This window comes from Dendrobates tinctorius, unplaced genomic scaffold (assembly GCF_039654945.1).
Source record: "Dendrobates tinctorius isolate UK_male_01 unplaced genomic scaffold, ASM3965494v1 ptg000019l, whole genome shotgun sequence".
Lineage (NCBI taxonomy): Eukaryota > Metazoa > Chordata > Amphibia > Anura > Dendrobatidae > Dendrobates > Dendrobates tinctorius.
In genome coordinates, this window is record NW_027361687.1 from 82,736,960 (window position 1) to 82,881,138 (window position 144,179).

General features: G+C 45.6%; 1 protein-coding gene, 2 long non-coding RNA genes and 1 pseudogene across 4 annotated transcripts; 2 read left to right on the top strand and 2 right to left on the bottom strand.

Annotated features, from left to right (window-relative positions):
* The first annotated feature begins 8,233 nt into the window (after positions 1–8,233).
* On the top strand, positions 8,234–58,639 carry LOC141082738 (uncharacterized). Of its 2 annotated transcripts, none has more exons than XR_012230568.1 (2): positions 8,234–8,290; positions 58,488–58,639. It is a non-coding gene; the product is annotated as an uncharacterized lncRNA (long non-coding RNA). The 2 variants fall into 2 exon arrangements; XR_012230569.1 differs by lacking the exon at positions 8,234–8,290 and adding an exon at positions 38,238–38,314.
* LOC141082737 (uncharacterized) lies at positions 19,895–85,740 on the bottom strand. Its single transcript, XR_012230567.1, has 4 exons — positions 85,539–85,740; positions 73,995–74,140; positions 32,090–32,288; positions 19,895–21,057 (listed from the first exon to the last, which is right to left on the bottom strand). It is a non-coding gene; the product is annotated as an uncharacterized lncRNA (long non-coding RNA).
* LOC141083103 (olfactory receptor 6E1-like) lies at positions 22,327–23,340 on the top strand (annotated as a pseudogene).
* Positions 85,741–94,257: 8,517 nt separating the features above from the next.
* LOC141083080 (high affinity immunoglobulin gamma Fc receptor I-like) lies at positions 94,258–133,524 on the bottom strand. Its single transcript, XM_073567250.1, has 5 exons — positions 133,415–133,524; positions 131,243–131,263; positions 130,611–130,862; positions 102,161–102,421; positions 94,258–95,188 (listed from the first exon to the last, which is right to left on the bottom strand). The coding sequence occupies exons 1-5, from the start codon at positions 133,443–133,445 to the stop codon at positions 94,905–94,907; spliced, it is 849 nt and encodes a 282-aa protein (XP_073423351.1). The 5' UTR covers positions 133,446–133,524; the 3' UTR covers positions 94,258–94,904.
* Between the last annotated feature and the right edge of the window lie 10,655 nt (positions 133,525–144,179).

Sequence of the window (144,179 nt, forward strand, 5' to 3'; positions counted from 1 at the left end):
CCTCATATAGTACCATATAGTACCATATATCTGCTGGTTGGATTACGGTCAAATACATACTCGGAGAGCGTCTGTGACTAAGGAAATATATACGGAGATTTAAAATTTTCACTACACCTTATACAGCTGTAAGCTCCTCATATAGTACCATATATCTGCTGGTTGGATTATGGTCAAATACATACTGGGAGAGCATCTGTGACTTAGGAAATATATACAGAGATTTAAATTTTTCACTACACCTTATACAGCTGTACGCTCCTCATATAGTACCATATATATGCTAGTATTTTTGGTACATTTTCCCAAACATGAGGAAGTATGGTGGAAGAGGCTGCGGACGTGGGCAGGGGGGGCAGCTGATACTGATGGTGGGGGTGGTACATCTGCCGGTTTTGCTAAAAGTACAATAGCAGCTAAGGAAGGAGATGTTGAGCCAGCGTCATAGTCTGGTTCAAGAAGGCCTGTAAGGTTCCCTTTTCTGGGAGTAGGTAAACCGCTTTTAAAGCTGGAGCATCAGGAACAGGTTTTGGCTTACATTGCCGAAACAGCCTCCAGCTCTATCGCCTCCTCTTCTGAAGTTTCAAAAACTGCAAGCACTGAGTCATCAGTGCAGGCTTCTGGTCAGGAACAACACCTTTCCTTGTGTCCTTTCCACCCACCAAAATTGAAGGATGTGGCAGGCCAGACTTCAGATTACTCCATGGAGCTCTTTTCACATACCATGCCTAGGTTATCAAGTCAAATCCTGAATTCCCCAGTCCAAGATGAATCTGACATGGAGTGCACTGATGCACAGCCACTGCTAGATGATTCTGCTGGTACATTGACCCAGAGCACTACATTGCCCTCGCAGTGTACTGAGCTAGAATCTGACCCTGATGAAACTCAGGTGCCCCTTCCCGCATACTATACCACCTTACACAGTGACACAGAGGAAGGTGCAGATGAAATTGAAGAGGAGGTGATGGATGACCCAGATGTTGACCCGGATTGGCATCCATTGGAGGAAGAGGGTGCCGCTGGCAATAGCTCAGAAGAGGAGAAGGATCCGCAGCAGGCATCATCATCGCAGCAGCGGTTATCTGGCAGGCCCATAGCTGTCCAAAAACGTGGACCAAAAACAAAAAGAGTTGCAGGACAGTTTGGCCAGGCGGTCAAATTAGCACAGCGTGCAAGCACTGAAAATTTATACCATAGTAAGACGAATGCAGTGTGGCACTTTTTTGACCAAAATCCTATTGATGAGGCAAACGTTATCTGTAAGAAGAGCGGAAGGACCTTTAGCCGAGGGAAAAATCTGAGAAATTTGAATACCAGTTGCATGCTTAGTCATTTAACCACCATGCACTTGCAAGCGTGGATGGAATTCAAAACCTCAGGTAGCACGTGTGCACCTGCTCCGACTGAAGGTAGCCAGCAATGCTACATCGCTTCCCCCACTGTAAGCCCACCGATAAGCACACCAGCAGCAAGAAATGTGGAGGTGTCGTCGCAAGGCAAAAGCAGTCAGGGAATCACACTGTTTTTGCAACGAAAGACTGAATCAAGGCCATCACCACCACCACCATCACCATCACCAACCCCGTGTCAGTCCGTCAGGTCCACCGCTAGTTCCCCCATATGCAAGTCTCAAGTCCAGTTCAGCCTACAGACACTCTGAGTAGGACAAGAAAGTACTCATCCTCTCATCCACATACACTGGCTTTGAACGCCTACATTGCCAAACTCATTAGAGATGATGCCCTTACCTTTGGTTGAAAGCAAGCGTTCCAAGAGCTCATGGCCTACGCTGTCCCACGCTATGACCTACCCAGTTGGGACTTCTTTTCTAGAAAAGCCATCCCTGCCCTCCACTTGCATGTGAAAGACCGTATTGTCCATGCACTCAAACAATCAGTGAGTGGAAAGATGCACCTCACAACAGATGCATGGTCCAGTAGGCATGGCCAGGGCCATTACATGTCCATCACTGCGCCCTGGGTTAATGTGGTGGATGCAGGGTCCACAGGGGACAGCGACGGTGGGACAGTGCTGCCTAGCCCACGGTATAGGAAACAGTTGGCTGTAGGCATTCGACCCTCCTCCTCCTCCAGAAGCAAAAGCTCATCGACAGAGCGCAGTCGCACAAGCTCTCCTTCTGCAGCTGCCAGTGTTGCACATGAGGTGTCCCACTATCGAACAGCTAGTGGTAAGCGTCAGCAGGCTGTTTTAAAGATGATATTTTTGGGTGACAACAGACACACCGCGGAGGTACTGGCTGACTACTTGCAGCGAGAAACTGAGTCATGGCTGGGCAGTCAAGATCTTGAGCCAGGCAAGGTAGTCAGTGATAACGGCTGTAATTTTGTGGCAGCCATAGCCCTTGCAAAACTCAGACACATACCTTGCCTGGCTCACACCTTGAACCTGGTGGTGCAGTGCTTCCAAAATAATTATCCGAAGTTAACAGCCCTGCTCCATAAGGTGCGAAGACTGTGCTCGCATATCCGTCTCTCGCCCATAGACTCCAGTCATATGCAGAGGCTGCAGCGATCACTCCACCGCCCCAAGCACCGCCTAATCATAGACGTTGCAACAAGGTGGAACTCCACCATGCACGATTGAGAGGCTGTGCAAACAGAGGCAGGCTGTAATGCATTTGAGCAAGGATACACGGGCAGGCCGTTTGAGGGCAGGCATGGTGTTGTTGGGTGTGCAGTGGTCAAAGCTGAAAGATGTCTGTTTAGTCCTTCAGTATTTTGAGGAATGCACATGGCTGGTTAGCGCAGATCATAAGCATGAGCATACCACTTATGCGTCTGCTCATGCAAACTTTGACGCACATTAAGGATCAGGCGTCTGCAGCGGAGGAGAAAGAGGAGGAGGAAGGAAGCCTTGATGACAGTCAGCCATTGTCTGCTCAGGGAACTGTCCTGGACGAGGTGGAGGAAGAAGAAGAGGAAAAGGAGGAGGAGGATAGGGGGATGATTATTTTGGGGAGGAGGATGCTTCTTGGGGGCAAGAGAAAATGTTGGCTTGCCAAGGTCAGGTACAGGGTTTGTGCGTGACTGGAGGGATGTGGATTTGCCAGAGAGTGCTCCTCCACCCACCACTGTTAGTGCATCATTGACACCTGGATCATTGGCCCACATGTGTGATTATCTCTTGTGGATCCCAAAAAGGGACCCCCGCATTGTCAAAATTATGAAGGATAACGTCTACTGGTTGGCCAGCATCCTCGATCCACGCTATAAAGGCAAATTACAGAACATCATGGCACAGGAGAACCTAGAGCTATTATTAGCAAACAAACAAGCAACTCTGGTAAACCGTTTGTTTGAGGGATTCCCAGCACACAGCAGCGGTGCAGGTTCTACCACGAGCCATACTGGGCCAAATGGAAGAGGTTTTCGTGGTGCACACAGCCGAACTGGTGTTGGAGACAGGGGTTTCATGACCATGTTGTGGACTAATTTCTCGAGGACCGCTCACACGACTGTTAATACTGAATCGGTTGCAGCAGACAGGAGACAGCAGTTGTCAACTATGGTTCAAAATTACCTCTCCTCCCCTATCGCTGTTCTCCCTCACAGTTCATTCCCCTTTGACAACTGGGTCTCTTAACTGGACACCTGGCTTAAATTGACACAATATGCCTTACAGGAGCTCGCTTGCCCTGCTGGTAGTGTGCTATCAGAAAGGATTGATCCAGCAGCACTGAAGACTCTAACAGAAAGAAGGACCCGGCTGTCGACCCAAAATGTTGGTGATCTCACCTTCATTAAAATGAACCATGCCTGGGTTTCAAAGGATTTTGTACCACCTTCCCCTGATGACACATAGGTTGCCAGCAAAATGGCTCGCTTTATCCTCCTCTTCCTCCGACATCTGCAATTCCTCCATTTGCAGCTGCTGAACGTCCAGCCTACACCTCAACATATGCCAGTTTTTCCACCTCCCTAACTGGCCTGTACCGCCCCAGGGCCGGTGTCAGCATCTGGCACACCCGGACATGTGCCAGGGCCCTGAGCAGTTGGAGGGCCCACTCGTGGGCGACGGCACTGGCACAGGGCCCTTCACAGTACGCAAAAGTCTCTGATGGTGGGGGGGCCCACTCGCCGTCACAAACACCGTCGTACTATGAGGGACCCTGTGCCACTGCCGTCGCCCACGAGTGGACCCACCTTGCTTTGCTCAGGGCACCAGCATTTGCACTACTTACCTCTCCCTGCTCCAGCACTGTGAACTCTTCCACGTTTCCTGACAGTGACATAGAGATCAGAGAGCACGATGATGTCATGTCTGTACGCCCTCTGCCTGAACAGTCCAAGTTCAGAGAGCTGGAAGATGGCGACACTGAAGAGTATAGAGTAGAGCAGTGCCCAGCGAGGAGAGGTATTTTTTTTTTAATGTTTGGAGCAATATATGGGGTGCATTATACACTGGAGAATTATATATGGGGCCCATCATACACTTGAGCATCATAGATAGGGCCCATTATACACTGGATCATCATATGGGGCCCATTATATATGGAGCATTATATGGGCCCATCATACACTGGAGCATTATAAATGGGGCCCATCATACACTTGAGCATCATAGATAGGGCCAATTTACACTGGAGCATCATATGGGGCCCATTATATATGGAGCATTGTATGGGCCCATCATGCACCTGTGCATTATAAATTGGGCCCATTATATATGGAGCATTATACACTGTTTGCATAATTATTTTTTTTATATCCGGAGGCGCCAACCCGGGTGTGTCCAACCAAGGTGCCCACATATCTTCCCATTTCTTAGTTGTTCTTCTCTTTTGATACACATACTGTATTTTTCCATATCTATATTATTATTAACTGCATCGGTAACTTCCATGATTGTGGGTACAGAAGATCCCTTCCAGTGAGCAGCCACCCTTTTATGAGCTTGATATAATATTCGTGAGACTGCCAGCTGGTGCTCCTCCGAAAGCGGCAAAGTCTCCACCCGCCCCAGAAGAGCCATTTTGTGGTCTAGTACCATTTGACATTGATAGACAGTATTAAGTAAATCATTCACACCTCCCCAAAACCTACATAACCGAGGACAGTTCCAGGTTATGTGTATCAGATCCACATTGGGCGTTCCGCATTTCCAACAATCTGCCTCTCTAGCCTAGCCCATTTTCCTTTTCCAATAATTTTTATTGAACATTTAAATACAAATAGGAAAGGAGGGGAGTGGGAGGGGGGGGAAGGGGGAAAAAGGGGGGGGGAGGGGGATGGGTATTAACAAGGAGAGGACCATAAGGTCCGAATAGGCTCTATATAGTGTCTACATTAAACATATCATATAGTCATACAAACATGTAATCGGATGGTTTGAAATCGGTTTGGTGCACATTAATAAACTAGTTCAGTGCGTTGGATAAGTTTCCAGCCACTTCGCCAATTTCTTGGCATATTTGTTGAAATACTCATATGTTTTGTGTAAATTTTATTTATCACGTCAGACAAGATAGGAGGATCTGGACTTTTCCAGTGGTAGGCAATTTCATTTTTGATGACCAGAAATATATGAATTATAGAAGCTCTCATAGAGGGATTTATATTTTCTATTCCTAGGGACAGGAGTGCTAGCTGCGGAGTGAAAATGATTTTTCTCTTGTAAATTTTGTTTATCAACTTGTCAGCTTGGGTCCAAATGTGTTTAATTTTGGGGCACTGCCAAAACATATGAAGCAAGCTCCCATGGCGGCCGCATCCTCTCCAGCAGAGAGGGGAGTTGTTCGGATCTATGTGTGACATTCGTGCAGGGGTGTAATACCATCTTGTAAGTGTCTTGAAGTATGTCTCCTGCAGAGACATGGAAATACTAGCCCCATATGATTAGTATATAGCGTTTTCCCATTGTTCAGTGGTGTGTGAAGTATTCATTTCTTTATCCCATTTAACCATATATGGCAGCTTAGTTATTTCCGTATCGTTATTGAACCATTTATATATGTTCTGGTTGCTCCAGAAGACTTTGTGTTTAGTATTCCCTAGCAGGTTAATAGTGCTTCAGTTATTAAAGGTTTACTGCTTAGGAAGTTCTGTATCTGGTCTTTCAGGAGTATAAATTGCATAAATGCGGATGCAGGGAGTTTAAAGTTCTTTTTCAAGTCACTAAAAGTGGTAAATTTATTCCCATTATGAATGTCTCTGATTCTTTTGATATTATGATCTGGCCAGAAGGGGTTAAGAGCGAGGTTTTGTATTTTTACCGCTAGGGATATTGGGCACTTTAAAAGAAATTCAGTTCTATTCATACCTTTTTTGCTTTTAGATAATTGTTTCCAAGCGTATATTGCTGCTTCAAAAATGGGATGATTTAGGGTGTAAAATTTTTTATTGAGCAGGAGTTTGAAGAGAAGTTATTTCAGGGATCTATGATTATTTATCTTGTGTTCTAGTTCCAGCCAGGCCGGTGTATTGTCATTGCATAACCAGTAAACACTTTGTTTTATGGGGTTTGTCAGGTAATATGCAGAAATGTTAGGCAACCCCATTCCTCCAAAGGCCTTGTTTTTATATAGCAATTTGGTAGAGGATCTGGCTTTTTTTCTGACCAGATAAATGAATTGATTGCCGTCTGAATACTAGTGAGGTATGAGGTCGATATTTTAAAGGGAAGAGTCCTAAAAATATATAGCATCTTCGGAAGGATGAAGGTTTTCGTCACCAAATTCCTTCCCCCCCATGACAAGTCCCGATTTTCAAAAGAATGGAGATCTCTAGCTATAGTATCAGATAAAATCCTTAAATTGGTGGGCATCAGAATGTTAATGTTCTTAGTAATAGTAATTCCTAAGTATTCAATTTCATTGTCTGTCCAGCTTAACTCTGAGTTTGGCTTATTTCGTGAATTTGGGATTTATCCATATGGAAATGCAAGATTTTTTATTTTTTTTGGTTAATTTTAAAAAAAGAGACTTCCGAGAAGGCCTTAAGGGTACTTTGCAATTCTTTGAGGGATTTTTGGGGATTTGCTAGAGTTAAAATCTTATCATCAGCAAAAAGGCTGATCTTGAATTCACGGGATGGGGTTTCAATTCCTTTTATTGCCTTATTCTGCCTTATAATTTGTGCCAGGGGTTCAATCGCTAGAATAAAGAGAAGTGGTGATGGGGGCACCCCTGTCTAGTCCCTTTAGATATCTGAAACAGATATTAGAGGAATGGTTATTCAGGTAAATCTTAGCTTTTGGTTTTGTATATAAGGCCATAATTGTTGTTATGAAGTTTTCTGAAAAGCCATGTTTCCTAAGCAAATGCCTTAGGTAATCCCAATTTATGCGGTCGAAGGCCTTCTCGGCATCTAGGGTCACTATAACGGTGGGGTTTTTTGAGGATTGGATTAGTTTAATGGAGTTGATTATTCTTCTAGTCCCATCCGTGGCCTGTCGGTCTTTAACAAATCCAATCTGGTCTTTGTCTATTAGGCTGGGAAGAAGATTTTTAATTCTGTCAGAAGGGATTTTCGAATATATCTTCAGGTCAGAGATGATGAGTGAAATGGGGCAGTAACTGGTTACTTTCGTTAAGTCAGTATTGGGTTTGGGGATTAGGATAATTGTAGATTCTAGCATTTCCTCTGGAAATGTACCAGATGTGGAGGCCTTGTTGAAGATTTTTGAAAGGTGTGGGGATAGGATTTTGTTGAAGGATTTATAATAGTCGTTCCCAAAACCGTCGGGGCCCGGGGATTTAAATAGTTTTAATATTCTAATAGTGTCCTCGATCTCTTCCTGGGTAAAGGGCGATGTTAGTGTCCCTAGATTCTCTTGCATTAATTTAGGTAGGTTAATATTTGATAGGAAATTTTCTATGTCCACGTTTTTAGGTTGAGGAAGTGAAATTTGGAGTTTCAAGTTGTATAGTTCGTGGTAAAATTCCGCGAATGTGTTTACTATATCCTGTGGGTGGGGCAGAGGGGTTCCTTTGGGTGATAAAATTTTATTAATTCTGATATTCTGCCTTGCGTGTTTGATTCGGCTCATCATAAAACGTGTTGGCTTATTAAGCGATGAGTACTGTTTGAATTTTAGGTTTTTGATGACCGAATCGTAAGAGGAGAAAAGGATTGTTTTGAGTTCCTGTCATAGTTTTAGTAATTCTATTTGGATCATATCAGATGGGTGAGTGCAGGAGAGCTGTTCGTTTTCTTTATCTCTGATTTTAGTTTGCATGGCTTTAATTTTTGATCTATTTGCTTTTTTTTCGTCAGATGAAATTTGAAATATAACTCCCCTGATGACCGCTTTGTGGGCCCACCACAGGGTAAGTGGGTCAATATTTTCGATATTATCTTCTTTGAAATAGTTTTCCAATGCGGACTTTATTTTGTCTCGTGGATGGGGTTACGTAGTATATTTGGATTACATTTCCTTAGTGGGGCATTGTTTGTGGGAGGGCCGAGTAGAATGTTGGCACTAAGCAGTGAGTGGTCTGATATAGTCCTTTTTTCAATTGATAGTTTTTGAAATTTTGATAGGGTGAATACATCAGTTAATATCAGATCTATCCTAGAGGCCATTTGGTGGGGGTCGGAGTAGTGAGTATATTCAATTGATGTGGAGTTAATACAATGGAATACATCGAACAGTTCGTTCATGTGAAGCCACCCATTCAAAGTGTTTTATCGCGACCTGTTAGGTGAGGATGAATCCATGATGTTATCTGGGACCATGTTGAAGTCCCCCAACCATATCAAATCTCCTTTTCTGGTTGTAGCTAATTTCTTTTTTAATTTGTTTAGAAATCTAATCTGTCCATTATTTGGGGCGTAGGTGTTGACGATTGTGCAGGGTTGGTTATTAATGACACTGATCAGGATGTGAAATCTCCCTTTTTCATCTTTATGCTCCTCAATGAATTCAAATGAGAGGCTATTTTTAATAATTGTGATGACCCCCGCCTTTTTCTTATTATTATCTGATTTAAAAATGTGTGGGAATTGTTTGTGGGAGAGTACCGGGTGGTTATCTTTTTTAAATTTGGACTCCTGTATGCATATGATGTCTGCTTGAGATTGAGAAATTTCTTTCCATATTGTGAACCTCTTTTGTGGACTGTTTAGTCCTCTGACATTGTAGGATTATTTTTGTGCTCATGACTATTTGTATGGTGGCGGAAGAAATGTGCACTTGTAAAGCTCAACGGAAGCGTGAACCTGTTTATTAAACTCAATATAAACTATTAAGCTCTAAGAGCCAGTTACCTATTAATTTTAACTAAGATACCAGTAGTACAAATAAACGATTATAGAATACAAATATCAATTATCAAATGTCCTCTGAAAGAAGGGTGGCTCACAACTTGTGAGTACCCCTTCTTCCTCTAACTTGGGGTAAAGTTCGTGCACATGAGGCCTGAGTGAAACCTCCTATACAGTGTCATAACAGATAATATAGCATATATAATAAAACATTAGTCTTAATGTAAGCCCTTGGGTGAAGATAAGTAATGTACAAGGTATTCCTCTTGTCAGCTGTTAGGATATGATGGAGGGGCTTTTTTGTTGGCCCCTAGTAATTCAATGAAGTCGTGTCCCTCCTCTGGGGTGAATATGGGTTTTGTTTTCCACCTGAAGGTGATTCAAAGGGAAGCCACACCTGTAGGCGATGCCTTTGTCCCTGAGCAATGTAGTGATCTCCTTGAATGTTTTCCTACTTTCTAAAGTTTCCTTGGAAAGATCCGCATATACCTTTAGATTATTGTAAGGCTCTGGAAACTATTTCAAGTCTTTCAGGTATTGTAGTATCTTTTCTTTGGTATTATAGAAATGAATTCGCATGATCGTGTCCTTTGGCACCTCTGTTGGGATTCGAGTAGGTCTAGGCAGTCTGTGTCACCTATCTATAATCAGCTCTGCATCTGTGAGGGTGGGGATTGCTTTCTTAAAAATTTTTTTCACATGTTCTGACATGGTTGTTTGAGGTGATCTCTTCTGGTATGCCTCTGATTTTTAGGTTATTTCTGCGGTTTCTGTCCTCTATTCCTGCCATTTTTAATTTGAGTCTGGACAGTTCTGCTTCTAATTCCTGGGTTTTAATAATTGTTATATCCGTCTTCCCCTCAATGATGTTTATTCTGCTTTCATGTTCATTCAATTTTTTACTAAACATTTCGAAGGTAGACTTTAACATGTTGGCCTGTTTCTCAAAGTTCTTTTCCATGCTCTCATTTATTTTCTTTGCCAGGTCTAACATGAAGGATTCAGCGTTAGGGATGCTTGGTCTTGGGATGGTTTCTTCACTAGCGGAGAAGATGTGGCTTAAGTCCTTTTTTGAATTTGTTTCTCTCTGGGCTGGGGTTGGGAGATGAGTCGGTAGAGTCCTCTTCCTCTTCAGGATTGTTTTGACAATTCAAATATTTTTCTCCCCAATCCCCTGGGTCTTTTCTTTTAGAGGATTGTGACAGATCCATTTCCTCTGCTGGATAGTTGCAGGGGTTAGGAGCTGTTTGTACGGTTTTTTGATTTTCTTTTGGTGCCCGTGGTTTCTGTGGTGCTTTAAATAGCTGATCCTCCTTTTGAGATTTATGAGGATTGTTTTGTTTTTTACCTGTTGATTGGGAGAGGTTAGTGTTAGCTGTTACTCTATTGTCATTGTCATTCCTTCTTGGTGATCTAGATCTGAAGGGGCTTTTGACATTTGTAGTTTCAGAGTGGTTAGGATGATTCCCTTTATGGGAGTTTGGGGTCTTTAGAGTATTGTTTTTTAAATTTGAGCCTCTGTTGCTCATTTTGTATACGAGGGTTCAACTGTTAACGAGAATGTGGATATATTAGAATGAGAATTGAATCTTAAACGAGATTTAAAAGGTATAAAACGAGAGTTCCGGTTTATATAGATAATTGCTCAAGGGTTAAAACCCTAAGTCAGTGTGTAAAATAATCCCAAACACCCTTTGCGGCCACACTGCTGTTATCGGTTTATGTTAAATTGGCCTGGGAGTGAATCAGAGACTGTGGCAATTTGGAAGGAATGAGCCTCTTTTCAGGGAGGCCTATGAGCCCCCTAGATATTTATGAGACCAACACGTAAGCTGCGCCAGTAATCTGGACCCAGCGGACGCCTGTCTCTAGGGAGTCGATGGTGAGTATTCATTCTCTATGGGGCAAGGTACTTCTGCCCTATGGTATGGACCAGGGTCCGGCGAGTATATTTGTTAGCACGTTTGTTCTGTGCTTTGCTGATTATATTTGTAATAGAAGCAACAATAGGGAGCAATGTGCGAATTGTTGGCAAGAGCCGTGGCACAGTGGGTATTCAGGTCACCTGTGGTTTTGTTTTATTCCTGGCAGAGATAGCTTGAGGAATCAAGTTTTATACTGACAGAAAATACAATGGTGTAGTTATTACTTTTCCTTGAGTTTAATCCTATTATATGTTTAAAGAGAGAAAGAAAGGTGGAAAGGGAATTCCAATGGTTCCTGTGGTTTCAGAGATGACCACTGCAGTGGTAAAAGGGAAAGGATAGGAGACCAGTGAGGGTTAAAGGGCAGGAAGGGTTAATTGGAGCTTCCAAGTAGCCTCTCTGCAGTTCTTAGTTCTCCAAGTGGAGGAGGGGAGCTCTGCTCAGTTTAGTACAATGATATCATAGAGACCACAGGCTGAAGTCACCTCTTCTTTGGGGAGGAGGAAGGGAGGGAGAGATCCCTAGTATCCTCAGTGCCCTGGAGCTATTGTGCTGAGGAGTGAAGTGAGTTCAGCAGTCAGTGTTAACTGGCTTTGTGGGCAGAGGGATCTACCCTTTCCCTGCTGTGTCTCTCAGCAGCCGGAACTACTTGCAGCACATCTGCACTATTTTTTATCAGTGCTGCCAGTGGTAAACATGACGTTGGTAGTGTCGAGTTGCCACCAGGGGGAGTGGGAACAAAACTCACCCCATCACCAAACCTCCTGCCGCATCACCTCCAATAATCCCCACCACAGAACATGGAGACTCAGAATTTCTTTGGAATGTTATGGCCACAGCAGCCTTTATTATAAACACCAAAACAGCAAACAGTGAATCATAAATCACATTTACAATAACATGAACACTGAGAAGGAGTCCTTGAAGCCCCAAGATCTTGGTGAATAACCCCAGAAATTGCTGTGGACAAAACCCATCATAATTGCTCCCAGCCGATACCCCACTTGCTCGGGAGCACCAACACCGATATATCTTGTCCACTAAGCTACTCGGGGATCCGCCACTTCGGCCGGAAACTCCCCCACCACCCTTCACCAGATCACCCCCAAGATACCTGTTTAACGAAGGAGACCCTAAACACAGTCTCCAAACCCAATTTTTACCGACTTCAAGGACCCCCCCCCCCCCCCCCCCTCTCGAAACCGCCATGACCCAAAATAAAATAACCAACAACACACCAAGAAACACAACGGGAGGGAGGGCGGGACTTCTTCCTGGGGACTGGATCCAAAGAGGAAGGGGAGACCCACTGATAGCCGACCACCCCCCGTCATGCTGTCCTCCGCCTATGCCTCCTTGGGGGGGTAGGGGAGGCTCGGCTCAGGCCAATTCTTGAATAGAGCAGCGGTCCGGAGGGCAAGTGGTGTGGCTGTGCCCAGAAGTAGATGCTAGCACTGGTCTGTCCAGGGCCAGGGGAGGAACCCTCACTTAAAAATAGTTATTTTATAGTGTACACAAGGCTGCAGTGTGGCTGAACTTGCAGGTGGAGGGATACCACTTTGTCTCTGCTCTAGCTTCTGATGGCTGGATCTATTTGCAGCTTGGAAAAGCTATTGCTGCAATCTTTGCAGTTATCAGCCACTTTTGTCTACACCCTGGGAGTGCCCAAAATAACACATGGGGTCACTATACGTTATAATGTGGCTGGCAGGCTATAAGTCATGCTGAGTCGCCCTGAAAATGCGGCACAGTGGGGCCAGATCCACCTGGAAGGAAGGGTCCCAGACTTAATAAATGAGTTAATCCCCAGTGTACCTTATTTGTTGTTAGACCGGACGATCCCTTTTGTCAGGAGTGCTGGAGGTATCCGGTGAGGTGGTGTGAACTGTCCTTGACCCAGGTTGTTGGGTCCAGTATTGGGACCGGTACCTGGAGTTCTGTTGCTGCTGGGAGGAATTATATATATATATATATATATATATATATATATATTTATTATCTTCTTATTAGAAGGACAAATTAAGAAAAAGCAGATGAATAAATCCTGTGGGGATTCCTAGTGCCAGCAGGGTCCAGCTGTGGTGAGAGTCCTAGGCCTCAGTTTGACTAATCCAGCATCAAGTGGGATATTTCAATCCAGGATTAGCCAATCTGGTCCATCTTGAGCTCAAAATGGTCCATATCTGTTCCTTGGTGTCATCCAGAGGTGAGGAAAGCGTTCTGGTTAATCTTTCGTTGGGATGGATGTAGCTTTTGAGGTTTTCCCTCAGGAGCTCAGTCCTTTAGTGGCTCACAAGTGCTGTGTCCAAGACCATGCCCCTGCATAGCCCATTTTCAACAGCTGTACAGGGGTTCAATAAACTAAATGAAGCAAATAAAGATGCGCCTCGCTAACTGAGACTTTCGTGACTTCTTGCAATGCATCCTCCCATTCATCATCTGTTAAATCACCTACATCAACTTGCCACTTATTCTTCAGCGTCTCCAAACTTGCCACTCTCTTTTCCAACATGGTTGCATATATCATGGATATAACACCTCTTGATCCTCCTCCCAGCTCTACTCTATCCAACAGCAGAGTTTTAGCTGGATTACCTAGTGGAGCGAGTCGCTGTTGTGCTTCACAAGCATGTCTCAGCTGGAGATATTGAAAAAATCTTTTATTAGGGATGGAAAATGTCTGTTTGAGATCCTCAAAAGATCGGAACTCCCCTTCCAAATAAAGCTGTGATACTAGTTTAAGCCCTCTCCTCTCCCACAGCTAAAAACCCTCTAATTTATTTAGCTCTGTACATGTCAAGTTTCTCCAGATCAGGGAGTGCGCCGTGACTCCCTGTATACCCAATATTTCTTTGGCCGTGTTCCATGCCTTATCCATGCACTTCATTATCGGACTATTGATAGCTTGACCCTGACGGAACCGCTCTGAGTCTAGCGCCTGCACCAGTAAGTCCTTTCCCACTACGCATGTAAGCATACATCCCGAGGAACTTCGCATGAAGGAATCCTCCTCCCCCCATCCTCTGAAATGCTGCAACTGCACTGCAAAATAATACAGAAACGGGTCAGGAACCGCTAATCCCCCCAGTTCTTTAGATGTACACAAAACCTCCAAACAAATTCTAGGAACACTCCTCTTCCAGATAAGCTCCCTAAATATTCTGTTTATGTGATAAAAGATTCGACCAGGAATCCAAATGGGCACATTGTGGAGGGCATACAAAGCTTGTGGCATGAGAACCATTTTTACCAGGTTTGCCCTTCCCACCATACTCATTGTTAACTTGCACCAGTCTTTTATTTTTTTATGAAATTTAGCAAGTAGCGGGGTAATATTTAAATGCTCAAAATGTTGTATATTATACCCAATATGAATTCCTAAGTATTTAAATTCTTTGACTACATTTAATCGACCGGCCAATTCCAAGGAGTTCTCGGGAGCATCTCCCACCGGCATAGTTGAAGATTTCTCCCAATTGATACATAAACCAAAGATCACTGCGAAGGATCAAAAGACTTCCATTGCCACCCTCAGAGAAGACGGCCACTCTCCCAAAAACAAGAGCATGTCATCAGCATACAACGCTATTTTTTATTGCAAAGACTCATACCCAAACCCCTTAATTTCAGGTGTCGCCCGAATTACTACTGCCAAGGGCTCAATTGCCAGAGCAAACAGTAGAGGAGACAGGGGGCACCCCTGTCTGGTCCCTCTGTGTAAGCTAATTGTATTTGAGATCTCCCCATTAATTCTCATTTTGGCCTCTGGACTCGAATACAGCAGCTGTATCCAGGCAATAAAATTTTTACGGAAACCCATCTTGGCTAATATAGCACACAGATATGGCCATTCGATGCTGTCAAACAGCCCTAGATTCCTTTCCCTTTGATGGGATCTGTAAATTTAGAAACAATCGCCGGATATTAATTGCAGTTTATTTCTCTGGCATAAAACCAGTTTGATCTGGATGAATAGTACTAGATATTACTCTAGACAGCCGCATCACCAGAATCTTTGCAAAAATCTTGACATCAACGTTTAAAAGGGAGATAGGCCTGTATAACTCTGGAAGACAAGGATCCATATCAGCCTTGGGGATCACCACTATGACTGTTTCATTCAAGGACCGGGGCAAGTGCCCATCTTCCCTAGCTGCCTCAAACACCTTTAACAGCTGTGGAAGCATTATATTTGAGTACTGTTTATATACCTCCACAGGCAGCCCATCAGACCCCGGTGTCTTATTCCCTGCCATAGAACCTAGAGCCTCCTCTAATTCCTCCAGACTAATTGGTGCCTCCAGCCCAACAGCTTCCGATTCCGACAGAGTAGGCAGACCAGCAGTCCCCAAAAAGCTACTGAGCAACTCGCCAGAGAACCCGCCCTGCGAATTATATAATGTCTCAAAAAACTCGCTAAAAGTTGCTAGAATTGCCCCAGAAGATCTTTCTAGTTCCCCATTTTTGTTTTTTATCTCCACTACCATTGCAGGGCTAGATTGAGTCTTGATCAGGGTAGCTAGTAGATGACCAGTTCCCTCCCACTCCCCCAAATAGAGCTGCCGCCGGAAGTATCATTTATCTGCAGCTTATGAAAGCTTATGTTGGGCTGATCGTTTTTCTGCATCTTTTAATGCGTTAAAATGTACATCTGACGGAGTTTTCAAATATTGCAATTCTGCAGAGATAGCTTCCTTCTGTAAAAGTTCCTCATATTCTCTAGTTCTAACTCTATTCACTTCCGATATCAACAGTCATCTCAGATAAGCTTTAGACGCATCCCATATTATTTCCCTGGGGGCTGTACCCTCATTAATAGCAAAAAAATTATTTTAGCAAGTCAGGGATCCTAGCATCTGCTTGAATAATAGGTAACCAGAATGCATTAAACGACCATGGTGCCCGTTCCCCTCTCCCGCCATTTTCCCAATTAAATGTCGCCATAACAGGGGAGTGATCTGACAAGGCCCTAGGTCGATACTTGTTTGCATAATTATTACTAGGCAAGTTGTATTTGAGAGGATTCTTTTTATTATTGAACAACAACTATGTCCTCAATCAACCGAAAAAATATTTTTGGAAGTTGGAGTGGGTTTTTTTTAGATTTGGCTATCTTAGGAGGATATCTGTTTGTGCAGGTAACTATTACTGTGCAGAATTATTAGGCAACTTAATAGAAACCAAATATATACCCATCTCACTTGTTTATTTTCACCAGGTAAACCAATATAACAACACAAAATGTAGAAATAAACATTTCTGACATTCAAAACAAAAAAAAAAAAAAAAGGGACCAACATAGCCACCTTTCTTTACGATGACACTCAAAAGCCTTCCATCCATACATTGTCAGTTGCTTGATCTATTTACGATCAAGATTGCGTGCAGCAGCCACCACAGCCTCCCTGACACTGTTCCCAGAGGTGTAATGTTTTGACTCCCTGTAGATATCACATTTTATGAGGGACCACAGGTTCTCTATGGGGTTCAGATCAGGTGAACAAGGGGGCCATGTCATTTTTTCTTCCTTTAGACCTTTACTGGGCAGCCACGCTGTGGAGTATTTGGATGCATGTGATAGAGCATTGGCCTGCATGAAAATCATGTTTTTCTTGAACATTACTGACTTCTTCCTGTACCACTGGTTGAAGAAGGTGTCTTCCAGAAACTGGCAGTAGGTCTGGGAGTTGAGCTTCACTCCATCCTCAAACCGAAAAGGTCCCACAAGTTCATCTTTGATGATACCAGCCCATACCAGTACCCCACCTCCACCTTGCTGGCGTCTGAGTCAAAGTGGAGCTCTCTGGCCTTTACTGATCCAGCCTCAGGCCCATCAAGAGTCACTAGAGTCACTCTCATTTCATCAGTCCATAAAACCTTATAAAAAACTGTCTTAACATATTTCTTGGCCCAGTCTTGACATTTTATCTTATGTTTCTTGTTCAAGTCGCTTTCCAGTCTTCCTTACCTTGACCATGTCCCTGAGTATGACACACCTTATGCTTTTTGATACTCCAGTAATGTTGCAGCTCTGAAATATGGCAAAAATGGTGGCAAATGGCATCTTGGCAGCTTCACACTTGATTTTCTTCAATTCATGGACAGTTATTTTGAGCCTTTTTTTATCAACACGCTTCTTGCGACCCTGTTGGCTATTTGCCATGAAACGCTTGATTGTTCAGTGATCACGCTTCAAAAGTTTGGCAATTTCAAGACTGCTGCACCCCCCTGCAAGACATCTCACAATTTTTGACTTTGCAGAGTCCATCAAATCTCTCTTCTGACCCATTTTGCCAAAGGAAAGAAAGTTACCTAATAATTAAGCACACCTTATATAGGGTGTTGATGTCATTAGACCACACCCCTCCTCATTACAGAGATGCAAATCACCTGATTTACATAATCGGCAGTTGGCTTTCAAGCCTATACAGCTTGAAGTAGGGTAACATGTATGAAAAGGATGATGTGATCAAAATACTCATTTGCCTTATAATTCTGCACACAGTGCAGAATACATCATAAACTGGAGCATCATCCATGGTGCCCATCATATACTGGAGCATCATCCATGGTGCCCATCATATACCAGAGCATCATATGGGGCCCATTATATATGGAGCATAATATAGGCCCATCATACAATGGAGCATCATCCATGGGGCCCATAATATACTGGAGCATCATATGGGGTTCATTATTTATGGGGCATCATATAGGGTATGGAGCATTATATGGAGCACATATAGGGCCTATTCTGTAAGGAGCATTATATGGAATCCATTCTGTATGGAGCAATATATGGGGCCCATCATATACTGTATGGAGCTTTTTATGCGACTCATACTGTATGGAGCAATATGTGGGGCTCATTCTACTCTATGGGGACCGTCCTATACGGTATGGCACATTATATGGGACCATCATATACTGTAGCATTATGTGGAGCTCATCATATACTGTATGGAACATTATATGGGACCAATTATTCTGTATGGAGCAATATATGGGGCTCATTATTCTGTATGGTGTTCTATGTGGTGGCCATAATACTGTACGGAGGAATATACTGTCCGGTTTTTGAGCTATTCTAAAATTTAAAATAGATATCAGTCATGTAATATAAGAAGTGAAGTATTTGTCATTGCACTATACCAATATTTCTCTGCCGTATCGGAGCATCATGAATTGTGGTATATGTTAAAGGGGCCCACTGACACTCTTTCGCCCAGGGCACAAAAAACCTGGAGCCAGCCCTACCCCCCCACAACTTTAGCCAAATAACCCTCAGTTTTCAATGTGTAACTATTATTATAAAGTAAATTAAGGTTGACAAGCTTAAGTAATAAGAATTGATGTCGTTGGCATTGAAATGGGCACTGTAGGTGTGTTTCCTGTCCTCCACTCACTGACGACTTTGCTTCCTCATTGACTTGCATTGGGTTTCGTGTTTCAGTCGGACCTCCGACTTTTCCCGATAATCGACCGATTTCGTTCGACTCGACTTTTGAGAAAGTCGGGTTTCATGAAACCCGACTCGACCCTAAAAAAAGGCAAATTCGCTCATCTCTACTCCAGTTCTATAATACTGTGTCCAAATAAGATCTTGTTCCAAAACATAAACGGAGCTGTGATGCTAATAGGTCCCTAATCACACCAATTAAACCAGGTGCATTATCAGAGGATATTTTTATCCTAGCTTGCTTTTTTAGACAAAGTATATAAAAAGAGAAATATATTTATATTATGTTTAAGGCTGGGTTCACACGTGGCTTTTTTTCGCGTTTCCGTGGCTGTTTTAACCGCGCGATTTTGCCGCGAAAACGTGAAAAATAAGCATCCCATGCATTCCTATGGGATTCCGCAATGCTGTGCTAATGCTGCGGTTTTTACCGCGGCGGAATCGCTTCGCGGTAAAAACCGCAGCATGCTCATTAATTTGCGGAAGCGCGGCGATCCCGCACCCATAGGAATGCATTGTTCCACTTATTTCCCGCATGTGGCTGTGCACAACATGCGGAAAGTAAGCAGAACATTTGCGGATGGTACCCATGGTCCGGAGGAGAGGAGACTGTCCTCCAGGCTTTGGGTACCATATCCCTGTAAAAAAAAGAATTTAAAAATAAAAAATATTGTTATTCTCACCCTCCGGCGTCCCGCGCAGTCTTTCCGCTTCTCTTCACGCTCTCGTTCCCAGTAGTCCTCTGCGAAAATGCCCGCGATGGCGTCCGATCTCGTGGGATCGCGAAGTCTCGCGGTCATTCGCGCGACGTCATCGCGAATTACCGCGAGACGTCGCGATCCCGCGAGAACTGACGTCATCGTGGGCATTTTCGCAAAGGATTACTGGGAACGGATGCGCGGGACGTCGGAGGGTAAGAATAACACCGTTTTTTATTTTTTTTTACATTTTATCTTTTACTACTGATGCTGCATAGGCGGCCTCAGTAGTAAAAAGTTGGTCACACTCGTCAAACATTATGTTTGACGAGTGTGACCAACCTGTCAATCAGTTCTCCAAGCGATGCTACAGATCGCTTGGAGAACGCTAGCATTTTGCAAGCTAATTACGCTTGCAAAATGCTAGTTTTTCCGCGGGAAAATCGTGGGAATTTAAAATGCGATTTTCCCGCGGACTGGAATTCCGGAATTCTCTCGGTAATTTCCGCGAGAGTTCCGGTACGTGTGAACTTAGCCTTATAGTATGCAGTAAGGTGCCAAGTATCCAATGATCAATGTATTTTTGAATATCTTAAGTCAGCCACAAGTGAAGTAAATGGCATCTGTTTATGATAACAAGATAAGGACTAGTGTGTTTCACCCTTGAAATATTTATTTAGCAATGATAGAAGGCCAATCATTTTTTTTTACCAATTGGCGATGTTTTTCACAAGACGTAAATCACATTGATGTCTCATTAATGGGAGTTCTGGCTACTTTTCTTACCACTCTTTACAAGTATTAGTTTAGATTTGTAGAAGCAGACATTCCTAGTCTTACCTTCATTATTGATAACATGCCTCAAAGATTTTACTGTCAATGAGATGTAGAACTAATATAAAGGCATCTTCCCGACTTTTCCATTTTTGCACTTTTGTCTTGCCCTAGTCATAACCTTTTACTCAACATGGTCAAATGGTGGCTAAATTTTTTTGCAGACACAATTCATTTTGTCATTTGATGTATTGGAAAAAAAATTACATTAAAAGAATTAAATCCCCTGAAATTCCACAGGGTTTTGTTTTTATGGAATACACCTGAAAAAAGGCCCGGCAATATGATTCTTCAGGTCAGTACAAACATGGTGATACCAAACTTGTGTAGATTTTTAAGTAGTGAAGTAAGAAAAAAATATTCATTTTCTTTCAACATTTTCCAAAACATGTTCACACTTTCCTTTTTTGGCGGATGGAGCAGTTTGGGTGGCTTTTTCCTGCTTGGTGAGCTGATATTTTTATTGTTACACTTAGTGTCATATACAATGTTTTGATTGCATTTTATGAAGAGTTTCACTGACCTAAACATACTCAATTCTGGCATTATATATTTTTTTCTTTCATTTATGGCATTTAACAATCAGGTTAATCAATTTTATATTTTGACAGATCCCATTTTTACAGATGTAGCTATACCACTTTTTTTTTTATTTATTTTTAAAGGGTAAAAATGGAATGACCTAGATTTAAATTTTTAATACATTTTTTCTCACAATATGTTAGTGCCCCTTAGTGACTTGAACCTGTGATCACTTGATCACGTAAACAGTACACTACAACACTACCAAACCATAACATTACAGTCTCCTATTAATCCAGGCAAAGATTGTGCTTCACGGCAGCAGCATCATGGCAGGTATGCCAGTCAACTCTTCAGGTGGCCTCTGACTGACATGGGAGCCCATCAGGAACCTGTAAGGGAGAATGGTTTGTAGAACTGTTAACTCCTGGACCACATACTTAAAATGCTGGCATAAAAAACTCACAGCTCCATTAAAGGGGTTAAAAGCAGCCTGTGGAGCAAGCCACTGTTAAGGTACCGTCACACTTAGTGATGTACCAGCGATCCCGACCAGCGATATGACGCTGTCAGGATCGCTGGTACATCGCTAAGTGGTCGCTAGTGAACTGCCACACAGGCAGATCTCACCAGCGACATCGCTGGGGACGGGGATTGCTACTTACCTGTCACACTAGGCAATCCTGCGTCCTCCCGCCCGTGTCCACGCTCGTCGCTCATCTCTCCACAGGAAGCGCTGCAGGAAGCTGACGACGACGAGAAACAGTCCTGAACGTTCTCACGTGATCAGCGATAACCAGCAGGGGAGCGGGTCGTAGGTAAGTATCAGACACAGCGATATTGCTAGCAATATCGCTATAATGTCACTAGTTATAGCGATATTGCTAGCGATATCTCTTAGTGTGACAGGCCCTTTAGAGGCAGATGATGGTTATGCAAAACAGTCAGCATCTGTCAGGTATGATGCAGGCTCGGTTCCTGTGCTTGCATCATAGCTGAGCAATCAGCAAAGGGTAAACCAGTGTGCCGATGTCAAGAAAGGGTGAAACAAATTATAATAATGTTTTTTCATCCTAATTTAAAATTTGCAGATGGCTCTCAATTTAAAAAAAACGCTCAATTTGAATTGCGTATGGAATTTTTGGGGTTCAAACAAGAACCAAATATGAGAACTGACCTACAAACTGATAGCCATATTTTATTTTTGCCTATTTTATAGAAGATTTTAACATAAACGTTTAACTGAAAATCTCTTGCAGCTCACATTATATGACTAGTAAATGACGTTTAATTCTTCATTTTTGTAGCTGATCTTTGACATAACCCAAAATAAGGACCTTTGCTGTGGAAGACAATACATTTAACAGTGAGCCACAGGGTTTTTCAATTGTACAAAGTTCTAGCCAAAGAAGAAAATTTGACAAACATGGTAACATGGTGAAATCTCTCTTTTTTTTTCGTTTTGCCACACTGACCATCCTTGGGCTAAATAACACCCGACCGACATTGACATTAATCAGTTGGGTCCTCTTGTTCTGCTGTTTTTTTCCCCATAATATCTGTAGCAAAATGTTATAAAATATTCTTTGTATTAGTCTACATACTATAACCTTAAATCTATAATACTGTCTGTCGTCCATTAGATTTTTTTTATATTCAATATGAAGCATGTCAATAGAACTGTCGTGAATGAGTTTTTTTTTATTGGCCTTTTCCCACTTCCATTCGTTTCAGAATTTACTCTTTTGTGCTGTTCTTCTGGCCTACACAATTTGTGTTTTTGGAAACATTATTATTATTCAGTTGATTAGAATGGAGCCTACCCTACATTCTCCGATGTATTTCTTTATCAGTATATTTAGTACTTTGGACATAATGATAGTCTCGGTAACCATTCCAAAACTGCTGGCTATTCCCATCCAGACTAAGCAGACCATTTCATTTTATGGTTGCTTTGTCCAGATGCACACCTTTAATGCCTTAGGGGAAACGGAGTGTTTTCTGCTGGCTTTGATGGTCTTTGACCCATATCTAGCCATTAATAATCCATTACGGTACACAGCCATAATGAACAGTCAATTCTGCTGTAAATTAGCTGCTCTGTCATGGTTTCTTGGTTTTTTAACCTCTTTTTTTCCCTACAATTTTCACTTTTCAGTTGGACTTTTGTGGACCAAATGAGGTAGACCATTTCTTCTGTGATCTGACCCCATTGCAAAATTTAGCTTGCTCAGATCCATTTATTAGTAATATGACAACCAGTTTTGCAGCATTTATTGCAACAGTTTTGCCCTTTTTCGCCATAGTGGGATTCTACTTTAATATTATATATATACTGTAGTGAATATTAACAGGGAGAAGAAAACAAGAGTCTTCTCAACATGCTCGTCCCATCTCATTGTCGCGTCTCTCGCTTACGGTTCAGCAATTATTGTATGTGTCAAACAAAAAGGCAGTCAATATGACAAGTTCTTTGCTCTCACATACACTGTGGTTACACCCCTTCTAAATCCATTTATTTATACTTTCAGAAATAGAGAAGTAAAAAATGTGTTAAGAAAAATAACTAGACAATGTATAAATTTTACCAAACCACAAAAACATAATGAAATGGTTATGCCAATCGCCTGATTATTTTTTACCTCTTATAGACCAGATTTGACTTTGAACCATGATGACTATTTTGTTTGCATTGTTATTATTATTATTAATGTATTGAATTATTTCATTATTGGCATTTTTTTCAATACAGCCAAATACAGAGTTTAGTTTTTGTTCAGTACAAGTTGTGTTTTGTGTTTTTGTGTTTTTTAATTAAATCATTGAGAGTAAAAGTAACTTACTAACTCTTTCTGGGGGAAATTATTAAAAACAAATTTTATTTTTTCATATGCAGTGCTTTGCTCCATTACTGTTCTACATAAATAATATTACACTAATTTTAGAAGTCTTTTTCATTTTATGGTTGATGTTTGCATGCATGTAAGTTTTTTTTTTTTGTTTTTTTTTACATTTTTCTTGACAAGCTGTAATTTTCTATGTATAATGTACTCGGCACTCAAAATGGAAATCCCAAAAAATAATTTTGTAACATTTCGGCACTAAAACATGGGCCTTTTTTAAACTCTATGTGACATCAAAACAGAAAAGAGTGTAAATTCATGCATTAACATCTCATATTTAAGCACTAACATATTGTCCTATATTTGTTCACACAAGAAAAATACAAAGAAAAATTGCAATCCTTGTACTTTTTGTGTTTTTCTTGTGCGTATATATTTATATATAGGAAATAGGTTAGTCCTTAACCCCTTTATGACATCTGACTTACTGTCCCGTCCTTGTGACCCAGGCCTGTATGACCATGAATGGGATAGTACCTCATGCCCTTTAATGCGATACCGTGACTTAAGTCGTGGTGATTTTAGGGTTCGTGGGCCGGGCTGGAGGGTGGTCCCTCTCTTACCGCACAGAGACTTGACAGAGACACGATGGAGGCAAATGTCGGGTACAACAGGTCCAAGTTTATTCACTTGCCGTCCGCCTGACGGCCTCAGAAGTGCACCGCACTTCACTTATCGGCCCTCCGTTTCCAGGGCCGCTTCACGCACACCGTACTTTACACCGGGGACGTACATATACGCACCGTCCCCTCTTCACTCTTCGACGATCCTGTCAAATCCATCACTGTGGCCGCCTTAGGCCCGTAAACCAACAGTACTTTTACTGATCAGTCGTCTCTCTCAATACGGTATGCTTTACCTCGGTGCCTCATCTATACTGCGGTACTTTTGTGTCAGGACCACCCCCCTGACTTTCTCTCTCCTCAGTCCCCCTGGTTTGGTTCTCCTCACAGTGCACAAACTGTCGTAGTCTTGCTGTCACTTGAGCTCCCCCTGGGGACTGGAATCTTCTGGAACCCTCCTGTCAAATTTATAGCTTTCCCGATTCCCTGTAACTCCGCCCCCCATGACCAATGGTGCCCTAAGCTGATGTCAAGTCCTATGCTCACACTCCTCCCTGCCCTCTAATGGTCAACCCAAGGTACTGCACGTCCACTACACTTTCTTAGCTGTTTTCCCACTGTAATAACTGACACCTGTCTAAACTGTGCAAACCTTCCTTTCTCTATTCTGACAAGTCTGTCCGTCCGGTCACCTTCCCTACACTCCCCCTTCGTCTATTGTCGTCCTCAACAATCGTAATCCCTGCCTTCGTCGTTCTGAAGCTTACCCTACAATCTGTTGTTGGACCAGCTGTTGAGCCAAACGCACTACCCGCGGGGGCCAAACCAAACTGGGAGCACAAGGCTCTGAGCAGCCTACTGCTACTTGCCAGCACGCATGCCACATGACAATGTCCTTCAAATTGGGCTAGGTACACCCATATTCTCTCTATGGCATGTACCTTCCCCTACTCTCCCCTGCTGTCACCTTCCACTATTCGGTACGCCATGTTCGAGGTCTGACACCTACCAGATCATTGTCAGCGCCCACCTGCTTTCTTCTGGGGGTGTCCGTGGTGTCAGGGAACTGACCTGTGACTACTGTACGCTTGTCCTCTTCCATTTCTTTATCTTTCTCTCGATAACGGGTCATGGTCGGTGTCCCAGACCTCCTCAACTCTTAGACCCCTTCGGTCTCACATTTCCTTCGGTCACACAGACCTCCCTCTTACCCTGACCTGTTGCATTTACTTGTGCATATTATATCTCAACAACTTTATAATATCACAAGTACCCCATTTTTGTAAATTTTATTTTTCATTTACTTTTGCTTTTAAAACCAACATATAACAAAACATTGCATGTCTTCTTCCCCCCCTTCCTTGGACATGGACACTCCCTCTCTTCTTCGTATCCCCTCTCTGTCAGGCAAACATATTTACATATACTTCCCTTTAAAAGGAACAAAGAAAGGAGAAAGAAAGAAAGAAAGAAAAAGGAAATAGAAACAACAGATAAACAACAATTTTTTTTTTTCACTCTAAACGCAACTGTCCATATGACCTGCACAACGGTGCACCGGACTCCCGACAGTCTAACCCACTTTTAGTGGTCAGAAGTGAGGGGCTCCACAGCCATGGAGCTCCTGGGATACCGAGGGTGTCCACACAAGTCCTCTTTACGGGGGTTCGCATCCTTCAGGCTCTGCAAGTACGGCCACCGCATAATAACCATGGGGACAGTACTCTTTGTAATAAGACACTAAGTCTCCTTCTTTCAAAGCCCAGCCGTGACGAAAGGAAGTCACATTTATGTAAACTTTCTGGCCAGTCTCATCCCAAATAAAGCCATATCCTTTGGCGATGTTGGTATACACCAGCCGTCCCATAGATCTGTTAGCCGCCATACCAGCCTCTCCCTTTGCGTGGAGCAGGTTCCATACCTCTTGCTCCCGGGCCTTCTTCTTCTTCATAACCTCTGTGACCCAAACGGAGGGTACAGTGCAGGCTCTGGAGTCCGGTGGTCGGGGCTCCGCCAAAGAAGAGAGCGGGGCAGAGGCGGCCGATGATGTCAGCGGCCCAGCAGCCGCTGGGGCCGGGTGGCGGGTGGGTGCAGTCGTGTTCTCGGAAGATTGGGCCACCAGGCCTGTCAAACAGGCCGCAGCCGGTTCCAGCACTGACATAGCCGCGGCCGCAGGGTAGGCAGCAACTGAAGTTTCAGCCGGAGCCGGGGTAGCGGCCAACTTTGAAGATGAGGTCACTAGCGGCAGAGGGGATGCAGCAGCGTCTTCTAGGGTCAGACTCCGCACCGGTGACACCGGGCGTGGCGCCACCGGGTGGGGTGGTTCGGGGCCAGGAGTGGAGGCCCTGCTCAATTCTACATAAATGGTAGGGCCCTCCTTGGCCGGGCTCTCGGGGACACAGAATGCCGTGTGGTGCGGCTGAATGGTGGGGTCCGCTTGTGGAGCCACTGTCGGGGTCGGGGGAACTCTCACCTTCACCGGCGCCGTGGCCTCCGTCACGTCATCACGCAGCTCTTCCCGCAGTCTCCGCTCTTCACCCCGCCGTCCGGCGGGGCTGGCCTCCAGGCTCAGAGGTTCCACGGGGAGGCTCTCTGCTGGCATCTTTGGCGGCCGCACCCATGGGATCCGCCACAGCTCCGCTTCTCCACCCGAGATCTGACTGGCTGCCTGTGACGCCGAGGTATGTTTCTTCTGGCGAAGCTCGACCTCCCGCTGCCATCGCCTCTCCAGGCGGCCAATGCCTCGACAACAACAGCGTCGCATCCGGTCCGGTGGGCACTGCAGCATTCGAATGGCGCCAAACAGCCGCAGCCAATCTTTTCCTCTGTGCCACTCCCTCTGCTGGGTGGGGCGATGACAGGCTTTTCCACCCACCTGCCAGGGTCCAGTATGTGGGAGCATCGGCCTCCTGGTACATATCGCTTCCCCGAGGGGTATGTAGGAGGGGGTCCCAGTCCATCCAGAACGATTGCAAACACCCGGACCTCTCCTCTGCGTTGAAGTAACCGCCATCCTGCACAGTACCTGATACCGCCCCGAATCCTCTGCTAGCAACGTGGATCCGCCATAGCGTTCCCAATTTGTAATCCACAGGTGGGTGATTTCTATTCCACAGGTGCTTATAATTCACATAGAGCAGTCCCTTGGGGCAGGCCTGCCGCAGAAAATAGCGTGTTAGCGGCGGCGATCCTGCCAACTACACCAAGTGTAGGGTTCGTGGGCCGGGCTGGGGGATGGTCCCTCTCTTACCGCGCAGAGACTTGACAGAGACACGATGGAGGCAAATGTCGGGTACAACAGGTCCAAGTTTATTCACTTGCCGTCCGCCTGACGGCCTCAGAAGTGCACCGCACTTCACTTATCGGCCCTCCGTTTCCAGGGCCGCTTCACGCACACCGTACTTTACACCGGGGACGTACATATACGCACCGTCCCCTCTTCACTCTTCGACGATCCTGTCAAATCCGTCACTGTGGCCGCCTTAGGCCCGTAAACCAACAGTACTTTTACTGATCAGTCGTCTCTCTCAATACGGTATGCTTTACCTCGGTGCCTCGTCTATACTGCGGTACTTTTGTGTCAGGACCACCCCCCTTTCTCTCTCCTCAGTCCCCTTGGTTTGGTTCTCCTCACAGTGCACAAACTGTCGTAGTCTTGCTGTCACTTGAGCTCCCCCTGGGGACTGGAATCTTCTGGAACCCTCCTGTCAAATTTATAGCTTTCCCGGTTCCCTGTAACTCCGCCCCCATGACCAACGGTTTCCTAAGCCCTAAGCTGATGTCAAGTCCTTTCCTCACACTCCTCCCTGCCCTCTAATGGTCAACCCAAGGTACTGCACGTCCACTACACTTTCTTAGCTGTTTTCCCACTGTAATAACTGACACCTGTCTAAACTGTGCAAACCTTCCTTTCTCTATTCTGACAAGTCTGTCCATCCATCAGGTCACCTTCCCTACATGATCACATTAAAATTCCGACTCAATCTTACCTTAGGGAAGATGGTGTCGGCATCCTGGGCTCTGATCCTGCCCTCCCAGCCTGCCAATTCTGAACAGCCAATCACAGCCTCTCTCATTGGCTGAAACAATGATGTCTCAGGCTAGGATCGAAACCCCTCAGATTGGTGCGATTGCCGATTGCAGCAGTATTACCGCACTGTGCCCTGCCGGTAACTGCCCAGATTGGTGCTGTAATTGCACCGATCCCAGGCCGGAGCCTAGGACAGGCCGAGCAGGAGCTGTATGGCGTGATTGATGTCATCGTCGATCACACCAATCACAGGGCACAGCTGTGCCCTGCTGGTGGCCTGGCTGTGATCTGCCTAGGTTCGGAGTGATCCTAGGCAGTTGACATGGTCACCAGGACCAGCAGTGATTGGTGGGATCGATGTGATCATTCGATCCCACCAATGACAGGTCACAGCAGAGGTATGATGGCTCTGTGACCTGTCTGTCACCTGCCTTTGACCTGTCTGACTGCTCTGCATGGGTCCTCACACTAGCTGAGGATTCCCTACAGAAGTGTCATACTACTGAATCTCCAGCAGGGATTGTGGTGTCATAGGCTGCTGTGGCACCACAAAGCCCAGCACAGCAGAAGGAAAAAGAAAGAAGAAAGAAAAAAGAAGAAAGAAGAGAGACTACATCTGTAAGTGTTGATCCCTGCTCGATCTCTCTTCATCCAGCCCCCTTTTCTCAGCCCCCTTTGCGCCAACTATGTACACACATGGCAAAAAGTCCAGAAACCGTAATAGAGCAAAATGTGAAAATCTTTATTAGAAAACCAGATAGGTAACAAATGAGCTAAAAAGTGACACCTAATGTCTGCAAAAACAGCAGTAGGACAATGAACTCCCTAATTAATACCATCATAATTATAGAGGTATAATTCTGGTTTGTGTTCCTTTATTTGATACCCACTAATGTGGCCATAAAACTTGCTGAGTGTCACTGGTGGATGTCAGCCTGGTATCACTCCATTCATTTAATAGTATGTGGTGTTTGTTCACCTGATTACATTTTAGAGGCTGACTGTCTGCCATTGTTTCATGTCAGCCTTATAACATCTTATATATCTGATATTATCTATGCCTCTTCTGACTATATGCACTTTATTATGTACTGGCCACCTGTATAGGGTCCTTTTTATAATTATGATGGTATTAATTAGGGAGTCACTGTTCATTGTCCTACTGCTGTTTTGCAGACATTAGGTGTCACTTTTTAGCCCATTTGTTACCTATCTGGTTTTCTAATAAAGATTTTCACTTTTTGCTATAATATTATTGTTTCTGGACTTTTTGCATTCAGTTTGTTTTGGTGGTTTATCTATTTTTGTGCAGTGTGTCCTACACTGTCTGTATAATGAGCAGGAGATACAATATTCTATACAGTGTTTTACAATAATTAAAACATGATTTTACTCTTTTTTTCCAGCTTTTTGTGTTGTCAATTCTTCTTACATACACACATGGCATAAAAGAAATCTGAGGACACCACAAAATATTTCTAGGAATTACTAGCCCCACACTTAAAACATGACTATGTTAATACTCAAGAAAAAAGAAGTGTGTATAAAAATTGGCCAGGATCACCATAAATAAAATTTCAAATATTAGAAACAATACATTTTATTAAAGCATGATTACAGAGGATCACACAAACAAGGTACAGACCACATATTAAAAACAATTAAAAAACCATTGAAGGTATAAACGGTATAAGCCATAACACCTGAAGGACCAGTGTCATGCTCGCCATGTCTGTTTTGCCTCATGACCCTGGAGCGGTGTGCACGCGCATCTCATGTCTGCTATCCTGATTGTTCCCTAGAGTAGTGTGCACACTCACCTCATGTCTGCTGAGCTGCAAGATGCCGGCGTTTCTGCTTTGCCTTCTGTGATCTTCTCGTCATGTCTAGAAACCTTGATCATGTGACGTTTCCTTAGATCCTGCACTGTCTGGTTCTGCAATCATCTTGTCATGTCTAGAAATCTTGATCATGTGACCTTTCCTAGGATCCTGCACTGTCTGGTTCTGCAATCATCTCGTCATGTCTAGAATCCCTGATCATGTGTCCTTCCTAGGATCCTGCACTGTCTGGTTCTGTGATCATCTCGTCATGTCTGAAACCCTGATCATGTGACTGCGCTCTGTGATCCTGGAGCATCTGAACTAGGAAGTTCTCCCCTGATCCTGACCCGGAAGAGGAGGTGCTATGCCCTATATTAGACCGCCCCTTCCTATGCTCAGGGCCTGAGTATTGTGTTGTTTCTCTGCATGGCTGTTTGGTCTGTGGGGTTGCTCCCTCTATTCTGTGCCCTTGCACTCTGCTCTGTCATACGTCTCTGCACACGCTCCGTGCTCGTACTCCATCTCTTGTCCCGTGCCTTGCCTTGTCTTATGTTTGTCCATTGTGCCATGTTCATCCTTGTCCTGCTTGGACTTGTAGTCCTTCTGTTATTCTCTGCCTTGCCTGTTTTTTGCCATGTCTTGCCTTCACTATGCTCTGCCTGGTTCCTCCCTATGGTCTCTGTCTTTGCTTGCTCTGCCTCGCTCTCTCTGCTATGGTGCTCTGTAGTGCTCCCTGGCACACGCACCATTCCTCCTCTCTTTCAGTTTGTGCTCTTTTCCATGTCTAGTCCCAAGGCTCTGCCTTGGCCCGGCTCTGGGCTTCGGCCTACGCTCCGCTGCTAGGCTCTTTCCTATGTGCTCTCTTGCACGTTTCCAGGCTAGTCCCAAGGCTCTGCCCTGGCCCGGCTCTTGCCTACGTTCCACTGCTAGCTCTGTTCTTGCTCTGTTCTTGTTCTGTGTTTCTGCCTATGCTTCCGTTCCTGGTTCCATACTCTGCCTAAGCTCTGCCTGGTTTCTTGTCTTCCCTTGCTGCTTCGTGTGCTCTTTGCATGCGCCTGGCCTTCCTAGCCTCCTATTTGTGCCTCAGCCGTGCCCACCCTAGCCATGCCCACCTGCTTGTGCCTCAGCCGTGCTCGTCGGTCAGTGTCAGCTGTGTCGCCTGCCATGCCTCAGTCGGGTTCGCTGGAATCTTGCCCATCTGTCAGTGCCGCAGCCCGATCAGCTAGCCAGTGCCCCAGCCGTGCCCTCTGTGCTCCCTTGCACCTCACGCTGTTTCTGCACTGTGCGCTACGTGCTCTCTATAGCACGCGCAGGCCTCGCCTGCCCATGGAATATCTCCCCGTGCTTCTTTATAAGTGTGCGCAGGCTTTGCCATGTCCCCTGTCATGCCCTCTTGCACGTACAGGCCCTAACCCTGTCCTGGAACCATGACCCTGGCGTGCCTCTCTGCACGCGCAGGACTCTGACTCTGCCTCGCCTGACCCTGGCGTGCCCCTTTGCACGCACAGGACTCTGCCTCGCCTGACCCTGGCATGCCCCTTTGCACGCGCAGGACTCTGCCTCGCCTGACCCTGGCGTGCCCCTTTGCACGCGCAGGACTCTGTCTAGTACCTTGTGCCTTGGCGTGTCTCTACACACGCACCCTGTCTCGTTTTGTGAACCCTGGTGTGTCCCCTACACACGCACCTAGCCCTGAGTCCTGGCGTGTCCCCTACACACGCACCTAGCCTTGCACCTAGCCTTGGACCTTGGCATGTTACCTAACACGCACCATGCCTGGATATCTGACGTGCCTCCTTGCCTGAACCCTGGTTTGCCTGCCGGATGCCCGGAACCTGCCGATCGCGGCCAGAGATCGTAATATGGATGACTGCGGCCTGATGTCCGGGGCTGATGTCCGCAGCCTGATGCCTTGATCATGTCGATCGTTGCCAGTGGTCCGGAATCCGATGCCATTGTGCCTTTACCTGTACCTAGGTGTGCCACCTGGCACGTACTATGCTATGGACCTTGGCGTGCCCACGCGCACCTTGCACGTTTTGCTTGTTTTCATGTTTGCACTGAATGTGATCCTGAAGATCTTAATGAAGATACCTTGCACTTACCTCTTGTCTTGTCTTGTTTCCTGCCTGTCCCTGGTCGTCAGACACTCCCGTAGTGTCCCCCTGAGCCGTCCGTCTGGTCCCAGCAGTCGTGGTGGCTCATCCCCTTGGTCTTGCCCCTGACACTCCCTGTACAGGGGGTGTGTTCTCACTAGGTCAGCTTGCCCTAGGTGGGTGGGTGCCACGGCCCAGGGGGTCCACTCTAAAAAAGAAATGGGCTCAGCAGAAGCCGAGTCCGTCAAACCAGTTAGGTACCTTGTAGCTATCTCCACTGTGTGCACCAGATATATAAAAAATAGCGCAATTTTGAACAAATGACAATCAGCCAATAGTCTAAATGAAGTAAATTACCCCCCAAAACAGACAAAATGTTCAAGTCCAGTGGCTAAAGCTGCACTGAGAGAACCCCAATAAAGCAAAAGACCCTAAACAATGGGGTCAGTTGAGCTATAGTTTTAAATATAAGGACTATAGCATATGGTAAAAGCCATTTAGGGGTAAAAGAAGAAGGCAGCAAAAAAGCCTGTAGGTGGATGCGGAGATACAAGTACCTGGTCATAGCATGGTGTGTGGAGAGAGGAACCCCACATGTATTGCCACTAAGATTGGCTTCCTCAAGTGAAAGAGTGGGTTACCTATCAAGTACCAGATTTATATAACCCTCGAAAATCAATTACCTGTGAATCAGGTGTCAAAAGTGAGGAAGGGGAGGACTTTCAAGGAGATCAACCAGTGTGCAGGCATTATGGAGTCCCATATAGGAAGCACATGGTATAAGGTCATGGGAACAGAAAAAAGGTCAAGAATAGCACCTGTCAGTCACATGTCAACATCCGTGCAATGGCAGGGTGATAAGCCAGAGAGCCTATGAATCATAGGCTTGCATCTGACTGTTTGAAAGAATATAGATGAACAGGAGCTGCCTTTCAAATGTTAGCACATAAACTAAAAAAAAGTCAGAGGATAAAGCCCTGAAAGGACATAAATAAGCCAGCAAGCTGTATGGTTAAGTGGATACAGGCCTCATATAGTGAAGTCCACTAATGCATTAGGTGGATGTGAGTTCGCCACCACTAAGTTTATTTTTTTTACCTTCTTTTACCAAGTTGCACATAACCAATAAAAATAATAAATAATAATTAGGCATACACTCATGCATGTGCACATAATGCATGGTGAAGGCCGTGCAAAATGGTAAAACCCTCAACTTTATATTTAATACTTTATTTAACTTTGCTATTTTTTAAAAACAATTTAAATATAAGTCCAAGATTTAGTCAAAGTAAAGATGGTGCACACAGAAAAAAGATTATGTCCAAAGAGGCACAGTAAGGTACAATTAACCAAATATATGCAAGAGAAAAAAAAACAAACAATTGATATATAGATGTCCTCTGGAAAGGGTAAGTATCCACGTCCGATGTCCGGGGCCTGGTTTGGCACTGGTAAGCCAAGGAAGGATGATGGAGTCACAAAGAAGACATGAATGTAATTAGATGTCCTCAAGAAGGGGTAAGTATCCACGACTTAGATCCAGAATTCGGTTTAGCACCAGTGGGTCAAAAAAGGCAATGAAGTTATTACAAAAAGTTGAATATATGGAAAAAGGGTATGTGAAATATTAATGATTATTTCTTATAAAAACCTGTGGAAAGAATCTCCTCATTAAGGCCCCTGGGTGCTAAATTATCAAGGTCGTGAATCCATTTGGATTCCTGCCTAAGAAGTTCATCTGTGATGTTGCCTCCTCTAATGGATGTCCGGACTAAGTTGACTACCATGACTTGTAATTGGCTACAAGTGCCATTATGGAAGTCTAAAAAGTGAGATGCTACAGAGGTGATGGGCTTACCAAATTCTTTATCCTTCCTGGCACAAGCAATATTGGAAGAATGTTGTTGGACCCTGAAGCGTAGTTCATGATTAGTCCCACATATACCTTTGGGCAACCACAAATAAGACTATAGACAACATTCCTTGTTGGGCAATTGGAATAGTACCATATCTGAATTGGAGCAGAAAGAGATGGAATAGACACTGTGTTGTTGGAAACCACATAATGGCTAATAGTACAATTGCCACAAGGATATGTACCTACTAACCTGATGCCACTCCCCAAGGAAACTGTAGGTCTTTTAAAGTGACTTGTGCAGAGTAGATCCCTCAAATTTCTCACTCTTTTGGCAACAAGTTTTGGAGATTTGTTGATAAAGGGAGTCACCCTAGGTTCACTGAGGAGAATACCCATTTCATTTGTAAGATCCTATATATATATCACTACAGTGGTTGTTAAAGGGAGTGATAACATTGATCGTATCTGAATGCTGACAAAGGCGTGGTCTTAAAAAATCTTTCCAATTCACCTGTGTGAAAGCCTCAAAGGCACGTGCCATTACCTTGTGACGGTAGCCTCTGGCCTTGAAACAAGAAGTCAAATCCTTCGCCTCCCTGCTAAAATCCTCAGGATTGCTGCAATTCTGACATACTCGAAAAAACTTTCCTTTTGGAATCCCATCATGATCATGACTGGGATGAAAGCTACCATAATGTAGTAAGCTGTTAGTTGAGGTAGTCTTCCTAAACAGAGTGGTACTAATTTGACCCAGTTGGTTATGAATTTTCAAGTCAAGGAATTCCACTTCAGTCGACGTCATACTTTAAGTAAGGAGAATATTCCAAGGGTTATGATTTAAGTCTGCGATAAATTGATGACATTTTTCGGCACAACCTGACCAAAAAAACAGAATATCGTCGATGAAACGAAACCACATGCTTACTGAAAAGGGGTGTTTGGCGTACAAAAGTCTCCTCCCACCAACCCATGAAGAGGTTGGTGTAGGAGGGAGCACACTTGGCACCCATTGCAGTGCCAGAGGTTTGTCTTTGACCGTACCTATTATAAAGTAGCTATTATTGAGTATAAGTTGGAGCAAATCAAGTAGGAAGGAATCATGGAGTTGATCATCTGAACTGCTGCAGTCCAGAAAAAAAGATACTGCCCATAATCCAAGATCATGGTTGATACAGGTGTAGAGTTACTTAACATCCATGGTAATCAGAGTGTCAGATGAGAAGGATATGCCATTGAGCTGTGAAATCAAATCTGAGGTATCGCGGATATAGGAACCTAGAGAAAAGACAAGTGGTTGGAGGTAAAAATTAAAGTATGGACATGGGCGTTCATAAAGCCCCTCAATGCCTGACACAATGGACCTTCCCGGAGGTTCACTAAGAGATTTGTGAACCTTCGGGAAAAGATTAAAAGTGAGGATAACCGGATGTTTCGTGATCAAAAATCCCTCTCCCTTTTATTAATGATTCTCAATCCTAAGACCCCACAGAAAAGACTGTCTAACCTCCTCTTGAAGAGATAAGTGGGGTCAGATGGAAGGATCTGGTATGAGTTGGAATTTTTGAGTTGCCTAAGAGCTTCCCTTGTATACATTTCCGTTGGCCAGAGGAACACATTTCAGCCCTTGTCTGCTTCCTTAATGACATAAGAGTTGCTATTTTAAGATTAGAAAGAGCTCTAGATTCATCCCTGCTAAGATTAGAACAAGAATGTTTGTTAATTCGTATATTTTGGATATCTCGACAAGTAACTTCATAAAAGATCTGTACAGCAGGGAAGAGATCAGCTCACTGCTGGTTGAGCTAATGGTTGAGTGGTTAAATACTTGGCATATGGAATAGAAAATGTGAGTTCAGGCCCCAGTACATAAGTAAACTTTGCTTTTTAACTTCTGCTTCCTAGCACACAAACTCCAGAGATGTTTCACTTTGATGAGTGGAGAACATCACATATCATATGTCAAAATGAAAATCCAAATGATTTTTCCACTCACTGAGTTTGAAAAGCAGATTTCATTACGAAAGAAAATGAGCATTGTGGATCACTTGACCTAGTAGTACGATGGTAAGTTTGCTGGTTGCTTTGTGATTTCAATGAATGTCTGATACCTGATACTTGACTTCACTCAAACATCAAAATCAAAATGTTTTTGACTGAGACCTGACACTTGACTACTGATTTCTGGAATAGAATACCAGTAAAAGTCCTTGGTTCAAATCCCACATTTTAAACTTTTTTTTCTTAATTATGCAGGTTACCACACAAACTCAAATCATGCTTCACTTTTAATATCTGACATTCTCATTGTCCTCCTGACATGTTAGTAAAGAGTTGCAGACATACTATGTATTTGAAAATAGGGGGGGAAGCCAGCACTGCTTAAGGTTAGGACGCATAAATTGGAGTGCATATGCACATAATGTCTAGCTGTATTCAAAAATGAGCTATTTAGCAAAAAAATTGATCAATTCAATTGAGCCACCCCGCCGCGCCAAGGCAATCTCATATGGGGGGTCCTACTCTATATATTTTTAATAAATGCTGTGCCATTACGGCCTCCTAAATAAATTTAGAGCATGACCACATCAAGTGCAATCTGTACCTGAACATTACTGGATCGCTCCCATGAAGCCAGATGGAGCAAGTGCAGATGAAGGCCAACCAGGTCTGAACAGACATATCAGGAATGGCCTCCACACATTGCCTGACCAGCAAACATAGATGAAGGGCGATGTTGGTCCAGACACAGGTGCACAATTAAATAAAGCTTGGGGCAGGGTGGGGCTGCCGTGTGTGTGCACAGCAGCCTAATCCATCACAATGAACACAGAAAAATTATGGCGGACATAACCAAGCGTGCACGGCAACAGTGGTGGTGAGCCACAAACCAACAACAAGAAAATAGGGGGGGAAGCCAGCACTGCTTAAGGTTAGGACGCATAAATTGGAGTGCATATGCACATAATGTCTAGCTGTATTCAAAAATGAGATATTTAGCAAAAAAATTGATCAATTCAATTGAGCCACCCCGCCGCGCCAAGGCAATCTCATATGGGGGGTCCTACTCTATATATTTTTAATAAATGCTGTGCCATTACGGCCTCCTAAATACATTTAGGAGCATGACCACATCAAGTGCAATCTGTACCTGAACATTACTGGATCGCTCCCATGAAGCCAGATGGAGCAAGTGCAGATGAAGGCCAACCAGGTCTGAACACAGACATATCAGGAATGGCCTCCACACATTGCCTGACCAGCAAACATAGATGAAGGGCGATGTTGGTCCAGACACAGGTGCACAATTAAATAAAGCTTGGGGCAGGGTGGGGCTGCCGTGTGTGTGCACAGCAGCCTAATCCATCACAATGAACACAGAAAAATTATGGCGGACATAACCAAGCGTGCACGGCAATTGAATTGATCAATTTTTTTGCTAAATATCTCATTTTTGAATACAGCTGGATATTATGTGCATATGCACTTCAATTTATGCGTTCTAACCTTAAGCAGTGCTGGCTTCCCCCCCCCTATTTTCTTGTTGTTGGTTTGTGGCTCACCACCACCGCTGCCGTGCACGCTTGGCTATGTCCGCTATAAATTTTTCTGTGTTCATTATGATGGATCTAGGCTGCTGTGCACAAACACGGCAGCCCCGCCCTGCCCCAAGCTTTATTTAATTGTGCACCTGTGTCTGGGCCAACATCGCCCTTCATCTATGTTTGCTGGTTGGGCAATGTGTGGAGGCCAATCCTGATATGTCTGTGTTCAGACCTGGTTGACCCCCATCCGCACTTGCTTCATCTGGCTTCATGGGAGCGATCCAGCAATGTTCAGGTACAGATTGCACTTGATGTGGTCATGCTCTTAGGAGGCCGTAATGGCACAGTATTTATTATAAATGTAGAGTAGGACCCCCCACATGAGATTGCCTTGGCGCGGCGGGGTGGCTCAATTGAATTGATCAATTTTTTTGCTAAATATCTCATTTTTGAATACAGCTGGATATTATGTGCATATGCACTTCAATTTATGCGTTCTAACCTTAAGCAGTGCTGGCTTCCCCCCCCTATTTTCTTGTTGTTGGTTTGTGGCTCACCACCACTGCTGCCGTGCACGCTTGGCTATGTCCGCTATAAATTTTTCTGTGTTCATTATGATGGATCTAGGCTGCTGTGCACACACATGGCAGCCCCGCCCTGCCCCAAGCTTTATTTAATTGTGCACCTGTGTCTGGGCCAACATCGCCCTTCATCTATGTTTGCTGGTTGGGCAATGTGTGGAGGTCAATCCTGATATGTCTGTGTTCAGACCTGGTTGGCCTTCATCCGCACTTGCTTCATCTGGCTTCATGGGAGCGATCCAGCAATGTTCAGGTACAGATTGCACTTGATGTGGTCATGCTCTTAGGAGGCTGTAATGGCACAGTATTTATTATAAATGTAGAGTAGGACCCCCCACATGAGATTGCCTTGGCGCGGCGGGGTGGCTCAATTGAATTGATCAATTTTTTTGCTAAATATCTCATTTTTGAATACAGCTGGATATTATGTGCATATGCACTTCAATTTATGCGTTCTAACCTTAAGCAGTGCTGGCTTCCCCCCCCTATTTTCATACTATGTATTTACATGGTAAATCACATGGCCAAAGTAATTGGGTGGGAGGCACTAATTTACTATATATCTATTGGCAATGACTGTACATTTATTTAATGTTATAGGAAAGGGTCTAATGATCAAATTGCTTCAAAGGTTTTTTTGCTTGCAACCACTCAAGGATTGGCTGCAAACTCATGAGCACTAGGGGGTCTCACTAATTCACTGTATGCGAGGCATGGTCCTACTGTAGCAGCAAAAAATTGAACTATGGGTGTGTCCTACACTATCTGATTCTGCAGGGGACGTGGGTCTGTTCATTGCCATCTCACAGATCTGCGGAGCATTGCTTCTCTCTGTAAGGCCAGCGTCACACCATACCGTAGAATACGACCAAGTGCTATTGGAGAAAACATCACATAGCACCCAGCCCAGTGTTAATCTATGGGGCAGCTCACATCAGCGTTTATTTTCTCAGGAGTATTTCACGTGCGTGTAAAATCACAGAAGGCTTCAATTAGCACCGAGATTTGGCCGAGATTCGCCAATGCAAGCCTATGGGCGCGAGAAAACAAATCGCACAGCACTTGGACCATGCGAGTCCTGTCCAATTTCTACGCACCGGTGTCCTTTGAAAAGCCGGCAATTCATGTGCCACATACAGTAATATCACAGAGTGACAGGTTAGAATAGAATAGATATATACACATAGAATACAAATATACACGTCAGTGACACACACATATATATGTATTTATATTAGATAGATAGATAATAGAAGAAAATCCGTAAACTCAGCTGTCATGGTGGTGTGAAATCACAGCAGGAGCCAACAGGATAGAAAACATGGATAACATACAGTAAATACAATTAGAATCGGTAGATATATTGATGTCTGTGACATAGACAATAAGTACAGTGTGTGCAGCTTTCTGTACATGTATTTAATTAATAAAAGACTATTTTTCGAACAAAAATGGCATGAGCTCCCGTGCAATTTTTGTAACCAGCAGAGGGAAAGCTGATGACTGATGGCTGGTTTTTATAGCCGGTTAGTGAAAAAAAAAATACAAAGTGTAAAAATATTTTTTTTTAAAAATCCCTAAATAAAGAAAAAAAAATGTTTTCAATAAATTCATTTAAGTAAATATTAAAAAAATTAAAAGTACACATATTTGGTATCGCCACATCTGTAACGACCCGCTCTATAAAACTGTCCCATTCAGTGCACACTTTAAAAAAAATAAATAAAAAATAAGGCAAAAAACAATGCTTTATCATCATACCACCAAATATACAGTGCAATAAAAAGACAGATGTAAATAAAAATGGTACGCTGAAAACATCATCTTGTCGCACAAAACACAAGCCGCCATACAGCTCCATCAGCAGAAAAATAAAAAAGTTGTAGCTCTCAGAATAAAGTGATGCAAAAATAATTATTTTTCATATAAATAAGTTTTTATTGTGTAAAAGCGCCAAAATACAAAAAATATATATATCGCTAGAGATGCGCGACTTTGCCTTTTTTCGGGTCGAGTCGGGTTTCATGAAACCCGACTTTCTCAAAAGTCGGGTCGAACGAAATCGGCCGATTATCGCGAAAAGTTGAAGGCCGACTGAAACACGAAACCCAATGCAAGTCAATGGGGAACCAAGGTCAGCAGGGAGTGGAGGACAGGAAACACACCTACAGTGCCCATTTTAATGCCAAAAACATCAATTCTTATTACTTAAGCTTGTCAACCTTAATTTACTTTATAATAATAGTTACGCATTGAAAACTGGGGGTTATTTGGCTAAAGTTGTGGGGGGGTAGGGCTGGCTCCAGATTTTTGTGGGCACTGGGCCAAAGAGTGTCACTGGGCTCCTTTAACACATGCCACAATTAATGATCCTCTGATACGGCAAAGAAATAGCGGTATAGTACAATCAAAAATACTTCACTTCTTACATCTCATGACTGATATCCATTTTAAATTCTCCAATAGCTCCAAAAACGGACAGTATATTACTCCATACACTATTATGGCCACCGCTAGTGTTGAGCATTCCGATACCGCAAGTATCGGGTATCGGCCGATACTTGCTGTATCGGAATTCCGATACCGACTTCCGATATTTTTTCAATATCGGAATTCGGCATCGGAATCGGAAGTTCAAAGTTGATTGACAGCCTGACGTCATCATGATGCGCGGTGTGTGCGCATCATGATGCGCCGTCATTTCGGGCCTTCCGGGGGTCTCTGCCGGCCTGCCGGGGGGCTGTGTGGACTGCCCGGGGTCTGTACCGGCCTGCCGGGGGGCTGTGCCGGCCTGCCGGTGGTCTGTACACCCTGTGGGGGTCTGTACCGGCCTGCCGGGGGGCTGTGCCGGCCTGCCGGTGGTCTGTGCACCCTGTGGGGGTCTGTACCGGCCTGCCGGGGGGCTGTGCCGGCCTGCCGGTGGGCTGTGCTGATGTCCGGGGGTCTGTGCAAGCATCGTCCGATGGGACTACAAGTCCCATCTGGCGATGCCTGCTACCATGACAGTGATTGACACATTAGCCAATGATGGGACAGTAGTAGTCCCATCATCCGGCTAATGTGTTAAATGTTAAAAAAAATAAAATAAAAAAAAATACTACATACATACTACATACATACTACATACATACTACATACATACATACTACATACATACTACATACATACTACATACATACTACATACATACTACATACATACTACATGCATGCATGCTACATACATACTACATGCTACATACATACTATATACTACATGCATGCTACATACATAATACATGCTACATGCTACATACATGCTACATACATACTACATACATACTACATACATACTACATACATACTACATACATACTACATGCATACTACATGCATACTACATGCATACTACATATATACTACATGCATGCTACATACATACTGCATGCTACATGCATGCTACATACATACTACATACATGCTACATACCACATATATACTAAATACATACAATACATTCATACAATACATACATAGACATACAGTACATATAACATAGAGTAACATACTTACCAATACTTGTCACATTGTTCCCTGAAGCCATTGTCTTTTCCGGAATAAATATTAACATAACAAACCACAAAAATACTCACCCACGATCCGAAGCAGTCCACGAGTGTGTCCCACGACGATCTTGGGTAGAGAACTGCAGCATCAGATGATGCTGCCGTTCTCTACGGGCTGCAGGAATCCAATGACGGAAGGTAGGTATCCTTCCGCACTGTATTCCTCCGCCACTTAAAAAAAAAAAAAGTCCCTAGTCTCACTTTATGCCATTGCTGCGTTGGAAATTCCCACACAGCAATGGCATAAAGTGAGACTAGGGACTTTTTTTTTTTTTTTTAAGTGGCGGAGGAATACAGTGCGGAAGGATACTTACCTTCCGTCATTGGATTCCTGCAGCCCGTAGAGAACGGCAGCATCAGCTGATGCTGCAGTTCTCTACCCAAGATCGTCGTGGGACACACTCGTGGACTGCTTCGGATCGTGGGTGAGTATTTTTGTGGTTTGTTATGTTAATATTTATTCCGGAAAAGACAATGGCTTCGGGGAACAATGTGACAAGTATTGGTAAGTATGTTACTCTATGTTATATGTACTGTATGTCTATGTATGTATTGTATGAATGTATTGTATGTATGTAGTATATATGTGGTATGTATGTAGCATGTAGTATGTATGTAGTATGTATGTAGCATGCATGTAGCATGCAGTATGTATGTAGCATGCATGTAGTATATATGTAGTATGTATGTGGTATGTATGTAGCATGTAGTATGTATGTATCATGCATGTAGTATGTATGTAGTATGTATGTAGCATGCATGTAGTATATATGTAGTATGTATGTAGCATGTAGTATGTAGCATGCATGTAGTATATATGTATGTATGTAGCATGCATGTAGTATATATGTAGTATGTATGTAGCATGTAGCATGCATGTAGCATGCATGTAGTATATATGTAGTATGTATGTAGCATGTAGTATGTATGTAGCATGCATGTAGTATATATGTAGTATGTAGTATGTATGTAGCATGCATGTAGTATATATGTAGTATGTATGTAGCATGTAGTATGTATGTAGCATGCATGTAGCATGTAGTATGTATGTAGCATGCATGTAGTATGTAGTATGTATGTAGCATGTAGTATGTATGTAGCATGCATGTAGCATGTAGTATGTATGTAGCATGCATGTAGTATATATGTAGTATGTAGCATGTAGTATGTATGTAGCATGCATGTAGTATGTATGTGGTATGTATGTAGCATGTATGTAGCATGCATGTAGTATATATGTAGTATGTATGTAGCATGCATGTAGTATGTATGTAGTATATATGTGGTATGTATGTAGCATGTAGTATGTATGTAGCATGCAGTATGTATGTAGCATGCATGTAGTATATATGTAGTATGTATGTAGTATATATGTAGTATGTATGTAGTATATATGTAGTATGTATGTTGCATGTAGTATTTATGTAGTATGAATGTAGCATGTATGTAGTATGCATGTTGTATGTATGTAGCATGTAATTTTTTTTTTTTTTTTTTTTACATTCAACACATTAGCTGGATGATGGGACTACTACTGTCCCATCATTGGCTAATGTGTCAAGCACTGTCATGGTAGCAGGCATCGCCCGATGGGACTTGTAGTCCCATCGGACGATGCCTGCACAGACCCCCGAAGCCTGCACAGACCACCGGCAGGCCGGCACAGCCCCCCGGCAGGCCGGCACAGCCCCCCGGAGCCTGCACAGACCACCGGCAGGCCGGCACAGCCCCCCGGCAGGCCGGCACAGCCCACCGGAGCCTGCACAGCCCCCCCGGCAGGCCGGCACAGCCCCCCGGCAGGCCGGCACAGCCCACCGGAGCCTGCACAGACCACCGGCAGGCCGGCACAGCCCCCCGAAAGGCCCGTACAGACCCCAGAGAGGCTGTACAAGGCAAAAACAGGGTTTTTCTTATTCCGATACCGGAAGTCCCATAGACTTGAATGGGACTTCCGGTATCGGAATCGGCGATACCGATACTTTTTTTAAAGATCGGCCGATCCATTCCGATCCGATACTTTGAAGTATCGGACGGTATCGCTCAACTCTAGCCACCGCATAGTGTGCCATACAGAGTAATGAGGCCCATATATTTCTCCATACAGAATAATTGGTCCCATATAATGTTTGAAACAGTATATGAGGAGCTCCACATAATGCTACAGTATATGTCGGTCCCCATGGATGAAGCTCCACTGTGTTATAGGCCCAAATAATGCTCCATATATAATGGGACCCATTTCTAATGCTCCAGTGCATAATGAGCCCTGTAAATGCTGCTCCAGTGTCTGATGTCCACCTGTGGAATGCTCTAGTGTATGGTGGGCCTCATATCATTCTCCATAGTATAGTGCTCCCCAAAAATAGCTGTCCCAACATTGAAAACAATTAAATAACTCTCCTCGCTAGGGAATCCCTGTACTAGTTTGGACTCCTCATCATCCCCATCTTCCATCTCACTGCACTTGGACTGTTTAGACAGAGGGCGTACAGACGTGGTGTCATCGCGCTCTCTGACCAGAATGTCACTGTCAGGAAACGTGGTAGAGACAAAGATTGTAACATCATCCCCTGAAGAAGAAGTGGTTTTTCACTTCGAAACGCGTTGGGAATAAAGAGTTAAAAAGTTTCTCATGTGGTGACTTTATCCTGGACTCAGCAGCGCACAGTAAGCCCAAATATTTTATCCAAAAGGAGCTATACTGTCAGGAAACGTGGAAGACGTCACGGCGGTGGAGCAGGGAGAGGTAAGTATTTCAACTTTGCAAGTGCTTTGATCCTAAGCAAGCAGGGAGGGCCCACTCGTTGGCGGCGGCACTGGCACAGGGCCCCTCATAGTACGGTGGTGTGTCTGACGGCGGGTGGGGTGGCCACCCCTCCCACCAGCAGAGACACTTATGCGTACTATGAGGGGCCCTGTGCCAGTACCGTCACCCATGAGTATGCCCCCCCACCTGCTCAAGGAACCTGTACTTTCATCTGCACCTTCCTCTTTGTCACCGTGTTAGGTGGTATAGTATGCGGGAAGGGGAACCTGAGTTTCATCAGGGTCAGATTCTGGCTGTGTAGAGTGCGAGGGGAATGTAGTTGTCTGGGTCAATGTACCAGCAGCATCATCTAGCAGTGGCTGGGCATCAGTGCACTTGTGGCGTCCCCAGGAGTAAGGTCGCCACAGTGGCATTACCTTCCTCCTAGGGAGTGTGATGTCATGCTTGGGAGCAATGAAGTATCTCTCTAGCAGTTAAACCAACACACAACACAGTTCCCACTCCAGGCCAGCAGGGAGACCTCTGAACCTGACTGCTGAGGAGCTGCTCTCTGTGGTCAGGAGGAGGGAAGTTAGAGCAGTCTGTGAAGAGAAGGGGAAGTGGGTGGACGCGAGCCAGACCATGATGCAGGCTCAACCCCTCCTGCCTTAGCTGCTATTGTGCTTTTGTCACTACCAGCAGATGCACCATCACTATCAGCACCAGCTGGCCCCCCCACGCCCACGTCCTCGGCCTCTTCCACCAAACTTCAAAATGTTGCAGAAAATGAACTCAAAATAACATCAGATATATGGTACTGTATCAGATGCGTACAGCTCTATACAGCCAAAGGATGACTGTCAATCTCCCTATATATTCCACCAGTCACACAGACTCTCACAGGCTCAGTGTGGATTAGACAAGAATATAAAAAGTAGAAAAAGTGTACAGTATCATCAGATGGCAGGAATATATAGTTTAGTTTAAACATTCTAAATCTCCGTAGATATTTCAGGAGCCAGACACAGACGCTCTCAGGCTCAGTATGGATAACAACACAATATAAAAAGCCGTAAAACGGTAATGGATCTGAAGACTACAGCTGTACACAGTGTAGGAGTCATTGTTGTCACTCAGTATTTATTTCCACAGTCAAAAAATAACTCTCACTTGGTCAGTTTGGATTAGACCAGAATATAAAAAGCAGTAAATGGGTAATGTATCACAAGCGTAGAGCTGTATACACTAGTGTTGGTGTAATTTTTAAATGTACATCTAAATTGCAGGAGTAACCCACCGACTGTCACATGCTCAGGATGGATCACACCACAATATAACTGTCAGGAACACCGCACTGCACTTGCTCACTGTGCCAGTGCGGGTGTCCTGAGTACAAAGACAGTACTCACAGATACCTGTGGAGCAGGGCAGCAGCGGTGACGATGCGTGCTTCAGAGTATCAGGACCTGAAGCACATGACTGATGGGGGCGTGGCCTAAGCTCCACAGATCTAGGAGCTGCAGGGAAACTCCTAGAAAGGTAACTACGGGGCAATGTTACCAAGGGGCATAGACAGAGACAGAAACCAGACGAAGCCAGGGTCAAAGCACCAGATAGCAATACAGTACCATGGGGTTTAGACAGAAAGGATAGTCAGGACGTAGCAATAGGTCAGAAAACCAGAACGGGCAATAGACGGTACAATAGGGACAAACTGTAACGGAGTAACGATAGCCAAGCCAGGAGGTCAGAACCGGAGAAGACAGTAGTACCAAAGCGAGAGATGGAGCACAGAGTGAGGGAACAGGCCGGGTCATACACGGGAATCAAACAAGCAACACAGAATACACGCACACCAGGGGTCAGACACACCAGAACAACAGTATAGCTGACAGAGAACCCTGGTAAAGAGTGAGTATAAATACCCCTCCCAGATCCAGAAAGAGGCCACGAAGACTTAACCCTGTGAGTGCAGGGCAAGAACCCTGTTCAAACCATGACAATAACAAGAAGATCCGCAAGAAATAATCACACATGTGGGACAATGTTCCAGGTGTAGAGTTGAGCGACTTTTGGTTTTTTAGGGTCGCGTTTCGTTTCGTGAAACCCGACTTTTCCAAAAGTCGGGTCGAGCAAGATCGTCCGATTATAGGGAAAAGTCGGGGTCGTCCCGAAACACGATACCCAATGTAAGTCAATGGGGAATAAAAGTCGGCAGTGAGAGGAGGACAGGAAACACACCAACAGTGCCCATTTGAATGCCAAAAGCATCAATTCTTCTTACTTAAGCTTGTCAACCTTAATTAACTTCATAATATAAGTTAAGCACTGAAAAATGGGTGTTATTTGGCTAAAGTTGTGGGGGGAGAGGGCTGGCTGCAGGTTTTCAGGTGCCCTGGGCGAAAGAGCGCCCCTTTAACACATACCACAACTCATCATGCTCCGATACGGCAGATAAATAGCGGTATAGTACAATGAAAAATACCTCACTTTTTACATCTCATGACGAGGCCCATCTATTTCTCCATACAGAATCATTGGTCCCATATAATGTTTGAAACAGTATATGATGAGCTCCACATAATGCTACAGTATATGTTGGTCCCCATGGATGAAGCTCCACTGTCTTATGGGCCCAAATAATGCTCCAAACATAATGGGCCCCATTTCTAATGCTCTAGTGTATAATGGGCCCTGTAAATGCTGCTCCAGTGTCTGATGTCCACCTTTGGAATGTTCCAGTGTATGGTGGGCCCCATCTATCATTCTCCAGAGTATAGTGCTCCCCAAAAATTGCTGTCCCAACATTGAAAACAATCAAATAAGTCTTCTCGCTAGGGAATCCCTGTACTTGTCTGGACAGGTGCTGTAGCTTGCTTAACAGCTCGCCAGCCGTTCTCACGCCCAGTATGGATTGCACAAAGTTTAGAAAGGGTAGCGTATCCCTGGATAACATGTATGGATAGCGTACACATTCAAAATATATGTCTATACAGCATGAGGCAGGCTCAGACGGTGTTAGGCCCAGTATGGATTGCACGTCATTGCACAAAGGTTAGAAAGGGTACCGTATCCCCGGATAACATGTATGGATAGCGTACACATTCAAAATATATGTCTATACAGCATGAGGCAGGCTCAGACGGTGTTAGGCCCAGTAAGGATTTCACGTCATTGCACAAAGGTTAGAAAGGGTACCGTATCCCTGGATAACATGTATGGATAGCGTACACATTCAAAATATATGTCTATACAGCATGAGGCAGGCTCAGACGGTGTTAGGCCCAGTATGGATTGCACGTCATTGCACAAAGGATAGAAAGGGTACCATATCCCCGGATAACATGTATGGATAGCGTACACATTCAAAATATATGTCTATACAGCATGAGGCAGGCTCAGACGGTGTTAGGCCCAGTATGGATTGCACTTCATTGCACAAAGGTTAGAAAGGGTACCGTATCCCCGGATAACATGTATGGATAGCGTACACATTCAAAATATATGTCTATACAGCATGAGGCAGGCTCAGACGGTGTTAGGCCCAGTATGGATTGCACGTCATTGCACAAAGGTTAGAAAGGGTACCTTATCCCCGGATAACATGTATGGATAGCGTACACATTCAAAATATATGTCTATACAGCATGAGGCAGGCTCAGACGGTGTTAGGCCCAGTATGGATTGCACGTCATTGCACAAAGGTTAGAAAGGGTACCGTATCCCCGGATAACATGTATGGATAGCGTACACATTCAAAATATATGTCTATACAGCATGAGGCAGGCTCAGACGGTGTTAGGCCCAGTATGGATTGCATGTCATTGCACAAAGGTTAGAAAGGGTACCGTATCCCCGGATAACATGTATGGATAGCGTACACATTCAAAATATATGTCTATACAGCATGAGGCAGGCTCAGACGGTGTTAGGCCCAGTATGGATTTCACGTCATTGCACAAAGGTTAGAAAGGGTACCGTATCCCCGGATAACATGTATGGATAGCGTACACATTCAAAATATATGTCTCAGGAGGCAGGCTCAGACGGTGTCAGGCACAGTATGGATTTGACGGCCCAGATTACACAGCGGAGGAGCAGGGAGAGGTAAAGATTGCAAATGCTGGGGCCCTGCCCAAGCAAGGGGGGGCCCACTCGTGGGCGTCGGTACTGGCACTGGGCCCCTCATAGTACAGCGGTGTGTCTGACGGCGGGTGTGCACCACCGCCGTCAGAGACACTTGATTGCACTATGAGGGACCCTGTGCCAGTGCCCGCGCCCAAGAGACGGCCTACCCACCTGTCCAGGGCAACGGCACTCGCACGGTGTCGTGCGGTAGGTGGTGACCCCGGCCATGGGGGGGGAGGCAGCACAGTTAGGGAGTTTTAGAAAGTGGCATATGTTGATGTTGGACATTCAGCTGATGCAAAAGGCGAAATAGGTGAAGTACCAGGAAGAGGTGGACCAAAGCAAGCCATTTTTCTGTCACCCTATGTGTCATCAGGGGAAGGTGGGACAAAATCCTTGGAAACCCATGCGTGGTTCATTTTAATGAAGGTTAGATCATCCACATTTTGGGTTGACAGACGGGTCCTTTTTTCTGTAAGGATTGATCCAGCTGCACTGAAGACTCTTTCCGATAGCACACTTGCAGCTGGGCAAGCGAGCTCCTGTAAGGCATATTGGGCCAATTCAGGCCAGGTGTCCAGTTTAGCGGCCCAATAGTCAAAGGGGAATGACCTGTGTGGGAGAATATCGATATGGGAGGAAAAGTAGTTTGTAACCATAGCTGACAACTGCTGTCTCCTGTCACTTTCCATCGATGCAGTATTACCAGTTGTGTGAGCGGTATTTGAAAAATCAGTCCACAACATTGCATGAAACCCCTGTCTCCAACGCCACTTCTGCTGTGTGCACCACGAACACCTCTGCCAAGCTGCCCCCGGCCCGTACGGCTCGTGTGAGAACCATCACCGCTGCTGTGTGCTGGGAATGCCTCAAGCAACCGATTTACCAGAGTTGCTTGTTTATTAGCCAATATTAGGTCAAGGTTCTCCTGTGGCATGATGTTTTGTAATTTGCCTTTATAGCGTGGATCCAGGATGCTGGCCAACCAGTAGTCGTCATCGTTCATCATTTTGGCAATGCGGGGGTCCCTTTTTAGGATCCGCAAGGCATAATCTGACATGTGGGCCAATGTTCCCGGTGTCAATGATGCACTGCGAGTGCTGGGTGGAGGAGCACTTTCTGGCAAATCCACATCCCTCCAGTCACGCACAAACCCTGTACCAGACCTTGCCACGCCAACATTTTCACTTGCCCCACGAGATGCATCCTCCTCCCCTAAGTAATCATCCCCATCATCCTCCTCCTCCTCCTCCTCCTCTTCTTCCTCCACTTCGTCCAGGAGAGGTCCCTGAGCAGACAATGGCTGAATGTCATCAAGGATTCCCTCCTCCTCTTCCTCCTCATCAACATTGGCTGCAGACACCTGCTCCTTAAGGTGCGTCAAAGTTTGCATGAGCAGACGCATAAGTGGGATGCTCATGCTTAGGATGGCGTGGTCTGCGCTTACCAGCCGTGTGCATTCCTCAAAACACTGAAGGACTTTACAAAGGTCTTTCAGCTTCGACCACTGCACGCCTGTCAACTCCATGTCTGCTCTCAAAGTGCCTGGCCGTGTATCCTCCCACAAATGCATTATGGCCTGCCTCTGCTCGCACAGCCGCTCCACCATGTGCAGGGTGGAGTTCCACCTTGTTGCAATGTCGATAATGAGGCGGTGGTTGGGAAGGTGGAGCAATCGCTGCAGCTTCTGCATACGAACGGAGTGTACAGGCGACCGGCGGATGTGTGCGCACAGTCTTCGCACCTTCTGGAGCAGGGCTGTTAACTCCGGATAATTTTTGAGGAAGCACTGCACCACCAGGTTCAATGTGTGAGCCAAGCAAGGTATGTGGCTGAGTTTTGAAAGGGCTATGGCTGCCACAAAATTACGGCCGTTATCACTAACTACCTTGCCTGCCTCAAGATGTACACTGCCCAGCCATGACTCAGTTTGTCGCTTCAAGTACTCGGCCAGCACCTCGGCGGTGTGTCTGTCGCCCAAACACATCATCTGCAACACAGCCTGCTGACGCTTTCCACTAGCTGCTCGATAGGGGGACACATCGTGTGCAACAGTGGCAGCTGCAGATGGAGTGCTCGTACGACTGCGCTCTGTGGACGAGCTTTCGCTTCTGGAGGAGGAGGAGGAGGGTCGAACGCCTACAGCCAACTGTTTCCTATACCGTGGGCTAGGCAGCACTGTCCCACCACCGCTGTCCCCTGTGGACCCTGCATCCACCACATTAACCCAGTGCGCAGTGATGGACACGTAATGGCCAGGCCATGCCGACTGGACCATGCATCAGTTGTGAGGTGCACAGGGCGGACTGAGAGAGGGTTGATGATGGTGATGGAGTTGGTGTTCTTTCTGATGGCCTAGAATCAGTCTTTCGTTGATATAACAGTGGGATTCCCTGACTGCTGTGGCCTTGCAACGACACCTCAACATTTGCTGCTGTGCTAACCGGTGGGCTTACAGTGGGGGAAACAATGTAGCGTTGCTGACTACCTTCGTTGTGATCAGTTGCACATGTGGCACTTGAGGTTTGGTGTTGTGTCCACGCTTGCAAGTGCATGCTGGTTAAATGTCTAAGCATGCAACTGGTATTCAAATTTTTCAGATTTTTCCCTCGGCTAAAGGTCTTTGCGCACTTCTTACAGATAACCTTGGCCTGATCATGAGGATTTTGTTCAAAAAAGTGCCACACTGCACTCTTCCTACTTTGGCAGACATTTTGCGGCCTAGCACGCTGTGATCTTTTGACCCTCTGGACAAGCTGTCCAGCAACTCTTTTGATGTTTGGAACCTGTCTTTGGAGTGCTCCGGGCCTGCCAGATAACAGCTGTTGCGATGTCGATGTCTGCTGTGGATGCTCCTCATCTGAGCTTCCCCCAATGGATGCCAATCTGGGTCAACAATTGGGACATCCATCACCTCCTCTTCTATGTCATGTGCACCTTTCTCTGTGTCACCGTGTATGGTGGTATAGTGTGCGGGAAGGGGCACCTGAGTCTCATCAGGGTCAAAATCTGGCTCTGTACACTGCGAGGACAATGTAGTGCTCTGAGTGAATGTACCAGCAGAATCATCCATCAGCGGCTGTGCATCAGTGCACTCCATGTCAGATTCATCTTGGCCTGGGTAATTCACCATTTGACTTGATAATCCAGGCATGGTATGTGAAAACAGCTCCATGGAGTAATCAGTAGTATGGCCTGCGTCATCCTTCAATCTTGGTTGGGGTGAAGGACACAAGGAAAGGTGTGGTTCATGAACATGAGCCTCCAATGACGACTCAGTGCTTTTACTTTTTACAACTGAAGAAGAGGAGGCGATAGAGCTGGAGGCTGAGTCAGCAATGTAAGACAAAACTTTTTCCTGATGCTCTGCCTTTAAAAGCGGTTTGCCAACTCCTAGAAAACTAAGCGTTCGAGGCCTTATGTAGCCAGACGATGACGCAGGGTCAGCACCTCCTGCATTCGGTCCTATTTTGCTCTTGCCACTACCATCAGATCCACCACCAACACCATCATTACCAGCCGCCAACCCCCGCCCAATTCCACGGCCTCTTCCACCAGCCTTCCTCATTTTTGGTAGAAATGTAGACAAAATCCAACAAACTATATAGTAATGTAAAACAATGTACAAGGTGTCTATAGGACAGGGGAGATTTAGAATTTCTGCACACACTTTTGGACACTGGACACTTGTGGATTGTGTGAGGCCCACTGATATCTGAGCGCTATGTGACACGCTCGATGGCACAGCTGCCTGTGACCAAAGTGACGAGAGGATAATGGAGATTTTGAATCTCTGCGTACACTTTTGGACACTGGACACTTGTAGATTGTGTGAGGCCCACTGATATCTGAGCGCTATGTGACACGCTCGATGGCACAGCTGCCTGTGACCAAAGTGACGAGAGGATAATGGAGATTTTGAATCTCTGCGTACACTTTTGGACACTGGACACTTGTAGATTGTGTGAGGCCCACTGATATCTGAGCGCTATGTGACACGCTCGATGGCACAGCTGCCTGTGACCAAAGTGACGAGAGGATAATGGAGATTTTGAATCTCTGCGTACACTTTTGGACACTGGACACTTGTAGATTGTGTGAGGCCCACTGATATCTGAGCGCTATGTGACACGCTCGATGGCACAGCTGCCTGTGACCAAAGTGACGAGAGGATAATGGAGATTTTGAATCTCTGCGTACACTTTTGGACACTGGACACTTGTAGATTGTGTGAGGCCCACTGATATCTGAGCGCTATGTGACACGCTCGATGGCACAGCTGCCTGTGACCAAAGTGACGAGAGGATAATGGAGATTTTGAATCTCTGCGTACACTTTTGGACACTGGACACTTGTAGATTGTGTGAGGCCCACTGATATCTGAGCGCTATGTGACACGCTCGATGGCACAGCTGCCTGTGACCAAAGTGACGAGAGGATAATGGAGATTTTGAATCTCTGCATACACTTTTGGACACTGGACACTTGTAGATTGTGTGAGGCCCACTGATATCTGAGCGCTATGTGACACGCTCGATGGCACAGCTGCCTGTGACCAAAGTGACGAGAGGATAATGGAGATTTTGAATCTCTGCGTACACTTTTGGACACTGGACACTTGTGGATTGTGTGAGGCCCACTGATATCTGAGCGCTATGTGACACGCTCGATGGCACAGCTGCCTGTGACCAAAGTGACGAGAGGATAATGGAGATTTTGAATCTCTGCGTACACTTTTGGACACTGGACACTTGTAGATTGTGTGAGGCCCACTGATATCTGAGCGCTATGTGACACGCTCGATGGCACAGCTGCCTATGACCAAAGTGACGAGAGGATAATGGAGATTTTGAATCTCTGCGTACACTTTTGGACACTGGACACTTGTAGATTGTGTGAGGCCCACTGATATCTGAGCGCTATGTGACACGCTCGATGGCACAGCTGCCTGTGACCAAAGTGACGAGAGGATAATGGAGATTTTGAATCTCTGCGTACACTTTTGGACACTGGACACTTGTAGATTGTGTGAGGCCCACTGATATCTGAGCGCTATGTGACACGCTCGATGGCACAGCTGTGACAAAAGTGACTAGAGGATAAGGGAGATTGGATTGCTTTTAAAAAAGCAGTTTGCGGAGCAGTGGGTAAACAGCAATGCCAGCGTGTCAGGAAGCCTTAGAAGGCAGCCCAACAACCAACACCACTGATACACCACAATATAGCCTCCCCTTGCACTGCACACACAGTGACTTGTGTGTTGTGCAGGCCAAATCGCTAGCAGCAGAAGCAGTTCTTTTGTCTTCTTCCCTGCCTAACGCTCTCCCTACAGAATCAGCAGCAACCTCTCCCTTTACTGAGATCGGCAGAATTAAGATGGCGGTCGGCGTGCACACCCTTTTATACCCCCTGTGACGCCCACCAAAGCAAGCCAATCACTTGCATGCCCTTCTGAAAGATGGTGGTGACCCGTGCCTAGGTCATCACGTTGCCCACAGTGTCCTTGGATCCTGATTGGCTGAAAAAGAGCGCAAAACAAACTTTTGAAACGCGACTTTGGCGCGTAAGTCGCCGACCTCGTGGCCGACCTCATCCTAGGGTCGGGTTTCGTTTCATGAAACCCGACTTTGCCAAAAGTCGGCGACTTTTGAATTTTTTCGACCCGTTTCGCTCAACTCTATCCAGGTGTCAATGATACACTTAGAGTGGTGGGTGGAGTAGGACTTCCTGGCAGAAAGGGTACAGTATCCCCAGATACCAGGTATATATAGCATAGTTTTAACTTTAAAAATGTACGTCTATATATTCAGGAGTGGCGTTGAGCCACTCTGCTAGTGTTCCAGTTCTTTTTGGTTCGTCGAATGTTTGTCGAACAGCATTGAACACCATTGAAAATAAGGGCAGACAAACACATACAAACACACAGAAAACAATTACAAAACACCATAAAAGGTGTCTCAAAGCAGACAAAATGCTCAGAATACAAAAATAACATATGGAAAAGGGCAACTACAAAAAGAGGTGGAGGAGTAAAAGGAGGAGGAGGAGACACAGATATAGGCATGTCATGCCCTTATATAGTCAAGAAAGGCTGGAATAAAAATGTAAAATACCAAAAAACAGTAAAAATCTGAAGTCGAAGACGATCATATACCGCAGGACTTCCCACCATAAATTAGGCCAACTGCCGATCGGGCGGCGTTATTCCCTCGAACCTCCGAACAGCATCCATGAAGGCAAAGTGTTTGGTTTCCGGGGGCAGTATGGTTGCAAAGCTGAACCTTAAAGGAATGTCCAGAAGGGCACCACCAGGAGTGGAGCCTGAGGCTTAATTCGACTCCACCCGGGAAACCTCAACCATGCCAGCTACAGAAAAGATGGACAGATTGCAAGCTTTGTCATTTCTGTGGGTGGTGGTGGATGTCCGTTTTTAGTTGTGCTAGTGATTTGTCAGCTTAATTCCGTTAACGAACGAGACTCCAGCATGCCCCCGCAGTTGGCGTCAAGCTTACTAGAGGGACACACGAGGCTCTGGCACGCGAGATCGAGCAATAACAGGTCTGTCATGCCCTTACATGTCCGGGGCTGCATGCGCGCTACACTGAAAGGTCCAGCGTGTCGTTTACAGGTGCAGATAATCTGCTGAACCCCGTTAGTGATGGGGATCTGGGATTCCAATTCTTCACCGTAAACGAGGATTTCCCAGTAAGTGCAGGTCAACTGGAATTCTGGAATTAGGCCTAACCGGCATTCCAGAAAAAATGAAAAAATTAAGTGTCCAAACCACAGGTGCTATAGCTTGCTTAACAGCTGGGCTCCTATGCTGAGTAGCACGCAGTTCTTACATAAACAGGCGGCATAGCTTTCTTCATGGGTGGGCAACTCTGCTGAGCAGTAGACACTGGGACTAGTCCCAAAGTATTCACTTGGCTAAATGGAGTTAAAAAAGGTTCTTACATAAACAGGGCGGCACAGCTTGGTTCACGGGTGGGCTCCTCTGATGAGTAGCAGACACAGTTACTAGGCCCAAAGTATTAACTGTGCTAAATGCAGTCAAAAACTGGCTCTTTCATAAACAGGCGGCATAGCTAGGTTCACTGGTGGGCTCCTCTGCTGAGTAGCAGACAGTGCTACAAGCCCAAAAGGATTTTCTGTACAAGAAGCGGTAAAAAATAATTAGAAACACACACGGTGCAGCTCATTGACAGGTGTACTACACCGCTGGATACCAGACACCGCTACAATGTCATGAAACTGTCCATTAACATTGAAAACCATTATTAATGTGAAAATGAAGCTACGCTTTTGGTGAACGAACCGTTCTCGAACGGAACCTCGAACAGCCGAATTTTAAGCAAAGTGGTTGAGTTCGACGAACAGCTCGAACACCGCCCAAAACAGCTGAAATTTTAACTTGGCGAACAGGTCGACTCGAACACCGCTCATCTCTAAATCAGCAGGCAGACTCAGACGTTCTTAGGCCCAGTATGGATTCAACGTGATTGTAGAAAGTTGAGAAAGGGTACAGTATCACTGGATAGCAAGTATACATAGCATAGTTTAAACATTAAAAATTTGCGTGTATATTTCTTGAGTCCGACAAAGACACACAGCCTCAGTATGGATTATACAAGAATCTAAAAAGTAGAAAAAGGGTTATGTATTCGAAGCGTACACCAGCGTACACTGTTGGGGTATTTTTCAATCTTCATATATATTTCAGTCTCAGTAAGACAGTCCAGAATCTCCGCAAGAGGAAACAAGATGGATACAAGTACAGACGGAAAGTCGAGTGATTGCAGAAATTTTGGAATTAATAATCACGGGAAAAACTCCAGGGAGAATTCTCAGAGGTGATGCTGACCCTCAATTACTTTGTCTGTGGAGACAGAGAATACAGTTCTTGTGAAGAAAGCTTTGCTGTATCGCAGTACCGTGGAACCCATCACCGTTACTCATCTCCATAAAATTGTGATCACAGGGACAGATGTAGATATTGTCCTCACTGCCTATCATGATCTGTCAGGTAACTTTGGAGTGCAAAAGACAAGCCACAGGCGATTGTATTGGATTGGCATGAGAGAACACATTTAAAAATGTGGGCAGGAATGTCACACGTCTGTGAGTCGGAAAACCGTGAAAGCTGATGATAATTACCACTGCATCTCATTGTGAGTCGATGTCCATAACAAATGGATGCCATTGATCATCTGAAGATAGAGCCCAGCAGGGCAGGGCATAGTTACGTCTTAACCATCATCTATCATTTAACCAAATTTGTATTGGCAGTCCCAGTGAAGTATTTAACAGGCGAGACTACACAGTGGTGGAGCAAGGAGAGGTATGTACTGTAAGTGCTGGTGCCCTAAGCAAGCAGGGGGGCCCCACTCGTGGGCGGTGTTACAGGCAAAGGGCCCCTCATTGTACGCCGGTGTGTCTGATGGCGGGTGTGCACCCCCACCGTCAGAGACACTTGATTGTACTATGAGGGACCTTGTGCCAGTGATGTTGCCAAAGAGTGTGCCCACCCACCTGTCCAGGGCAACGGCACTCGCACGGGTGCGTACGCCAGGTGGTGACCCTGGCCCTGTGGGAGGAGGCAGCCCTGTTAGGGAGGTGGGAAAATGGCTTGCTTTTGTCAACATATGCCATTTTTCTGGCAACTTACGTGTCAGCAGGGGAGGGTGGGACAAAATCCTTTGAAACCCATGCATGGTTCATTTTAATGAAGGTTAGATCATCAACATTTTGGGTCGACAGACGGGCTCTTTTTTCTGTCAGGATTGATCCAGCAGCACTGAAGACTCGTTCATATAAAACACTAGCAGCAGGGCAAGCGAGCTCCTGTAAAGCATATTGTGCCAGTTCAGGCCAGGTATCAAGTTTACTGGCCCAATAGTCAAAGGGGAATGACCGGTGAGGGAGAACATCGATATGGGAGGAGAATTAGTTTGTTACCATAGTTGACAACTGCTGTCTCCTGTCACTTTCGATCAATGCAGTATTACCCGTCGTGTGAGCGGTACTTGAAGAATCAGTCCACAACATGGTCATGAAACCCCTGTGTCCAACGCCACTTTGGCTGTGTGCACCATGAACACCTCTTTCATGTTGCCCCCTACGGCTCGTTGGAAAAACATCACCGCCGCTGTGTGCTGGGAATGCCTCAAACAAACAGTTTACCAGAGTTGCTTGTTTGTTAGCCAATATTAGCTCTAGGTTCTCCTGTGGCATGATGTTTTGGAATTTGCCTTTATAGCGTGGGTCCAGGATGCTGGCCAACCAGTAGTCGTCATCGTTCATCATTTTGGCAATGCAGGGGTCCCTTTTTAGGATCTGCAAGGCATAATCAGACATGTGGGCCAATGTTCCAGTTGTCAATGATGCACTGCGAGTGCTGGGTGGAGGAGCATTTTCTGGCAAATCAACATCCCTCCAGTCACGCACAAACCCTGTACCTGACTTTGCCACGCCAACATTTTTTCTTGCCCCCTGAGAAGCATCCTCCTCCCCAAAATAATCATCCCCATCATCCTCCTCCTCTTCCTCCTCCACGAGACTTCCCTGAGCAGACAATGGCTGACTGTCATCAAGGCTTCCCTCCTCCTCATCGGCTGCAGACGCCTGCTCCTTAATGTGCGTCAAAGTTTGCATGAGATTCAAAGAAAAGATCTTTTATGGATTAAGCGTGCGCTGCCAGACCATCACTCCTCACAAGTGGTGTGCTTTATACATTTATTCCCAACGCGTTTCAAAGTTAACAACTTCTTCCTCAGGGGATGACATGTATAGACATCGCCGGTTTTATATATACACAGTTCAAAAATTGGCGCCAAGGGTCACATGTTGCAAGGAAGACAAAAGTCAAAGTTCATCAGTATTGTGATGTTAAAATTGGTTAAAAACTTATTATTTCCAACAAAATTAATACTTTTAATATAATTCCAGGTAATTAGAAAAAGAAAAAAAGTGAAAAAAGAAAGAAAAAAGGGGAAAGAAAAAAGAGGAAGTAAAAATGGGAAGAACTTGGACAGAACCAGAAAAACAGAGTCAGAAGCGAGCAGTGGCCAGTACCCAGACCATCACTCTAAATGTGCAGATTAGATATCAAAAAGAAAAAAGGAAAGAAAGAAAGAGAAGAAGAGAAGAAAAGAAGAAAAGAAGAAAAGAAAAAGGAGAAAGAATATATAGATAAGGAAAAGAATATATATATGGATGATTTTTTGTATAAAATATATAAATATTTAATAATCCGATTTTGAAATCTGGTAAAAACGATTTTATCTATTAAAAATAAAATAAAAACTTTATTAATGATAATAAAATGGAAATGAAAAAGTGTATTTGATCAATTAAAAAGACGCCGTGGGAAATGGGACACAATGTAAAAAAATACTAGTTTATAAAAATAACAAAGTCAGATACACGTGGAAAAAGGCACAGGAGGAAAACCATGTCTGAGACCAGGTTAAAGAAAGGGGGGGGGGGGGGAACGCTCGGAAAAGGCAATATATTTCTACAGACACAAGGTCAGTGGTGCGTAGGAGAGGGAAACGAACCCGAGAAGAGAAAGCACCCAGATCGTTCAAAGGAGAAGGATCGCATCCAGAGGGAGGAAAGAAAAAAGAATGAAGAGCGGAGGAGTCGCATAAATTGACAGCGCGAAGTATAAATCCCTGGATGTGGGAGACTAATAAATTGATGTAACAGAGAAATAATTTTTAAGTAACAGCGCTGCACATAGCACAACATAAAGGGGTTTAGACACATAACAAGTACAGGGGACAGCGACTAGAATTAACCATAAAGTCGCAACAATAAAAAATGCATTATAGTAAAAAGATGTATAAAAATCAACATTATTAAATAGGAAATCGGTCCACAATAATTATCCCAACTGGGAGAAAAAATATTAGTTTGACTTCACAGAAAAACCTCAGTAATTTCATTGAGACCATTAGGTCTTAAGGTATTCAGCCTGTAGATCCAGAAGACCTCCTTCCTATTTAATAATCCTATTCTATCAGTAATATTGTCCGGAATATGTTCAATGGGACTGATTCTCAAACTATTTGGATTTTTATTATGTTCGACCGTACAATGTCTGGAGAGACCATGCTTTAAAAAACCTTTTTTGATATTGTATCTGTGGGAATTAATTCTTAAATGCAGTGGCTGGACAGTCCTACCCACATATTGTTTCCCGCATTCACACTCAATCAAATAAATCACAAAGTCAGTGGTGCAACAAAGAAAATCCTTAATAGGGAAAACTTCGTTAGTGCTGGTAGATTTAAAGCTCTTATCTTTATGTGCAATACATGTACAGCAAAGACAATTCCTCTTGCCGCATCTATAAATACCCTTGAGGGGAATTTTAAATGCAGATAAAAACTCATTACCATTCTTTGCATTTTTTAACCGGCTAGGAGCCACCACACTTTTAATGGTGGGAGCTCTTCTGAATGTTACACCAGGGTTGTTTGGGAGGAATTTCTGCAATATGGGATCATTTAATAAAATATGCCAGTTGCTGCTCAGAATTTTTCTAATTTCTGTATGTTCAAAACAGAATTGCGTAATAAAATTAGTCATAAATTTATTGTTTTTTGGTTTAACCATTTTAGTGCCATTAATAAGACTATCTTGAGATAAATTAATGCAGTTATTGAAGGCATTTGTAAGTAAATTATCAGGGTATTTTTTATCAATAAACCTATTTCTTAATATTCCAGCTTGATCCACAAAAACCTTCGTATCAGTACAATTCTTTCTGATTCTTCTATATTGGTTTCCGGGAATGTTCCTCAACCATTTCCCGAAATGACCGCTACTAAAAGGAATATAGCTATTTGTGTCAACATTTTTAAAAAAGGTTTTCGTTAAAACGTTTGCATGAGCAGACGCATAAGTGGGATGCTCATGCTTATGATGGCATCGTCTGCGCTTACCAGCCGTGTGCATTCCTCAAAACACTGAAGGAGTTTACAGAGGTCTTTCAGCTTGGACCACTGCACACCAGACAACTCCATGTCTGCCTGCAAACTGCCTTCCCGTGTATCCTCCCACAAATGAATTACAGCCTGCCTCTGTTCGCACAGCCTCTGAACCATGTGCAGGGTGGAGTTACACCTTGTTGCAACGTCGATAATTAGGCGGTGCTTGGGAAGGTGGAGCAATCGCTGCAGCTTCTGCATGCGACTGGAGTGTACGGGCGACCAGCGGATGTGCGAGCACAGTCTTCGCACCTTATGGAGCAGGGCTGTTAACTCCGGATAATTATTGAGGAAGCACTGCACCATCAGGTTCAAGGTGTGAGCCAAGCAAGGTATGTGGCTGAGTTTTGAAAGGGCTCTGGCTGCCACAAAATTACGCCCGTTATCACTAACTACCTTGCCTGCCTCAAGATGTAGACTGCCCAGCCACGACTCAGTTTGTAGCTGCAAGTAGTCGGCCAGTACCTCCGCGGTGTGTCTGTTGTCGCCCAAACACATCATCTTCAACACAGCCTGCTGATGCTTACCACTAGCTGTTTGATAGTGGTACACCTCATGTGCAACACTGGCAGCTGCAGATGGAGTGCTCGTGTGACTGCGCTCTGTGGATGTGCTTTCGCTTCTGGAGGAGGAGGAGGGTCGAACGCCTACAGCCAACTGTTTCCTATACCGTGGGCTAGGCAGCACTGTCCCTCCGCCGCTGTCCCCTGAGGACCCTGCATCCACCACATTAACCCACTGCGCAGTGATGCACATGTAACGGTCCTGGCCATGCCTACTGGACCATGCATCTGTTGTGAGGTGCACCTTTCCACTCACTGATTGCTTGAGTGCATGGACAATGCGATCTTTCACATGCACATGGAGGGCTGGGATGGCTTTTCGCGAAAAGAAGTGCCGACTGGGTAGGTCATAGCGTGGTACTGCATAGGCCATGAGCTCTTGGAAAGCTTTGCTTTCAACCAACCGGTAGGGCATCATCTCTAACGAGATTAGTTTGGCAATGTGGGCGTTCAAACCCAGTGTACATGGATGAGAGGATGAATACTTTCTTGTCCTACTCATAGTCTCTGGTAGGGTGAGCTGAACTTGAGAGCTGCATATGGTGGAACTAGCGGTGGACATGACGGACTGAGAGAGGGTTGGTGATGGTGTTGGTGGTGGCCTAGATTCAGTCTTTCGTAGCTATAACATTGTGATTCCATGACTGCTTTGCCCTTGCGACGACACCTCGACATTTCCTGCTGGTGGTGTGCTAACCGGTGGGTTTACAGTGGGAGAAGCAATGTAGCATTGCTGACTACCTTCATTCGGAGCAGTTGCACATGTGGTACGTGAGGTTTGGTAGTCCGTCCACGCTTGCAAGTGCATGGTGGCTAAATGTCTAAGCATGCAACTGGTATTCAAATTTCTCAGATTTTTCCCTCGGCTAAAGGTCTTTGCGCACTTCTTACAGATAATCCTAATGATCAGGCAAAGGTTTTGTTCAAAAAAGTGCCACACTGCACTGTTCCTACTATGGAAGACATTTTGAGGCCTTGCACGCTGTGCTATTTTGACCGTCTGGCCATGCTGTCCTGCAACTCTTTTGGTTTTTGTAACCCGTTTTTGGACTGCTACAGTCCTGCCAGATAACAGCTGTTGCGATGTCGTTGCCTGCTACAGATCCTCCTCCTCTTCTGAGCTATTGGCAGCGGCACCCTCTTCCCCCAATGGATGCCAATCTGGGTCAACAATTGGGACATCCATCACCTCCTCTTCAATTTCATGTGCACCTTCCTCTGTGTCACCGTGTAAGGTGGTATAGTATGCGGGAAGGGGCACCTGAGTTTCATCAGGGTCTGATTCTGCCTCAGTACACTGCGAGGACAATGTAGTGCTCTGAGTGAATGTACCAGCAGAAAAATCTAGCAGTGGCTGTGCATCAGTGCACTCCATGTCAGATTCATCTTGGACTGGGGGGAATTCATGATTTGACTTTCTACCCCAGGCATGGTATGTGAAAAGAGCTCCATGGAGTAATCGGTAGTGTGGCCTGCCACATCCTTCACTTTTGGTAGGGTTGAAGGACACAAGGAAAGGTGTTGCTCCTGACCTGGAGCCTCCACTGACGACTCAGTGCTTTTATTTTTTGAAACTTCAGAAGAGGCGGCGAGAGAGCTGGAGGCTGTGTCAGCAATCTAAGCCAAAACTTGTTCCTGAAGCTCCGGCTTTAAAAGCGGTTTACCTACTCCCAGAAAAGAGAGCCTTCGAGGCCTTGTGGAGCCAGACGATGACGCAGGCTCAACACCTCCTGCCTTAGGTGCTATTGTGCTTTTGCCACTACTAACAGATGCACCACCACCATCAGGACCAGCTGGCAACCTCCGCCCACTTCCATGGCGTCTTCCACCATACTTCCTCATTTTTGTGAAAATGTACCCAAAATACCACCAGCTATATGGTACTGTAAAGCAAGGTAGAAGCTGTATCTAGTATTGGTGAGAATTTGAATCTCACTATAGATTTGAGGACGCAGAACTATTGTCTCAGGCCCAGGAGAGACTACACCTCAATGTAACAGGCTGAAATTGGATGGTGTATGACAAGGTGGAGGGTGTCTATAGGATTGGTGAGAATTTGGATCTCACTAGAGATTTGAGGACGCTGACAATGATGCTCTCAGTCCAAGTATGGACGCAGGCAGCCTAATAAGCAGGACTGCTGCACACACAAAAGGGTGGAAAAATGAACGCTTGGTAACTGTGCAGAAAAGAGGAAGACTGTCATGGCCCCCGTGCCTCCAGCCATGCGCCGCCCCTCCCGTCGCAAGCACTCATTCTTACCCGGCGCCTCTGCCTCGCTCTCCCCTGCTCCAGCGTTGCTGTCCTCCTCTGACCGGCCCGCGGCCTGTGATGTCATTGCGTGCTCTGCGCATGCACCATATGCCGCGGCCGGCCCTCTGCCTTTGATCTTATCGGCCAGCGGTGCCCTGACCTGGTAGCACCGCCGGACCAATCGGGGCACATCTGCAGCTATATCAGGCTGCCCTCCCTTAAGGGAGGCGTCTGATCGTTGTTGTTTCAGACTTCCATCCAGGTCCTGTGGATTACCTTGCAGCTTCCTCTCGCTCTCACTGCCTTGTGCTTCCTTACAGTCCTGTTCCAGTCCAGCCTACCCGTGTCCGTACCCGCTGTCCTACTCCGGTCCTGCCTGTCCGTGTCCGCACCTGCAGTCCTGTTCCAGTCCAGCCTACCCGTGTCCGTACCTGCTGTTCTACTCCGGTCCTGCCTGTCCGTGTCCGCACCTGCAGTCCTGTTCCAGTCCAGCCTACCCGTGTCCATACCTGCTGTCCTACTCTGGTCCTGCCTGTCCGTGTCCGCACCTGCAGTCCTGTTCCAGTCTAGCCTACCCATGTTTGTGTCTACTGTTCTTCTCCAGACCTGCCTTCCCGTGTTAGTCCCCGCACTCCACTCCGCGTCGCCCCTCTTGGTTCCGGCTACCGTGGCATTCGAACCCCTGGACCTGCTCCTAACGATCCCTGTATAGGGGTCGGTTCCACCTGGTTGCTCGTCTGGGGTCCTTCGGTGTCACAATCCAGAGGGTCCACTCCGGGAAGTCCGCCTTGCCTAGTACAAAGCTAACAAAGAAAAGTATTTTTGCTTTTAAAAAAAGCAGTTTGCACAGCAGTGTACAAACAGCAATGCAGCTATGAGGGAGCCTTATAAGGCAGCCTAATAACAAACAGAGCTGAAGCACAAAAATAGAGCCTCCCCTGTCACTGCACACAAACTGTTGTGTTGCAAGTGGAAATCGCTAACAGCAGGAGCAGTTCTTTGGTTCTTCTTCCCTGCCTAATGCTCTCCCTTATTCTGAATCTCTCCCTAATGCTAAGATCGACAGAAGTAAGATGGCGGTCGGCGTGCACGCCCTTTTATAGCCCCTGTGATGCCACACAAAGCCAGCCAATCACTAGCATGCCCTTCTCAAAGATGGTGGTGACCGATGCCTATGTCATCGCGTTGCCCACAGTGTGCGTCCTCCATCATTGGCTGAAAAAGGACGTTGGAAGCATCTTTTGAAACGCGACGTTGGCGCTCTGGTCGCCGACCTCGTGGCCCACCTCATGCTATGGTCGGGTTTTGTTTCATGAAACACGACTTCAGCTAAAGTCGCCAACTTTTCAATTTGACCGACCCGTTTCGCTCAACTCTAGTTATCGCTGTAATCGTACTGACCTGAAGAATAAAGCTGCCTTACCAGGTATACTACACAATGAACAGTTTAAAAAAAACCAAAAACGCAATTCCTGAATTGCTGGTGTTTGTTCATTCTGTCTCCCAAATATCAGAATAGAAAGTGATCAAAAAATGTCATGTGCCCAAAAATGGTACCAATATTACATCAGCTTGTCCTGCAAAAAACAAGCCTACGCATGACTGTCAGTCAAAACACGAAAAAACATAGCTCTCAAAATATAGTGATGCAAAAAGTAGTTTTCGCAATAAAAAGAGTCTTTTAATGTGTGACAGCAGCCGAGCATAAAAACCCAATATAAATCTGTTATCACTGTAGTCGCACCGACCTGAAGAATAAAGTCGCCTAATCACCTATACCGAATGGCGTAAAAAGTAAATCAATTCTTCACCTACTGTTGATTTTTTTCATTCTCCCTCCCAAAGATCACAGTAAGGCTCAGCGCACATTTATCCTGCGCTATGCGCTGAGCACTTACGCTGAGGTTTCCATGTAAATCTCAGAAATACGTGATTCAGACAGAACCCCCGGTGGAAAATTCCCTATAACGAGGCAGATTTAGTCACTGTGGACCCCATATGACCTGTGATCCAGGGGTGTCCGTCTTGCTAGGATTGCACAGTTTTGTGCACTTCTGAATAGGACACTACTGAACAGAGGTCAGACAGAGTCCAGAGAAACTCTGCTGCCTCATTATATTGAATAGATTAATCAGGGGTTTCAGCTGAATCATGTGGAAACCCCCAAGTAAGTTCTCAGTGTAGAGCGCCAGGTAAAAGTGATCACAAATGTTATGTAAAATGTTCCCAATAAAACTTTCACTCAATCCACAAAAAAACAAACAAATCCCAACTCAAATCCATCATCTGTTAACAGAAATGTAGGGGCTTCCTCGTTACTGGTAGCACAAAAGCTCTGGAAATGCAAACCCTCCAAAACAAATTCAGCAAATGCTCCACTTCCAAATCCAAATGCCCCCCCTCCTTTCTGATCACCACTGTGCCTAAACATTTAGTGCCCACATGTTTGGCATTTCTGTAGTGATGAGAGCCCCTATAATTTATAGGTGCATGTGGGTCGCCCTTGCACACCCAGGGCAGCGGGGTACTCGGTTCCGGGCCGGTGTCAAGGCGGGAATGTGTCACTGCTGCGGTGACCCGGTCCGTGGCCCTGGGCGCCCAATATCAATGGCGGTGATGTTAATGGTGTTAAAGTTTATATGAATAGTTTGTGACGCCACCCGTGGTGTTTGGCAAGTAAGATGGTAAGCCAACGCTGCATACAGATCTGCTGGGACTGATGGTGTGGTGTAGCAGAGATGGTATAGCTCCCCACAGGTGGAGCTGTAGTCCCAGGGCAGTGTAGGTGCAATGGATGAGGAGAGGCGCAGAATGGTATGGAGGCTGGTACCCAGGTGTAGTGGTACTGGAATAACTGGAGGACACCAGGGTGAGCGGTTCCAAAGCTTTACTCACTGTTTGCAGTTCACACAACTGCCTGCCTCCATACTGTGTTCTCCAGGTCAGGGCTCCAGCCAACCTCCAGGCAGGATAGGATTCTCCCTTCCACACTCCGCCAACATGTACCTTACTGAACGACTCCTCCAATGCGCCTTTAGGTGCGAAGCACTCCAGTACTTCGTTACCCTGGAATGCCTCTCTCTAGGTGTTCCTAGTCTTTACTTGTATGACAGACAGCTGTAGCCTGCTTCGGGGACTCCTCACTGCGTCCCGGCTCTCTATTCAGTTTCTGTTGTGTCCCAAGTCTATGATGGGAGCAAGGCGTTTATGTCCGGCAACACCGGAGGAGTAGTGAGCCACTAAGTTCCAATCAACCTCGGGGACCGGGCCCCGGCCTTTGCGCTCTCTGGACTGGAAGGGTTCTCTCTCTCTTTCTCAACCTGCTTCCCACCGTCCTTCTATTCTCCTTTGTTCCGTTCTCTCTCTCTTATGGAATCTGTAGTCTTCAGTCTACGTCTCTTTCTCCTTCTCTTCCTTCCCTGAGGAGCTCGTTCCACTAAGACCAGTCCTCAGCCTCTCCTGACTGACTGCCTTCCTCCGCCTTGAGCTCCTCTCAGGCTGACCTGCTGTCAGCCTGCGTTCTCTCTGGGACTCACCCCAGACTGACTTCTGTCAGACTGACCTGAAATCCTACACCTTCCCTTTCTTTTATATCTAACTCCACCCGCCTCACCAGCACCTCTCGTGTTACGAAGCCAGGGACCACAAAAGGCACCTTATGACCTTTCCAGCATAAAGCATGGATGGGTCCCTGCTGAACTATCCTGTGTGTGGGGTGCAGGTGTGGAGCGTGGTCAGGAGTTCCCACCTTACCTGGATGGTGGGGCACTACACCTTAGGAGAAGGTGCAGTACCTCTGTGGCGACTGAAGCCTCAGGGGCGCCACATGTGTCTCCAGAAGCATGATGTCACGAAGTGACTGGCCCTGTTTGACACGACCCAACAAACAGCCGGTCACTAAATGAAAGACAAACAAGGGAACACTGGGGACACAATTACAACAGTGGGCCCTGCGATAGGGAATGGGGATGGGGAAATGGACACCTCCTGCACTCTCGTGAGGCTGTGCCCTCGTCTATTCTGACGTCCCTATACAGCTTTTTCAAACCGTCACAGAGCAGGATACCTTAGCCCTCATTTGCCCTGCACCTATCCCTAAGTAGGGAATTGGCAAGTTCGGATACTGGTCCCACCGCTGCACTAATACAACACCAAAGGAAGATGTTACAAATGAGGTAAAACAAACAACACTTTGCTGTGCGGTGCATTGCAGCAGAGAAAGCCGAGTAAGGTACCAGATCAAAGTAATAGCTAAAGTTCCACTGCACTCAGCCAGCTTATGACTCCAGCTTGATTGGTCTCCAAAGAGGAAGTGTATCAACAACAGTTAGCTGAAGCATCAGGTGACCTTTTAAAGGAAGGTGGGAGTGGTCACCACCTGCATCAGCAAACTGACCAGCCATGTAATTACACCAGCGGCCACCGGGGGGAAAAACTGATATTAGCCCCCGATTGCCTCAAAGGAAAAAGGTTTAATATGAGAATGCAGATCTGCCACAGATCCAAAAATGGATCGTGACAGTACCCCAACCTACAATGAGGACGCCTCGATCCACCAGAGTTCACCTCGGCAGTCACCTGACTCTCAGGTTTATGGCAAAAGTGGATTGATGGAGGTGACATGTGCTCCGGAGGCACCACAAATCTCCAGAGCGCCGACCTGGAGATCTTGTGGTATGAGTTTTTTTGAATTTTTTCTATGTTAAGCTGTTTTGATTTTAGTGTTAGGACTCGCAAATATGAGGAGCCGTGACGTGGCTTGCGGGCTTTATCTCTTTTGGCCAAAATACTAACCAATACCTCAGGCTGGTAAGAGGCCATGGAATTTGCCCCCCCAGCCTTAAAATAGCAGCACGCAGCTGCCCAGAAAAGGTTTATCTATTAGATGCGCCTATTCTGGAGCTCTGTTGGGTTCCTCCCACTTGCCCTGTAGCCGTGGCAAGTGGGGTACTAAGGGGTCAATGTCACCTTTCTATTGTAAGGTGACAATAAGCCCGGCTTAGTAATGGAGAGATGCTGAGGTCACAGGAGTTCATGCTGTCAGTATGCACAGACTCAGTGACGTCACCACTCATCACTGAGCCTGTGCACGTTGCTTCCCATTCATTCCCCAGTAGTTTACAGCCTGAGCAGTCGCATTAGCACGGCTCTGGTTGTAAACTGATTATCCCCAGATATGGATTGCCCTGATGTGCCTAAACAGTGGAACCCCCCACAAGTGACAACATTTTGGAAACTAGACCCCTTATGGAGCTTATCTAGATGTGTACTGAGCACCTTAATCCCACAGGTGCTTCAAAGAAGTTTATAACGTTAAGCCGTGAAAAAAAAATCCCATTTTTCCCACAAATAACTTTTTAAGCTACAAATTTTGTATTTTCACAAGTGCAAAAGGAGAAAATGGATCCCAAAGTTTGTTGTGAAATTTCTCCTGAGTTCACCAATACCCCATATGTGGTAGAAAACTTATTTTGAGGCACAGTGCAAAGCTCAGAAGGGAAGTAGCACCATATTACAGTGCAGATTTTACTGCACTGGTGACAGAACAGCATAACCCCCCATAAGTGACCCCATTTTACCAATTAAACATCTCAATGAATTTATCTAGGGGTGCAGTGATTATATTGACACCACATGTGTGTCACAAACTTATACCATTGGGCAGTGAAGAAAATATAATTTACAGTTTTACCACCAAGATTGTGTGTTAGCCCCAAGTTTTACATTTTCACACTGGGAAATGAGTGAAAATGGCAACAGAATTTGTCCCACAATTTCTGCTGAATGTAGAAATATCCCCTTATGTGGCTGTACAGTACTACTTTGCCATACGGAGAGACTCTGGAGGGACAGAGCGCTATTTGCCTCTTGAAATGCAGATTTTCCTAGAATAATTTGCGGATTCCATATAACGAGCCCCTGAGTGCCAGAAAAGCAAAATCCCCCCTCGAATTACCCCATTTTGAAAATTATACCTCTTTGGGAATTTATCTACAGAAGTAATGATGATTTTGACTCCATGGGTGTTTTCCAGAAACAAACAGCAGTTGATGTCACTGAGTGAAAATTGCAAAACTGCCATTGTAGTGACCAGTATGTTGTAGTGCCCAGCTCATGCTTCTGGAGACACGCACCTGTAAATTATAGGGGCTCTCATCACTACAGAAATGCCAAACATGTGGGCACTAAATGTTGTTTAGGCACAGTGGGGGATCAGAAAGAAGGGGGGCATTTGGATTTGGAAGTGGAGTATTTGCTGAATTTGCTTTGGAGGGTTATGGCGCCATTTTGCTTTTCCAAAGCCTTTGTGCTACCAGTAACATGGAAGCCACCTACATTTCCGTTAACAGATGATGGACCTGAGTGGGGACCTTGCTTTTTTTGTGGATTGAGTGGAAGCTTTTATTGGGAACATTTTACATAACGTTTGGGGTCACATTTATCTGGCGCTCTATGCTGAGAACTTACTTTGGGGTTTCCATCTAAATCTCTGAGTGATGTGATTCAGATGAAACCTCCGATTAATCTATTCACTATAATGAGGCAGCAGAGTTTCTCTGGACTCTGTCTGGCCTCTGTTCAGTAGTGTCCTTTTCAGAAGTGCACAAAACTGTGCAATCCTAAAAAGACGGTCACTCCAGGATCACTGGTCCTATGGCATCCACAGTGACTCCATCTGCCTCATTAAAGGGAATTTTCTGCCGGGGTTTCTGTCTGAATCACGTATTTCTGAGATTTACATGGAAACCGCAGTGTAAGCGCTCAGCACAGAACACAGGATAAATGTGCGCCGAGCCTTACTGTGATCTTTGGGAGGCAGAATGATAAAATCAACAGTAGGTGAAGAATTGGTCTTATTTACTTTTTACGCCGTTCCTTGTGCAGTATAAGTGATTAGGCGACTTTATTCTTCAGGTTGGTGCGACTACAGCGATACCAGATTTATAGCAGGTTTTTATGTTTGGCTGCTCTCACACATTAAATGACGCTTTTTATTGCAAAAACTGTTTTTTGCATCACTATATTTTGACAGTGTCATGTGAGGGCTTGTTTTTTACAGGACAAGCTGCTTTTTTTATTGGTACCATTTTCGGGCACATTACATTTTTTGATCACTTTCTATTCTGATTTTTGGGAGACAGAATGAACAAACAACAGGAATTCAGGAATTAAGTTTTGTTTTTTTTTAAACCGCTCCACGTGTAGTATACTTGGTAAGACAGCTTTATTCTTCAGGTCAGTATGATTACAGTGATACCTCATTGATATCTTTTATGTTTTGGCGCTTTTACACAATAAAAACTAATTTATATGAAAAATAATTATTTTTGCATCGCTTTATTCTGAGAGCTATAACTTTTTTATTTTTCTGCTGATGGAGCTGTATGGTGGCTTGTGTTTTGCGGGACAAGATGATGTTTTCAGCGTACCATTTTTATTTACATCTGTCTTTTTATTCCACTTTATAGTTGGTGGTATGATGATAAAGCATTGTTTTTTGCCTTGTTTTTTATTTATTTTTTTACAGTGTGCACTGAAGGAAAGCTGGTCATTACAGACGCGGTGATGCCAAATATGTGTGCTTTTGATTTTTTTATTATTTAAATAAATGTATTAATTGGAAACATTTTTTTTCTTTATTTAAGGATTTAAAAAAAATATTTTTACACTTTGTAATTTTATTTTTTTTACATTATATAGTGATATAACATACTGGGCAATGTCAGATCACTAACAGGCTGTAAAAATCAGCCCGCAGTCATAGGTTTTCCCTCTGCTGGATACAAAAATTGCATGGGAGCTCACGCCACTTTTGTTCGAAAGATAGTCTTTTATTAATTAAATACATGTACAGAAAGCTGCACACACACTGTACTTATTGTCTATGTCGCAGACATCAATATATCTACCGATTCTATTTGTATTTACTGTATGTAATCTATGTCTTCTATCCTGTTGGCTCCTGCTGTGATTTCACACCACCGTGACTGCTGAGCTGCTGTATTTTCTTCTGTCTATCTAATATAAATACATATATATGTGTGTGTCACTGACGTGTATATTTGTATTCTATGTGTATATATCTATTCTAACCTGTCACTCTGTGATATTACTGTATGTGGCACATGAATTGCCGACTTTTCAAAGGACACCGGTGAGTAGAAATTGGACAGGACTCGCATGGTCCAAGTGCTGTGCGATTTTTTTCTCGCACCCATAGGCTTGCATTGGCGAGTCTCGGCCGAATCTCGGTGCTAATCGCAGCCTGCTGTGATTTTACACGCACGCCAAATACCCCTGAGAAAATAAACGCTGATGTGAGCTGCCCATAGATTAACACTGGGCTGGGTGCTATGTGATGTTTTCTCCAATAGCACTCGGCCATATTCTACAGTATGGTGTGACGCTGGCCTTACAGAGAGAAGTGATGCTCTGCAGATCTGTGAGATGGCAATGAACAGACGCACGTCCCCTGCAGAATCAGATAGTGTAGGACACACCCATAGTTCAGTTTTTTGCTGCTACAGGAGGACCATCCCTTGTACACAGTGGATTAGTGAGACCCCCTAGTGCTCATGAGTTTGCAGCCAATCCTTGGGTGGATGCAAGCAAAAAAACCTATGAAGTAATTTGATCATTAGACCCTTTCCTATGACATTAAGTAAATGTACAGTCATTGCAAATAGGTATATAGAAAATTAGTGCCTCCCACCCAATTACTTGGGCCATGTGATTTACCATGTAAATACAGAGTATGTCTGCAACTCTTTACTAACACGTCAGGAGGATAATGAGAATGTCAGTGAAGCATGATTGGAGTTTGTGTGGTAACCTGTGTGGCGCTCCTGAGGGTTCAGTCACCACAGAGGTACTGTACCTCTTCCTCAGGTGTGGTACCCCACCATCCAGGTAAGGTGGAGACACCTGACCACGCTCCAACACCTGCATCCCACACAACATAGTAGTGTAGCAAAGCACCTTTGGTGGCTCCCTGCTTGGAACATGAAGAGTGCTGGGAGGTGGGTGGAGCTTAGTCTGCACCAAAAGAGTGGGAAGATATTAGGATTGAGTCAGTCTGACAGAGTCAGTTGCTCTGAGGAGATCCCCTGAGTGGGATGGATGAAGGAAGTGCTGCAGCAGACCTCAGTGACCTGGGTCTGCTAGCACAGGAAAGGGATATTCAGAAAGCCTAATTCTCCATAGGAAAGAAAGATTTGTATGGAACGTAAGGAGGAGAAGAGAACTAAGGACTAGGGTTAGAGCAGAGCCCTTCCTCAAGTTCTAGGCGCAATGCCGGGGTCCGGTCCCCGAGGTTGTATGGATACTAATGGTCCTGCAGCAGACACCGGAGGAATAGAAGTTGTCACCACTTTATTCCCACACAAGACTTGGGGGCACAACAGCAACGTAAGTGAGCCGGGACTTAGTAGCAAGGAGTCCCCGAAGCAGGCTACAGCTGTCTGCCGTACAAGGAGGGTTCTAAGAACATCTGAAAGGAGGAACTCCAGTGTAACTCAGTACTGTGAGTACTTGAAATAGGCGCTAGAAGGGAGACATTCAGGAAAGGCACGTGTTGGCGGAGTGTTGGAACGGAGTACTTCATCTTGCCTGGAAGTTGGCTGAGCTCCTGACCTGGAGGACACGGCACGGATGCAGGCACCTGTATGCACAACAGACTGAGTAAAGCTTTGGAACTACATGCCCTGGTGTCCTCCACTTATTCCTGCGCCAACACACTCAGCACTGCTACATCTCTGAAGAGACGCCGGTGGTCCAGTGTTAGGCTCACTCTCTCTCCTTCTACACTGCCCTGGGACTACAGCCCTACCTGTGGAGGGCCACAACATCATTGCTGCGCCACACCATCTGTCCCAGAGGATCTGTCTGCAACGTCGGCTTAACATCTTTGATTCGTGACACCACCTGTGGTGTTTGGCAATATTCACTCATAAACTTTAATCAAAATCTACAAGCTCAACATTCCCCTTTTACAATGGACGCCCAGGGCCACGGACCGGGTCACAGCTACCGTGACACCTCCCATTGAAACACACGGGCCTGGTACCGAGTAGCCCCACAGCCCTGACCCCCCTGCTCGCCACCGCAGGGGGCGCGCCACCTGCATAATTAAGAAAAAAAAGTTTAAAATGTGGGAGTTGAACCAAGGATTTTTACTGGTATTCTATTCCAGAAATCAGTAGCTTAACCACTTAGTCAACAGCTCAACTAGCTGTGAAAGGATCCTTTTTCTTCCCTTATGAGATGAACAGTGCAAGTACTTAACCATCCGTCAGGAACAACATTCGCACTAACTCGTAATGGAACAATGTGCCTGTCAAGCGCAGGCTAGAAAAATGCCTAGAATATCTAATTTTCTCAATTTCAGTGATCTAAAAGTGATCAGAGACCTTCATAGGGATGTAATAAAAGAGACTACACATTATCAGGTGCAAAACAAACCCATTTACTCAACATAAAAGTAATAACTTTGATATACACAAATTTCAAAACTCCTGAGAAGTACACTTTCATTTTTAAGAAAATCTGCCTTATTTATATGAAATATCCACAAACCTTTCTCTATCCATTCATAAAACAAGCTAAATAAACAATAGTAATGACTAAGAACATTACATACCAACCTTATAAAGTGTGATGTGTTCGGGACCAATGAGCCTGAGAAGCCAGCACAGCTATATCTTCCTTCCTGAAGCTCTGCAGACCAACTGTGGTATCAGGTTTCACACAGCAGCTAGAGCCAGGAGACTATCTAGAGGGAGGGGGTTTCCTGAAAATATGGTGAGAAGGGAGAAATGAAAGTAGAAGAGCTGCGCCTGTCAGATCAATTGTTGCTGACGGAGGGTTAATTGAGGGTATCTGAAAAACAGTTTGATTTTGATGTTTGAAAGCAGTCAAGTGTCAGGTCTCAGACAAAAACATTTTGATGTTTGATTGAAGTCAAGTATCAGGTATCATACTCATTCATTGAAATCAGACAGCTAAGAGTTACACCACATGTTTACATCGACAGTCACATAAGCAAAGAGAAGACTGCTATTCTCCATTTGACAGTATAGCACACTGGTTAAGTGTGCAGGCTTATAAACAAAAACACTATGAGATCAAAGTAATGCAGCTTACATTTTTTTTGTTATTATTTTTCTTATTATTTTAAACCAAAACGATGTGTGATGCAGATGCTTCTCCCTTAGGTTATAGATTATTTTATTAGAAATCAGGAGGATAATAACAATGTCAGATATTAAAATTGGAATGCAGATACTTCACTCTTAGGCTATAGATTATTTTATTACAAGTCAGGAAGATAATAAGAATGTTAGATATTGAAAGTGGAATTGGATTGGTAACCTGCATAACTGTAAAAAAATTTAAAAAAAAAATTACTAACATGGGACTTGAACCCAGACAAAGCTTCACTCTAGAGCCAGCAACCTTACCATTGTATTACTAGGTCAAGCGATCATGTCGCTTCATAATAAAATCTGCTTTTCAAACTCTCAGTGAGTTTCATTTTGACATATGATATGTTACTTTCTTCACTCATCAAGTGAAACTTCTCTGGAGTTTGTGTGCCAGGAAGCAGAAGTTAAAAAGCAAAGTTTACTTACACTGGGGCTTGAACTCACATTTTCTATTCCATATGTCAGGTATTTGACCACTTAGCCATTAGCTCAACTGACAGTGATTGGATCTCTTTTCTTTGTATACAAGATAAACCATTCAGCTACTGCAGTGACGGTATCTGAAAGACCTTCTGATGTTTGATTGTTCCATGTATTAAAATCAGGTATCAGAGAGGTATCAGACAGAGTATTGCTGAAGTTTTACTTTGTCCATTTTAAGACATGATCATATATCACTGTACTCCAGATCTCACTGCTGATATCCTGTGTCCTTTAGTCTCATTGCCACTTGCAGGCCATGCGACAGGAACATCACTAGTAGGGCCCTTCACCTCCATGCGTACTTCCGGTCATCTGGAAAGAAGAAATCTAAAGGCCCCGTCACACTAAGCGACTTACCAGCGATCCCGACACCGATATCAAGGTGTCAGGATCGCTAGTAAGTCGCTATGTGATCGCTGGTGAGCTGTCACACAGACAGCTTCACCAGCGATCAGCACAGCGATGCCGAGCGCCCGGCATCGCTTGCCATCGCTGAAAAAAATAGAATCAAAATAAAAAATATAGTTATTCTCACCTTCCGACGTCCCGTTCAGCCATCCTGCCTCTCTCCACGCTCCGGTCCCAGTGATCCTTTGCACGAATGACCGCGAGATGTCACGGTCTCGCGGGAGCGCGAAGTCTCGCGGTCATTCGTGCAAAGGATCACTGGGACCGGAGCGTGGAGAGAGGCAGGATGGCTGAACGCGACGTCGGAAGGTGAGAATAACTATATTTGTTATTTTATTATTTTTTTTTACAGCTGATCGCTAGTCTCCCGCTGTCACACACAGCGATGCGTGCTGGCCAGCGGGAGACCAGCGACCAAAGAAATGTCCGGAGGTTTCTTCCAGCGATAAGCGATACCGGCAGGGGGGGCCGCTCGCTGATCGCTGTCACACACAGCGATCTCGCTGGTGAGATCGCTGTTACGTCACAAAAGTTGTGACTCAGCAGCTATCTCGCTACCGAGATCGCTTAGTGAGACGGGGCCTTAACTCCTTGTGAGCATCACAACCTACTTCCCCCACGGCGCTAGGCTGGATATTAGGATTCTTCCCTGGCCACAGATGCCTCATGACTAGAGTTGAGCGAAACGGGTCGAAAAAAATTCAAAAGTCGCCGACTTTTGGCAAAGTCGGGTTTCATGAAACGAAACCCGACCCTAGGATGAGGTCGGCCACGAGGTCGGCGACTTACGCGCCAAAGTCGCGTTTCAAAAGTTTGCGCTCTTTTTCAGCCAATCAGGATCCACGGACACTGTGGGCAACGTGATGACATAGGCAGGGGTCACCACCATATTTCAGAAGGGCATGCAAGTGATTGGCTTGCTTTGGTGGGCGTCACAGGGGGTATAAAAGGGCGTGCACGCCGACTGCCATCTTACTTCTGCCAATCTCAGTATAGGGAGAGGTTGCTGATTCTGTAGGGAGAGCGTTAGGCAGGGAAGAAGACAAAAAAACTGCTTCTGCTGCTAGCGATTTGGCCTGCACAACACACCAGTCACTGTGTGTGCAGTGCAAGGGGAGGCTATATAGTGGTGTATCAGTGGTGTTGGTTGTTGGGCTGCCTTCTAAGGCTTCCTGACATTCCTGCATTGCTGTTTACCCACTGCTCCGCAAACTGCTTTTTTAAAAGCAATCCCAATTTTTTTTTTTGTCCTGCTGAGAAGAAAAAAAAAAACTGCTTCTGCTGCTAGCAATTTGGCCTGCACAACACACCAGTCACTGTGTGTGCAGTGCAAGGGGAGGCAATATTGTGGTGTATCAGTGGTGTTGGTTGCTGGGCTGCCTTTTAAGGCTTCCTGACAGGCTGGCATTGCTGTTTACCCACTGCTCTGCAAACTGCTTTTTTAAAAGCAATCCAATCTCCCTTATCCTCTAGTCACTTTGGTCACAGCTGTGCCATCGAGCCTGTGACATAGCGCTCAGATATCAGTGGGCCTCACACAATCCAAAAGTGTCCAGTGTCCAAAAGTGTGTGCAGAGATTCAAAATCTCCCTTATCCTCTAGTCACTTTGGTCACAGCTGTGCCATCGAGCCTGTCACATAGCGCTCAGATATTCATTGGGCCTCACACAATCCAAAAGTGTCCAGTGTCCAAAAGTGTGTGCAGAGATTCAAAATCTCCCTTATCCTCTAGTCACTTTGGTCACAGCTGTGCCATCGAGCCTGTCACATAGCGCTCAGATATCAGTGGGCCTCACACAATCCAAAAGTGTCCAGTGTCCACAAGTGTCTGCAGAAATTCAAAATCTCCCCTGTCCTATAGACACCTTGTACCTTGTTTTACATTACTATATAGTTTGTTGGATTTTGTCTACATTTCTACCAAAAATGAGGAAGGCTGGTGGAAGAGGCCGTGGAATTGGGCGGGGGTTGGCAGCTGGTAATGATGGTGTTGGTGGTGGATCTGATGGTAGTGGCAAGAGCAAAATAGGACCGAATGCAGGAGGTGTTGAGCCTGCGTCATCGTCTGGCTACATAAGGCCTCGAACGCTTAGTTTTCTAGGAGTTGGCAAACCGCTTTTAAAGCCAGAGCATCAGGAAAAAGTTTTGTCTTACATTGCTGACTCAGCCTCCAGCTCTATCGCCTCCTCTTCTTCAGTTGTAAAAAGTAAAAGCACTGAGTCGTCATTGGAGGCTCATGTTCATGAACCACACCTTTCCTTGTGTCCTTCACCCCAACCAAGATTGAAGGATGACGCAGGCCATACTACTGATTACTCCATGGAGCTGTTTTCACATACCATGCCTGGATTATCAAGTCAAATGGTGAATTACCCAGGCCAAGATGAATCTGACATGGAGTGCACTGATGCACAGCCGCTGATGGATGATTCTGCTGGTACATTCACTCAGAGCACTACATTGTCCTCGCAGTGTACAGAGCCAGATTCTGACCCTGATGAGACTCAGGTGCCCCTTCCCGCACACTATACCACCATACACGGTGACACAGAGGAAGGTGCACATGACATAGAAGAGGAGGTGATGGATGACCCAGTTGTTGACCCAGATTGGCATCCATTGGGGGAAGAGGGTGCTGCTTCCAATAGCTCAGATGAGGAGCATCCACAGCAGACATCGACATCGCAACAGCTGTTATCTGGCAGGCCCGTAGCACTCCAAAGACAGGTTCCAAACATCAAAATAGTTGCTGGACAGCTTGTCCAGAGGGTCAAAAGATCACAGCGTGCTAGGCTGCAAAATGTCTGCCAAAGTAGGAAGAGTGCAGTGTGGCACTTTTTTGAACAAAATCCTCATGATGAGGCCAAGGTTATCTGTAAGAAGTGCGCAAAGACCTTTAGCCGAGGGAAAAATCTGAAAAATTTGAATACCAGTTGCATGCTTAGACATTTAACCAGCATGCACTTGCAAGCGTGGACACAACACCAAACCTCAAGTGCCACATGTGCAACTGATCACAACGAAGGTAGTCAGCAACGCTACATTGTTTCCCCCACTGTAAGCCCACCGGTTAGCACAGCAGCAAATGTTGAGGTGTTGTTGCAAGGCCACAGCAGTCAGGGAATCCCACTGTTATATCAACGAAAGACTGATTCTAGGCCATCAGAAAGAACACCAACTCCATCACCATCATCAACCCTCTCTCAGTCCACCCTGTCCACCGCTACTTCCACCATATGCAGCTCTCAAGTCCAGCTCACCCTCCCAGACACTATGAGTAGGTCAAGAAAGTACTCAGTCTCTCATCCGCGTACACTGGGTTTGAACGCCCACATTGCCAAACTAATCTCGTTTGAGATGATGCCCTTTCGGTTGGTGGAAAGCGCAGCTTTCCGCGAACTCATGGCCTATGCAGTACCACGCTATGACCTACCCAGTAGCCACTTCTTCTCTCGCAAAGCCATCCCAGCCCTCCACCATCATGTGAAAGACCGCATTGTCCATGCACTCAAGCAGTCAGTGAGTGGAAAGGTGCACCTCACAACTGATGCATGGTCCAGTCGGCATGGCCAGGGCCGTTACGTGTCCATCACTGCGCACTGGGTTAATGTGGTGGATGCAGGGTCCACAGGGGACAGCGGTGGTGGGACAGTGCTGCCTAGCCCACGGTATAGGAAACAGTTGGCTGTAGGCGTTCGACCCTCCTCCTCCTCTTCCTCCAGAAGCGAAAGCTCGTCCACAGAGCGCAGTCGTACGAGCACTCCATCTGCAGCTGTTGCACACGATGTGTCCCCCTATCGAGCAGCTAGTGGAAAGCGTCAGCAGGCTGTGTTGCAGATGATGTGTTTGGGCAACAGACACACCGCCGAGGTGCTGGCCGAGTACTTGAAGCGACAAACTGAGTCATGGCTGGGCAGTGTACATCTTGAGGCAGGCAAGGTAGTTAGTGATAACGGCCGTAATTTTGTGGCAGCCATAGCCCTTTCAAAACTCAGCCACATACCTTGCTTGGCTCACACCTTGAACCTGGTGGTGCAGTGCTTCCTCAAAAATTATCCAGAGTTAACAGCCCTGCTCCAGAAGGTGCGAAGACTGTGCGCGCACATCCGCCGGTCGCCTGTAAACTCCGTTCGTATGCAGAAGCTGCAGCGATTGCTCCACCTTCCCAACCACCGCCTCATTATCGACATTGCAACAAGGTGGAACTCCACCCTGCACATGGTGGAGCGGCTGTGCGAGCAGAGGCAGGCCATAATGCATTTGTGGGAGGATACACGGCCAGGCACTTTGAGAGCAGACATGGAGTTGACAGGTGTGCAGTGGTCGAAGCTGAAAGACCTCTGTAAAGTCCTTCAGTGTTTTGAGGAATGCACACGGCTGGTAAGCGCAGACGACGCCATCCTAAGCATGAGCATCCCACTTATGCGTCTGCTCATGCAAACTTTGACGCACCTTAAGGAGCAGGCGTCTGCAGCCAATGTTGATGAGGAGGAAGAGGAGGAGGGAATCCTTGATGACATTCAGCCATTGTCTGCTCAGGGACCTCTCCTGGACGAGGTGGAGGAAGAAGAGGAGGAGGATGATGATGGGGATGATTACTTAGGGGAGGAGAATGCATCTCGTGGGGCAAGTGAAAATGTTGGCGTGGCAAGGTCTGGTACAGGGTTTGTGCGTGACTGGAGGGATGTGGATTTGCCAGAAAGTGCTCCTCCACCCAGCACTCGCAGTGCATCATTGACACCGGGAACATTGGCCCACATGTCAGATTATGCCTTGCAGATCCTAAAAAGGGACCCCCGCATTGCCAAAATGATGAACGATGATGACTACTGGTTGGCCAGCATCCTGGATCCACGCTATAAAGGCAAATTACAAAACATCATGCCACAGGAGAACCTTGACCTAATATTGGCCAATAAACAAGCAACTCTGGTAAATCGGTTGCTTGAGGCACTCCCAGCACACAGCAGCGGTGATGGTTCTCACACGAGCCGTACGGGCCGGGGGCAGCTTGACAGAGGTGTTCGTGGTGCACACAGCAGAAGTGGCGTTGGAGACAGGGGTTTCATGACAATGTTGTGGACTGATTTTTCAAATACCGCTCACACAACTGGTAATACTGCATCGATGGAAAGTGACAGGAGACAGCAGTTGTCAACTATGGTTACAAACTACTTTTCCTCCCATATCAATGTTCTCCCACACAGGTCATTCCCCTTTGACTATTGGGCCGCTAAACTGGACACCTGGCCTGAATTGGCCCAATATGCCTTACAGGAGCTCGCTTGCCCAGCTGCAAGTGTGCTATCGGAAAGAGTCTTCAGTGCAGCTGGATCAATCCTGACAGAAAAAAGGACCCGTCTGTCAACCCAAAATGTGGATGATCTAACCTTCATTAAAATGAACCATGCATGGGTTTCCAAGAATTTTGTCCCACCTTCCCCTGATGACACATAGGGTGACAGAAAAATGGCTTGCTTTGGTCCACCTCTTCCTGGGACTTCACCTATTTCGCCTTTTGCATCAGCTGAATGTCCAACATCAACATATGCCACTTTCTAAAACTCCCTAACTGTGCTGCCTCCCCCCCCATGGCCGGGGTCACCACCTAGCGCACGACACCGTGCGAGTGCCGTTGCCCTGGACAGGTGGGTAGGCTGACTCTTGGGCGCGGGCACTGGCACAGGGTCCCTCATAGTCTAATCAAGTGTCTCTGATGGTGGTGGTGCACACCCGCCGTCAGACACACCGCTGTACTATGAGGGGCCCAGTGCCAGTACCGACGCCCATGGGTGGGCCCCCCTTGCTTGGGCAGGGCCCCAGCATTTGCAATCTTTACCTCTCCCTGCTCCTCCGCTGTGTAATCTGGGCCGTCAAATCCATACTGTGCCTGACACCGTCTGAGCCTGCCTCCTGATGTATAGACATATATTTTGAATGTGTACGCTATCCATACATGTTATCTGGGGATACGGTACCCTTTCTAACCTTTGTGCAATCACGTGCAATCCATACTGGGCCTGACACCGTCTGAGCCTGCCTCCTGATGTATAGACATATATTTTGAATGTGTATGCTATCCATACATGTTATCCGGGGATACGGTACCCTTTCTAACCTTTGTGCAAACACGTGCAATCCATACTGTGCCTGACACCATCTGAGCCTGCCTCCTGATGTATAGACATATATTTTGAATGTGTACGCTATCCATACATGTTATCCAGGGAAACGTTACCCTTTCTAACCTTTGTGCAATCACGTGCAATCCATACTGGGCCTAACACCGTCTGAGCCTGCCTCCTGATGTATAGACATATATTTTGAATGTGTACGCTATCCATACATGTTATCTGGGGATACGGTATCCTTTCTAACTTTTGTGCAATCACGTGCAATCCATACTGGGCCTAACACCGTCTGAGCCTGCCTCCTGAGACATATATTTTGAATGTATACGCTATCCATACATGTTATCCGGGGATACGGTACCCTTTCTAACCTTTGTGCAATCACGTGCAATCCATACTGTGCCTGACACCGTCTGAGCCTGCCTCCTGATGTATAGACATATATTTTGAATGTGTACGCTATCCATACATGTTATCTGGGGATACGGTACCCTTTCTAACCTTTGTGCAATCACGTGCAATCCATACTGGGCCTGACACCGTCTGAGCCTGCCTCCTGAGACATATATTTTGAATGTGTACGCTATCCATACATGTTATCCGGGGAAACGGTACCCTTTCTAACCTTTGTGCAATCACGTGCAATCCATACTGGGCCTAACACCGTCTGAGCCTGCCTCCTGATGTATAGACATATATTTTGAATGTGTACGCTATCCATACATGTTATCTGGGGATACGGTACCCTTTCTAACCTTTGTGCAATCACGTGCAATCCATACTGGGCCTAACACCGTCTGAGCCTGCCTCCTGATGTATAGACATATATTTTGAATGTGTACGCTATCCATACATGTTGTCTGGGGATACGGTACCCTTTCTAACCTTTGTGCAATCACGTGTAATCCATACTGGGCGTGAGAACGGCTGGCGAGCTGTTAAGCAAGCTACAGCACCTGTGGTTTGCACACGCAAGTTTTTCATTTTTTCAGGAATGACGGTTAGGCCTAATTCCGGAACTGCGGTTGACCTGCACTTACTGGGAAATCATTGTTCGCGGGTAATAATTGTAATCAGTGATCCCCATCACTAACGTTGTTCAGCGGGTTATCTGCACCTGTAAGCGACAAACGCTGGCCTTTTCAGTGTAGCGCACATGCAGCCACGGACATGTAAGGGCATGACACACCAGTTATTGGCCAATCTCATGTGCCAGAGCCTCACGTGTCCCTCTAGTAAGCCGGACTCGGACCGCGGGGCATGACGGAGTCTCGTTCATTAACGGAATTAAGCTTGCAATGTGTGCATCTGTACTGTAGCTGGCATGGTTGAGGTTTCCCAGGTGGAGTCGAATTTAACCGTAGGCTCCACTCCTGGTGGTGCCCTTCTGGACATTCCTTTAAGGTTCAGCTTTGCAACCATACTGCCCACGTAAAACAAACACTTTGCCTTCATGAACGCTGTTTGGAGGGTCATGACTCGTGGGAATAACGCCGCCCAATCAGTTAACCTGCTAGAGAGATCCTTCGTTGCTCCCAAGCATGACATCACACTCCCTAGGAGGAAGGTAATGCCACTGTGGCGACCGTACTCCTGGGGGCGACACAAGTGCACTGATGCCCAGCCACTGCTCGATGAATCTGCTGGTACATTGACCCAGACCACTACATTCCCCTCGCACGCTACACGGCCTGAATCTGACCCTGATGAAACTCAGGTTACCCTTCCCATATACAGTTCCATCATACACGGTGACAAAGAGGAAGCTGCAGATGAAAGTGCAGGTTCGGCCCACCCGCCATCAGACACACCACCGTACTATCAGGGGCCCTGTGCCAGTGCCGTCGCCAACGAGTGGGCCCCCCCTGCTTGCTCAGGATCACAGCACTTGCAAGGTTGAAATACTGTGCAGTGAGATGGAAGATGGGGACGACGAGGAGTCCAGACTAGTACAGGGATTCCCTAGCGAGGAGACTTATTTGATTGTTTTCAATGTTGGGACAGCAATTTTTGGGGAGCACTATACTCTGGAGAATGATAGATGGGGCCCACCATACACTGGAACATTCCAAAGGTGGACATCAGACACTGGAGCAGCATTTACAGGGCCCAATATACACTAGAGCATTAGAAATGGGGCCCATTATGTTTGGAGCATTATTTGGGCCCATAAGACAGTGGAGCTTCATCCATGGGGACCAACATATACTGTAGCATTATGTGGAGCTCATCATATACTGTTTCAAACATTATATGGGACCAATGATTCTGTATGGAGAAATAGATGGGCCTTGTCATGAGATGTAAAAAGTGAAGTATTTTTCATTGTATTATACCGCTATTTCTCTGCCGTATCGGAGCATGATGAGTTGTGGTGTGTGTTAAAGGGGCACTCTTTCGCCCAGGGCACATGAAAACCTGGAGCCAGCCCCCCCCCCACAACTTTAGCCAAATAACCCCCATTTTTCAGTGTGTAACTTGTATTATGAAGTTAATTAAGGTTGACAAGCTTAAGTAAGAAGAATTGATGCTTTTGGCATTCAAATGGGCACTGTAGGTGTGTTTCCTCTCCTCCTCTCACTGCCGACTTTTATTCCCCATTGACTTACATTGGGTTTCGGGACGACCCCGACTTTTCCCTATAATCGGACGATCTTGCTCGACCCAACTTTTGGAAAAGTCGGGTTTCACGAAACGAAACTCGACCCTAAAAAACCAAAAGTCGCTCAACTCTACTCATGACTGCAGTATTCCATCTCATATTGCCAGAAGTGCCCCTATAGGTGCTCCTGAGCTGGTGACTACAGCAAAGGGTATTCTCCAGGCTCAGTCTCTCCGGTGACCTCATCTTCCACGGCCTCCGACCGGACCCTCATTGTGTGACTGCGGCACTACAACTCCCAGCAAGTCCAATACCTGCTCCGCAAGCCAAGCTTCGCCCCTGATGCACGGAGCCATTCTAGGTGAGAATCCATATTAGCCATATCAGGTAAGAAGGTAGTGTGATATAGGAGGTGACTCTTTACCATGTGGATCCCCTAAAATGTCCTCCTTCCCACATTTTTCTTTATATATACCCCTGTAAGGCTAGGCTCACATTTGTGTTTGAGTCCGCAGTGTATCATCCGCATGCGCAAATGCATGAAAAAACGCATGCAAAGCGCATGTTTACGCAGCGTTTTTTATGCGCATCATCTTACGCATGATGGGAAAAAACACTGCGTGTGCATGCGTTTGTGTGCGTTTTTTGCATGTGTTTGCGTTGTTTATGCGCATGCGTTCCATATGACATCAGACAAAAATGGGCGTGTCTCATGGGATTTTTATATTTATTTTGAATAACACATGTGTATTCAACGCATGCCCTTGCGTACCAATGTGTGCTCATAGACAATGTGTTTTTTTTTTACGCACTGATCCGCATGCGCATGCCTGCGCATATTTGACAGATTTTTTACGCCTCAAAACATGCAACATGCTGCGTTCGCTGTGCACCCCGTACACTGCGAAACAACACATGCAAACGCAAAAGCATGTGAACACATGTCCCTGCGTACACTATGTTAAATATATGTACGCATGATGCATGCGGATCTATGCAGATCAAACGCTGCGCACACAGAAACAAATGTGAAACCAGCCTAAGACAGCGCGTACTGAAATGTGTTGGGGGACACTCACTTGGGAACAGGATTCAGTCACACAGGAACGGTCTCTTCCCAAAACAGTCTATTCCGGTTTATTTAGACTCTTAAACTGCACCACGAACACTTCATTACGTCAGCAATGCACAGTCCAGAAATAGAAGGCGAGCACCATCACAATAGTCCACACCTCCGAACCATCATACGTGTATAAAAGAGACGCAGCTGGCAATACAACTGTATTACCCTTCGGTGCACATTCATGGAAAATAAGCTAATCCACATAGCAAAAAATAGTAGAAAAGAACGGCACTCACCGGGTAGTGTAGTCAAGGCTTTATTGTAAAAGCATATCAGCGGGAGAAGGGGTGCAAAAAGGAGATAGCAACGACGATCGTTTCGCGCTGCAAAGGCGCTTCCACAGATTACATGGTGAGCTGCAGCCGGCCAAGGAGGAAATACCCACAACCAGAAGTCAGGACCCCTCCCACCGGTGCCGCTCACCTGCTGAGCAATCAACAAAACAACAAAAAAATATATACATAGTTCACATAAGTGAAAACAAAAATATATAATCCATATAATAGTACCATAAATACAAAAGGAAAGAGAGAAAAAAAGCAAAAAAAGAGGTGAAAAAATAATGATTTTTCACAAAAAACTTTGTTATAAAAATTTTTTTTTTTTTTTTTACAAAAAAAAAAAAACTTGTTTCATTTCACAAAAACAGACATATCAATCCACTCATTGAGTCCCGTGTGCTCTAAAGCATGGGTTTGCATAATCCACCTGGCCTCTCGTTTCAGTAAATTCCTATTCAGATCACCTCCCCGTGAGGGTAAAGTAACCCTTTCTATGCCAGCAAATGACAATGCATCGGGGTTGCCACCGTGTGCTTCTCTCATACGGTTAATAAGTCTAGGGACCCCTTTGACTGTCAAAATAGAATTGAAGTGCTCCCTAAACCTAACATAAAGAGGACGTATAGTTTTCCCTATGTAAAATAACTTACAGGACAAAATAAACATAAACAACATGAGTGGTTCTGCATGAAATAAAATCAGTGACATAATGAGTTACCGCACCTATACGTAAACAACGGTCAAGAATGTGATGAGAACAAAACGGACACTGCCCACATCGATAATTACCTTTTGGGGGTATCAAATTGAGCCAATTACTATGTGGGTCTTCCATACGTTTATGTACAAGAATATCCTTTAAACCGACACTTTTCCTACAAGCAGAAAGGGGTCCTCTCTCCACCACTTCTGATAAATCAGTATCGTGACAAAATGTGCCAATTTTTACGGATTGCAGACCTGACTGCCCCGTCCATAGGACCAAAATCAAACGAAAAAACAAACCTCTTTTCAGCCTTCTTGCAATTAACCCTTTTATTCTCCTCACCACTTGAGTTCTGATTAAACCTGGTCTGTGTTTTTTTAGCAGGTTTTCAGGGTAACCCCTCTTCAAAAATCTGTTAAATAATTCTCGCGATTGGTCAACAAAGCCTTTCTGTGTATTATTTATACATTTTAGTCTAAGAAATTGACTATACAGTAAAGAATTTTTCATGTAAAAAGGGTGATGACTGTCATAGTGGAGCATGGCATTAGTGGATGATGGTTTACGAAAAACTGAAGTAAAGAGAGAACCCTCTCTGGCCTCTAAAAAAATGTCCAAAAATTCACTTGACGTGATCCCAAATTTGGAAATAAATGACATATTCATGTCATCTAAATTGTTAAGATACTCCACAAAATTGTCTAATACATCTGGGGGGGCCGTCCCACACAATGAATACATCGTCCACATATCTAATATACTGTACATCTTGATGTGCTTCAAAAAGACGTTAGAAAGTGAATAGATATGCCTGGTTTCAAAAACAGCCAAAAAAAGATTGGCGAAAGTGCACGCCACCGGAGTACCCATGGCGGTCCCGACCTGTTTTAGGTACCAAGTATTCTGAAATTTAAATGCATTGTGTCTCAAAACAAAATGGATCCCCTCACATACAAAGTCAATGAATGCAGTGTCTTTGTCCATTGTGGCTAAAATTTCCCTTACCACATCTACCCCTAGATCCTGGGGAATCTTAGTATAGAGACTTTCCACATCAATGGACACAAGAGAAAAACCAGGCTGCCATTCAAAATCATTGACAACTTTCAAAAAATCTTTAGTGTCCTTTCTATATGAGGGGATGTCGCCAAGAAGAGGACGAAGCAGCCAATCCATTTACTGGGAGAGAGGTTCAGTGAGAGACCCTATCCCGGACAAAGACGCTGCATTCATTGACTTTGTATGTGAGGGGATCCGTTTTGTTTTGAGACACAATGCATTTCAATTTCTGAATACTTGGTACCTACAACAGGTCGGGACCGCGATGGGGACTCCGGTGGCGTGCACTTTCGCCAATCTTTTTTTGGCTGTTTTTGAAACCAGGCATATCTATTCACTTTCTAACGTCTTTTTGAAACACATCAAGATGTACAGTATATTAGATATGTGGACAATGTATTCATTGTGTGGGACGGCCCCCCAGATGTATTTGACAATTTTGTGTTGTATCTTAACAATTTAGATGACATGAATATGTCATTTACTTCCAAATTTGGGGGCACGTCAATTGAATTTTTGGACTTTTTTTTAGAGGTCAGAGAGGGTTCTCTCTTTTCTTCAGTTTTTCATAAACCATCATCCACTAATGCCATGCTCCACTATGACAGTTATCACCCTTTTTACAGTAAAGAATTTTTCATGTAAAGTCAGTTTCTTAGACTAAAATGTATAAATAATACCCAGAAAGACTTTGTTGACCAATCGCGAGAATTATTTAACAGATTTTTGAAGAGGGGTTACCCTGAAAACCTGCTAAAAAACACAGACCAGGTTTAATCAGAACTCAAGTGGTGAGGAGAATAAAAGGGTTAATTGCAAGAAGAATGAAAAGAGGTTTGTTTTTTCGTTTGATTTTGGTCCTATGGACGGGGCAGTCATGTCTGCAATCCGTAAAAATTGGCACATTTTGTCACGATACCGATTTTTCAGAAGTTGTAGAGAGAGGACCCCTTTTTTCTTGTAGGAAAAGGGTCAGTTTAAAGGATATTCTTGTACATAAACGTATGGAAGACCCACATAGTAATTGGCTCAATTTGATACCCCCAAAAGGTAATTATCGATGTGGGCAGTGTCCGTTTTGTTCTCATCACATTCTTGACCATTGTTTACGTATAGGTGCGGTAACTCATTATGTCACTGATTTTATTTCATGCAGAACCACTCATGTTGTTTATGTTTATTTTGTCCTGTAAGTTATTTTACATAGGGAAAACTATACGTCCTCTTTATGTTAGGTTTAGGGAGCACTTCAATTCTATTTTGACAGACAAAGGGGTCCCTAGACTTATTAACCGTATGAGAGACGCACACGGTGGCAATCCCGATGCATTATCATTTGCTGGCATAGAAAGGGTTACTTTACTCTCACGGGGAGGTGATCTGAATAGGAATTTACTGAAATGAGAGGCCAGGTGGATTAAGCAAATCCGTGCTTTAGAACGTACGGGAGTCAATGAGTGGATTGATATGTCTGTTTTTTTGTGAAATGAAACAAGTTTTTTTTTGTAAAAAAATTTTTTTTTTTTTTTTAAAGTTTTTTTTTGTGAAAAATCATAATTTTTTCACCTCTTTTTTTGCTTTTTTTCTCTCTTTCCTTTTGTATTTATGGTACTATTATATGGATTATATATTTTTGTTTTCACTTATGTGAACTATGTATATATTTTTTTGTTGTTTTGTTGATTGCTCAGCAGGTGAGCGGCATCGGTGGGAGGGGTCCTGACTTCTGGTTGTGGGTATTTCCTCCTTGGCCGGCTGCAGCTCACCATGTAACCTGTGGAAGCGCCTTTGCAGCATGAAACAATCGTCGTTGCTATCTCCTTTTTGCACCCCTTCTCCCGCTGATATGCTTTTACAATAAAGCCTTGACTACACTACCGGAGAGTGCCGTTCTTTTCTACTATTTTTTACTTCATTACATCACATTTTATACGACTTCAACTCACAGGACTTCTCACTTCATCCAGTTAACGTGGCTAACCGCACGCCGCACAGTTCATTAATGTCCACGGAACACAACAGGTACCAACAGACGACATTAAGTTGCAGTCTCTACAGTACCTTGTGAAAGTGTTCGGCCCCCTGGAACTTTTCAGCCTTTTCCCACATATCATGCTTCAAACATAAAGACACCAAATGTCAATTTTTGGTGAAGAATCAACAACAAGTGGAACACAATTGTGAAGTTGAATGAAATTTATTGGTTATCAGTTTTTGAATTTCCACAAAATGGAGGGCACTGTACTGCTTAAGGAAAGTGCCCCTGACTGGGGTGCCTTTCCTCCCCTCCCCTTAGGGTTAATTGAGCTGGCCCACCCACGTTGCTTTGGGGCAGGTTTAGTATTGTAGGGCCAATGGGATCAGGAAGGGGTTAGTGCAGCCCCTTCCTGTAATTATATAGCTCCAGTCACCAGGCCGCCCTCCCTCTTTCTCATGGCAGCTGATCCTGGAAGTGCTTGTCCCACCCTCCCTCCCTTTTGTTTTGATTGTTTAATAATGTTCATTCTGTTCTGTTTTTTGTAGTTTCAAGTCACAGCGGTGTAAGAAGGAATGTCACAAAGCTACGGCTCGCTGGCTGACTTGCCTGCGAATACAGAGCAGGGCATTTGCGGCGAGCACGGTTTAAGAGAAGCTAAGTGCCTCTAAATTGGTTGTTTGAGATACATTCAATAAAGCTGTGACCGACCTTCAACCATCATTTGTTTTCCGAGTTTGATTTATTAATGGTTAAGTGGGGTAGAGGAAATGCTATTGGGGTTCAAGCCCTGAGTCACAACAGTCATTTAAAATAAGTGGAGTGTGCAATATTATTCGGCCCCTTTAACTTAGTACTTTGTTGTGCCACCTTTTGCTGTGATTACAGCTGCAAGTCAATTGGGTTTTGTCTCTATCAGTTTTGAACATCGAGAGACAAATTCTTGCCCATTCTTCCCTGGCAAACAGTTCTACCTCAGTGAGGTTTGATAGAGATCGTTTGTGAACAGCAGTTTTCAGCTCTTTCCACAGATTATCGATTGGATTCAGGTCTGGACTTTGACTTGGCCATTCGAACACCTGGATATGTTTATTTGTGAACCATTCCATTGTAGATTTGGCTTTACGTTAGGGATCAAACATAGACAAAATCTCTTAAAGGTACAGTACCAAATAACAATACATCTCGAATAATCCCATATGGACAAAATTTCAAGCAAAGGAATCTCTGAGCTATGAGTCACTGTGCTTAGCTATGATTGGATTGGGAGCTGTGAGATCACACCTGTGGGAGTGGCTGCAACCATGACAATGGGGATACTGTGCATTGATTGGTGGAGGAGTTTCTGTTTACATTCTGCCATCACGAAGTTATTTGTGCAAACTCTGCTCTACGTTACAGGTATAATACCGATCAGAGCTAGCGATTTGATGTTAGATTAGCTAGTAATGCAATGGATGCTCAGTGGGTTTGTTTTTAATTATATGTTTGGTGTTTTGTATTGATGGGATTGTATTTACTATTATGTCTGTATTTTATTGGTGCTTTGTTATTTGGTGGATGGTACTTGTCCAATATAATGGTGCTTATAAAAGGTCTTCGGACGGAAACGTCGTCACAGGAGGCAGAATAAAATGTAAGGCTTTTTTTTCACCACTGTCTGAGGCGCTGTCTTTTTTATCTATTGCTATGGAACTTGCTCCAGGATGGACTCCCTGGTTTTGACGTGCACCTTCACAAATATGTCTTAAAGACTTTGACGCTTATAGGGTGCGGTTTAACTTTTCGTTTTTTGGTATCAAATCTTTGTCCCAGTCTCAGGTCTTTTGCAGCCTCCAACAGGTTTTCTTCAAGAATGGTCCTGTATTTGGCTCCATCCATTTTCTCATCAATTTTAACCATCTTCCCTGTCCCTGCTGAAGAAAAGCAGGTCCAAACCATTATGCTGCCACCACCATGTTTGACAGTGGGGATGGTGTGCTTAGGGTGATGAGCTGTGTTTAGGGATGAGCGAGTATACTCGTTAGGATTCGGTACTCACGGTACTCGAATCCTGGTGAGTATTTCATTACTCACCTCGCAATATTCGGCACAGCCCGCACAGTTCCCGCACAGTCCCGCACAGCCCTGCACAGTACCTGCACAGTCCCGCACAGTACCTGCACAACCCAGCACAGTCCCACACATGCCAGCACAGTCCCGCACAGCCCAGAACAGTCCCCGCACAGCCCGGCACAGTAACTGCACAGCCCCACACAGGCCAGCACAGTCCCACACAGGCCAGCACAGTCCCGCACAGCCCGACACAGTGTTCGAACAGTTCCCACCCAGCCCAACACACACACAGCCCATTACTCACATTTCCCATAGACTTACATTGGACTCACTACTCATTACGAGTACCCGAGTATTAGGAGGTACTCGTAATGAGTACATCGTGTATGAGTATTTCACTACTTGCTCATCCCTAGCTGTGTTGCCTTTACACCAAACACATCATTTGCCATTGTTGCAAAAAAGTTCGATTTTGGTTTCATCTGACCAGAGCACCTTCTTCCACATGTTTGGTGTGTCTCCCAGTTGGCTTGTTGCAAACTTTAAACAACACTTTTTATGGATATCTTTGAGAAATGGCTTTCTTCTTGCCACTCTTCCATAAAGGTCTGATTTGTGCAGTGTATGACTGATTGTTGTCCTATGGACAGACTATCCCACCTCAGCTGTAGATCTCTGCAGTTCATCCAGAGTGATTATGGGCCTCTTGGCTGCATCTCTGATCAGTCTTCTCCTTGTTTGAGATGTTAAGTTTAGTGGTTCCCAAACTCCAGTCCTCGCGGACCCCAACAGGTCATGTTTTCAGGACTTCCTTAGTATTTCACAGGTGAAGAAAGTATCATCAAGGCATCAGGAATTCTCTCACATGTGTAACACTATGAAAATCCTGGAAACATGACCTGTTGCGGTCCGCGAGGACTGGAGTTTTGGAACCACTGGTTTAGAGGGACGGCCGGGTCTTGGTAGATTTGCAGTGGTATGATACTCCTTCCATGTCAATATGATTGCTTGCACAGTGCTCCTTGGGATGTTTAAAGTTTTGGAAATCATTTTGTATCCAAATCCGACTTTAAACTTCTCCACAACAGTATCACAGACCTGCCTGTTGTGTTCCTTGGTCTTCATGATGCTCTCTGTGCTTCAAACACAACCCTGAGACTATCACAGATAGGACCTTACACTCTGACCATTCAGGTCCATATGCTTTGAACATGTGACCCAAACCATGGTCACGCTAAGTAGCTGTAGCCACCTCACCAGTGGGCGGTGTATGTGTGGTTAGTCAGTCCAGCCCAGATCTCTAACTAACCCTGTAAGCCTCCCTAGTAAACTAAACAAACCACTTGTGAAACTACAAGTCCCAGAATAACAACATTTTTGGCTTACAGCGCAGACTTCCTCTGCGACACATACCGCCCATTTACAATGCCGCCAGTCACTGTCGCACTATCATTACACCTCCATGCGCCTCCTGAGGAGCACATACAGCGCCCCCTAGCTGTAACAGGGGTCACTGCCTCACAAACCCTATAGACATTTGTCCTTTACTTTTAAATTAAAACTGCATAGCCACCTATCACATACCATTCTACTCATGGTCCAACACATGTCATGTAGGGTCAACACTTAAGTTGTTCAGCTCTGACCTATTCTATTCTTTTTGTGTTCTGTTTGGTTCAAATTCAGCTAATTGGCAGCCAGAAAGGCATGTGAAAAAATTCTCACTTCGGCAACCACTTATCCCACCACTCCCCTTAATCCTGCTAGCAAAATTCCTTTTAATTGTTTCGGCATCTTCATTCTCAGCCAAGGTTTCCAGAACAGGCCTCTGATTAGGTCTCAGTCAATACAAGCCTTGGTTGCTTCTGAAATTGTCAGAAGAGCTGAAGAGGATGTTATATGCCTGGTGCCAGAAGACCATATGGGGGACTACAATGGCAGGACAAGTAAGCAGCGAGGTGAATGTGTGTCTTTCCATATGAAAGACAGAACTAGACATTGTAAAGAACATCAGATTCCAATCCTATAATAATGTGAATAATGAATGGACAACTTCAATATAAATCAAATTTCATGGCCAAATTCAAAGGAACTTTGCAATAATCGAAGAAAACATCAACCATACAGAAAAGAGACTGTTATGGGCTTCTTTTAACATTCTGTGTTCCTTCAATGCAGAAAAACCAAAGATGGGCACAAATTTGGTTTTATGCAGCATTTCATGGTGGAAAAAGGAAAGTCTGTATTAGGGTGGTTTCACATTAGCATTTCAGGCAGCAGCGTCGGCCTGCGCACGGCCACTGCTAAGCCCTGCCCCCAGCCATGCCTCTTCTGGTAGCGCTGCCTATGGGCGCATGACGCTGCATGCGACCTGCGTCCCCTATCTTTAGCACTGGGGACGCAGGCCGTGCTCAGGTATGCGTTTGGCGGCGCATGCGTCCTACCAGCGCCAAACGCAACCTGTGAAACCACCCTTAGAGAAACATAAAAAAATGAAGATTTTGCATTGCTGAAATAAGGTGGCATAGCTGCCGATCTATAGGATAGTCCTTACCCATCTCTAGTACAGGGGTCTCCAGACATGTAGGAATGACATGGCTGCTGTGAATAGACAGGTGGGTGTACATGCTCAACTGTCATCATTCACTTCTGTAGGAGTTTCAAAAACAGATGAGTGTGCCTGTCAGGCTGATCTAGAATTGTAAGAAATGAATGTAGAGAGATGGGCACAGCACCAGGGTAAGGGGGCACCTGCACTGGAGATAGTAGCAGGCCCCAGAGGTGGTTCCAGCATCTACCAGATCTTTATGATGTATCCCATGGATTCGCCAAAAATAGTGACATTTTGCAAAAACAACATTTTATTGATGGCGCTAATATGTAACAAGCATATAAGAATACAAAGTGATATGTGGAGCAATTCTGCTGATGTCCTCGAGATGAGATTTTTTTTTTTTTTTTTTATTTTTTTTAATTTTTTTCAGTCATTCATTTTATATGATAGAAGATGAATTTTTTAGTAATCATTCTCTGCGCACCCTGCAGAATGCTAAAATACAGATTCCGTAATTAACCACTTCCATTTTCTGTGTAGCCTGCAAAAAAATATATTTATTTTAACTATTGTAATTTAAAATAAGAAAAAAATGGAAATATGAAAGAACATAACTGGAACATTTCCATGAATTCTAGTTTTCTTAAGCTGTCCATGGTAGGTCACGCTTATTTTTTAGGTCTAATGTTAATGGCCCCAGTGAAAGAGATTAAATATAATTTTCGATGAACAGGAATGAATTAAGTTGTGATTTCCGTCACCCTTTGGGTGCTGCTAATTCTTTTTCTTAGACTTGGTTTGGTGCTACGAGTTTCTCCATTAATCTGGGGTTGTGGTTTTCCTTGCGCCTTTCTACTATGACAGATTTGGACCCACAGAAAGTCTCAGATACAACAGTGCCTCAAGAATAGATGGAAGAAGAATATATCAAAAAGAAGAAGTTGTCACACATAGAACACATAACCAGTGTCCTTACTGGCCTCGTCTCTGGATTATTTTCTCCAAACTTCTCTTCTTTACTCTGCCATCTCCAGTTTTTACGTCACATGAGTATCTTCCAGAATCCTTCCGTTGGACTATGTAGACATCACAGGTATCATTGAAGCTGAACTGTTGGAGAATTTGTCCTCCTTTGTAGAAAGCAAATTGTAGTTCTTCTTTCAGTCTGGAGGGATGGAGACTTGTCTCACATTTAAGGGTCACATTGTCTTGTTTTGGGTTTGGGATCACTTTTATTATTGGAGTCATGAACAGCTCTAGAAAGGAACATGGATGACAATACATTACTAATTCTAGTTCTTTCTAGAAAGCAGGACATTTAAGAGATAACTGCTACCAGTAGCAGAGTCTAAGGAGGAACATTTCATCAAGACAAAGTAAGGAGACTTATAGGCCTTACAATGCTCCTCTGGGAATCTATAATCTACAAATAACTTCTTCAGAGAATAGCACCGCCTATTGGAGGGCAGCAATCCTAAAAGTCAATATTGACCAATAACAGTAAGGCCTGTTTCACACTTCAGTTTTTTGACGTCAGTCAAAATCCGCCAGAGTGTGAAAAAATGGATCCGTTTCTGTTTTGTGACAAACGGATGACACAGGATCCGTCTTTTGGATGGGTCTGTTTTAGATGCAAGTAAATGAAATTTAAAGCAACACGACTGATAGAGCGAGGGAGAGCGAGGGGGAGAGAGCGCGAGAGAGAGAGAATTTTTTTGCTGCCAGACCGGAATTTTGGGTTAAAATCATGAAAGGAAATTCTTTCGGGCATGCTCAGTATGAAAAGGCCATTCATTGGCGTATTCCGTCAATTAACGGTTGCGAACGGATCCGTTGCTATCTGCTGGTTCGACGCACACAAAAAACGTTTCATAGTCCGTCCACTGAAGATGGCGGATGCCAAAATTATGACGGATCCATCAAAAAACGGATGCAACGGATGACCATCTGTCAAAATCCGCCGCAATGCAAGTCAATGGGAAAAAACGGATCCGCTAAAAAAAATGGCGGATCCGTTTTTTTTGCAAAATGACGGATTTTGACTGACGTCAAAAAACTGACGTGTGAAACAGGCCTGAAACAAGCTGATTCCTTTTTGTATTTTTTTCCCTTTGTTAAACGCCAAAATACTAAATCAATCCTTATGATATCCATTGCTTCCTCAATCCTAAACGGTTCCATGCCAATGTCCTAAAGACTGGTACATGTGAAGAGGAAAGATGTGGAAAGGGGCAACATTTATGCTCTGTCTAAAGCTGGATTCACATAGGTGAGCTTTAACTCTTTACTACAGGTCACAATTTCTGGCTTGACCACTGGTTTCCTAACCCAAATTCAAGTTATGGTCAGGAGAAGCGCAGCTGGCCTTGCATTCAAAATCAACACATAGTCTAACTGGACTACAATGCAGTCCTGGCGTTCTAAGCCAACTACAAGACTTTCTTTTCCAAAATGGAGAAGACCATGACAAGGTAGGGTCCTGTGTTCTTGGTCCGATTTCTGCTAGATGGTCATATTCTAAACCATGGAGAAAGTCTGGTCACTTTTTTGTTTAGAAATGATTTCACGTAATAAATCAGCCATTCAATACTTGAGCTAGTCTTGTTGAGAAGATTACTTTTTCTAATGTGGCTTTATACTCTGATACAGGGAATCTGTCGCCAGGGTTTTGCTTTGTAATCTGAGGACAGAATGATGTAGGGGCAGAGAGTCTGATTCCAGCAACCTATCACTAACTGGTCTGCATGTTGTCACTTTGATAAAAAAAAATCACCTTTTTCTCTGCTACAGAGAAATGATGAGGCCTGTATATCCCCGCACTCACCACTGACTGACAGCTTTCTGTGTGCACATTACATAGACAGAAAGCTGCTAATCATTGCTGGGGTCCAGGTTACACATAACGGGAGGACTACTTGGCACAAAACACCAAGACTATGTGCACACGCTGCTTTTTTGGCCGCTGCGGATCTGCAGCAGTTCTGCAGACAGTGTACATGTATGTGATTGACAATCTGCTGTGCACACGCTGCAGGTTTTTAACTGCGGAAAAGCTGAGGTTTTAAATCCGCAGAAAGAATTGACATGTCACTTCATTTCGGCGGATTCTGCTGCGGTTTACCATCTCCTCCATTGTAGAGGTGATAAACTGCAGGCCAATCCGCAGGCCAATCCGCAGTTCTTCTGACTTGCGGTTTTATCTGCGGTTCCACAGATACAAATCCGCAGACCAATCCGCAGCGTGTGCACATAGCCTTAGTCCTCCAGTGATAATCTCCTGTTGATAAAACACTGATTGTATTAAAACTGCAACACACAACATGCTAAGTGACTCATCACTGGAATCAAGTTCTCAGCCACAAAACAATGCTGATCTCAGTTTACACAGCAAGAACCACTGACAGGTCCCTTTAAGTTAGTGTTTTCGACTAGAGCAGTCTGTTCTTTTTTTACCTTCTGCTAGCATGATATGCATGACTGTGTTAGACCAAGTTAACACCTTCCAGAAGCAGATATTTTTTAACTTTTTTGTTTTCAGTCTCCAAAAATAACTTCTATTTATATAATTGCCTTGTAATGTTTTCATTTCCTTTTCTGTCCAGATGTCACCACATCCCAGAATTCCAAGCGGAGGAAGTTCACTGATTGCCATATTGGGACGCCCAACTGATCGGTGTCTCAATATGGAAACGGCTGCTGGTACCAACCTATTGCACGGTACCACCAGCGGAAAACCATCGCACCACACAACACACATGCACACTCACACACGCACTCTATACGCTGTACGCACCACACACTCACACACACTCACACTCTATACGCTGTACGCACCACACACTCACACACACTCTCTCACACACTCTATACGCTGTACGCACCACACACTCACACACACTCACACACACTCTCACACTCACACACTCACTCTATACGCTGTACGCACCACACACTCACACACACACACTCTCACACACACTCTCACACTCACACACACACTCTATACGCTGTACGCACCACACACACACACACACACACTCACTCACACACACACTCTATACGCTGTACGCACCACACACTCATACACACACACACACACACTCTCACACACTCTATACGCTGTACGCACCACACACTCACACACACACACTCTCACACACACTCTCACACTCACACACACACTCTATACGCTGTATGCACCACACACACACACACACTCACTCACACACACACTCTATACGCTGTACGCACCACACACTCACACACACACACACACACACACTCTCACACACTCTATACGCTGTACGCACCACACACTCACACACACACACTCTCACACACACTCTCACACTCACACACACACTCTATACGCTGTACGCACCACACACACACACACACACTCACTCACACACACACTCTATACGCTGTACGCACCACACACTCACACACACACACACACACACTCTCACACACTCTATACGCTGTACGCACCACACACTCACACACACACACTCTCACACACACTCTCACACTCACACACACACTCTATACGCTGTACGCACCACACACACACACACTCTCACACTCACACACACACTCTATACGCTGTACGCACCACACACTCACACACACACACACTCTCACACACTCTATACGCTGTACGCACCACACACTCACACACACTCTCTCACACACACTCTATACGCTGTACGCACCACACACTCACACACACACACTCTCTCACACACACTCTATACGCTGTACGCACCACACACTCACACACACTCTCTCACACACACACTCTCTCACACACGCTGTATGCACCACACACTCACACACACACACACACTCTCACACACACTCTATACGCTGTACGCACCACACACACACACACACACACTCTCACACACACTCTATACGCTGTACGCACCACACACTCACACACACTCACACACACTCCCACACTCACACAATCACACACACTCACACACATTCATACACTCTAACACACTCACACGCACACACAAACTCTATACGCTGTACGCACCACACACTCACACACACACTCACTCTCACAATCACACACACTCACTCACACACGCACTCTATACGCTGTACGCACCACACACTCACACACTCACAATCACACACTCGCACAATCACACACACACACATTCATACACTCTAACACACTCACACGCACACATACACACACACACACTCTATACACTGTACGCACCACACACTCACACACACTCTCACACTCGCACAATCACACACACACTCACACACATTCATACACTCTAACACACTCACACACTCACTCTATACGCTGTACGCACCACACACACACACTCACACACACTTTTTACGCGATACGCACCACACACACTGACAGTCACACACACTCTCGCACTCACACACACTCACACACACTCACACACACTCACACATACACACACACACTCTGAATGTGTGTGTGAGTGTGGTGCATACGACGTATACACACACTCACACTCTTACACTCTCACATTCTCACACTCACATTCACACTCTCACACTCACACTCTCTTACTCACAATCACACTCTCACACTCCTACTCAAACACTCACATTCACACCCACACACTTACGCAGCCTCTTGTGCAGTACCACCAGCGGAACACCGCCGAATCACTCGGCTGATTCCGGCAGCAGATGCACGTTGTGCCTACAGCCAGAGGAAGCCGATCACACTAAAGGGGTTTTCCCGTGAACGAAAGTTCATTTTAAAAATTGTCTGTGTCTGACCGTGTGTGTAGTATACCACATCTCCTGCGCAGGAGAGGAAGCAAAAGACAATACTGACATTACAGCAGGGGATCACAGTGGCTTCATTTTGTGAGGTAAAGCATTTCACTGACTGTTTTTAAACAATATTTTACCTCACTAAATGTATCCTCTGCGATCTCCTGCTGTAATGTCAGTATTGTCTTTTGCTTCCTCCCCTGCCCAGGAGCTGTGGTATGTTCTGTACATGGTCAGACGCAGAAGACAGCACAGTGGTGAGAGAGAGAAGACAAGGGGGAGAGCACATGGGGTACACAGGTCTAAGAAGAGATGAGATGAGAGGAGAAGACAGCAGATGGGGTAGAGAGAAAGCACACAGGGGTGAGAGAGACAGAGCATAGAGGGGAGACAGCTCAAACAGGACAGCACATGAGGGGAGAACACAGCACAGGAAGGAGAGAGACAGCAGACAAGGGGGATAGCAAATGGGGTGGACAGGTCAAAGAAGAGAACACAGACAAGAGAAGTCAGCACATGGGGAAAGAGAAAGTGGATAGGTGGGTGAGCACAAGGGGGGAGAGATTCTCAACGCTGCAAAGCCTGCCCCCATCGTGACATTACCGCCCTCCCGATGGGATAGCATCGGGCCTCCATCTAGTAACCTAGAATTGTCTGATCGCTTCTATGTTGTACTACAATATTGCATCATATTGTAAAAATTACAGTTTCTTGTGAAGTTGAGCTGCTTGCTGAGCTTCAATGGAACAAATTGATGGCAGGCATGAGGGTCTTGAGCAGACCCCAAGTTGTATGACAACCCATCAGCTGACTGCATAATAGGAGGCTGATTGACAGCAGCATTTTATGTGTGCTTGACATAGACAGTGACATATAAGTACACAGCAGAGTCAGAGAATGGCTATGCATCAGCAATTATCTGCAGGCTCGGCATCTGAGCATGCTCCATGCGCCTTCTCGCTACTTTTTCCATACATGTAAAGCGGATGCTGGGAAAGGGTTAAAATATAACTGATTTTTCAGATAACTTTTTACAAAAAGCGGTCATAATTGTAAATGAGGAATAACACTATTTCCAGTCATTATATTCTGCAGTTTTCACCAGTCTTTTTCTTATTTCTAATTCTGTCTCAGCTGGTGGGAGAAGACTCATCAGAAGTTTTGCCGATAAAGTGGCGTCATTTTCTGGTGTACATTTCGGGGGAAAGCACACACTGAATCTCGGACATATCTGATTCATTAGACAGCACATAATGCTTAAGGAATCAGGCAAGTGTATTTCAGGAAGCACTTTATTAAGATTGGTGTGAACAACACCTTAGGCTACTTTCACATTTCAGGTTTCGTAATCCGGCGGCATGCGGTGAAAAGTCGCAATACCGGATCCGGCAGAAAACGCTGACACCGGATCCTTCTTTTGGCCGGATACACTGCAGCAGAAATTTAAAGGAACATCGCACAACAAACAATAGCGGGTACTGGGGAGGAGAGAGAGATTTATTCGCACTGACAGGGTTAAATTTCATGGCAGCGAACATATGCCGGGCATGCGCTGTGTAAAAAAGCGGTCCGGCACAAGGAAAAAACGTTACATGGAACATTTTTTCCAGACGCCGGACAGACACTTTTTGCCGTATCCGGCAAAAGCCAGACGCGACGCATGGCCCTCCGGCACAGTGCGGTGATAATGAAAGTCTAAGGGAGAAAAGCCGGATCCGGTGGCAAGCGGTGCCGGATCCGGTTTTTACAAATTTCGCCGCATCGTGCCTGATGCTAAAAAACTGAAATGTGAAAGTAGCCTTAATGAGTCACACCCTAAATATTTTCCATACAAAGCACTCAGAGAGAAGATTAGGGCTTTTCTTTTTCTGTTGCACACAATCAGAAGTAGCAGCAGCATAAAGGACAGTACACAACATGACTGAGCTGTGTGACTCTGAATCCAGCACTTACACAAAATACATTTAATGGAAGCCTCAGATCAATGTGCCTATGTCTGCCTAGTCTCTCACTGTGCTCCTCAATCTTCAAGCTTTATTTGTCTTGCTTCAACCAAGACATCTTTGAGCTTCTCTTTTAGAGTCTATGTTGAATTCAGGAGGCCTGTACTATTTATGCAAAAGTATTCTGAAACCACAGTGCGCTATATTGCGGCTTCCATTGAAAGTGTAAGCCATAAAAGAGATGTGAAAAGGTCCTAAAATCCACCATACATAATAGATGGATGTCGGCTGGCATTCCTAAACACCGGAGCTCTCACTGGTCTGACTGATCCCCGGGCAGACACTCTGGGCTCTTAAAGGGGTTGTCCCAAGTACATTAATAGATCTTGGGATAATAATAATTTCCACAATCCTCTGTGTACTGTATAATGGATGTGTCTGACCGTACAGTGACATGGTCTGATCATACCACAGCTCCTGACCAGGGTAGGGACTCACCTCGAACCAATATGGTTTCTTCATCGCCATGGCTATAATATATCAGGTGGTGTTTCACTTGTTTTGTACATTTGTACGTCCCAGTCATTTCCATGACCACACTGGGGATGTGAAAAAGATTATTATATCCCCAGTTCTGAAGAACTGCGTTATCTTTGTAAAATATGGTCTGCCCAGCGGTGTATCCAGGGTAGTGGTGACAGCTCAAAGTCAGGTTATCTCCTTCATAGACATAGTTGGGCGTCTGCAAAATGACCCAGCCTGAAACAGAACACAATCTTATCACACTTTCACATAGAATACAATTATTTATTTTAGATTTATAATAGAAAGTCATATTTAATGTATTTAGGGAGATGGAAGAAAACTGCAAGAATTAAAAACTTGGCAGCTCCTCGTGATTATGACATTAGCAGCGCATGTAAATATGTAAATAATGTTCTCTCCTAATAAGTGACAGTGAGGACCCTGGAAATCAGTCAGAAATGTATTTGTCCCTTAGGCTACGTTCACACGTAGCGGAACTCTCGCGGAAATTACCGCTAGAATTCCAAATTCCATTCCGCGGGAAAAATCGCATTTTAAATTACCGCGATTTTCCCACGGAAAAACTAGCATTTTGCAAGCGTAATTAGCTAGCAGAATGCTAGCGTTTTCCAAGCGATCTGTAGCATCGCTTGGAGAACTGATTGACAAGTTGGTCACACTCGTCAAACATAGTGTTTGACGAGTGTGACCAACTTTTTACTATTGCGGCATCAGTAGTAAAAGATAGGATGTAAAAAATAATAAAAAATAAAAATTATTGTTATTCTTACCTTCCGGCGTCCCGCGCAGCCTTCCCGCCTCTCTCCACGCTCCCGGTCCCAGTAATCCTTTGCGAGAATAACCACAATGACGTCCGTTCTCGCGGGATCGTGACGTCTCGTGGTCATTTGCGATGACCGCGAGACTTCCGTGATCCCGCGAGAATGGACATCATCGCTCGCAAAGCATTACTGGGACTGGGAGCGTAGAGAGAGGCAGGAAGGCTGCGCAGGACGCCGGAAGGTGAGAATAATAATATTTTTTACTTTAAATTCTGTTTTTTTACAGGGATATGGTACCCAAAGCCCGGAGGACAGTCTCCTCTCCTCTGGACCGTGGGTACCATCCGCAAATGTTCTGCTTACTTTTCGCATGGTGTGCACAGCCACATGCGGGAAATAAGCGGAACAATGCATTCCTATGGGTGCGGGATCGCCGCGATTCCGCAAAATTAATGAGCATGCTGCATTTTTTACCACGAAGCGATTCTGCCGCTGTAAAAACCACAGCATTAGCACAGCATTGCGGAATCCCATAGGAATGCTTATTTTTCGCGTTTTTGTGGCAAAATCGCGAGATTAAAACTGCCACGAAAATGCGAAAAAACCGCCACGTGTGAACATAGCCTTAGGCTATGTGCACACATATGCAGAAAATTTCTGCATAAAAAACGGACTCCTTCCCAGAAGCCACGCTTTTTTTGCGCAAAAAAACGCACAGTTTTTATGCGGTTTTTTTCCGCGCGGCCCCAGACACATAGAAATAGCCAGAAATGCGGAAAAATCCGCGAAATTAATGAGCATGCTGCGTTTTTTACCGCGAAGAGTTTTTTTCGCGGAAAAAAATGCATCAATATGCACAAAAAGTGCAAAATGCATTAAAATGAATGGGAAGCATTTTTTAAAGTGGATTTTTTGGCAAATCCACGAAAAAAACGCATAAAAACGCTGTGTGTGAACACAGCCTAATTCTTACAACCAATCCAAATTGTAAAAGCATAGAACATTTCCAAAGCAGGGCATGGTATATTTGTCATCTGCTCTTAGCTCATTCCAAATACTTTTAGTGTTTGCTCCCCAAAATTTAAAAAGATCAACAAAATAATGAAACTGGTTTTGTGCTATCACATTTGTGCTCAAAGGGATGCATAAGTTGGTCTACACACTCAGTTCTTGTTCCTACAATCCCTGGTTTCATGTCCAAAATCACAGGATGGGCGAACACATTATGAGTTATGAGCATGTCCCCGTTATCAGAATTAGGCGAGAATCTCACGCGAGTCTCTTGCATCATCAATAGCCGGCACTGCCGCCGGCACTCAGGACTGGAGTATGCGGCTGCATGTATTTCAGTGGCGGATTAAGTGGACCATGCGCCCGGGGCTGTTCATAAAACCTGGGCCCCAGTACCCCCCTTCCCAGGAAAACATTTTCTGTCAAAATTTTGTGGCTCTTCTCACAAAAACACTGCATATGCTGATTTTTAGGTATACAAATTGTAACATTTATTAGACCATAAAAACAAAGAAAAATTACTTTTTTCTCACAAGAAATTGTATTGTATGGTCAAACAATATAAATAACATTAAATATTCCTCAAAATCAACAGTCAAAATATATAATATGGTATATACTGGCCTGTATTTCTTCATACAAGGTAAACATAAGGCTACATTCACCGTACCACATGTAAGTGCAAATAAGAACATGTAAACATAATATTAAACAATAATTCAACATAATTATTTATCTATACAGATGTATATCTGTGTGGGTGGTAGCCTAACAGGAAAAGTGCAATGAGCACAGGCAACAATTTCTTAATGGACTAGAAACTCGGATTTTTTTTTGACACTGAAGATCATAAACTGCTCACAGACTTTTTCGGCGAGATTTTTTGGTGCTAAAGTCGTTGATGATTTCTGAGAGGTCTAGACTCTTCAAAAGCTCTTGTTCAATGCTCATTAAAGAGAGATGATTGAGTCTGTCTTGTCCCATTTGACTCCTCAACTCATTTTTAATTCGTTTAAGTTTTGAAAAGGATCTCTCACCTGTGCAGTTTGAAACCATCATGCATAAATACAGCTAGCTGAGCGCTGCGGTCCCCGTGCGGGAATTGACAGCCTTACGGACTGCAGTACTTGGTTTGCTGCGGGTCCATACGGAAAACCCGCCACCATTCCGCCACGTGTGGACATGGCCTAAAAAGACGTTGCACATAAGCTGTAGGCCTACGGCCAATACGCACAAAATCGCCCAATGTGAACCTGGCCATAGGGGACGTGATGTGAGGACCTGAATGGGTTACATTACATAATGCGTGCAGTGCACTCCTCACTGGTCCGAGGCTGTTCCTAAAGTCTGGGCACCCGGCACCCCTCTTGACCAAGGCCCCCCCCCTGCCCACCCCCCCCATGCCCCCCACATCCACATAAAGTAGGTGAGAGAAAGATGTGGTAGGCAACTAAGGGCTAAAACACGTGTGCCGGCAAGGACGGAGGCCCAGATGTTATGCGGTGTACTCTTAGAGGGTAATCATCAATAGGCAGGAAATGTACATTCCGTTTACAATATTTAATGAGCAATCAACATAGGGCTAAAATACATGTATAACAAAGAGTGTTTTTCCCCACATCCACATGAGTCAGTCATGACATACCTCCGCCCCACCCTGCTGCGACTTACCCCCAAGTTCGGAGAGGTGAGGAACAGGCAGTGCTGCTGCTGCTGCAACACTGTCCACCAGGCACCAGAGAGTTCTTCTTCCTCCTGTGATACATGGCGTCGGCTGGGCTGTCAGTTGCCGGGCCCCGCTGTATCTATGGACACCAACGAAGGGGAGGGAACAGAGGAGCCGCTGCCAGAGTGTGAGTGGCCAGCGTCACTCTGATGCAGCCACGTGATGCCAGTTGCTGGCCGGAATGAGCGCGGACGCTGCGGAGAGAGGGGAGGAGGATCAGGTGACTGAGCCAGCCATTCAGCGCAGCCGCCGACAATTGGCGCGACATGCGACTATTGGGGGAAGCCAAAATTGCACTGCGGCGGCGGCTCCGGATTGGCCCCCAAAAAACCTTGGGCCCGGGGCGACCGCCCCATCCACCCCTATTAAGATCCGCCACTGATGTATTTCTATTTCTTTTGTTGTTGTCTATTGTAGATTTTGACATGTTTACAATCATATCCATTTGTTGACGCCATCCTCTTTTCACTTTCAGCTTTTATACAGATAGTGTTATGTTTGCATTAAGAATTTGTTAAAATTTCATTGAATCCATTCTGCCCTCTACCCGTGAAATGTTCCTCGTGCCATTGGCTGCACACCACCCCAAAGCATGATAGAGCCACCTCATGCTTAATTGTTGGTGAGATGTTCTTTTCCAGAAGTTCTGTGTTCTTTTTTCTCCACACATACCTTTTATCATTGCTCACGATTAGTGTTGAGCGATACCACCCGATACTGAAAAATATTGTATCGGAATGGATCAGCCGATCTAAAAAAAAGTATCGGGTATCGCTGATTCCGAAAGTCCAATTCAAGTCAATGGAACAGAAATATCGGAATTGTTAATTCTACATGGAGAAAAACAACTAATAATAATGTAGAATGTATTGTGGGAGGTGTAGGAGACATTAAAGCAATAGAGCTTTAGCCCAATCAAATGGAATAGCAGGAATTTTTTTTTTTTTTTTAAGACGTTCGTAGTTACAAAGATATTGACTATGTTAAAGTCTTTAATTTTTTGTCAGATATGTATGTTTCACTACTTCCATGCTCTTCACCTTCTTTTTTTACTTCTCCCACACTTTCTCCTTCATCATCTTCAGCAGCAGCAGCAGTATCTTCTTATTCTTCTTTTATTCTTCTTCTTTTATTCTTCTTCATATTCTACTTCTTCATCTTCTTATCTATAAAAGTTTGAAGATTACACCTTCCATTCAGCCTGTCACAAAAGATTTACAACAGAATTTGTCCGCGTTCAGTTTGGCCTGCAGCAGCAGGCCATTTCCAGGAGCACCACGAGGAGGAACGGACTCACCCCCATACACTGCTTAGTCTTCTTCTGCTTATAAATTAGATAATATCATTTGCTCTGATTTTTAGACTTGCTTCATGTTCTTCAGCTTTTGGTTTTTATGCTTCTTGGTCTTCTGTCTCTTGTTGTTCTGCATCTTGGTGGTTGTCTTCCTGTTCTTTGTCCTCTTGGTCATCTTCTTCAGGTTCATCTTTTAGGTATTCTTCTGTGTGGTCTTCAGGGTCGTTGTCTTCAGGGTCATTGTCAGGGAGATCCAGAGTGAGAATCAAAAACCAGTTCCACAAGCTTGAACTTGGAAAAGTAGCAGAAGGTACAAGAAGGCTGAGGAACTGCCGAGAACCAGCTGACGGTACTGGAACCCGGAGGGGCAGCAGAATGAACAAGAGCCAATGGCACAACCGTGGACCAGCTGACATTGCTGGAACACGGTTACTAAGCAGGAGGTACCTGTGCTCCAAAGCACTACCAAGGACCAGCAGACATTGCTGGAACTCGGATACCAAGAAGGAGGCACCTAGGCCAAAGGCACTGCCGAGAACCAGCTGACGGTGCTGGAACCCGGATGGCTAGTAGAAGCTGCAAGAGCAAATGACACTAGCGAGGACCAGCTGACGGTGCTGGAACCCGGTGGGGCAGCAGAAGGAGCAAGAGCCAATGGGAGAACCATGGACCAGCTGACGGTGCTGTAACATGGTTTCTAAGCAGGAGGTACCTGTGCTACAAAGCACTACCAAGGACCAGGAGACTTTGCTGGAACTCGGATACCAAGAAGGAGGCACCTAGGCCAAAGGCTCTGCCGAGAAACAGCTGACGGTGCTGGAACCCGGATGGGTAGCAGAAGCTACCCAGGAAAAAAACAAAGTTGCAAGGCCGTGAGCCGGCCGCAGTTACCGAAACCCACGGTCCTACAGGGGGTGCTTGTTGCTTGTCCTATTGGCACTACGGAACCAGCCTTTATTACCAGAACCCGCAGCCCCCATAGGAAGCACCAAAACTGCAGGCACCATAGACTCGGCTAACCCGACCGCAACACGACAGGACAACGTATTGGTGGCAAAGTGACGTTGACACTACCCGGAAACAGCAGGCATGCTGGAACCAGGCTGGGCAGGAGGGAGTGCCTGTGCCAAAGACACTTCCGAGAACCAGCTGACGGTGCTGGAACCCGGATGGGTAGCATTAGATACAAGAGTCAATGGAACTACCGAGAACCAGCTGACGGTGCTGGAACCCGGAGGGGCAGCAGAAGGAACAAGAGTCAATGGCACAACCGTGGACCAGCTGACGGTGCTGGAACACGGTTACTAAGCAGGAGGTACCTGTGCTCCAAAGCACTACCAAGGACCAGCAGACGTTGGTGGAACTCGGATACCGACAAGGAGGCACCTAGGCCAAAGGCTCTGCCGGGAACCAGCTGACGTTGCTGGTACCCGGATGGGTAGCAGAAGGTACCCATGATTAACAAAGTTTCGCGTTCGTGAGCAGGCCGCAGTTACCGAAACCCACAGTCCTACAGGGGGTGCTTTTCCTATTGGCACTATGGAACCAGCCTTTGTTACCAGAACCCACAGCCCACATAGGAAGCACTGAAACTGCAGGCACCATAGACTCGGCTAACCCGACCGCAACACGACAGGACAACGTATCAGTGGCAAAGTGACGTTGACACTACCCGGAAACAGCAGGCATACTGTAACCAGGCTGGGCAGGAGGGAGTACCCGTGCCAAAGACACTGCCGAGAACCAGCTGACAGTGCTGGAACCCGGAGGGGCAACAAAAGGAACAAGAGCCAATGGCACAACCGTGGACCAGCTGATGGTACTGGAACACGGTTTCTAAGCAGGAGGTACCTGTGCTAAAAAGCACTACCAAGGACCAGCAGACATTGCTGGAACTCGGATACCAAGAAGGAGGCACCTAGGCCAAAGGCTCTGCCGAGAAACAGCATCTGTCTTCATTCACACTACTAGTAATGGGAATGTAGACAGAGCAGGAGACCTTTACGGACACACATCAGGGGATCAACTGACGTGACTGAGGCCAAGTAACACAGGAACAAGTGTGGATTGTGCAGACGCCACTTCAGAGCTGTCACTGGCGGGGTTGGAGGCCAGGGGAAATACTAGAGACAGTGGAGCCAGAGGCCTAAGTGGAGCAGGATTAAAAATCAGTAGTAGATTGAATGTGGATGGAGCAGGAGACTTTGTCGTCCACACAGCAGGGGAGCAGCTGGCATTACTGAATCCCACTAACACAAGAGCGAGTGTTTATATCTGTGCGGACGGCACTTCCAGGTTACAACTGGCTGTGTTGTAGCCCAGGATCAATGCTCCGAGCAGGCTGAGGCCTACTTGGAGCGAGGAGAAAAGGCGTTGTAGTGTGAGTTTGGAGGCAGCAGGAGACTTTGCCGTCCACACAGCAGGGGAACAGCTGGCGTTACTGAACCCCACAGACACAGGAGCGAGTGTTTATATCTGTGCGGACGGCACTTCCAGGCTACAACTGGCTGTGTTGTAGCCCAGGATGAAGCATTCAGCAGGCGGAGGACAACTTGCAGCTGGTTTTATAGAGGTTGTAGACTACTACTGATTGTCACCGTGCTCCACTATTGCCTCCGGGTCCACTGTCTCTAGTATTTCCCCTGGCCAACAACCCCGCCAGTTACAGCTCTGAAGTGGCGTCTGCACAATCCACACTTGTTCCTGTTTAACTTTGGCTCAGTCCCGTCTGTTGATCCCCTGATGTGTGTCTGGCAAGCTCTCCTGCTCAGTCCTCATTCACACTACTTGTAATGGGAATGTGGACAGACCAGGAGACCTTGCCGGACACACATCAGGGGATCAACTGACGGGACTGAGCCAAAGTTAAACAGGAACAAGTGTGGATTGTGCAGACGCCACTTCACAGCTGTAACTGGCGTGGTTGTTGGCCAGGGGAAATACTAGAGACAGTGGAGCCAGAGGCCTAAGTTGACCAAAGTTACAAATCTGTAGTAGTTTGCATGTGGATGGAGCAGGAGACATTGCCGTCTACACAGCAGGGGAACAGCTGGCATTACTGAACCCCACAGACACAGTAGCGAGTGTGTTTTTCTCTGTGAAGACGGCACTTCTGAACACCAACTGGCATTGTTGGAGCCCAGGATGAGGCATGGAGCAGGCTGAGGCCTAATGGTGTTGGCATGTGGAGGCAGCAGGAGACTTTGCCATCTACACAGCAGGGGAACAGCTGGCATTACTGAACCCCACTGACACAGGAGCTAGTGTATTTTTCTCTGTGAAGACGGCACTTCTGAACACCAACTGGCGTTGTTGGAGCCCAAGATGAGGCATGGAGCAGGCTGAGGCCTGATGGTGCTGGCATGTAGAGGCAGCAGGAGACTTTGCCGTCTACACAGCAGGGGAACAGCTGGCATTACTGAACCCCACAGACACAGTAGCATGTGTGTTTTTCTCTGTAAAGACGGCACTTCTGAACACCAACTGGCGTTGTTGGAGCTCAGGATGAGGCATGGAGCAGGCTGAGGCCTGATGGTGTTGGCATGTGGAGGCAGCAGGAGACTTTGCCGTCTACACATCAGGGGAACAGCTGGCATTACTGAACCCCACAGACACAGTAGCGAGTGTGTTTTTCTCTGTGAAAACGGCACTTCTGAACACCAACAGGTGTTGTTGGAGCCCAGGATGAGGCATGGAGCAGGCTGAGGCCTAATGGTGTTGGCATGTGTAGGCAGCAGGAGACTTTGCCATCTACACAGCAGGGGAACAGCTGGCATTACTGAACCCCACTGACACAGGAGCTAGTGTATTTTTCTCTGTGAAGACGGCACTTCTGAACACCAACTGGCGTTGTTGGAGCCCAGGATGAGGCATGGAGCAGGCTGAGGCCTGATGGTGCTGGCATGTAGAGGCAGCAGGAGACTTTGCCGTCTACACAGCAGGGGAACAGCTGGCATTACTGAACCCCACAGACACAGTAGCGAGTGTGTTTTTCTCTGTAAAGACGGCACTTCTGAACACCAACTGGCGTTGTTGGAGCTCAGGATGAGGCATGGAGCAGGCTGAGGCCTGATGGTGTTGGCATGTGGAGGCAGCAGGAGACTTTGCCGTCTACACAGCAGGGGAACAGCTGGCATTACTGAACCCCACAGACACAGTAGCGAGTGTGTTTTTCTCTGTGAAGACGGCACTTCTGAACACCAACAGGCGTTGTTGGAGCCCAGGATGAGGCATGGAGCAGGCTGAGGCCTAATGGTGTTGGCATGTGGAGGCAGCAGGAGACTTTGCCGTCTACACAGCAGGGGAACAGCTGGCATTACTGAACCCCACAGACACAGGATCTAGTGTGTTTTTCTCTGTGAAGATGGCACTTCTGAACACCAACTGACGTTGTTGGAGCCCAGGATGAGGCATGGAGCTGGCTGAGGCCAACTTGCAGCACGTTTTATAGAGGTAGTAGACTAAAACTGATTGTAACTGTGCTCCACTATGGTCTCCGGCTCCACTGCCTCTAGTATTTTCCCTGGACTCCAACCCCGCCAGTGACAGCTCTGAAGTGGCGTAAGCACAATCCACACTTGTTCCTGTGTAACTTGGGCTCAGTCCCATCTGTTGATCCCCTGATGTGTGTCCGGCAAGGTCTCCTGCTCTGTCCTCATTCACACTACTAGTAATGGGAATGTGGACAGAGCAGGAGACCTTGCCGGACACACATCAGGGAATCAACTGACGTGACTGAGGCCAAGTAACACTCGAACAATTGTGGATTATGCAGACGCCACTTAAGAGCTGTCACTGGCGGGGTTGGAGGCCAGGGGAAATACTAGACAGTGGAGCCAGAGGCCTAAGTGGAGCAGGGTTAAAAATCAGTAGTAGTTTGAATGTGGATGGAGCAGGAGACTTTGTCATCCACACAGCAGGGGAGCAGCTGGCGTTACTGAACCCCACGAACACAGGAACTAGTGTTTTTCTCTGTGCAGACGGAACATCTGAGCGACAACTGGCTGTGTTGAAGCCCAGGGATTATAGTTCAGGTGGTAGAAACATGAACAAAACAGGAGACCTGGATACAGTTGCCAACCAATTATTTAGTCGGGAAGAGGACTGGCAAATTCTGGGGAGATCCAGGCCTTGTTCATTTTCAGAAAAGTAAGCCGGTCGACGTTATCGGAAGAAATTCGCGTGCGACGGTCTGTTAGTACACCACCTGCGGCACTAAAGACGCGTTCCGATAATACACTGGCAGCAGGGCAAGCCAGCACCTCCAATGCATACTGGCTAAGCTCTGGCCATGTATCCAGCTTAGAGACCCAAAACTTGAAGGGGGAAGAGCCATCTGGGTGTACACTCACAGGGCAAGACATGTAGTCAGTCACCATCTGACGGAAATGTTGCCTCCTGCTGACTGGAGCCGTCAGTGATGGTGTAGACCATGGGTTCTCAAACTACGGCCCGTGGGCCGCATGCGGCCCGCGAAGGACTTTTATCCGGCCCCTGGCCAGGCCAACATTAAACTGCATTGATTACAGAGCCGACGGGCCCTGTAATCGCGGGCGGGTTGAGGCGCTGAGGAAAGGCGTTGCGCATCCCTCAGTATGCAGCAGAGACCACACAGGCGACGTGATTATCATCACGCCGCCTGCGTGGCCTGATGACATCACGTCGCCTGTGCCTGTGCTGGAAGAAGACGGAGATGGGCGGGCGCCTCTTCAGAGCAGCAGGGGACATAGGTGAGTACTGTTTTTTTTTTTTCTTTTTAACTCCGGGTCCTATTGGGGACCTGTGCTGCATAATGGGGACCTGTGCTGCCTTTTGGGGACCTGTGCTACGTATTGGGGACATGTTCCTGCCTATTTGGGACCTCTGCTACCTTTTGGGGACCTGTTACAGTACGTATTGGGGACATGTTCCTGCCTATTTGGGACCCGTGCTACCTTTTGGGGACCTGTTACAGTACGTATTGGGGACATGTTCCTGCCTATTTGGGACCTGTGCTGCCTACTGGGGACCTGTGCTACCTTTTGGGGACATGTGCTACACATTGGGGACATGTTCCTGCATATTTGGGACCTGTGCTGCCTACTGGGGACCTGTGCTACCTTTTGGGGACCTGTGCTACGTATTGGGGACATGTTCCTGCCTATTTGGGACCTGTGCTGCCTACTGGGGACCTGTGCTACCTTTTGGGGACCTGTGCTACGTATTGGGGACATGTTCCTGCCTATTTGGGACCTGTGCTACCTACTGGGAACATTTACCTGCATATTGGGGACCTGTGCTACCTTTTGGGGACCTGTGCTATCTGTTGGGGACATTTACCTGCCTATTAGGGACCTGTGCTACCTATTGGGGACCTGTACCTGCCTATTAGGGACCTGTGCTGCCTATTGGGGACCTGTATCTGCCTATTGGGGACCTGTGCTGCCTATTGGCGACCTGTTCTACCTTTTGGGGACATTTGCTACGTATTGGGGACATGTTCCTGCCTATTTGGGACCTGTGCTACCTACTGGGGACATTTACCTGCCTGTTGGGGACCCGTGCTACCTTTTGGGGACCTGTGCTGCTTATTTGGCCTCTTTCACACTTCAGTTTTTTGCATCAGTTATAATCCGCCAAAAAGGCGGACAAGCGGATCCGTCCTTAACTGATGTGAACGGATGGCACAGGATCCGTTTTCAGACGGATCCTGAAAATGAAGAAATTTCAAGGAATCGCTGGCGCGAGAGAGAGAGAGAGAGAGAGAGAGAATTTTTTTTTTTGTCCGGCACCCAGAAAGAATTTTGGGTTAAATGAGTGTCTGGAGGATCCGCCACAGAAAAAAACGTTACAAGCTCCGTTTTGAAATCTTTGAGGATGGTGACGGACAGCAACTTTTGGCGGATCCTCACAAAAAACGGATGCAATGGACAGTAATCCGTCACAATCCGCCATTAATGCAAGTCAATGGGAAAAAAACGGATCCTCAAAAAAAAATTGAGGATCCGTTTTTTTTCAAAACCTGGCGGATTGTGACTGATTGTAAAAAACGGAAGTGTGAAAGAGGCCTTAGGGACCAATGCTGCCTATTGGGGATTCTTGCACTAGTCTGAGCCTGTGGTAAAAGTGGAGTTCCACCAATATGGGCACTGGTGAGGCTGCATTGATGGGCACTGATCAGACCGCATTGATGGGCTCTGATCAGGCTGCATTGCTGGGCACTGATCAGGCCACATTGATGGGCACTGATCAGGCTGCATTGATGGGCACTGATCAGGCTACATTGATGGGCACTGATCAGGCCACATTGATGGGCTCTGATCAGGCTGCATTGCTGGGCACTGATCAGGCTGTATTGATGGGCACTGATCAGGCCGCATTGATGGGCTCTGATCAGGCTGCATTGCTGGGCACTGATCAGGCCGCATTGATGTGCACTGATCAGGCCGCATTGATGGGCACTGATCAGGCCGCATTGATGGGCGTTGATCAGGCCGCATTGATGGGCGCTGATCAGGCCGCATTGTTGGGCAGTGCAGTCTGTATGTCTCTGTGTGGGAAATTTTATTGCTGGTATATTGTTATTGTAGCGCTGTATATATGTTGGTATTTTACTAATAGCAATTTTGAATGCCTAGGAAACAATGATATCAAGAAAGAGAAAAAATTGACTGGAAGTGTAGGATATTCGAAGAACCCCAAAAAATCGGTAAGTTTGATGATTTAACTACTTCTTCATTTTTAATATTGTATTTGTTCCTATTTTGTTTTATTATTTCTAAATAAGATATGTGCAGTGTGCATATGAATTTGGTCCTAATTTTTTTTAAACTATATTCCGGCCCTCCAGTGGTCCTAGGGACCGTGATCTGGCCCCCTGTTTAAAAAGTTTGAGGACCCCTGGTGTAGACAATTGTGGCGGACACACAAAACTTTGCCACATATGGGCCATAGTGGTCTTGCCTTGTGCTGAGGCGCTGCCTCTGCTCCCTCTTTGTAACGAGTTTCATCCACTGGCTCGACGCACAGAGGTGCTTTGTAAAGCACTAGCACCACTGCTGTCGGGTAGAATGGAAAACATGATGGACTGCACCAGTGTGTCTTGGTACTCCCGCAGTTTACGCTCCCGGTTCAACGTTGGTATGAGGGTTTGCAAGTTGTCCCGGTAGCGAGGATCTAGGAGGGTGTACACCCAATAATCAGCCGTGTAGAGAATGTGGGCGATGCGGCGGTCGTTTCTCAGGCACTGCAGCATGAAGTAAACCATGTGCTGCAGACTCCCAACTGCCAAAGAACCGCTGTCCCCTGCTTGAGGCGTGATCTCTGCCTGCTCTGCATCACCCCACCCTCGCTGTACATACTGACTAGAGCTTTGTGTACCTCCCTCCTGTGGAGAGATGTCTTCCTCCTCCATCGACTCCTCCACATCCTCCTCACAAAGTGTCCCCTGCCTAGGCCTTTGTGAGGAAGCACGTAGCGCAGACTGTCCAGAAGCAGATGGCATTTGGGACTCCTCATCCTCCACCTCTTCCAAAACCTCATGCCTTAGTGCTTGCAGTGTTTTTTGAAGCATGCAGATAAGGGGGACAGTCATGCTGACTAGTGCATCATCTGCACTCGCCATCCAGGTGGAATCATCAAAGGCACGCAAAACGAAGCAGATGTCCTTCATAGAGGCCCACTCAGTGGTGCTGAAGTGTGACCGGCGCACATTGCGACTTGTTTGCGCCTGATGCAGCTGGTACTCCATGACTGCTGCCTGCTGCTCACACAACCGCTCCAACATATGTAACGTTGAATTCCACCTGGTGGGTAGGTCACATATGATGCGATGTTCCGGAAGGCGTAATCGGCGCTGCAGAGCAGCAAGGCACGATCTTGCCGTGCTGGAATGCTGCAAGTGAGCGCACTCTATGCGGACCTTGTGCAGCAGTGCATCAAGATCCGGATAGTCCCTCAGAAAGCTCTGCACGACCAAGTTGAGCACATGTGCCAGACATGGGATGTGAGTGAGATTGCCTAGGCCAAGAGCTGCCACCAGATTTCGGCCATTGTCACACACTACCAAGCCCGGCTGGAGATTCGCTGGCACAAACCACACGTCGCTCTGCTGCTTGATGGCATTCCAGAGCTCCTTTCGCTGTGTGGCTTCGATTCCCCAATTAAATTAATTTCAGTATGGCCTGTTGATGTTTGGCCATGGCTGTGCTCATATCGGTCGTAACAGGCTCCTGCTGCACTGTTTCAGAGGAACTGGAGTAGGAGGAGGAGTCAATATGTACAGACTGGATTCCTGCAATCCGTGGAGTTGGTAGAACACGTAGAGCGCCACTCTCCAGATCTGTACCCGGCTCCACAACATTGACCCAATGGGCAGTGAGGGAAAGGTATCGTCCCTGTCCATGGTTACTGGTCCACGCATCAGTGGTCAGGTGGACCTTGCTACTGACGGCGTTTAGCAGCGCATGTTTTATGTTTGCCTCCACAGTTTCTGCAGGGCAGGGACGGCTTGCCTGCTGAAATAAAAGTGGCTGGGCACGGTGTATTGTGGGACTGCCAATGCCATGAAGTCCCAGAAGGTGTCAGTCTCCACCAGCCTGAATGACAGCATTTCAAGGGCCAGTAGTCTGGCAATGCCAGCATTCAGAGCCTTTGCTCGGGGATGGTTTGCCGAGTATGGCCACCTTTTCTCCCATGCCTGTGCTACCGATGGCTGCCGAGTGGCCTGGGAATGTGAGGATGACTTTGAACGTGGTGCTGTGGTTGGAATGTCACAGGGTCTCCGGACAACTGTGCCAGAGGTTCTTCCTTGGCGTTCCTGTGAGGAAGCCGAACCAGCTGTGTGTGAGCTGGAGGAAGAGGCCCCAACACGAGCTGAAGAGGTGGTAGGTGGTGCGGTACGTTGGCCTACGTCTTCAGTGTGTCTGTAACTCCAGCTCGTGCTTGGTCCGCACATGTTTCCACATATTAGTGGTATTGAGGTTGCTGACATTTTTCCCTCTTTTGACTCTCTGATGACACAGCTTGCATTTGACAAAGCAAATGTCATCTGCAACTGTGTCAAAAAAGGACCACGCACTGCAAGTCTTGGGAGCGCCCGTTTTGCCTTTTGAAAGTGGAATGCTCCTAACGGGTGCCGAAGTGGAGGCTACAGGCTACCAAGTCTGCCACCTCCCTCTCCCTCCGGTTTTGGCCGTTCGGGGAATCTCTTCCTCAGAGCTGCTCCCACCACCTTCCTGTTCCTCATGCCATGATGGGTCAAGAACCTCATCATCTACACTCACCTCTTCAAACACCTGCTTCTCCTGGGTTGTCTCGCCAGCAACATACGCACCAGAAAGTGGTAACTGAGTCTCGTCATCATCTGATGCGTACTGAGGTGTGTTGTGCTGACCATAGGCACTGGCCCACCCGCCTCTTCAGATTCAGAGGGACAAAGAAGTTGCGCATCACTGCATACTCCCTCTTCTTCACATTCTGGAATGCTGCTTGGCTGGCCCCCTCTTTCCAAACCAACAGATTCCGAGAACAGAAGTAGAGACTGCGATGGCTCCTGTCCAGGGCTCTCTGACTGCCTGGGCACTTTGGCAGGGGGTGAAGAGACAGATGGTTGCTCTTCGGTGCTCTGGCCCTGAGAGGATGTGGAAGTAATTGAAGCCGTTGTCGGATGGATGACAGCTAACGCATCGACTTCAATTTGTTCCTCCCGCAGCAGTGGGGTATGGTGAGGTCCTACAAAGCTGCGCATAAAGGACTGTTGCCTGCTAAAACTGGGGGATGCTGACTCACTGGTTCCAACAGCAGGCACAGAATCCCCACGTCCTCTCCCTGCAGAATCCCCACGTCCTCTCTCTGCAGAATCCCTACGTCCTCTCCCTGCTGAAACTCCACACCCACGGCCACGTGCCTTACTCCCTGCCTTCTTCTAGACTGAGAAAGATAGGCAGAAAAGTACAAAGGGGGGCCTTAGTGTGCTTATTCCTGAACAGCTGGTTACAGGTATAAGAAACACTAATTTTATGAAGTGTGTGTGTTGACTACACTTTAATGGGAGCTAATGTGGCCTACACAACTTTCAAATGTAGTGTTTGGTGAACTTTGTTGTTTTTTTTTTTGGGGGGGGGGAAACTAAAAGGATGTGACCAAAGATTTGAAAGTCAGATTATCACCAACTTTCTGGAGCTATTACAATGCAGGCAGGTAACCTACAATGCAAAAGATGAGGCTCCAAAAAAATTGGGTAATACTAATCTGGCTGCAGCTGAAGGGCACAAGTCAGAAAAAAGGCTCCTCTATCAACTCCTATATAGTATTTGCAACCAACCAATGTAGATGGATATGGATGGATGCACACTAATAGGAGAAGAAAAAATGAGCTGCAATTAAAGAAAAATATGTGTGAGGCAGTAACACGCTGAGCGGCCTACAACCAGACCTAGCTGCAGGACACACTACTCAGCGTGAGCTGCACTCACACAGTCAGAGACCTCTCAGACAGCCGTGAACAGTGCAGCTAAGTGGGCACTAGCATTGAAAGGCTGCGGAAAGGCTCCGCTGTCTACTACTAGTGTTTGCAACTAACGTATATGGATACAGATGGAAGCACACTAGATAGAATTTTTTAAAAATAAGCAGCTCAAAAAGAAAAATATGTATGAGGCAGCAGTGAGGCACGCTGGGTGACCTACAACCAGACGTGGCTGCAGGACCCACTCCACAGCGTGAGCTGCACTCACACAGCCCTTGCAGACAGCTGTGAACACTGCTGCTAGGGAAAAGCAAGCTACAGTGGTGGTTTATGTAGCCTGGGTAAAGCACAATATTGTTTTGAGAATCGCTATTTCTAACTGTCCCTCACAGTCTTCAACAGCAGCCTGTCCCTAACTGAATTCACAGCAGAGTGACCAGAAATGGCAGCGGCAGTGGCTTTTATAGTGCATCATGACATCATTTCAGCAGCCAATCACAGCCATGCCAATAGTTAACATGCCTACATGCCTACACTTCTGAGGATTCCCATTGGCTGAATCAAAGCGAGCGGACTGATAGCATTATGGGAACTTCCGATTCCGTTATCCGATATGAAAAAAGTATCGGAAGTCAGTATCGGAATTCCGATACAGCTAATATCGGCCGATAACCAATACTTGCGGTATCGGAAAGCTCAACACTAGTCACGATACTTGATTCCAAAATGCATCAGGGTTGTTAGATGCTCTTTTGCATTTATTGCTCTGCATGTCTCATGATCAAAAAACTGCATGAATCTGCCCAACAGTATCGACATCACATATCACAAGTCTAAAAGATGAATCCTGAATTCCGTATGGAGTAACGCTTCAGGACAACCACTTTACAACGATAGGTATTGATCACTTTGACTGATGATATGTCATGTCCATACTGTTGGGCAGCTTGATTTGGGGACATGTAGAGCAATATGAAATATAATGTAGCACTAGATGGAGGCCTGATACTATCGCATAGGGAGGGGGGTAATGTCGCGATGGAGGCAGGCTTTGCAGCATTGAGAATCCACTATCTCTTTCCCCCATCTGACTTCTCCTGTCTGTGCTCTCTTCTTTGACCTGTCTACCCCATGTGCTATCCCCCTTGTCTGCTGTCTCTTTCCTTCCTGTGCTGTGTTCTGCCCCACGTGGTGTCCCGTTTGAGCTGTCTCCCCCCTGTGCTCTGTCTCTCTCACCCCTGTGTGCTTTCTCTCTCCCCCATCTACTGTCTTCCCCTCTCATGTCATCTCTTCTTTGACATGTGTACCCCATGTGCTCTCCCCCTTGTTTGCTCTCTCTCTCTCTCCACCACTATGCTGTCTTCCCTCATGTGTTCTCTCGTTTGAGCTGTCTCCCCCTGTGAGTGCTCTTTCTTATGGTAGGTAAAGGTAACATTTAATTTACCTCACAAAATGAATCCACTGTGATCCCCTGCTGTAATGTCAGTATTGTCTTTTGCTTCCTCCCCTGCCCAGGAGATGTGGTATGCTCCGTACACGGTCAGACACAGTCAATTTTTAAAATGAACTTTCATTCGTGAGAAAACCCCTTTAAAGTGACCGGCTTCCTCTGCCTGTAGACATGTCGCACATCTGCCGCCGGTATCAGCCGAATGATTCACTGCACCTGTGTGGAATTCGGGCAGGCGCAGTGCAACGGTGTTCTGCTGGTTGTACTGCACAAGAGGCTGTGTGAGTGTGTGAGTGTGAGTGTGAATGTGAGTGTTAGTGTGTGAGTGTGAGAGTATGAGATGTGTGAGTGTGAATGTGTGTGCGAGTGTGAATTTGAATGTGTGTGAGTGTGAATGTGAGAGTGGGGATCAGCCGATTGATTCACTGCACCTGCACGTAAAAAAGGGAATTGATAGTCTCCTATATACCCTACCCAGCGGACTTACCAAACCCATAGTCCAAAGAAGCAAACCATACATATTAAAAGCACACAACTTTATTAGAAATAATAAAAGTACAAGCCAAAAAAAGATAAAGAAACAAAAGTGTCCATTAGTGTGGCTCTCAATGCGGCATCAATGACTACTCATAGCATGAAATAGGGTATCTATTATGAGGTGGTAAATACAGCGAAATTTCTATCCAAATAATTAGGAGCTAAAATGACCATAGCGCAGGTTGCTGTTGAAGTAAAAAACTCCCAGTATAAACAAAGCTATTATACACATATATGTTATAGGGAATGCAGCAAAAGTTCAGTAGCATCAAAGTAAAAACTCCTCAAAGACTTTCAGAAGTAGTTCACAGTCAAGGGTAGACATAGGTAAATCAGTAGAGAACATTACCTGCAAGACAGCAACCGGTGCCAGAGCCTGTGCCCGAGCCAACCAAGAGATCACCCTTCACCCCTGCCATATGACTAAACTTGGATGATCTATTTTAATCGCACAACTAGAAGTTCATTTAAAAAAAAATGAGCTTTTCATGCTTTTAATACATTAATGAAAGCTCTGTTTTAGGGGTTTGTCCTTTGGTTTACTACCAATTAAGGTCCAAAACCTTAGTCAAAGTTATCTGATCCCACAAACCTCCAAGGGTGCTGTCACGCGGGGCTTAGTTCAACTAAGGCTGAAATACCCGGGGCCCCTGTGATGTCCCTTTAACTAGGGAAAACCCTGTCTGACCCTCAACCCAGGGTTTTTGCTGATGGTGCAAATGCCTGAGCCTCCAGCCTTTCCTTATCTCCTGCTCGGCCCTGCACTTAACCCTCCACCCAGTGAGGAGACTCACCACCACCAAAGCCCCCACACAAATAATGACAGACAGGGAGAACTTAAACTGCACTGCGCCGCACGCACACAGGAATATACAGTAATGTGAACAGGGCACAACTAAACACAAATATGGGAAGGAGAAAGGATAACACCGGATCATACGCCACCAGATACGAATCTCTCTCTCTTCAACACCTCCACTCCAGACCGGAACCACTTGGTATGAAACACAAGCTATAATCGGCGACGCCCATAGGCCAGCATGACTATTTAAAGACCGTGGGCGTGACTAAACATCCAACCTGGTCTCCAGCAAGATTAACCCCCGAGAGCCTGAAGATCAAGCCGGCGCCACTGAGGCTATAGTGGACGGAGGTGGAACTACCTCTGCCTGCCGGACGCTGTGGTGTGAATAGCGTCCGACATGACATTACCCCGTCTTCTACGAGGGACCCCCGGACCCTCAAGACTCATAGGACCCGGCATGTCCGGATGACGACGGTGAAAGGAACTGACCAGCCGATTCGCATGTATGTCTGAGGCTGGAACCCAAGACCTCTCCTCCGGACAATACCCCCGCCAGTGCACCAAATACTGAAGAGTACGGCGTACTACTCGAGAGTCCACTACCTTGGCGACCTCAAACTCTAAATCGCCATACACCATGACAGGAGGTGGCATCGGCGTCGTGTCCACAGAGCCTACCACCTTTTTCAATAAAGCCCTGTGAAACACGTTGTGTATCTTGTACACCGCAGGAAGTTCCAACCGATAAGCCACTGGGTTAATGATGGCAGAAATCCTAAAAGGCCCAATAAACCTTGGACCCAGTTTTAAAGATGGGATTTTGAGTTTTATGTTCTTCGTAGCTAACCACACCCATTCACCCACACACAGGTCCGGACCTGGCACGCGTCTACTGTCAGCCACCCGGTTGTACCTAGCACTCATGCTCAACAAACGCTGTTTCACCCTCCTCCAGACCGATGACAATTGGGCTCCTAGCTGATCCTCCTCCGGGACACCCCCCCGAGTCACCCTGACGTAAGGTACAAAACTGAGGATGTTGACCGTAAACACAAAAGAACGGAGACTCTCCCGATGATTCTTGGCGGTGATTATTTAACACAAATTCGGCCAGAGGAAGGAAAGTAGACCACTCCTCCTGGTTGTCGGACACAAAGCATCGTAAATACTGTTCTAGATTTTGGTTCATGCGCTCAGTTTGTCCATTAGACTGTGGATGAAACGCCGATGAATGTGACAACTTGACCCCCAAACGTGAGCAAAAAGCTTTCCAAAACCTCGCCACAAATTGCGTACCCCTATCAGATACTATGTCCGACGGAACTCCGTGGAGTCTGACCACCTCCTGCACAAATACCTGAGCCAACGTCTTTGCATTGGGCAATGAAGACAACGCCACAAAATGCGCCATCTTTGAAAAATGGTCAACCACCACCAGGATGACCGTGTTCCCCGCCGAGACTGGCAAGTCAGTGATGAAATCCATGGAGATTTCTGTCCATGGCTTATTGGGTACCCCCAGAGGCTGTAGCGTGCCAGCAGGACGGGCTCGGGGCGACTTGGCCCTAGCGCACGTGATGCAAGCTGCCACGTATGAGACCACGTCCTTCCGGATTTTGGGCCACCAGAAACGACGCAATACCAGCTCTAAGGTGCCCTTCACCCCTGGATGACCAGCCAGTACCGAGTCGTGGTGTTCCTTCAACACCTTAAGCCGAAGATGCAGGGGTACAAATGATTTGTTGGCGGGAAGTCCTGGCGGTACCTCCTCTTGGGCCTCGACAATCTCCGCCTCTACCTCAGTCGTGAGAGCCGAGACCACTACCCCTTCCTGGAGGATGGGTACCGGCTCTTCCCGAGGTTCTCCCCCCGGAAAACACCTAGACAAAGCATCCGCCTTGGTGTTTTTAGCCCCGGGACGGTAAGTCACAAGGAAATTGAAACGAGTAAAAAACAATGCCCAGCGGGCCTGCCTAGGAGACAGACGCTTGGCCGACTCCAGATAGAGCAGATTCTTATGGTCGGTGATGACTGTGACCTGGTGAGCCGCCCCCTCCAAGAAGTGTCGCCATTCCTCAAAAGCCAATTTGATGGCCAACAACTCCCTGTTGCCGATATCATAATTCCGTTCGGCCAGCGACAGCTTCTTGGAGAAGTAGGCGCATGGATGCATCTCGCTCAAGGACGAGCCTTGAGACAGTACTGCCCCCACTCCCACCTCCGACGCATCAACCACCACAAAAGGTTTAGACATGTCTGGTTGCACCAGAATGGGGGCTGAAGCAAAACTATTCTTCAGACGCTCAAATGCACGTATGGCCACCTCAGGCCAGCTCGCCCCCGCTACCTGGTTGAACAAATCCGGGATCAATGGCATTGGGTAGGGATCACGGATAGTAATCTGGTTTAACTCTCGGAAATGCAGACACGGGCGTAGCCCCCCATCTTTCTTCTTGATGAAGAAGAACCCCGCGGCTACAGGCGAGGACGAAGGCCGGATGTGTCCTTTGCTCAGACTCTCCGCGATGTAGTCTTTCAGAGCTTGTCTCTCAGGACCAGAAATATTAAACATCCTGGCCTTAGGTAATTTGGCCCCGGGTTTTAGCCTAATTGCACAATCATAGGCTCGATGTGGAGGCAGTTCTGAGCAACCCCTCTCAGAGAAAACATCCGCAAAATCCTGCAAAGCCTCCGGCAGGGTGGGCGTCACGGCGGACACACATGTGGCCAAGCAATTGTCTTGGCAGAAACCACTCCATTGTACTATGTCCTGAGTTTTCCAATCAATTACCGGGTTGTGCATGGACAACCATGGAAAACCCAGGACCATTTGTGCTGGGAGATTACGGAGGACCCTACATGTAACCGACTCAGAATGTAGGACCCCAATGTGGAGTTTCACCTCTGCCACAAACTCCGTAATCTCCCCTTGAGGGAGGGTAACAGCATTAATGGTAACCACCTGTATGGGGTGAGGAAGTCTTTCGATCTTAAACCCGGCGGTGTGTGCAAACTCCCCATCTATGAGATTGGTGGCAGAACCGCTATCCACAAACACTGATATTGGTAGCTCTCTGCCCGCGATAATAACCTTGGCATGGAGCATACATTGAGATACCATCATGGAGGATATGCATACGCTCAGTTGGGCCTCCTCCATACCCTCTGAGCTTAACAGTTTTCCGCCGGTGAGACCCTCCTAGGTAGTACCGGGCAAAAGTTAACATAATGACCTCCTTTACCACAGTAGAAACATGCTCCGGGCTTCCGGAATCCCGGAACGCGATGCTTAACCTGTGCCACGCCAGCAATCTGCATAGGTTCAATGGACTCATCTACTTCAACCACACTTGCACCTCTGCTATCCCCCAGAGGTAGCGTCTCCTGTGCCCCCTGACGAAAACGGCGATCAATACGTATCACCAAACTCATGGCAGACTCCAACGATGCCGGAGTCTCATACATCAGGAGGGCTTGTTTAACCTTCCCTGATACCCCATGAATAAACTGGCTCCGCAGTGCTGGGTCATTCCACTGTGTGTCTACGGCCCAACAGCGAAATTCCGAACAATAGTCCTCTGCCAAGCGCTCCCCCTGGTGGAGGGCGCAGATTTTAGATTCCGCTAGAGCCAGTCGGTCAGGATCATCGTAAATGAGCCCGAGGGCAGAAAAAACATTATCGACAGAATGAAATGTAGCAGAGTCCGCTGGTAAGGAAAATGCCCATGCTTGGGGGTCACCACTCAGTAATGACAACACCAGCCCTACCCGCTGAGCCTCATTACCTGAGGAGATAGGGCGCATGCGGAAGTATAACTTGCAGGCCTCCCGAAATACGACAAATTTGCTGCGATCCCCTGAAAATCGTTCTGGCAGCGGGATCTTCGGCTCTGCACCGATACCTGCAGCTGCCGTTTGCACCTTTGCTACTACCAGTCCCTGCTGCTGAACAGCCCCTTTCAACTCGGAGACCTGTAAGGACAGCGCCGCCAACTGGCGGGTTATGGAATCTAAAGGATCCATGGACTCCTGAAAAAATGTGGGCCGATTATAATGTCACGCGGGGCTTAGTTCAACTAAGGCTGAAATACCCGGGGCCCCTGTGATGTCCCTTTAACTAGGGAAAACCCTGTCTGACCCTCAACCCAGGGTTTTTGCTGATGGTGCAAATGCCTGAGCCTCTAGCCTTTCCTTATCTCCTGCTCGGCCCTGCACTTAACCCTCCACGCTCCACCCAGTGAGGAGACTCACCACCAAAGCCCCCACACAAATAATGACAGACAGGGAGAACTTAAACTGCACTGCGCCGCACGCACACAGGAATATACAGTAATGTGAACAGGGCACAACTAAACACAAATATGGGAAGGAGAAAGGATAACACCGGATCATACGCCACCAGATACGAATCTCTCTCTCTTCAACACCTCCACTCCAGACCGGAACCACTTGGTATGAAACACAAGCTATAATCGGCGACGCCCATAGGCCAGCATGACTATTTAAAGACCGTGGGCGTGACTAAACATCCAACCTGGTCTCCAGAAAGATTAACCCCCGAGAGCCTGAAGATCAAGCCGGCGCCACTGAGGCTATAGTGGATGGAGGTGGAACTACCTCTGCCTGCCGGACGCTGTGGTGTGAATAGCGTCCGACATGACAGGTGCCCAAACTTTTGCGTTGGCCAATTCTCATTTTTGTGAATTTTATGAAAAGTAAAATATGTGTATATATATATATATATATATATATATATATATATATATTTCTGCCGGAGTATGTAAACTTTGGATTACAAATGTGTATGTATATATATATATACCCCGCCACTTACTTTCTTGGCTTTCAGAAAAGTTCACATACCCTAGTGATTTTGGCCTGATAACATGCACAGAAGTTGACACAAATGGGTTTGACTGGCTACGAAAGGTAACATCCTCACCTGTGACCTGTTTTCGTGTAATCAGTGTGTGTGCATAAAAGTTGAGTGAGTTTCTAGGTTCCAGACAGACTCTTGCATCTTTCATCCAGTCACTAATGTTTTTGGATTGTGAGTCATGGGGAAAGCAAAATAATTGTCAATGGATCTGCTGGAAAAGGTAGCTGAAATGTATAAAACAGGAAAGGTATACAAAATGATATCCAAGGGAATTGATAATGCCAGTCAGCAGCGTTCAAACAGTAATTAACAAAAGGAAAACCAGGGGCTCTGTAAAAACAAAACCATGGTCAGGTAGACAAACAAAAATTTCATCCACAACAGCCAGGAAAATTGTTCGGGATGCAAAGACAAACCCACAAATAACATCAGCTGAAATACTGGACTCTCTGAAAACTAGCGGTGTGGATGTTTCCAGATGCACAATAAGGAGGCACTTGAAGAAAAATGGGCTGCATCTTTGAGTCGCTAGAAGAAATCCATTACAGCGCAGATACCACAAAGTATCTCGCCTATAAAAAGCAAAACAGCACAGAGACAAGCCTCAAAACTTCTGGAGCAAGGTAATTTGGAGTGATGAGACCAAAATTGGACTTTTTGTCCACATCCATAAACATTTACATTTGGACAGAGGTCAGCAAGGCCTTTGACGAAATGAACACCATTCCTACTGTAAAGCACAGAGATGGATTGCTGATGTTTTGAGAATGTGTGAGCTACAAAGGTACAGGAAACTGTCATGGTATGCCTAGGTTACTTTAGGCTAAAACCCTGGGACCCCTGCAGTGTCCCTCAGACTAGGGAAAACCCTGTCTGTCCCTCAACCCAGGGTTTACACTGAAGGTGTGCCTGCCTGGGCCTCCACCCTGTCCCTGTCTCCTGTCCATCCCTAAGCTGAACCCACCACCCTCCACCCAGTGAGGGGACCAGACACCAGACCCCACAAATACGTATGGACAGGGGTAAAAGAAACACCACACCGTTAATACACAAGGGAATACAATAATGTGCAAGGGCAACCAAATATATATATATATAACAGATAGGAGAAAGAACAACTGAGAGATATACTGCACCAGATATCAGACGCTCCAAAACCACCACTGCTGACCGGTATTGCTAGCACTAGGCAAAAGCTATAGTCGGCGACGCCCATAGTTAGGACGGACTATTTAAAGACCAAGGGCGTGGCCCAGCCCTCAGCCAGCATGACAACCTGGTTAACCCTATCCCGACTGGAACAGAATACCCAACAAAGTCCCTGAGCATACTGTAGTGGAATAGGGTATTACCGCTGTCTGCCGGACACCCTGGTGTGAACAGTGTCCGACATGACAATACTGTAGTGGAATAGGGTATTACCGCTGTCTGCCGGACACCCTGGTGTGAACAGTGTCCGACATGACAGAAACTTGGTCAAAGTTGAAGGAAAAGATGAATGTAGCACGTTATCAGCAAATACCAGAGGCAACTTTGCAATCATCAGCCCAAAAGCTGCGCATGGGACGTACTTGGACGTTCCAACATGACAATGATCCAAAACACAAGGCCAAATTGACTTGTCATTGGCTACAGCAGAAGTGAAGGTTCTGGAGTGGCCATCTCAGTCTCCTGACCTCAATATCATTGAGCCACTTTGGCGAGATCTCATGCCACAGTTCATGCTAGACAGCCCAGGAATTTACAGGAACTGGAGGCTTTTTGCCAAGAAGAGTGGGCAGCTTTCCCATCTGAGAAAATAAAGAACCTCATCCACAACTACCACAAAAAACATCACGCTGTCGTTGATGTTAGAGGGGGCAATGCACATTTTTAAGTAATAGGGTATGTAAACTTTTGATCAGGGTCATGTGGATGTTTTGGGCTGTCATTATGATTTAAAAAGAGAAAACACAGCAGTTTGTCAATAAATGCCTTCACCCAACCACTAACCATGAGTGGAGAAAAGTTTTGGTGTTATCATTCATATTCTCTGAAAAAAGGCCAAGAAAGCAAAAATTCTGCCGGGGTATGTAAACTTTTGAGCACAACTGTATATATATTTCTATACATATACAGTGGGGAAAAAAAGTATTTAGTCAGTCAGCAATAGTGCAAGTTCCACCACTTAAAAAGATGAGAGGCGTCTGTAATTTACATCATAGGTAGACCTCAACTATGGGAGACAAACTGAGAAAAAAAAAATCCAGAAAATCACATTGTCTGTTTTCTTTTCATTTTATTTGCATATTATGGTGGAAAATAAGTATTTGGTCAGAAACAAGCAATCAAGTTTTCTGGCTCTCACAGACCTGTAACTTCTTCTTTAAGAGTCTCCTCTTTCCTCCACTCATTACCTGTAGTAATGGCACCTGTTTAAACTTGTTATCAGTATAAAAAGACACCTGTGCACACCCTCAAACAGTCTGACTCCAAACTCCACTATGGTGAAGACCAAAGAGCTGTCAAAGGACATCAGAAACAAAATTGTAGCCCTGCACCAGGCTGGGAAGACTGAATCTGCAATAGCCAACCAGCTTGGAGTGAAGAAATCAACTGTGGGAGCAATAATTAGAAAATGGAAGACATACAAGACCACTGATAATCTCCCTCGATCTGGTGCTCCACGCAAAATCCCACCCCGTGGGGTCAGAATGATCACAAGAACGGTGAGCAAAAATCCCAGAACCACGCGGGGGGACCTAGTGAATGAACTGCAGAGAGCTGGGACCAATGTAACAAGGCCTACCATAAGTAACACACTACACCACCATGGACTCAGATCCTGCAGTGCCAGACGTGTCCCACTGCTTAAGCCTGTACATGTCCGGGCCCGTCTGAAGTTTGCTAGAGAGCATTTGGATGATCCAGAGGAGTTTTGGGAGAATGTCTTATGGTCTGATGAAACCAAACTGGAACTGTTTGGTAGAAACACAACTTGTCATGTTTGGAGGAAAAAGAATACTGAGTTGCATCCATCAAACACCATACCTACTGTAAAGCATGGTGGTGGAAACATCATGCTTTGGGGCTGTTTCTCTGCAAAGGAGCCAGGACGACTGATCCAGGTACATGAAAGAATGAATGGGGCCATGTATCGTGAGATTTTGAGTGCAAACCTCCTTCCATCAGCAAGGGCATTGAAGATGAAACGTGGCTGGGTCTTTCAACATGACAATGATCCAAAGCACACCACCAGGGCAACGAAGGAGTGGCTTCGTAAGAAGCATTTCAAGGTCCTGGAGTGGCCTAGCCAGTCTCCAGATCTCAACCCTATAGAAAACCGTTGGAGTGAGTTGAAAGTCCGTGTTGCCAAGCGAAAAGCCAAAAACATCACTGCTCTAGAGGAGATCTGCATGGAGGAATGGGCCAACATACCAACAACAGTGTGTGGCAACCTTGTGAAGACTTACAGAAAACGTTTGACCTCTGTCATTGCCAACAAAGGATATATCGCAAAGTATTGAGATGAAATTTTGTTTCTGACCAAATACTTATTTTCCACCATAATATGCAAATAAAATGAAAAAAAAACAGACAATGTGATTTTCTGGATTTTTTTTTCTCGGTTTGTCTCCCATAGTTGAGGTCTACCTATGATGTAAATTACAGACGCCTCTCATCTTTTTAAGTGGTGGAACTTGCACTATTGCTGACTGACTAAATACTTTTTTTCCCCACTGTATATAGGAAATGTGTCATCTGTAACTTTAGCCTTTTAGGAATCATTTAATTTTCAACTTGCTTAACTGTTCACAATAAGAGTAATTCTGATCAGAGGTGCTCAAATTTTTGCACGTCACTGTATTTTTATTGTCTTTATCAAGGAATAAGGTTTCTTAAGATCCTCTGGGGCGTGTATTTAAGTTGCTATACACAATTACTGTGTGAGCTACACCCACTTAGTAAAGACCATACCGTTAGCACTACACAGAAAGATTCATATTTTTGGAACAATATGACCAATTAAAAGAAAAGAAAAAGCTAATTAATACTCAGGGGAGCAACAGGAATCAAATAAGAGCAAAACCTGTTCACTTTTCAACTGATGACGGGTGCTTTAATTAAAGCATGACTCTAGTTATTTTGATATTATACGATACAGATCAATATGTGTTGTGTTTATGCAGAGAGGCACTACTGCAGACAACTGCTGAAAGTGAATGTTTATGGCTGATACATCTAGTTTATATTTGGTATCGCACTATATTCTGTGTATACGGTATGTAAATAGTATATGTATGTGTGTATGTATATGGGTTTGCATGTATGTGTGTATGTATTTGTCTGTGTGTATGTATTTGTTTGTGTGTATGTATATGGGTTTGCATGTATGTGTGTATGTATTTGTTTGTGTGTATGTATTTGTTTGTGTGTATGTACAGTATGTGTGCATATGTATGCTTGTATTTGTGTGTATGTAAATCAGTCAGATCTAGTAACACCTTACTCACCATTACTGACATCCAGTCTATGGGAATCACTTGCATGTTGTGAAAAACACTGGTAACTTCCGCTGTGTGAAGTCTCAGCAGACTTTATGGCATACGTTTTACCGCTGTATACGTGTGTCCCAGTTTTGAACCAGTCATACTTCTGATCTCTTTGCTCAGCAGAGCCCACGTCACACGTCATTGATAAAGATTCAGTAGTAAATAGCTTTTTTACATTTGGTGTGAAGGTCACCACCGGTCGGGATGAATGTCCTACACACCCCACAGATTAGAGAGAAAATGGTTATAGAATGTCCAGATATATTATAGTACAATGCCTTGAATTGCAAGAATTGGCAGAATAAAGGAAAGAAAAAACAAAGAAAAGAACTGTGCACACAGGCTAGACACAATATAAGCTGGTAGGTTCCCAAATACTAGTGCATGTCAGGGAGGGCATTCAGAGCTCACATTAGCTGTCCCGGAAGGTTACTGGACACTGAAGGCAAAGTTTTAATAGTTATACTTGAGGTATTATTTTTTTAGATAATATTTAAATATTGCAATATTACATTAACTTTGATATATTGAGACACATAATGAAATTACGTATTCAATCATTGCTTGTCCAAGCAGAAATGCAGGTAACTTACCCCCATTTATGATGACTGACACTATAAAATAGAATAGAAAACAGTTAAATGATATCACACAACATGGTCCTTAGAGAAGTCACCATTGACATTATTAAACTAAAATCGGGATCCATCATCACTGTAACTCAGAAATGGCTGATCTGAATATGGAAAGAACATCTAAATTGCTAAGATGATACTTAAAGTATGTATCTTTTATTTCATGTCCAGAAGCATCATAAAACATATCCTCATAGAAGGTCTTCCTTAAAAATATAAGTGCACAGTGTTTGTTCTTATTTCATTCCCACTGCTACCCTGGCTGTGTCAGTGTTTATTTAAATAAAAAAGCTCACATCTCTAGAGCCGTATGGCGGATTTTAATGACAATATTCAGGATTTTACAAGGGGTGTGGCTTACAGGTTAATTATGCAGAACAGTCTAATGACACACCCCTAGAAAATGTGTGAGACACACCCCCTGGTAGCGATCATAATCAGCACTATAAAAAAAGGCCCAAATCTCTGGAACTGTATGTCAGATGTTAACAAGACAAGACACTGAAAAGTCAAGTGATCAGTGGCAATAACATAGGAGCAAAAACTGGACACTCATGATCTGGTGTTAGGTCCGCTTTAAGAATACCCAAATGGTACAAAATCATAAATGTCTTACGTGTAAGTTTCTATCATCCTGCTTAAGATTGTAATTAAGCTGACATTTGTTTTTTCTTCATTTAATATTATTTCAAGCAATAATTGATTTCGATAATGTTTTTTGTATTTAAGAGTAGTTATAAAATTAGTAATGAAGATCTAAAAATTACAGCTTACAAGTGAAGGATGAATATTTTCTACTAAACCCAGGTTATAAGTCATTATCATTAATAAACTGGGCTTTGTCCCCAATTTGTTAAATTTTTACTCTACATTCACATTCAAAGCAGGAGCAAAGTTTACCATGTAAAATAACCAGAAATAAGTTTCACAACAGTTATCAATGCCAAGGATCAGGAGAAACTTAAAAAATTGAAACTTTTTTTTTAATTTAATTTTAAAACCTAAGAGCAAATTACTCCCAGTGGTGATATGAAACATTGCACCGTGCCCCCAGCACTTATTGAGATGTCTATGTAAAGCACAGTGGTACCAGGTCGGCCAGAGAGGAATCAAGTTTTAATGATCAAATCTCTTATGACACAAATTTCATTGGTGTTGAACTTATTTGATGCAAATTTAATGTACATTATTACACTCTTAAGTATCTCCAGACCCCGTAGCACAGGTAGAACAAAATGATACTCACCCGACCCTCACTGATCTACCTCATGACCTCATACCTGTACAGTCAACCTCTTTGGCCAGGTCACAAGTGTGGTCGTCATATTGGGCATCTTCAGTATCTTTGCCACCTCCTGCACTGACTAGACTGTAACATTCTGATGCCACACAGGAGACGCTGAAGGTGGCCCAATGAAGGCAGCACTAGTGACTGAGGGTCAGATGTGTATTATATTTTACATTGTTTTAAACTTTTCCAGAAATGTTTGCTATGCCATCAGAACCCCATGTTACCAGATTCCCGAGAATTAAATTGAAAAGGAAAAAAAACAAATCTAAATTTTGACCAATTATGTAAAATTTTAGGCAAATAATTTCTAAAAAACATATAAGACTTGTAGCATGAAGTGGTGCCTGGTGTTTCTCTGACATTGTGAAATGGGTTTTTCTCATATGTATTTTCAGTAGTGCACCACTCCCGTACCTCCTCGCTTTCTGCTTTCCAACACAATGGTGCACACCTGATATTTGACAGCTCGGACCACCAGCATGGATGCGGCACTGCCTCAAATTGTGTGCGCTCCCATCTCCCAAGCAGATGTAGCTTTGCCCATGCGGCATTGGCCGGATCAGCTTTACAGAAGCACATATAAGTACTATAGCATAGAGCTTGCCTGGGAGACCGACCACTATTGATAGACTCATTGATGGTCGGTAACCTAGTCAACAAGCAATAAATAATACAATTAAAAGTTCCTCAGTTCTTGAGAACAAAGAATTAGAAAAATATTGCAAAATTACTTGTTTTTACAATTTTATCCAATTAATTAGATGGAAAAATCCCATTAAACCTTTTTTGTGTTCCACGTTCAAACAGATACAGAATTATATAAAAAATATTTTACTTACAGATGAAAAAGACTGACATTTCTATGGACATGATGAATTTGAGGTAATGCCGATGAAAAACAATGTCTATGCTTGGGTGAAGGCAAGGCAGCTGGTTGAAGACAATACTGATGGATGGAGGCAAGAATGAAGTATGGGAATAAAGCTAAGAAAAAGAGAAGTTATTTTCTATAGCTATCATCCTGTAATTTACGAAAAGGGAGGACGGAAGAATGTTGAAATATCAACTGTCAGTTATGAATTGTGGCTTGTTATGTTCCGTATATGGATCAGAGATAAGTATGTGATAAACCATAAAATGCATTATCCAAGCACAGAAGAATAGATGCATTTACTGTATATCTTGCCTTCTACATGCAATCCATAACTTCCAAGCATTAGACATTTTTCCTATTAGATTGGATGCTCGTCCTGTACAACGACGTCCATATTACCGATACGCTATATGGACGTCATGTTGTGATTCCAGGCCAGGAAAAATATTCCTGACTATGCAGCGTACAGTTCAGCTCTCCAACTGGCCAGAATTTACTTTTCTCTCTGCCATGGCTATCTTCATTGCTCTCCAGACCTCTCCTAGCCCTTAGTTTTGCATCACTATTGGTAGCGTTGTTATTGATACTACAGAATTTGCACTTGAACTTTTGCTGCATCCCGACAAATACTTGCATCTTCTAGTTACAGTACATGGACACTACTTAATCATTGAATTTATAATATTTTTTTCAGCCTGAGTACTCTTGGTCTTTAAGATCCAGAACCTCGGCATGCCATCTACTTTTACACTCAGTTATGAAAGAAAGGGTTCTTCTAAAGAGCTCACTGATACTAATGATAAATAATAATTATCTTTATATAGCGCTAACATATTCCGCAGCGCTTTACAGTTTGCACACATTATCATCACTGTCCCCAATGAGGCTCACAATCTAAATTCTCTATCAGTGTGTCTTTGAAATGTGGGAGGAAACCAGAGTACCTGGAGGAAACCCAAGCAAACACAGGGAGAACATACAAATTCCTTGCAGATGTTGGATTCGAACCCAGGACTCAAGCTCTGCAAGGCTGCAGTGCTATCCACTTAGCCACCATGCTGCCAACTACTGCCGTCTTGTAATATAAGCCACCAGTGTAAAAGTCAGTCCTTAACACTTCATCCTTCCAAAATGTAATAGTCCCACATCACCTGTGAGTGGTATTACTAAATATTGAGATGAACCGAAGCAACTCATCCACGAAGTTAAAGAGCTGAAGACCAGTGGGCATAAAAGTCATCACCGCTCTGCTGACTCCATAACTGCAGAGTCCAGACCATCTCTCATATTACTGTAAACAGGTACCGGGATGCAGTAACACAGCGAATGCAGAGCAAAGGTTAACAATAATGAAATTTAATTATAACAACAGAGTAAACTCCTTGCATGGAGAAACAGATAATTAACAAATGAAATTGCAATTTAACACAACAGTCTTGTATGGAACCTATCGTGACTCCTATGTCCCTTGGCTGCATGCAGTCTGATGTGGGTTGTAGTACCAGCAACGGCCGGCACAGTGTCTTCGGGTGTCACCCGCCCACACACGAACAAACTTCTGGCGGCAACATGTGGTCTCTGGTTTTACCCGTTGAGCCCCTAGTCCATTGATCTGTTGATCCAAAGTGGGTATCACCGTTTAAGTCACTATCTGATGCGTGCTCTGCTGCACGCCTGTGCACACGGGGGAATACAGTTCACGATCTGGCACCTGTTCCTTACCGCGAGCACCTCACACTGTCTGGTGGTGGCCCGAAGCTCTGCACACTCCCAGTTCCTATGGGGCCAGCACATAAGCCCTGGCGAGTGTCAGCTTCACGTTCCCTCTCTGACTGTAGAGCACGGCGCACTCCTGCCTTCACTCTCTGCCGGCTGGAAACTTCTGACTCTTTCCACGGTTCCTGTTCTCTCCTCCCCCTGCTCGCCATGCCCCCTCTCACCGGGTCATGGGTCCTGTCAGGTTCCCCATTCTTTCCCTCCGGCAACATTGGACACAGCCCTGACAGTTCCGAACCTGGCTTCATGCAGGTATCCGCAGCCCAGTCTTCCTCCTTACATTATCATCAGCAAAAGCACTGAACCTATGCTGGGACCTTCATGGCCGAGCAGCTGAACGCAGCCGTTTTGTCTCCAAGCACAACGCCAAGCGTCATATGAAGTGGTGTAAAGCTGCCATAACTGTTCTGTGCAGTGTTGGATCGCACTTCTTTTACCAATGTACATGTCTGGGTTTGAGGAAAGATGGGGGCTGGAGCAGGGCATAGCTATATGGAAGCCCCCATGACTGTGCTTGGCTGGGGAGGTTTCAAGCCTGTAAATATAAGGGGGACGGGTTTAGGTTGGAGGGGGGTTGTAAGGTGTGGAGTCTTAGTGGGGAGAGGACGGGGTCTCAAGTGATGGTAGGCAAAGTATGGGAAAACTGCCATTCCAGCCCAGGAATCCAGGAAGTGAAGACCAACGTCTCACAATTAGTGTTGAGCGATACCGTCCGATACTTAAAAGTATCGGATCGGAATGGATCGGCCGATCTAAAAAAAATATCGGGTATCGCCGATTCCGATACCAGAAGTCCCATTCAAGTCTATGGGACTTCCGGTATCTGAATAAGAAAAACCCTATTTTTGCCTTGTACAGCCTCTCTGGGGTCTGTACGGGCCTTTCGGGGGGCTGTGCCGGCCTGCCGGGGGGTCTGTGCAGGCTCCGATGGTCTGTGCCGGCCTGCCGGGGGGCTGTGCTGGCCTGCCGGTGGTCTGTGCAGGCTCCGTGGGTCTGTGCCGGCCTGCCGGGGAGCTGTGCCGGCCTGCTGGTGGTCTGTGCAGGCTCCGGTGGTCTGTGCCGGCCTGCCGGGGGGCTGTGTCGGCCTGCCGGTGGTCTGTGCAGGCTCCGGGGGTCTGTGCAGGCATCGTCCGATGGGACTACGAGTCCCATCGGGCGATGCCTGCTACCATGACAGTGATTGACACATTAGCCAATGATGGGACAGTAGCAGTCCCATCATCCGGCTAATGTGTTGAATGTAAAAAAAAAAATTACATGCTACATACATACAACATGCATACTACATATATACTACATGTAACATACATACTACATATATACTACATGCAACATACATACTACATACATGCTACATACTACATACATGCTACATACATACCACATACATAATACATATATACTACATGCATGCAACATACATACAACATATATACTATATATACTACATGTAACATACATACTACATATATACTACATGCTACATACATGCTACATACATACTACATACATAATACATATATACTACATGCATGCAACATGCATACAACATATATACTATATATACTGCATGTAACATACATACTACATATATACTACATGCTACATACATGCTACATACATACTACATACATAATACATATATACTACATGCATGCAACATGCATACTACATATATACTATATATACTACATGTAACATACATACTACATATATACTACATGCTACATACATGCAACATACTACATACATGCTACATACATAATACATAATACATATATACTACATGCATGCAACATACATACAACATATATACTACATGCATGCAACATGCATACTACATATATACTATATATACTACATGTAACATACATACTACATATATACTACATGCTACATACATGCAACATACACACTACATGCTACATACATGCAACATACATACTACATACATGCTACATACATGCTACATACATACAATACATGCATGCAACATACATACTACATATATACCACATGCATGCAACATGCATACTACATATATACTGCATATATACTACATGCATACTACATACAGTGGGGAAAAAAAGTATTTAGTCAGTCAGCAATAGTGCAAGTTCCACCACTTAAAAAGATGAGATGCGTCTGTAATTTACATCATAGGTAGACCTCAACTATGGGAGACAAACTGAGAAAAAAAAATCCAGAAAATCACATTGTCTGTTTTTTTTTCATTTTATTTGCATATTATGGTGGAAGATAAGTATTTGGTCAGAAACAAAATTTCATCTCAATACTTTGCGATATATCCTTTGTTGGCAATGACAGAGGTCAAACGTTTTCTGTAAGTCTTCACAAGGTTGCCACACACTGTTGTTGGTATGTTGGCCCATTCCTCCATGCAGATCTCCTCTAGAGCAGTGATGTTTTTGGCTTTTCGCTTGGCAACACGGACTTTCAACTCCCTCCAAAGGTTTTCTATAGGGTTGAGATCTGGAGACTGGCTAGGCCACTCCAGGACCTTGAAATGCTTCTTACGAAGCCACTCCTTCGTTGCCCTGGCGGTGTGCTTTGGATCATTGTCATGTTGAAAGACCCAGCCACGTTTCATCTTCAATGCCCTTGCTGATGGAAGGAGGTTTGCACTCAAAATCTCACGATGCATGGCCCCATTCATTCTTTCATGTACCCGGATCAGTCGTCCTGGCCCCTTTGCAGAGAAACAGCCCCAAAGCATGATGTTTCCACCACCATGCTTTACAGTAGGTATGGTGTTTGATGGATGCAACTCAGTATTCTTTTTCCTCCAAACACGACAAGTTGTGTTTCTACCAAACAGTTCCAGTTTGGTTTCATCAGACCATAGGACATTCTCCCAAAACTCCTCTGGATCATCCAAATGCTCTCTAGCAAACTTCAGACGGGCCCGGACATGTACAGGCTTAAGCAGTGGGACACGTCTGGCACTGCAGGATCTGAGTCCATGGTGGTGTAGTGTGTTACTTATGGTAGGCCTTGTTACATTGGTCCCAGCTCTCTGCAGTTCATTCACTAGGTCCCCCCGCGTGGTTCTGGGATTTTTGCTCACCGTTCTTGTGATCATTCTGACCCCACGGGGTGGGATTTTGCGTGGAGCACCAGATCGAGGGAGATTATCAGTGGTCTTGTATGTCTTCCATTTTCTAATTATTGCTCCCACAGTTGATTTCTTCACTCCAAGCTGGTTGGCTATTGAAGATTCAGTCTTCCCAGCCTGGTGCAGGGCTACAATTTTGTTTCTGGTGTCCTTTGACAGCTCTTTGGTCTTCACCATAGTGGAGTTTGGAGTCAGACTGTTTGAGGGTGTGCACAGGTGTCTTTTTATACTGATAACAAGTTTAAACAGGTGCCATTACTACAGGTAATGAGTGGAGGAAAGAGGAGACTCTTAAAGAAGAAGTTACAGGTCTGTGAGAGCCAGAAATCTTGATTGCTTGTTTCTGACCAAATACTTATTTTCCACCATAATATGCAAATAAAATGAAAAAAAAACAGACAATGTGATTTTCTGGATTTTTTTTTTCTCAGTTTGTCTCCCATAGTTGAGGTCTACCTATGATGTAAATTACAGACGCCTCTCATCTTTTTAAGTGGTGGAACTTGCACTATTGCTAGCTGACTAAATACTTTTTTGCCCCACTGTATATACCACATGCATGCAACATGCATACTACATATATACTGCATATATACTACATACATACTACATATATACCACATGCATGCAACATGCATACTACATATATACTGCATATATACTACATGCATACTACATATATACCACATACATGCTACATACATACAACATGCATACTACATATATACTACATGTAACATACATACTAAATATATACTACATACTACATGCATACTACATACATGCTACATACTACATACATGCTACATACTACATACATGCTACATATATACTACATACATAATACATATATACTACATGCATGCAACATACATACAACATATATACTACATGCATGCAACATGCATACTACATATATACTATATATACTACATGTAACATACATACTACATATATACTACATGCTACATACATGCAACATACATACATAATACATATATACTACATGCATGCAACATAAATACAACATATATACTACATGCATGCAACATGCATACTACATATATGCTATATATACTACATGTAACATACTACATATATACTACATGCTACATACATGCAACATACACACTACATGCTACATACATGCAACATACATACTACATACATGCTACATACTACATGCATACTACATACATTCTACATACATACTACATACATACACTACATGCATGCAACATACATATATGCTACATACAATACATACATATAGACATACAGTACATATAACATAGAGTACATACTCACCGTCACTTGTCACTTTGATCCCCGAAGCCATTGTCGCCTGAGGAATAAATATCAAAATAAAAAAACACCAATATACTTACCCCAATCCGCAGAAGTCCACGAGGGTCCCACGTCCATCTTGCGTGGAGAACAGCAGCATCAGCTGATGCTACCGTTCTCTACCAGCTCCAGGAATACAATGACGGAAGGTAGGTATCCTTCCCCACTGTATTCCTCCACCACTTTAAAAAAAAAAAAAAAGTCCCTAGTCTCACTTTATGCCATTGCTGCGTGGGAAATTCCCATGCAGCAATGGCATAAAGTGAGACTAGGGACTTTTTTTTACAGTGGTGGAGGAATACAGTGGGGAAGGATACCTACCTTCCGTCAGCTGGTAGAGCTGGTAGAGAACGGTAGCATCAGCTGATGCTGCTGTTCTCCACGCAAGATGGACATGGGACCCTCGTGGACTTCTGCGGATCGGGGTAAGTATATTGGTGCTTTTTTATTTTGATATTTATTCCTCAGGCGACAATGGCTTCGGGGATCAAATTGACAAGTGACGGTGAGTATGTACTCTATGTTATATGTACTGTATGTCTATATGTATGTATTGTATGTAGTATATATGTATGTTGCATGCATGTAGTATATATGCAGTATATACGTAGTATGCATGTTGCATGCATGTGGTATATATGTAGTATGTATGTAGTATATATGCAGTATATATGTAGTATGCATGTTGCATGCATGTGGTATATATGTAGTATGCATGTAGTATATATGCAGTATATATGTAGTATGCATGTTGCATGCATGTGGTATATATGTAGTATGTATGTTGCATGCATGTAGTGTATGTATGTAGTATGTATGTAGCATGTATGTAGTATGTATGTTGCATGTATGTAGCATGTAGTGTGTATGTTGCATGTATGTAGCATGTAGTATATATGTAGTATGTATGTTACATGTAGTATATATAGTATATATGTAGTATGCATGTTGCATGCATGTAGTATATATGTTGTATGTATGTTGCATGCATGTAGTATATATGTATTATGTATGTATGTTGCATGTATGTAGCATGTAGTATATATGTAGTATGTATGTTACATGTAGTATATATAGTATATATGTAGTATGCATGTTGCATGCATGTAGTATATATGTTGTATGTATGTTGCATGCATGTAGTATATATGTATTATGTATGTAGTATATATGTAGCATGTATGTAGTATGTAGCATGTATGTAGCATGTAGCATGTATGTAGTATGCATGTAGTATGTAGTATATATGTAGTATGTATGTTACATGTAGTATATATGTAGTATGCATGTTGTATGTATGTAGCATGTATGTAGCATGTAATTTTTTTTTTTACATTCAACACATTAGCCGGATGATGGGACTACTACTGTCCCATCATTGGCTAATGTGTCAATCACTGTCATGGTAGCAGGCATCGCCCTATGGGACTTGTAGTCCCATCGGACGATGCCTGCACAGACCCCCGGATCCTGCACAGACCACCGGCAGGCCGGCACAGACCCCCGGAGCCTGCACAGACCACCGGCAGGCCGGCACAGCCCCCGGCAGGCCGGCACAGACCACCGGAGCCTGCACAGACCACCGGCAGGCCGGCACAGCCCCCCGGCAGGCCGGCACAGACCACCGGAGCTTGCACAGACCACCGGCAGGCCGGCACAGCCCCCCGGCAGGCCGGCACAGACCACCGGAGCTTGCACAGACCACCGGCAGGCCGGTACAGACCCCCGGACAGTCGGCACAGCCCCCCCGAAGGCCCGAACTGACGCACAGACAGCGCATCATGATGACGTCATTTCGGCAGCCAATCAGAGCCACAAAAGTGGCTCATTGCATTTTGGACTTCTGATTACGGTATCCGATACGAAAAAAGTATCGGTACTCGGTATCGGAATTCCGATACGGCAAATATCGGCCGATACCCGATACTTGCGGTATCGGAAAGCTCAACACTACTCACAATACATACCAGATGGAGTCAGTGGAATCACAGATGGCCAGGCTGCAGGACGTTGCTCACTCCAGGAGTGGAGGATGGCTCCAGGCACAGCTGTCTTGTCTCCTGGGGGACATGGAGGCACCAGAAACGAGAGGCAGTGGCAGAAGGACTAGGCCCCCAGAGAGGCTGTCGCCGGAGGTGAAAGGGCACAGCAGGTGCAAGCTCCGGAGCCCCTCCAGGGACCCTGAGGGTGGTGAGCACAGCGGTGAGGCTCCTCCCTGCCACTCCCATGCTGTCCTGTGCTCACAGGCCGGCTGAGTGGATTTCTGCCAGATTGGAAGGAGCGGCACGCCGGAAGTACAGGTCGCACCGGAAGATCCGCCTGCCCAGGGAGCGCGGCCTACATCGCGGGCCTGAGGTGCACCCGATGGGTGCCGGGACTCAAACTTGGGCCAGGGACTGCCACTGGCAACACAGTAGGAGGCACCTGTGGCAGCAGCAGCCACAGTGGTGACGTCAGACAAGGAGGTGACTCGTGCGGCAGGCGCTCCTGGCGATGTCCCTACCAGGGTGCCTGCCAGATGGAGTGCAAGACATGGGTCTCAGCGGGCAGGCAGTGACAAGAGGAAAACCTGCTGCTTGGCCCAAGTGTGCAGCGGGGGACGAGGGGAGCAGCGGGCAGCAGTGTCGGGCTGCCTGGCAGTCAACTGGAGCGGGACACAGACCGGGCTGACAGGTCTGGGTTGGTGACAGGGCTAGGTCCCGATCGATGAGGTGGTACGGCGGTCTTCACATGCTCAGGTCACCCCTGGTGACGAGGAGGCCAGGGGCACAGGCCTGGGGCAGCAGAGTGGAACAGATGAATTGGAGCCTGGTAGTGAGAAAGGGAGCAACAGGATTCCGGAGGTCGTGCTGGCGGGTACACAGCACCTGCGGAGCCCAGTGAGTATAACTTTATGTCTTGTTTGTCGCCCACAGAGGTTGGGTTACAGGAAGCTGGTGGGAGTCAGGCAGTAAGGCTTGAGGAAAGGAGGTTGGGAGGGTCTGGCGGGTGTAACAACCCTGCTGGCATCACTGCATGGCCTCCCTTCCCCCACACACCAACTTACTCACTGCTCCGGGTCATGCTGTGAATTCTGTTTGCTGCCAGTCCTATGCTTTGTGTCTCCATTCTCCTGTATGCTTTCTGGCTATGTGTGTATAGGGGGGCAGTGCCAGAACTCTCTGGTTCTTATGCAGTCAGGGTGCACTTATTCAATCTGTCCCTGACCAATTACCTAGAGCCCTCAACTATTTAGATCCGCCACACCCATTGAACATGGCCTATGCAATGTCTATACTCAGTTAGTATCTTGCTGCTGAGGAAGCTAGGCCCTGTTCTGTGTATCTCCTTCTCTGTAGGAATACTCTTAGCCTTGCTTTGTGTTCTTTGCCTGCCCTCCAGGAGGCTGCATATCCTTGTCTCTGTGTCTTGGTCCTAGCTTTCTGTTTACTCATCCTTCCACCTGCCAGGAGGCAGAATATCCTGGTCCTTGAGTCTTTGTCCCTGTACCTTGTCTGAACTCTGTCCTGCCCCTGCCTCCTCATCTTTGGCTTCCTTCCCTGCTGTGTCTTTCCTTGTGTCCTCCCTGTCTGAGCCTCTGCACCCTTGCTGCTCTGTCTGTGCCGCTGCACCCTTGCAGCTCTGCCTGCTCCTCTCCTGCTGCTGCAGAACCTCTTGCTGCAGCTTCTCTCCACAGACCTTGTGGTTCAGCTTAGCTCTGCTGCTGCAGAACCTCTTGCTGCAGCTTCTCTCCACAGACCTTGTGGTTCAGCTTTGCTCTGCTGCTGCAGAACCTCTTGCTGCAGCTTCTCTCCATTGACCTTGTGGTTCAGCTTTGCTCCGCTCCTGCTGCCGCTGCAGAACCTCTTGCTGCAGCTTCTCTCCGCAGACCTTGTGGTTCAGCTTACTCTGCACTCCTGCGGTTCCTTCATATTCCACTCCTTCCTGCCTGTATCCATACCTGCACCTCCTGTGTGAACAGATCCAAACCTGTTCCTTCATATTCCACTCCTTCCTGCCTGTATCCATACCTGCACCTCCTGTGAGAACAGGTCCAAACCTGTTCCTTCATATTCCACTCCTTCCTGCCTGTATCCATACCTGTACCTCCTGTGTGAACAGGTCCAAACCTGTTCCTTCATATTCCACTCCTTCCTGCCTGTATCCATACCTGTACCTCCTGTGAGAACAGGTCCAAACCTGTTCCTTCATATTCCACTCCTTCCTGCCTGTATCCATACCTGCACCTCCTGTGTGAACAGGTCCAAACCTGTTTCTTCATATTCCACTCCTTCCTGCCTGTATCAGTACTGGTACCTGCTGTGTGAACAGGTCTCTACCTGGTCCATCATATACCGTGCCTGCTTGCCCTGTGTCGCCAAGCTGTGCCTGCGTGCCCTGTGTCTCCAAGCCGTGCCTGCCTGCCAGTGTACCAAGCCGTGCCTGCTTGCCCTGTGTCTCAGCCGTGCCTGCTTGCCCTGTGTTTCAGCCT

Excerpts from the sequence above, each read along its gene's own strand:
- LOC141083080 (XM_073567250.1), bottom strand. The coding sequence starts at position 133,445 with ATGTCCATAGAAATGTCAGTCTTTTTCATCT. Across the intron at positions 102,422-130,610 it reads TAGACTGGATGTCAGTAATG|GCTGGGTCATTTTGCAGACG; the intron begins GTGAGTAAGGTG and ends GTTCTGTTTCAG. Across the intron at positions 95,189-102,160 it reads AGAAACCATATTGGTTCGAG|AGCTGTTCATGACTCCAATA; the intron begins GTGAGTCCCTAC and ends GTTCCTTTCTAG.